At 46.1% G+C, this 128,306-nt stretch overlaps 1 protein-coding gene across 7 annotated transcripts; it reads left to right on the forward strand.

Moving 5' to 3' along the window:
- The first annotated feature begins 263 nt into the window (after positions 1-263).
- Positions 264-103,021, forward strand: LOC105479775 (dihydropyrimidinase like 5). Of its 7 annotated transcripts, none has more exons than XM_071076410.1 (13): positions 264-279; positions 50,955-51,219; positions 77,932-78,090; positions 80,313-80,492; positions 81,312-81,380; positions 84,560-84,604; positions 85,979-86,054; positions 87,288-87,444; positions 92,758-92,899; positions 94,668-94,810; positions 95,261-95,468; positions 97,406-97,574; positions 99,589-103,021. In XM_071076410.1, exons 2-13 carry the CDS (start codon positions 50,959-50,961, stop codon positions 99,672-99,674), a joined length of 1,695 nt encoding a protein of 564 aa, XP_070932511.1. In that variant the 5' UTR covers positions 264-279; positions 50,955-50,958; the 3' UTR covers positions 99,675-103,021. The 7 variants fall into 7 exon arrangements, with proteins under 7 accessions (XP_070932511.1, XP_011736330.1, XP_011736331.1 ...); XM_011738028.3 differs by lacking the exon at positions 264-279 and adding an exon at positions 407-908; XM_011738029.3 differs by lacking the exon at positions 264-279 and adding an exon at positions 434-686.
- The last annotated feature ends 25,285 nt before the right edge of the window (positions 103,022-128,306 follow it).

Below are 128,306 nucleotides of genomic sequence, written 5' to 3' on the forward strand. Positions count from 1 at the left end.
TGCAATCCCGCGGGCGTCAGAGCGGGTCTTGGCGCGAACCAGGCGGCCTCGGCGGGGTCCCACCGCGGAGGGCAGCCCGGCCGCAGCCCGGGAGAGGCGGTCGCCGCATTGTTTCAGCCCCTGGGGTGGGATCCAGCTGGGGGAGGGGAGGCGGGGTGTCCTCCGGAGCCGCCCCCCGGCCCTCCCCGCGGACCCGTGCCTCGGCGCGTCCAGGCTTTGTGATGTCCTGAGTCTCCATGGAAACCCGAGGGAACACGGAGCCGGGTGCTAGGGGGGTCGGTGAGTTCTCCGGCCGCGCCCTCCGTCCGCTAACGGACCCCGGCCCTGCAGCAGGGCCTGCCGGGAGTTGTAGTCTCTAGGCGGCGGCCGCGCGCGGCGCCGAGGATGCGGGGCGCCGCCTGTCCCCGCCTCCCCTTAACCTGCTAGCGGAGGTGGGGAGCGGCGGAGGAGCCGGCCGCGCGGTGATTGGCGGAGGTCGCTCCCAGCCCCCACACGCGCCCCTCCCCCGCTCCCCACTCTGGACTCCCGCGCTGGGCGCGCTGAGGCGGCCCCCGAGCGAGCGCGCGTGCAGCCGCCGCCGCCCCGAGCACCCGCAGCTCCGGCGCCGCGGCGAGACGGAGACGGACCGAGCCACGGGCCCCCGCGGCCGCAGCATCCCGGAGGAGTGGGTGATGGCAGGGGGGTCGGTGGGTTTATCCGCCTCGGGCTAGGACATCCTCCTCTCCCCCTTCTGTTTCTGCGTGAGGTGCACAAAAGGGCAGGGAGCCGGGTGCGCCTGGGGCCCGGCCGCAGGGGACGCGGCGGGAGGTGTGGTTTGGGGTTGGGAAGGTGGCCATCAGGGTTAAGCCAGGGCGCTCTTGGGGTCCTCTTTGTACGCCAACGAAGCGCCGTGCCGGGCCCTGCTCACAGTAAGCGTTTAATGTGTGCTCGCGGGGTTGCAAAGCCCTGGGGTGAGGAGGCGCCTCGGCCGAGGGGTTTCGCGCCTAGCACGCAGTGGGCTGCTCCCCTAGCCAGGCGCTGTGCAGTGGACCGCTGGAGGGCTGGGCGGGGGTGCCTCTGGCCAGGGGCCAGTCCTGCCGGTCCCAGGATCTGCGCTGTCCCCGGTCCCACACACCACCCAGATACACACCCTCCGTCCTTCTCGCCTCCGAGTTGGGATCTGCCCAGCCTGGACCCGACCCGGCGGTCTGTTCCACCCGCCTGGCTAACGGAGCGGACGCCTGCAGAGGACTCGCCTGCCGCCTCCGAGCCTCCTGCCTGAGCCACAAAGGCCTCCTGCGGCTGCCCAGCCCAGAGCGGGCGCCGAGCTGGGTTCCTCGGCTGGAGCCCAGCGCGGGAGCCCGCCTTGCAGCATCGATCTCAGCGGGCACCGACGTCGACGCCCCGGGCCTGGGGACGGGGCTGGAGTCTGAGCTGGAGAGAAGCCGGGAGAGGGCGAGGGGAGGCCTGGGTTGAGAAAAGATGGGGATGGGGAAGGCTGGGGAGCTGGCTTGGAACAGGTAGTGGGTCTTGGGGAGCAGGGAGTGGGAACTAGGGTTTGAGGAGGAAAGAGAAGGGGCGGGGGCGGGGGCTAGTCCGAAGAGCGAAGGAAGGAGCTCGGTGCAGGTGGCGCCCGGCGAGGCTGGATCTGCTGAAGAATGGGGAGGGGAGGAGGGATGCAGGCGGGTGGAGACCGCCTGGGTTTGAGGAGGGAGGACGAGAGCGAGGAGACCCGCGCTGTGCGAGGGAGGGGGGCCTCCTGGGAAGGGGAGCCTCCCGAGGAGGGAGGGGCAAGCAGCTGAGAGGCGGTCTCAGGCCAAACGATCCTCAGCTGCAGGCGCGGGGCCCGGCGGCCCAGGTGGCCGGCTGGGCGTGGCCCTCGGACCGGGGCTAGGGACCCAGGATGGCAGATCCGGGACGGGGCTGGGCTGGCTTGGTGAGGAGCTTTGTCTTTAGGCTTGAAACCAGCCGGTAGCGACTCGCTTAGGGTTCTGTGGTCTTCCGCGGCGCCCCCCTTTTCTCGAGAAGCTGAAAGGCTTTGCCCAGCGGCAGGTGCTGCCAGGGAGGCGGCATGGGGGACGTCTCCCTTCGGGGAAACCCAGAGAACAATAGCCGACCCTGGTGTCCACCCGACGACGAACCAGGTCCCCCCAGGACGCAAGGGTGCAGTTTTCGCGTGCCGGCAATACTGCCTGCGGAACCTCCGGGCACGTGCTGTCTTTGGGGCTGTGTGGGGGCCCGGCCCCGCCGGGAATCCCGGGTGGGAGGCGCTCCCCCGGCCTGGGGGCCTGCAGACAGCCACCCCCTCACTCCGGCTTGGGTGCCTTCCGGTGCAGCGCCGCCGCCCGCACCGCGCTGTCCACCCGCTGCCGAGACGCGGCGTGGTTAGCTGCGCAGAGCTGCCGGGCGGCGACGCAGGTGCCAGAGACTGGAGGTCGCCTCGGTGCAGCGCGGGTTCCCCCGAGCAGCGGCTTTGTCTGCCGAGGAGGCCCGAGTCTGCCGCTATGCTTTCTCAGGGGGAGCCGTAAGGGCTGGTGCGGATTGTGGTCAAATTGCTGAGAAGCGGGTGGAAATGATCCGCCAAGGGTGAGGCTCTTGGTTTGGGAGCCGCTGCTTGGGGACCAGTGCTTTTCTTTGCCAGTGACCACACCCAAGCCAGTGCGCCTCTTGCAGACTTCGCCCATATTGTCTGCTGACCTAAGACTGGGGTGGCTCTGTGATAGGCGGTGGTTGCTTGCCCATGGGAAAGCAGATGAACCGAATGGAAGCCTAAAACAGGCTTTCAGCAGGGCTTTCCATGCACTCGGCTTCTTCCCCTCAGTCTAAATACCTTGCAAGTCACCGCTGCAGCGCCTTGACATGTGAAGTGATAGCCAAAGCCAGAACTCTGTGTTGCACTGTTGCTTTGCTAGTTGGTTAGATGACAAGTTAAAGGTGAATCTTTAGTATAAAATTATCATTTTAGATTGCCATTCATTAAAAAAAAAAAAGCAGGAATGTTTTTGTTCCCAGACTGGGCAATACTTGGCATTGTAGAACTCATTGATGCCACTTACATTTGCCACTAAGTTAACTGAGAGCTCTCTTAACCCAGCCTTGAAATCTCAGGATTTTCTTTCTTAATAAGGTTGGTGCGTAAGGTGAAGGACTGTGCTATGACTGTTGGCTCTTGCCCAGGACAGATGATGGCTGCCAACGTGAAGGCCTCTTGTCTGAGTGTCCTTTCTGGCCATAGGGAGTCAGCAGTAGGCTATGTCTTGCTGGTTTTAAAGGATGGTGTTTTGAGGAGGTGCCTCACAGAATTTACAAAACTGGTCTGGAAGGACTATCTGAAACATTGCTCATTGGTTGTTTTTAACTATATTTTAACCTAATTATATATATGTATCTATTAATATGTATATACACACATACACACACATATATATGCATACTATATTTTAACTAATTATATATATATATATTTACGCATACATACAAATATGCATTCAGAGTACATAAAAACTAGGAATCTCAATATTAGAAACTCAGAAATCTGACAATGAAGGTTTTTTTCTTGTAAAAGAGCTCCTATGGGAAACATGTTTTCATAATATTACCCAAGGGAACAATTTCAGAAAGGAGTGTTTTGTTGGCTTCTTTTTTGTAATAATTTTATGGATTTTTAAAAGGATGCAATCCTCTTAAAGCACTCTGTGAACATCTATCCCAGTCTGTTCCTCATGGCAGGGAATCCATAGAAGAGGAATGCCAGTATGACCAGCCAGTTTTTACAGGGATGATGGAGAGAAAGCAGCCTCCCTCTCCCACCTTCTGCTGCTGCTCCAGTAAAACACCTGGAAGACAGAACCCAGAAAGGGGAGAGGCAGGTGGGCCCAGAGAAGGACTTTATGTCCCCAGAATTCCGGGGTGCCATTCTTGAGCTTGGGGACCTCGGCTAGGTACACAAAGATGTTCTTGGGACGTGAAGACCTGGCTGTTGTCAGCATAACCTCTCTAGGTGCAAACATTAGCAGGGTCGTTGCATTATTCTCAATGCTGCTGTCTCTGGAAAGAATTCCACAGCAAGGCAAGTTTACACAGTTGACAAAATCAGGTCTCAGGACTTGGCGTAAACTTCATATGTGGCACTTCCACGTCTCTTCTCCTGCCATAGCTATCTGAGAATTTCCCCTTAATAGCTTCTCTGGTCCAGGCTTCTGTATGATCTTGCATTAGCTCCAAGGGACTATAAGCCAAAGGACGGCATGACTATAGGCAGGTCTCTGGGGCAAAAGTAAATTGTGGCCAGGCACGGTGGATCATGCCTGTAATCCCAACAGTTTGGGAGGCTGAGATGGGAGGATCACTTGAGGTCAGGAGTTCGAGACTAACCTGGCCAACATGGTGAAACTCCATCTCTACTGAAAATACAAAAAAATTAGCCTGACACGGTGGCACACACCTGTAGTCCCAGCTACTTGGGAGGCTGAGGCTGGAGAATCGCTTGAACCCGGGAGGCAGAGGTCGCAGTGAGCTGAGATTGTACCACTGCACTCCAGCCTGGGCAACAGAGTGATACCCTATCTCAAAAAAAAAAAAAAAGTAAATTTTGTGTTCAGATCATTTTCTTAGGGCATAGAAATATATTGAGAGCTGGAGAAGTTGGACAAGAGTATCTGAGACCCAGTCTATCTTCTGATGTGAAAATTTACCAGTTTCTGATAGAATCTGGTCCTGTGTATCTTTTTTGTTTTCTGAGGTATAAAAACGTATTCCAGAAAAGTCTTCTAAGACTTAATTCACAGGAATCCTGTAAAACAGGATATCTTTGTCAACGTGAAGTCCTGTAGGGAAAACTTGGTATAATATGGGAGCAAATAAGAATAAATGTGTTTTATCATTTTTCAAGTAAGCAGGTGTTTGATTTCATTGCACTGCTAGTGGATAAATGAGAAATAATTTCAAAATCGCTTTGCCTTACTTTTTTTTTATATGAAGATGAAAGATTGAAATACCATAGCATGAATCTTTTGTGAGCTTTGGTATTTATGTATAAAAGTGGGCACAAAGGAAATTCAGGGAGGAACATGGTGTATGATTTGTTCTACTTCAGTCTTTGAAACTTGTTTCATTTAAAATAAGCTGATTTACTCATTGATTGGACCCGAGCTTGCCAAGCACTCCCATCAATCACAGCCCTGTTCTGTACTTGTTCCCTCGCCTCCCTCCTCCCTCGTCACAATCCAGGCTCAGCGGTAGTGTGTACCGGAGGGAGAGCCAGAAAACCTGGGTTCAGGTTTCACCTTGGTCACTTTCTGTTTATCTGTGCAATGAGGATGGTTGTATTAGGTTGGTGCAGAAGTAATTGCTGTTTTTGCCATTACTTTTAAAGACAAAAACTGCAGTGACTTCTGTGCCAACCTAACAGTATCTACGTAAGGGGTTGTTCTGAGGTTTACATGAGTTAATAGTTAGCACTGAGAGCAGCGTCTGGCATCTCGTAAGTGCTCAGTAAAAGTTATCATCACCATCAGCAGCAGCATCATATTCTGCCCCTAAAATGTGTGTCCACAAAAACAACACTTTGATTCCCCATTTAATCATTCATCCCAAGGGGCCATGGCAAGTTGCCGTAAGGATTAACAGTGGGAACAGAGCGAATGATTAGGACTCCTTTCTAAAACTCCCACCCTTGCAAATAGTAGGAATAGTTCTCTGTGGAGTCTGTTTCCTGGCAGCCTCTTTAAGCTCAGCTGTTTTTAGCAGCTGAGAACTTAGAGAATTAAGAGTGTTCCAGAAGTGCTGTGACCTCAGCTTTGCTGCATCATTCCTTTGAGTGGGGTTAGGCTGGCGTGACTGGTGAGGGGCTGTTGTACTGAGGCTATTTAGTTCTTGGTGTGGGGAAGAGTCATCGTGTTCGGTTGATGGCAAATTGTTGGGAATATAGATAACTCAGGTTTTCCAGCTAAGATATATGGAATTTTGTGCAACTTGGAACCACAGAATTATTTGTTTCACAAACACTTTCAAAGCACTGTGTGCCAGGAGTGGTTCTGATTCCTATGCATTAGGTTGCTGTTATTATCCCCATTTTGCAAATGAGGCAACAAAAGTAAAAAGGACACTCAGATGGGGACATGGCAGAGCCAGGCCTTGAACTCAAGGGGTTTGAATACCGTCTGTCTCAGTTCTCCAGTATAACTGGAGTTCTCCAGAAAAACAGAAAATCAGTTGTCCAGAAAAACAAAACCAATAGGATTGGTTTATGCAATTGGAGAGGCTGGCAAGTCCCATATCTGTGGGGAAGGCTGGCAGACTGGAAACTAGGCAGGAGCTCGTGGTACACTCTTTACTTAGAATTTCTTCTTTCTCAGGGAACACTCAGTTTTTCTCTTAAGACCTTTTAACTAATCATATGAGGCCCACCCACATTATCAAGGAAAATCTCCTTTCCTTAAAGTCAACCACCCAGCTTGGGCAACGTAGGGAAACCCCATCTTTACAAAAGTTAAAAAAAATTAGCACAGCTACCTGAGAGAGTGACGTCGGAGGATTGCTTGGGCCTTGGAGGTCGAGGCTGCAGTGAGCTGTGATTACACCACTGCACTTCAGCCTGGGCAACAGAGCAACACTATCTCAAAAATTAAAAAATTAAAAAAAAAATAAAGTCAACTGATTATAGATGTTAACCACATCTACAAAATACCTTCACAGCAACACTTAGATGAATCTTTTATTGAATAATGGTACTATAGCGTAGTAAAGTTGACACAAAGAACTAACTAGGCCAGGCACGGTGGCTCACACCTGTAATCCCAGCATTTTGGGAGGTCGAGGCAGGAAGATCACTTGAGGTCAGGAGTTCGAGACCAGCCTGGTCAATATGGTGAAACCCTGTTTCTACTAAAAATACAAAAATTAGCCAGGCATGGTGGCACAACCTGTAGCCCCAGCTACTCAGGAGGCTGAAGCACAAGAATCACTTGAACTGGGGAGGTAGAGGTTGCAGTGAGCCAAGATCACACCATTGCACTCTAGCCTGGGTGACAGAGTAAGACTGTCTCAAAAAAACGACGACAGCACCAACAAAAAGAAAGAAACCCTAACCATAAAAGGATCCATGCCTTTAAACACTACCTTAAGCTGAGAACCTTATGAGTTGGGTGTGAGATTCACAGTAAACTAAATAATTTAGCAAGAGGCTATGCCATTACAAAATGGTGTACCTCGCCTTGTTTAAAATAGAATTTGGACCTCTTTTCTTACCCATGTGGCTTCTAGCCCAAAATATCGCTCAGAGTAACCATTCAACAGATAATATTGAAAGAATGACTGACTGAATGGTTTTAGATAATATTTTACAGGATTTTCCAGCTACTGAGACCTCTGGCTCCCCATTTAAATTTTTTTTCTTTTTCTTTTCTTTTTTTTTTGAGATGGAGTCTGTCGCCCATGCTGGAGTTCAGTGGTGTGATCTCAGCTCACTGCAACCTCTGCCTCCTGGGTTCAAGCGATTCTCCTGCCTCAGCTTCCCAAGTAGCTGGGACTACGGGCATGTACCACCACGCCCGCCTAAGTTTTGTATTTTTAGTAGAGACAAGGTTTCAACATGTTGGCCAGGCTGGTCTGGAACTCCTGGTCTCAAGTGATCCGCCTGCCTCGGCCTCCCAAAGTGCGGGATTACAGGTGTGATCCACCGTGCCTGGCCTCCCTTTTAAATTAAAAATCATCTGGCCCATGCCCGGCGCAGTGGCTCACGCCTGAAATCCCAGCACTTTGGGAGGCTGAGGCTGGTGGGTCACAAAGTCAGGAGTTTGAGACCAGCCTGGCCAATATGGTGAAACCCCGTCTCTACTAAAAATACAAAAATTTAGCTGGGCATGGTGGCACACGCCTGTAGTCCTGGCTACTCAGGAGGCTGAGGTAGAAGAATCACTTGAACCCAGGAGGCGGAGGTTGCAGTGAACTGAGATCACACCACTGCACTCCAGCCTGGGTGACAGAGCCAGACTCTGTCTCAAAAAAAAAAAAAAAAAAAAAAATCATCTGGCCCAAGTAAGATTGAGTTTTTGTGAATGACTAGATTCTTTTAGGAAGAAAGGAGAACTTCTGTATTCTCAGTTGTGCATGTGTCACTCCCCACTACATAACATCTGTCCACTTTCATTGGTTCGGCAAAGGGTTTGGGGTCTGCTGCTGCCTGGACTCCCTGTGAATGTGTGTCTCCCACCCATTAGTTGTGCCCAGTACTCAATCACACCATCTTTGTGTCACTCCAGTGTCTATTTCTAAGCTGCCCCTTTGTTGATTTCAAATCCGCCATGGGCTGGCTCGAAATTCTCAGGCCTTGGGTCTTTATTCTCCCTTCTTTTGTCTGGTCCTGTCCTTCCCTTTGTCCTTCTGCAGAGCAAGATCCACTATTGATACAGAAGTCGCCTCCTTTCTAATTTTTTACTTCAGATTTCTGACCTTGTAGATTGGTATGTTTGTTCTGTTATAAAATTCAAAAACACCCCCCAATTTTTTCATTTAATGTCTTTTTGCTCCTGTTTCCAGCATATGTGAAACACTTTCAATGTTAATGAAGTTATTTAAATTGTTTTAAGTTTGCCGATTGTCAAGTGGCAATACACAAATATGAAACAGTCACTTTTGGGGGGTACAGTGGCTGAGGGTGGTGAAGTAAAACAGATAAACTGAGAAGTGTACAAACCATAAGTGTATAGTTTGATGAGACATACCCATGTAATCTGCACCAAATTAAGAAACAGAAAATTGGAGTCTCTGAGCTTACTATGGCTCAGAAGCCTGCCTGATTCAAAATCTTATTATTTAAAAAAAGGAAAAAAAGAAACAGAAAATTATCAGTACTCAAGGGGAGTCTCTACTTACTTAGTATTCTTCCTCCATATCCTGACTCCTTACACATAGATCAATCAGCTTTGCCTATTTTTGAACTTTTTAGAAATGGAATCATGTAGCCGAAATTCTCTCACCAGTGGCTTCTTGTGCCCAAGGTTATATTTGCGAGATTTCTCTTACTGTTGTATCTAATTTGCTCATTTTCATTGCTATATAGCGTCCCATTGTATGTATGTACCAAATGTGTCAGTTATGCTGCTAATGGTTGGGTAGTTTCCGGTTTGGGGGTCTCATGGACAGTGCTGCTGTGAACATTCTAGTAGGTGTCTTGGTAAACGCGTGTGTTTCTGTTGGGTATATATATGCCTAGGAGTGAAATTAGCGGGTCAAGGGTACACACATGTTCTGTTTTAGTAAACTGTGCCAAATGCTAAGATTAATGGTGAAATTAAAAAAAAAAAATCCTCTGAGGTATGCAATGCAGCTGATTAAACCAAAATCCTAAAGACTGGCACAATATTATGGCTTGATCAGAGGTTGGCTTCCAACTCTTATTCTTCAGCAAAAAGTAGAACTTTAAGCTATATCTCTGACTCCATAGTAATCTACCAGTTAAAAAATTATATATATAATATATACATATATTATATGTAATAAATATTATATATGTATATATAATATATATATTATACTAGTTTTTAAGAATTGTCCACAAACAACCAGTTGATTGGCTGAAATGAACACTTTTAAACTAAACAGAGTACATCTACCTTAGTCTTGCTGCTGCAGTTTTTCTTACGGAAAAGATGAAAATCAGATTATAAATGCAACATTGGTCCAAAGATCATTCCAGAGGTGTCCTGACAGCCTTGGGCAAGATTAACAAGTGATTTTTATTGTTAACTAATTTATATTTCTTGTATTGGGTCAAATAGCAATTTCAAATTGTGTGATTTCTGTGGCTTAAAAAAAGTCTCAGCTGGGCGTAGTGGCTCACACCTGTAATCCCAATACTTTTTGGGCCCAAGGTGGACAGATCACCTGAGGTCAGGAGTTCGAGACCAGCCTGGCCAACATATAGCGAAACCCCATCTCTACTAAAAAATACAAAAATTAGCTAGGCATGGTGGTGCACACCTGTAGTCCCAGCTACTTGGGAAGGCTGAGGCAGGAGAATCACTTGAACCTGGGAGGTGGAGGTTGCAGTGAGCTGAGATTGCTCCATTGCCCTTCAGCCTGGGCAACAGAGCAAGACTCTGTCAAAAAAAAAAAAAAATCCTGCCAAAGGGTCAGCTTGGAATCACAGAGTTCAGATTTCTTATTTGGCCAGACAGGACATTGATTTCTAATGATGGCTATGTTTCTTATTTCTTATAATAATTTCAGATTTCTTATAATGACCAGACAGGACACTGCCTTTTTAAAATTTAGGAATAGAATTATGACATATATCTTATTTTCTGTAGGTTTCTGGAAAAACTTAAAATAGATGCGATTTTTACATTTGGATTATAATGGAAAGAACCTCTGCAACTAATGAAAAAAAAAAAGATGAGGCACAAAGATACGAGCACTAAACCTTCGGCCTGTGGCATCTCATGTTCATGGCCAGTATCATCGTGTGGCTCAGGAGTGATGACAGTGATGGTCATGACCAGTGTGGATAAAGGACAGGCATAAATGTGGATAAAGTTGAGGCATAATTATAGGATGGTGGTAATGAAACATGAGCAGCCAGAGGAGCCTGCCAAGGCAGTCATGAACTCCTAACTTGGCTGGTTTTTCCTTGTGCAATCCATTCACAGCCCAAATTGCTCCTGAGAAAGATTTTGTTAGCATGTGGTCTACCATGTTTGGTATTTGTCTTTATACAAACAAGTGAATGAGATCAGACTTAACATATCTTTTTTTTTTTGAGACGGAGTCTCGCTCTGTCGCCCAGGCTGGAGTGCAGTGGAGCAATCTGGGCTCACTGCAAGCTTCGCCTCCTGGGTTCACCCCATTGTCCTGCCTCAGCCTCCCGAGTAGCTGGGACTACAGGCACCCGCTACCATGCCCGGCTAGTTTTTTGTAGTTTTAGTAAAGATGGGGTTTCACCGTGTTAGCCAGGATGGTCTGGATCTCCTGACCTCGTGATCTGCCCACCTGGGCCTCCCAAAGTTCTGGGATTACAGACGTGAGCTACCGCGATCAGCCCAGACTTAACATATCTTTAAACCTTCGACTTACTGCTTAAACTCTGAGTCCCTTAAGCACTTAGATATTTCATGTTTTGTATCTTTTATAATATAGGATGTAATTTTTTTTTTTTTTTTTTTTTGAGACAAGGTCTCACTCCGTCACCCAGGCTAGAGTGCAGTGGCACGATCGGGGCAGCCTCCATTTCCCAGGCTCCAGCAATCCTCTCACCTCACCCTCCCAAGTAGCTGGGGCCACAGGTACAGGTGGATCCCACCACACCCAGCTATTTTTTTTTTTTTTTTTTCATAGAGATAGGTTCTCCCTATGTTGCCCAGGCTGGTCTTGAACTGCTGGGCTCAAGCAATCCCCCCCGCCTTGGCCTCCTAAAGTGCTAGGATTACAGACATCCGCCACCACAGCTGGCCTAATTTTGTACTTTAAAATATATGAATCTAATGCTCCAATATTTAATCAATTATAAACTACCCATAGACAATTTTGCTTGCTTAGCTAGTGTAATTGTGGCTGATTCCATTCAAGCCCTTGTCCATATGTTTACATAAATTTTTACAGAGTTGTTACCATGGCATGGAAACTATTTCATATTCTGTTCCTTCATCAAAACTTTTCCATGTCTCTACCTAATTTACAAATGGAAGCTTTTAAATGACAGTCTTCAGTTCCATTGGAATTACTAGATTCCATTTTTAAAATTCATTTTGTTTTTATATGTTATTAGATTCTATTTATGCATTTACTTATTGATGAACATTAAGGTTATGTCCCAGTTTTTAATTATTTTAGATAATACAACCACAAAAATCCTTATTCATATCTTTGTGAACATCACATACATCATTTTCATACCTAGCTGATAATATGTTTTTGAGAATAGAGATTGTGTTTTTTTTAAAAAAATGTTTTTGGCATAGGGGGTACAATTCTATCTATAGTACCTGATAGTTTTCACATTAAAATAAGTGTATAAATACATGTTAATTTCTTTATTTCAGGACCAACTTCACAAAGTTTCCTAATCAGCAAATACTTTCTAATCAGCCTTAGTGGGCAAGTTGGTCATTGAAGAATTTTTGTGAAAATAGGAATAAAATTATGTGAGATACTCAATCATTAACAGGAATAATTTGGAGGACGAAAGATTCCAAGTGAAGCTGATTTTTATCAATTAACTCTATAAAATTGTGCTGTCTCAGTAGCAGATAGCACCTGAAGTTGGCCGTTATGACAGAAATTAAATGGTCTTGGTGTTGTGGAGAGATGATTGGGTTATGAGGCACACCCGTTGCTAAGTTCTCAATATCTGGGAACAGAGTGCAAATAGCCAGAAATGGAAATGAATTGAATGTTAGTGCTGCCTGGCAAGGGAGAGAGAGGTTTACTGTCTGATAACTGTGCACTTAATTTGCCTTGAGCTGTTGTTTGAGATGGGCTTGAACCTCCTCTCAGACCTGCACCTATTTCCTGAGTGCCTGCAACGGGCAGTGTGATTTCCAGGAAGGAGCTAGCGCATGGGAGAGATATGGGGTTGGAATCCTGACTGCTAGGCACAAGAGATCTTGGCCAAAGTCGTTTTTATCTCCCCACGCCTCAGTTTCCTTGCAAACTAAAGGGATGCTAATATCGTCCTCACAGGCTTCTAAAGGACTAAAGTGATAACGTGCACTGAGTCTAGTGGGCATGTGGTAAGCGCTAAGTGGAGCTAATGGTATTGTCCAGATGCTAAATTAGGTGCTTTGTGATATATAAATGTATATAAAAACAATCAAAGGGATATGATTGTCAAATGGAAACAGGCTGGACAATATGACAGTTGGAGAATGTAAACTTCTCCCTCACATAAGGAGAAGTTTAGCACAACACCTCTCCGTTCCTGTGTCTGTCAAATGAGAAGATGCAGACTGGATGCTGTCCTGACTGCCTTGATGTCCTGTGACAGACACCCTGTGTTGCTGCTGAGCTGTCACAGTTCTTCATTGGTGAAAACTGGCAGATTTGCTGTTTGACACTATCTATCAAAATTAAAATTGCACATTCCTTTTAACCCAGCAGTACCACTGCTAGCAATTTTTCCTAAAGATATACAAGCACATGGCCGGGCGCGGTGGCTCACGCCTGTAATCCCAGCTCTTTGGGAGGCCGAGGCAGGTGGATCACCAGGTCAGGAGATCAAGACCATCCTGGCTAACATGGTGAAACCCCGTCTCTACTAAAAATACAAAAAGAAATTAGCCAGGTGTGTTGGCAGGCGCCTATAGTCCCAGCTACTCGGGAGGCTGAGGTAGGAGAATGGCATGAACCTGGGAGGCAGAGCTTGCAGTGAGCTGAGATCGCACCACTGCACTCCAACCTGGGTGACTGAGCAAGACTCCGTCTCAAAAAAAAAAAAAAAAATACAAGCACATGTGCTTGATGAAAAATATGAAGGGCTGTTATTGCAGCATTATTTGTACTAGCAAAAAATTAGACAAAAGACCTATCATTGGAGAATGAATGAAATGCACTATGACATGTCCTTACAAAGGAATACCATACAGCCATCACAAAGAATAAGGCAGGTATTTCTGTTCTGATGTAGAACAGTCTCCAATATATATCACTGAAAGGGAGGAAAACAGTGCAGAACAATATTTAATGTGTGCCACCCTTTCTGTAATACATTATGTAATGTGAAAAATACATGTATGCTTAAATATGCATAGACAGTCCATGGAAGGAAACGCAACAAAACCTATGATGTTGCTTATCTCTGGAGGGGTCAGGGAGGAGCTTGGAAAACTCACAATTTACATGGCTTTAAGTGTTTATCATGTGTGTGTTTTACCTGTCTAAACAATAACAATAATTTGGCACCCTTGGCTGGCTCTGGCTCACCCCGTCAGAGACTCGAGAAGACTTGAGGAGGGTGAAGTTCTTGGGCCCATGTGGATGGCTTATGTTCCCAAACAGATCCCCAGATGCAGGCCTCCGAAATAAGACACAAGCATACAGAGTTGGGCTTTCAGGCTTACTGAACAGACAGACTGTGTTTTTTCGACTGCCCATTCAAACAAGAAAGGCTCTGGGATCAGGAAGTAGGAAAGACCCATTATTGCTGACTATCAAATAGCATTTCCAATATTTCCCCTTTGAGTCTTTTTTATTAAGAGGAAAACTTGGTTGGAAGTGTAGGACACAGAAGATGAGAAGCACTAACTGGGCATTGTGAACCTTCCCACAGTAATGTGTTGTCTGCTCATCCCCACATCCCTTCCTCCAGGCAGCAAGTGCTTGATGAACACCTGCACTGGGCCAGGTGTCATCACAGGATATTGGGGCTAAAAGAAATTTAGAGAACATTTTAGTCATTTCACAGAGGAGGAACCCACAGGGCACTTTAGCTTCCAGTGAGCGGTATCGGTGCAGAGAGAATGTCTGGTGATTTTTGCCCTCTTTGGTCTCGGATGATGGATTAGGAAGCCTCTGGATGCTCCTATAGAGTTGGCTTCCTCATGTAGAGCATTCATTTCATTTTGCCTTGTGTTTCAATTACTTGTGGACATGTTTTCTCTCTAAGGATGTGAAGACAGATTCATGCCATCCCCCAGCCATGATCTCTGACTCCTGGTGTTCACACTCATGTAATCCTCTACCTTTGAATGTGAGCAGGACCTGTGACCTGCTTCTAACTAATAGGATACAACAGGGGTGATGGGAATGTCCTCTCCCTTATTTTGTTATATAACACCTTATCTTGCTAGCAAACTCCTTTTGGAGACTCTTTTTGCTTGATGAAGTAAGTGGCTATTCTGGGAAAGCCCACTTGGCAAGAAATAGGTGGCTTCTAGGAGCTGAAGGTGGCCTCTAGCGGAGAGCCTGCTACCATGTGGAAATGAATTCTGCTGACAATGTAAGTGAGTGTGGAAGCAAGTTCTTCCCCAGACAGGTCTCCAGATGAAAACACAGCTCATCCAGCATCTTGATTGCAGCCTTGTGAGGCTCTAAGCAGAGGACCCAGGGCTCCTGACCCACACCCTCCTTCCTCCTGTGAGGAAATAAGCTTGTGTTGTTTTAAGCCACCAAATTTGTGATAATTTGTTACACAGCATAGAAAACTAATACAGGGCACTCTTGTGGCACTTGGCGCAAGGCCCCTCAGCAAGTTGGTTTTCAATGAATGTGTTGAGCTGAATTTATTTCTCTTTCTTTTCGTGACTGTATCTTACAATAATTGCCTGAAGTGCTCTTACTTGGGTGGTCATATAATTTATATTTCAAAGCAGAGCACTTTGGAGAGTGATAATTATTTGCTATTAATAATCTACTTAGGTCTATAGGGATAAACTGGGTCTATGCCAGGCATACTAGGAGGTACGGTCCTCCAAGCTATGATAATCTCATCATCTATCGTCCATGTTTTCTGGCTCATTTTGCCCTATGAAGACATTGCATATTTGTTGATTATTTTTCTTCTGGGTCTGCACTCTTCCTTCCCCCTCCCTATCCCTACCTACTCCCTGGCTTCTGCCTGGATGTTGGCAGAGAGCCGCTGTGTGCCTGACTGTGACAAGGCTGGTGGAAGTCACTGGGATGCCAGGCACATCCAGCCTCTGTGTGGAGGTCCAGCAGAGTGGGGCAGCTGTATTGACCAAGTTGGTGGGAAGAGAGGCTGGGATGGAGCTATGCAGAGGAATTTACTAGAAGCAGTTGCAGGAGTGATCAACACCCCATTACATGGCCATTTTCAAAGTGTACAGCCTATTCCAGAAGCTGTTTCTGCCTGCCCCTGGTGTTTTTGTTGGGTTTTGTTCAGGTGGAGGGGAGGGGACTTGTTGAGGTGCCCTCCCCTTGGAATCCCCTTTTTGGAATAGACCCTGTAGCATCTGACACATGCACCCTGAGGGCCTCTCTCCAACACATCGGGAGGAGAGGCTCCCCTTCCCCCAACACCCACCTCCATAATTGTCTTCCTCAGAATCCATAAGGGGAGCCCAGCCACTTCCCACACGTCACCAGAATGTCCCTTCACTTTTTCACCGAGCCAACCACTTGCATTGCCCCTGTCTCACCTCTTCTCCAATGTTCAACTGTGTGGAACCATACTAGCCCTGGCACTCTTGGCCACAGCTCTGACACAGGCCCCAGGATGTTGGCATCCTTCCCCTTTATACTGGCTCAGTTTCAGCTGCTGACCAGGAGTGCGGGACAGTCTTGACCTGCCCCCCAGGCCTGTACCTATTTTCTTGACTTGTGGACCAGGCTGGAGTTTCCATTCCTTTCCTATCACTGCTTCTCAAATCTTGCCTAGAATGGTAAAGGAAAAGGAGCTCATACCCCTGGGAGCTTGGGGGTTGGGCCTGTAACACCCTGATACAAGTTGGAAATATCTTTGAAGCCTGTCTGAACAGCTTTATTGAGATACAACTTTCATACCTTAGAGCACCCATACTAAGTGTGCAATGCAATGGTTTCTAGTGTGTTCACAGAGTTGTGTAGTCATCATCATAGTCTAAATTTAGAACATTTTTGCCACCCCAAAAGAAACCCCATATCCATTAGCAGTCACTCTCTGTCTCTTCCACTACCATCTCTTCCCCAACCCTCTAATCCCTGGCAACCACTAATCTATTTGTTGTCTTTATGGATTTGATGATTCTAAACATTTAATATAAATATGATTATACAATATGTGGTCTTTTGTGACTGCTGAAGTCACATTTTTTAATCTTAAGAAAATTGATGCACTGTCTGCACTCTAGTTCACAGTATTCCCTTTTTGTTTTAATAGATACAAGGAATTTCAGAAATTACACAGTTAGACCAGGTGCGGTGGCTCACGCCTGTAATCATAGCACTTTTAGAGGCCAAGGTGGGTGGATCATTAGAGTCCAGGAGTTTGAGACCAGCCTGGGCAAAATGACAAAACCTCATCTCTACCAAAAAAAATACAAAAATTAGCCAGGTTCAGTGGTGCATACCTGTAGTCCCAGTTACTTGGGAGGCTAAGGTGGGAGGATCACTTGAGGCCTGGAGGCGGAAGTTTCAGTGGGCCCAGGTCGCTCTACTGCACTCCAGCCTGGACAATGAATCCAGACCCTGTCTCACAAAAGAAATTACACACAGTTTAAATGTTTAGCCCTACAAGAGTGCTCCAGGAAGAAGTGCCTTACTCATGCCACACCCCTTGGGCCCCAGTCTGAAAGGGGCTGGCCTCAACAATGCTGACAGCATCCAGATGGCTTTCCATCCAGAGCAGGTGCAGATCCGAAAATAGGATTATTTGAGTAGATGATGGGAAAGGTGGGGAAGATGATGAACATTCTCTAAGCATCTGCCACTAGCCAGGCATCATCTAAGTACCACAGAAAGGAAAAGGTGGATGGAAGTGCCGGTCTTGAAGAAGTCTCTCTCACTCTCTGGGTGCAGATTGTGCAACTGTCAGTAAAGTGACAGAGAGTGACTAATATGAGCCATCCTGGCCATTGGGATGCAGCAAAGGTCTTCACTGATGAATGTTGAGCTAGATTTGGGAAAAGGACGCCAAGCAGAGGGATGAGTGTGAAGCTGCAGGAAGGGCCAAGCACTTGGAGAGGGACCTACTTGGCTGGCTGGCCTGTGGGAGCAGGGAGGCTTGGGCAGCAGGGGAGAAGGCGGACAGATGCCCAAGGTGGCTGGGGTCAACTGAGCACATCTGTGCTCCCCTGTTTCCACCTTCTCCTGACTCTTCGCCTTTTGGGGTCTATGTGCTGAGGGTAGTCCAAGGCTGCTGGTCTGAAGAAGGGGGCCCAAGAGGGTCGGAAATAAGGAGACTTTGTCTTCATCTACATCTGTTCACAGACCCCCTCATTGCCCTGAGCCTCTAGACCACCCTCAGCAATTTTTCTTTCCTAATTAAAATCAGTGACAATACAATGATGAGTTTTGAAAATATATTTAGTTTAGTGTCTGTGTATATTTAAATAAGAAAACTGTGTGTATAAATGCAATGTGTTTTTTTCCTCCTTCTGATTTTGTATTAAAATAACATCTATTGTTCCTTCTTCTTTGGAAACCTTTGTTCACATCCTTCATGCTCCAAATAGCCAACAAATAAATAGCACAGAAAACATGGTCTTTCCTCCTAACTGTAGAGTCCTCTGTTCTTTGTTAAGATGTGGAGATAGGTTTTTGTGCTTTTTTTTTTGTTTTTTTTTTTTTTTTTTGAGATGAAGTCTTGCTCTGTTGCCCAGGCTGGAGTGCAGTGGCGTGATCTCAGCTTACTGCAACCTCCGCCTCCCAGGTTCAAGTAATTCTCCTGCCTCAGCCTCCCAAGTGGCTGGGACTACAGGCATGCACCACCACCCTCAGCTAATTTTTTTTGTGTAGAGTTGGGGTTTCACCATATCAGCCAGGATGGTCTCGATCTCTTGACCTCGTGATCCTCCCGCCTCGGCCTCCCAAGGTGCTAGTATTACAGGCATGAGCCACCGCACCCAGCCTGTGTTCATTTTTAAATGCATGGTGAGCTTGAAGTCATCAGAGCATATTTTATTGTATAAAAGTTTTATCATAATAGGTGTGGCCCATTAGAAAGACCTTATGGGTAAAGAGAGAGTCAAAAGGCTGGAAAACATAGCTCATGGCTTTTTTGTGTGTACTTTAAACTCCTCAGTTGTAAGCAACGAATTGGACATTTACAGAGACCTGTGCCAAGTATCAACACAGATGTCAACACAGAGATATCCGTAACACACAGCCCTTGCCCCCGCCAGCAATTACAGACTAAAATGCTGACAGATAGAGACCTGCAATTTTTGAAGGCAAGGTTTCTGTAACACTCATTTTGAACCCCAACATCAGGGACAGTGAGAGGATACAGGGGATGTTTATCTGCATGGTGAGTGAAGGGACATATGACTTGGCCAGATGAAGGATAAATGCCCTGTGAACAGCATAGCCCCTAAATGAGAATTCAGAGTAAAGGCAGGAAAGAAAATGTCTACGAGTTAAGCCTGGGTTTAGAGCTTGCCTTTCCACACTTACTGATAGTCTGTGTGGTATCAAGCAGATTACCTAAAGCTTCTGAACTCCACTAGCCTCATTCACTGCAGTGTTCCTGTGAGGATAAGAAATGAAATATATAAAACATATAGTTCTGTGCATGGCACACAATAGGGGCTCAGTAAATTTGACTGGGTGAGTATAGTTTTCCCCTGATTTTATTAACAATACATATTCACTGTGAAAAATGTAAATGATATCGTAAGGAAGAAAACAAAGCACCTGAAATCCCACAACCCTGAAATAGCCACTGTTAGTAGTTTGGTGACCACCTTTCATGCATCTCATTATGCAGACACACACACATGCACACACACACACACAATGTTCATTGTAATTGTTATTTTTTCTTTCTTTGTTAAAAAGAGGCTTAAGGCCGGGCACGGTGGCTCAAGTCTGTAATCCTAGCACTTTGGGAGGCCGAGGCAGGCGGATCATGAAGTCAGGAGATCGAGACCATCCTGGCTAACACGGTGAAACCCCGTCTCTACTAAAAATACAAAAAAAAAAAATTAGCTGGGCGTGGTGGCAGGCGCCTGTAGTCCCAGCTACTCAGGAGCCTGAGGCAGGAGAATGGCGTGAACCCGGGAGGTGGAGCTTGCAGTGAGCCAAGATTGCGCCACTGCACTCCAGCCTGGGCGACAGAGCAAGACTCTGTCTCAAAAAAAAAAAAAAAAAAAAAAAATTAGGCTTAGAAGAATTGTAATGTTCCCAATACAAAAAAAAAGATAAAAGATAAAGTTTGAGGTGATGGATATCCCAATTACCCTGATTTGATCATTACACATTATACACATACATCAAAATATCGCATGAATCCCCCAAATATGTACAACTATGATATATCCATAAAAGTAATAATAAATTTAAAAATTCTTTTTTTTTTTTTTTGAGACAGAGTCTCGCTCTGTTGCCCAGGCTGGAAAGCAGTGGCATGATCTCGGCTCACTGCAACCTCCGTCTCCCGGGTTCAAGCAATTCTCCTGCCTCAGCCTCCTCAGCAGCTGAGATTATAGGTGTGCACCACCACACCCAGCTAATTTTTTTGTATTTTTAGTAGAGACGGGGTTTCACCATGTTGGCCAGGCTGGTCTCGAACTCCTGACCTTAAATGATTCGCCTGCCTCAGCCTCCCAAAATGCTGGGATTACAGAGGTAACCAACATAAACTGAGTGTTTCCACCCACAGTTTACCCCATACACATCAATGTATATGAATATATGTACATAAGTAAATATCTTTTGTCCTTGTTCATTTTAGCTAAATGGGACCCGATTTAACGTTATGTCTGCGTGTGGGTGTCATGGATACATGTATTGGATTTACATTTTGGTAAAATACATCATCTCTGCAATTTGCCTTATCACTACATCTTGGAAGAGACTGTAGGCCCACTGATGTAGATCTTTTTAAAATTGCATAATATCCCATGGCACAGATAATGCTACAGTTTAGTCTGCCATTCTCTATTGATGGACATTTGGTTTGTTTCCAATTGTTTGTTTTTGCCCTGCCAACAGTGCTGCAGTGGACAGTTTGGTGCCTGTCTCCTTATATTCTGTTGCTTTTATTTCTATGGAGAGAGTCCTAGGGGTGAGGTGCTGGGTCAGAGGTCCTTTTAAAATGTTAATAGAGGCCTTTTCAGACTTTTTCAGAAGGGTGCAATAATTTCACATTTCCATCAGCCATGTATGGATTCTCCTCACCACCACTCCCAATTTGCACCCCTCCTCCCACAAGACCTGCCAATGTCAGGTATCACACTCGAATTTTTGCCATCTAATGGATGTAAAGTGATATCTCATTGTTACTTTCTGTTTTTGCATTTCCTTGACTACTGCAGAGGCTGAACATCATCTCATATGTTGTTGGTCATTTAAATTTGTTCTTCTGTTTATCACTTACTGATGTCCTATGCCCATCTTTCTCTTGGTTGTTTGTCTTTTTCCAACCAATATGTTAAGAGCTCCTTTCTGTCATATGCACTGCACGTGTTTTCTCAGACTCTTTGTCATTTATCTATTGATTTATTTCTATAGTATCTTTCATTTTACCAAATTTTAAATTTTTTATCAAGTCAGAATTGTGTCTTTGTGTGTGTGTGTGGCCTCTGAGTTTGCAGACTCAGTTAAAAGCGCTCCCCTACTCCTGAGTGGTACGCATAGTTTCCCAGCTTGTCTTTTAGTCTTTTTATTGTTTTATGTTTTACATTTAAATAAATTCCAGATGGATTACAGATTTTGATGTACGCTGTAAGGTAGGGAGCCAATTTAATTTTCTTCCAGATGAATAACCAGTTGTGCCCACATCATTCATTGCGTAAGTCATTTTCCCTACTGAATTGAAATATCACTTCTGTTGGATTTAATTGAAATCTGCTACTAAGCACTCTATTCTGCTCTCCTTATCTGTTGATACCATACAGTTTTAACTACAGTGATTTCATAGAGCACATTGTAATATCTACTAAGGGAGCCCTTCGTCTTCCCCACACTATTCCTTTTTATAATTTTCTCAACTCCTCTCAATTCCATTATTACCTATTTCAAAATAAACACATTGGGAGTTCACATATATATTAATTTGGGGAAAATTGACATTTTACAATATGTCTTCCCGTCTAAGCATATATTTGTTTCATTTTGTTTGGATCCTATTTTTTATACTTTGAGAAGTTCTTTAGGATTCTACGCCTTTGTTTGTTTGTTTTTTGAGACAGGGTCTTGCTGTCTTGCCCAGGCCAAAGTGTAATAGCGCAGTCACAGCTCACTGCAGCCTCAACCTCCTGGGCTCAAGTGAACCTCCTGAGTAGCTGGGACTACGGGTGCATACCACCATGCCTGGCTAATTTTTGTACTTTTGAAGAGACAGGGTTTCACCATGTTGCCCAGGCTGATTTTGAGCTCCTGGGCTCAAGCAATCCACCCACCTTGGCCTCCCAAAGTGTTGGAATTACAGGGGTGAGCCACTATGCATGGCCAGCCTTTCTTAGTTTTCTGTCTTTCTTTTTTGTTTGTAAAGCTGTATTGAGGTGTAATTTACATACTATAACATTCACCCACTTTAAGTGTACAATTTGCCGATGATTAGATTTTTACAGAGTTGCGTAACCATCATACAGTCTAATTTTAGAAAATGTCCATCACCCCACACAGACACTTTGAGGCCATTTGCAGACACTTCCCATTCCCACCCCCAGCCCTAGGCAGCCGCTGCTCAAAATAGACCAAAATAGAGAAAATACTCTATATATAGATTTGCCCTTTCTGCGTCATTCTTAGTGTTTTATTCTTTACAATGTTTTTTACCGTTGTGAATAGAACATTTTTTTCCTGCTATTTCTTGCTAGCTGTTTGCTATCAAAAATATTGATTTCATTATATTTATCTTATAATCCATTATTTTACCACTTTTCTTAGGTTTTCTTAGACAACTATAACGTAATGTATCTCTTTTTTTCCATGTTTATTCTGAGGATTAATTTTCTATCTTATTGCATTTTCCAGCAACTTGTAAACATTGTTTAATAATAGTGGTCAGGGGAGGTATCCATGTTTTATTCCTAATTATAATGACTGACTTTAGTGCTTTACTCATTAGAATGATATTTGCTGTTGGTTTTTGGTAACATATCTTTATTACACTTGAGTCTGTTTTGTTCTGTTCCACGGTTCTTAGAATTTTTATTGGGAATGGCATTTCATCAGATGTCTTCCAATTTTTATATATTTTGATTGGTTTTTCTCAGTTGATTTGTGGATGTAAAGAATTATGCTGCTAACTTCCATGATGAATTGTCCTTGGCTTATGGAATAAACCGTATTATCCTTTTGGTACACTGCAAATTGTTTACAACTCTAGTTTGTATCTTTTGTATCTATGTTCATGAGATTTGTCCAAGGGCTTATAATTTTAGTACTGTCATTATTAGGCTTTGATATTCAGGTTATATTGGTTTTATAAAGTGAGTTGGCCGGGCGCATGGCTGTAATCCCTGCACTTTGGGAAACTGACGGATTGCTTGGAGCCCAGGAGGTTGAGGCTGCAGTGAGCTATGATCGTGCCACTGCACTCCAGCCTGGGCGACAGAGTAAGTAAGACTCTGTCTCAAAAAAAAAAAAAAAATTAAAATGAGTTCAGAAGCTTGTCATCAAACTGTCATTTTTTGACAACTCTTGATGGACTGGTAGAGGCAGGGAAAGTCAAAACAACAAGGTTGAGAGGGAGTTATCTTTCCATTCTGTTTGTCTTTTAGGCCTGCTGTGTAGTAGTTAATAGTTAATACATTTCCTTAATTATTGGCTAGAGCTGCTCTGCACATTGCCTTAACCACTAGCCACATATGCTTATTTAAATTAAAGTGAAATAAAATTTAAAATTCAGTCCCTCAGTCATACGAACCACCTTTCAAGTGCCCACTAGCCACATGTAGCTAGTGGCTGCCACACTAAACAGCAAATCAGGGGTCAGCAGACCATGTTCAGTGGAGTTTTTGTACGGCCTGGTGTGCTAAGAATGGTTGTTACCATGTTAAGAGATTACTTAAAAAAGAATATGTGACAGAGCCTGTGACTGTGGCCCCCAGAGATTAACCTATTCACTCTCTGGCCTTCTACAGAAAAAATCTGGTGGTCCCTAATTGAGAATATTGTCTCCTAACTTGAGTTGCTGGCCTGCCCCTTCCCATCATTTTTATAATGGAACACCATCTATATGACTATTTACTTAATATTTTTCTTTAAATAGATTCACTTAAATTTTTGAAAGAAGCATTATATCAACATCATAAATAGAAATATTTACTTTTTTTACTTAAATTTTTGAAAGAAACATTACATTATTTTTTTTTTAATTTGAGATGGAGTCTTGCTCTGTCACCCAGGTTGGAGTGCAGTGGTGCCATCTTGGCTCACTGCAGCCTCTGGATCTCAGGTTCAAGCGATTCTCTGCTTCAGCCTCCCGAGTAACTGGGACTACAGTTGCAGACCACCACACCCAGCTAATTTTTGTATTTTTAGTAGAGACGGGTTTCACCATGTTGGACAGGTTGGTCTTGAACTCCTGGCCTCAAGTGATCCGCCCACCTTAGCCTTCCAAAGTGCTGGGATTACAGGTGTGAGCCACCTCACCCAGCCAGAAACATTACTTAATTTTTTGAAAGAAACATTATTTCTTATATTTTTACTTGAAGTTTTGAAATTTACTTAAATTTATTTTACTTAAATTTTTGAAAGAAACATTATATCAACATCATAAATAGAAACATTTGCCATAAATAACTAGAAAAATAAATACAATGAAAGCCAACAGTGTTATTAAATTCCAATTACAAACTAGACCTTGCTCTTCCCTTTGCTAAAAAGAGAGATTAGTGAGTATGAAGTATTAGAAGATACACACCCACCAGCTGAGAAATTTTCCTTGATGTAATCAGACATGTAGAAAGAGAATTGGAAAGGGAACTGCCTCCTCACTCATAATTCAGTGTCATTTAAGTCCAGGCACGTGTACCTCCTGAAATCACTTGTACACGTGTTCTTAATTTTGGAGCACTGGGCTGAGGAGAGAGGAGAGCAGGGAGCATGAGTCTGGCTCAGATGATGTCTGGGGTTGGGGTGGCCTAACTAGGGCAGCAGTAGTTTGACGCCTTCCTTACCACTGCCAGCTAAAGAATACACAAGACATCATTTGTAGTCTCTTTGTTGCGAAGGTTAGAGCACCAGATGTAAATTGGACTCTGTCATTCCACAGAACACTCCGCAGAAGTGTCATCACTAAGTAAAAAAGTTAATGGACCAGGAGCGGTGGCTCATGCCTGTAATCCCAGCACTTTGGGAGGCCGAGGTGAGGGCAGAAGTTCAAGACCAGCTTGGCCAACATGGTGAAACCCCATCTCTACTAAAAATGCAAAATTTAGCTGGGTGTGGTGGCGCCTGCCTGTAATCCCAGCTACTCGCCAGCTACTGAGGCACGAGAATTGCTTGAACCCAGGAGGCAGAGGTTGCAGTGAGCCGAGATCGTGCCACTGCACTCCAGCCTGATGACAGAGCGTGACTCTGTCTCAAAAAAAAAATTAATAATATTTTCTCAGCTTTTATTGATGTTTGCTCTATATTAAAAATGGCGTGAGCCAAGATCGCGCCACTGCACTCCAGCCTGGGCAACAGAGCAAGACTCTGTCTCAAAGAAAAAAAAAAAATGGCCATCAGAAAAATATTTCCGCACCTTCTGCAAAACTGCAGTCAAATACATATTTATTTTCCTTAAATAGTGATTCCATAAATTCCTTCTAGAATTTTTATTTACATTTAGAACAGACTTACTTTCTCTAAAATATTTAGACTGAAACTTCTTTTTAATGTTTCCCAGTGGGTGAATCAGAGAGCCTTCCTTTAATCCAACAATAAGGGTTTCCCTTTCCCAAACCATTTCCCCTTTTGTTTGAACTGCTAGGAAGCTTAGTGCTAAACGTAATTCCTACTAAATTATATGTTTTTTTACTTCTTTTCAACAATCCACCTTTAAATGCATTTTTGTTGTTTTCAAATCAACATTGTTGAGGTATAATTTATATACAATAAACACCACAATTTTTTGGTGTGTATTTCAGAGTTTTGACATTTTTATGTGCCTGTGTAATCACTACCACAATCACGATATGAAATATTTCTATTATCCCAAAAAGTGCCTCTTTGTAGTCAATCCCCCTTCCTCTCCACCACCACCTCCCCTCGTGCTCCTCCTCACCCCACTGGCAATCAGTGATCTACTGTTCCTATGGATCAGTGCCTCTCAGGGACATATAGCAATGTCTGGAGACATTTTTGGTTGTCACAGCTGGGCAGGTACTACTAGTATCTAGTAGGGGGAGGCCAGGAATGCTGTTAAACATCTACAGTGCACGGGATAGCTCCCAGGACAAAATATTAACTGGCCAAAAACTTCAATAGTGCCAAGATTGAAGAACCCTGCTATAGAAACAGATGGGGTATGCAAATGATGCTCTGCGGGCCAAATCCAGGCTTGTCACCTGTTTTTGTATGGCCCATAAGCTACACATGGTTTTCACATGTTTAAATGGTTGAACAAAAGAAAAATAATATCTCATGACAAATATTCTGTTCTATCTATAAATGGATTAGACAATGTCCACCCACACTGGTGAGGGGTGGATCTTCTTTACTCAGTCTACTGACTCAAATGCTAATCTCTTCCAGAAACACCCTCACAGACACGCTCAGAAAAAATGTGTCTTACTAGCTATCTGGGCATCCCTTAGCCCAGTCAAATTGACACATAAAATTAACCATTATACCATTCTACTGGGCATAGAGTGGTATTTCATTGTGGTTTTAATTTGTATTTCCCTGATAACCAATTATGTTGAGCATTTTTTTCATGTGCTTATTTACTACTTGTATCTTTTTTGTAGATACAAATAGTGTCTCTTCAAATCTTTTGCTCTTTTTTTTATTGCATTGTCTTATTGAGTTGTAAGAATTCTCTTTATATTCTGGATATAAGTCCTTCATCAGCTCTATGTTTTGCAAATGTTTTATCCCAGTCTATGGCTTGCTTTTTCATTTTCTTAATAGGATCTTATGAAGAACACAAGTTTTAAGTTTTGATAAAAGTTTCATTTATCAATTTTATCTGTTAGGGTTCTGCTTTTTTATGTCCTAACCCAAGATCCTAAAGACTTTCTCCTATATTTTTTCCTAGGAGTTCATAGGTTAGCATCTATGATTAGGTCTAGGATCCATTTTAAGTCCACTTTTTTTTCCCACATGGATATCCATTTGTTCTAGCATCATTTGTTGAACGACTACTCTTTCCCCCATTGAATTACCTTGGTACCTTTGTCAAAAATCAAGTGATCATACACATGTAGGTCTATTTCTAGAATCTCTATTCTGTATCATCCACATATTTGTCTATTCTTACACCAATACCACACTGTCTTGATAACTGTCACTTTACAGTATGTCTTGAAATAAGGTTTTAAAAAAGCAGGAGGTGTCTCACTTTATGTGGCATTTTCCAGGTGTCCCAACCTTTGCAGGGAGACCTGCGTTCTGGGAGGTGGTGAGAGGTGTGGCTGCTGATCTCTGGGCTTGCTTCCACCTTTGTTCTTTACCAAAATTGGTTTGCCTATTCTAGGTCCTACGTATTTTAGATAAATTTAGTATGAACTTATCAATATCTACAAAAAGGCCTATTAGGATTTTGATTGAGGGTGTGTTGAATCTATAGATTAGATTGGAAAGAATGGACATCTTAACAGTATCTATTCTTGCAATCTAGAAACATGGTATATTACATTTATTTAGTTCTCCAGTTTCTTTCAACAATGTTGTATAGTTTTCATTGTACAAGTTTCACACGTATTTTGTTAAATTCATCCTGTTTTCTAATCCCATTATAAATGAGATACATATGTTTTAATATTATAAGCTGCTTCATTCCTCCAGTTCTCAGAAAAGTAATGGATCACTTGATTAACTGCAACAGAATAAGGCAGATTGGGAAGGAGCTAGGACTGGAGTGGGTTGAGGGTGATGAAGGGACAGCTCATCACAGACACTGGAGAACCTGCATTCCAGTGGGCAAAATACCTGTGACGGCAGAGACAGCTGCCACTGGGTAACCCAAGTGGGCATGTGGGGTGAAAACAGGTAGGAGAGCACAGCGGCGGGAGTGCAGGCAGAGATAGTACAGAGAGGCAAGCAGCTGGTGTCAGGAGAGTGTGCCAACAGGTGGGGGACCACAGGTGGGCAGGCCTTGACTCCCTGAGGAAGGTGATGGGCAACCACAAAGAAGGGTGTGTCCGCCTACTGGGAAGGAGATATGAGGCCCTTTGCACACAGGCTTGGGCTCAGGGAGTCAGTATCTGGCATGGAGTCCTGGCCCTGCCCTCAGCAACAGAGGAGTTTGAGCACAGAGTCAGGGCTTGCCCAGTGTCAGGCATCCCAACCCGGAGGCTCAGCATGTTGAACTCTAAACCTGCCTTCCGGGTTTGGTTCTTGACTTTGGCTGGTAGTGTCCGGGGGTGGGAAGGAGGCTACCAGGGACTAGGAACCAAGGAGATCTGGACAGCCTTTCAGGGAATAGATGGGGGAGAAATCGTAAGTCCTTATAAAAATAATTTGGGTGTCTGCCATCAGTTCCAATTCTACCTCTCCTAGCAGGAGCAGGTAAACATGAAAAAGAGGAAATGCTAGCATTCCGGATGAATTAGACGGGCAGGCAACCCAAATTCTATTACTCCCATTTACTTGCTTTCAAGAGATGCAGACGTATTCATCTCTTTTATCAGTAGGTACGCAGCAGGTGCTCCACAGCCCAGCATCGATCTCAGAGGAAAGGCCCATTTCCTCTTTTTCTTTAGGTGAATGAATTTATCTGCACTTTTTCAGACTCAACCATCAGGAAAAGCCTTTTGAACCCCAAATAATCATTTGCTTCATATTTCCATTCATTCATCAAAGGAGGTAGCAGCCAAGTAGGCCAGGTTACAGAGGGTGTTCTGCTCCCATTTTGTAGCCATTTGAGAAGAGGCTGCGTTGTCCAGGGCCCTGGTGAACAGAATGGAGGAAGGGGGTGATTGACTACCCCTCCTGGGGGTGGCCCCATCACTTGCACTCTTCAGTGAAGGTGATGCCCTCACTGGGTGGGTCCCAGTGCACGGTGGAGTGGGGGTGCCTCTCACTGAGATGGGGGCCCCTAGAGGAGGAACCAGGTGGAGACAGAGCATCATAAGCTTGGTTTTAGATGGGATGGGTTTGAAGGGCCAGCAAGATATCAAAGTAGAGAGATCCAATTGGCTGTTAGATGTCCAGATGAACGGCTTTGGGGTTTGTTTTTGTTTTTGTTTTTTGAGATGGAGTTTTGCTCGTCGCCCAGGCTGGAGTGCAATGGTGTGATCTCGGCTCACTGCAACCTCTGCCTCCTGGGTTCAAGAGATTCTCCTGTCTCCGCCTCCCAAGTAGCTGAGAGTACAGGTGTCTGCCACCACGCCTGGCTAACTTTTGTATTTTTAGTGGAGACAGGGTTTCACCATGTTGGCCAGGCTGGTCTCGAACTCCTGACCTCAGGTGATCCGCCCACCTCGGCCTCCCAAAGTGCTGGTATTACAGGTGTGAGCCACTGCGCCCAGCCAAGATGTCCAGATTAATGGTTGTTAAAGAAATATACAAGAGATGTTGGCTTGCTAGTGGCTTTGCCTGACCTGGCACAAACATCCTCAGACTGTAGTCCGGTGTAACTACCCCATTCACCAGGGCTGTTACTGATTCCACAGCCTTTTTTGTTTTTTTTTTTTTTTTTTGAGACGAAGTCTCGCTCGTGTCCCCCAGGCTGGAGTACAATGGTGCGATCTTGGCTCACTGCAACCTCCGCCTCCCGGGTTCAAGCCAGTAGCTGGGATTACAGGCGATTGCCACCACGCCTGGCTAATTTTTGTATTTTTAGTAGAAACAGGGTTTCACCATGTTGGCCAGGCTGGTCTCAAACTCTTGACCTCAGGTGATCCGCATGCCTCTGCCTCCCAAAATGCTGGGATTACAGGCATGAGTCACCGCGCCTGGCCCACAGCCACTTTATTATAACAATATTTTTTAAATTATATAGTACCAACAGATTGAGTCCCACTGTAATTCTCTTTCTGTGGGGAAACCACAGTTAATAGTTTCATGTATATATGAAATCTCACGTATATAAATACACATGTAGATAAACATACCTTGGGTTCTGGTTTTGTCCTGTAAACTACTTTCTTCACTTATAACCTCCCATGTCAATACTTAGAGATCTACAGAATCCTTTTCAATGGCTGCACAGCCCTCTATTGTGTGAATATACCATTATTTATTTAAACAGTCCTCCTATTGTCAGACTTTAAGCTGGGTCTCAAAATATTTGTTATTATAAACAACAGTGTTACCAAATACCCTCGTAATGCATCTTTGTACAACTGTTCAACTATTTCCTTAGGAGGAATTCTTAGACATGAAATGCACATTTTAAGTTTTCATGCAGATGTTTAGATTTCCTTCTGGTGAGAACATACTAATTTGAACTCTGTTAACAACATATAAGAATGCATGCTTTTTACATTTGCTTTGGACATTGTTCTGTGCGCTATTATGAATGGTGAAAAATGTAATCTCATTGTTTTCATTTGCATTTATTTAATTATTAATAAAAGTGAACATCTTTTCATTTGCCTATTAGCTATTTATGTTCCCCCTCCCCTTGTGGGTTGCCTATTCTTATCCTTTACCTATTTTTTTATTGCAGTATTTTTTTGCCTTTTAGGATTTAGAAGCGCTATTACACACGAATATTAATCCTTGGTTAGATGATACACACCTATCATACCAGTTTTTATTTTTCTTTATTAAAAGTAATTTGTGGTATCTTTTGCTGTATCATAATTTTTCACTATTATATAGTCTAAATTAATTTGATTGTTTATGGTTTCCGGCTTTGGATTATGCTAACAAAAAGCCTAACTCAATTCAAAGTTTATAAACATATCCTTCTATGTTTTTTTCTAGCACTTTAGACTTTTCTCTCCTTTTCTAATGTAAAATGCAAATCTACTAATGCTACTTCTTTGCTTGCCATGCCAGCCAGCCTTGCCACTGCACTCAGCCTCTTGTCTATACTCTTGGCACGCCGTGTCCCACCAGGCCTTGAAAGATTCAGCCCCTATCCGCTTTCCACTCTCATGCATCCAATACACCAGCCATCCTGAGTGCACCAAGCTAGCTTGCACCACACAGCTTCTCTCTGGAACATCCTTGCCTGACTTCTCCCCCAACCCCTGGTGAATTCCTAAGCAGCCATCCAGACTCAACTCCAAGGCACTTGTGAGAAGCAGTCCTCCAGCCCAGTTGGTGTGAAGTGCTTCCCCACCCTTCCTGGTGCCGACAGCCCTTCCAGCTCCTTGTCTCCTGTTGAAATGTTGGCTGATGCCTTTCTTTCCACTACCAACTTGTGAGCTCCATGAGAGTTGGTTGAGTATCTGGTGCCCAGTACAGTAACCCTGCCTCCATGATCTGATTTGCATTTTAGCAAGCTTAGTCTGCTTAGTGTGGAGATAAGTGTGGAGGCTAGGGACCACCAGAAGTATCCATGTAATGGTGAGGTCATAGTCAGTAAATGATAAGGGCCTGACTTCGGCAGTGGGTTTGGAGAAAGAGGACAGAGGAGAAACTGATTTAGTAGGTAGAACCAACAGTGTTTTGTTTGAGATGTTTCCTGGACATTCAATACATGAGAAAATAAAAACGTTAGCCCAGTGCTTGGTGACCCGTGCCTGTAATCCCAGCACTTTGGGAGCCTGAGGTGGGCAGATAACTTGAGGCCAGGAGTTTGAGACCAGCCTGGCCAACATTGCAAAACCCTTTCTCTATTAAAAAAAAAAAAAAAAAAAAAAAGCCCATTAGCATGGTCCAGACCTTTTGATTCTTTGGAATTACGCCTGTTTCTCTTCTCTTCTCTTCCATGAACTGTGTGACTTGGCCTAGTTATCACCTCCACATCATCATCTATCAAGTGAAGTTAGCATATGGACCTACAAGGCCAACTGTGCAGTGATTTCCAGGATGTGCCATGTGTGACGAGCTCTCCCAGCCTCTGACACATGCAGTCAGTGAGTGCTGGTTCTCCACTCTCCTCCACCTCGTTACCTTGGGTGGTGGGGTCAGTTGCCATATACCAACTGATCTAAAGGATTTCTAGAGAGAGATGATGAAATCAGCTCTTATTATTGTGTTTCCGCAAACCCCAGACGTGCCCTGGACAGCTAGTCCCTGACTGAACCCCTGTCCACACCTGCTTTCTGCTCTGCTCGCCTATGCCACCACTCATTTGTTGTTGTTGTTGTTGTTGTTGTTGTTGTTGTTGTTGTTGTTGTTGTTGTTGAAACAGAGTCTCACTCTGTTACCCAGGCTAGAGTGCAGTGGCATGATCATGGCCCACTGCAGCCTCGACATCCTAGGCTCAAGCAATTCTCCTGCCTCAGCCTCCTGAGCAGCTGGGTCCACAGGCACACGCCACTACACCCAGTTAACTTTTGATTTTTTTTGTAGAGACAGAGTCTCACTATGCTGCCCAGGCTGGTCTCAAACTTCTGGTTTCAAGCAATACTCCTGCCTTGGCCTCCCCAAGTGCTGGGATTACAGGCAGAGCCACCACTGCGCCAGGCCCATGCTGCCACTGTTAGTATCATTCCCAGTCTGTTTTCCTTTCCCTTCAAGGAACCTCCCAGGGAACTTCCCAGCATTCAGCCCTCTCTCAGCTCTGCTCCTTCCGTTTCTGTTCCATGGGCACCACCCAGTTAACCCACTGCACCCCCATGCCTGGCTTACCACAGTCACTGCCCTCCCTGCCTCCAGTCAACCCAGGCCAGGGTAAGGAAGCAGAAAGGCCAGTCCCCAACTCACAGTTGCATCCTGTAACCACACTTGGATCCTGCTCCCGTTGTGCCAGGGCACCCTGGGAGCTGTGTGTCTCATTCAGAGCCTCAACCTCTTGGTCTGCACCCCTGATTTATGCCCTGTCTCTCCGAGCTGCATCCTCATCCCACCCTACCTCTCAGCCCTGACGTAGCCAGTCTGTCTGCCATTCTCAGCCCACACTTGCCTACCTCTGCCTCCCCTCTTTTCTCCATCCCAAAGAACACCTTCTTTGCTCCTCTGCCCCAGCGCTTAACCAAACACCCACAACCAGTGCAGAGTTCTCTTTTGAGAAGACTTCCTTCCCGTCACTCGCAGCTCAGAGTCCGTTCCTGTGGCTGACACTGTAAGTGCAAGCTCCGTGGTTCTTACAACTTCCCCAACCCAAGCCTTCTTTCAGCCAACATTGAATGAGTCCCCTCTACGTGCCAAACCTTCAGAGGACAAAAGGCATAGGCTTGGCTTTCAAAAAGCTTCAGTCTATTGGGCTTGAATTCCCACCCACAGTTTTCTCAGCCATAACGTGGGGATAATAATGTTTCACTTCCTCACAGGGCTGCTGTAAGATTGCTAGGAAATTGTGTGTGAGCTCTTGAGATGATGTGGTGCTGATGGTGTTGACACCCACTTGACAGCTGGGAAAACGGGCCTGGGAGGACGTGCCCATAGTTGCATGGCATAGCCGAGGTCACTGCCCTCACCTGTGCTCACTCTGCGGACCACCCCATTTCCTCCTCACCCCATTTCCTCCTCACCTCCCCTCTGTGTCCGTCGCATCCTCACTCACTCCCATTCATTTCCCTCTAAAACAGGGCCCTGAAATCCAGACGTGGTCAGCCTAGTGGTATCATTGCCCCGGAAGAAGGGGAGTTGGTCATTTTCACCCCCAGACGTTCTGTAAGCCTCCTGAGAGTGCCCACTGGCCTGCCACCCCTGGTGGCACGGTGCTTCCTGCCTGCGCCCGGGCGTCTCAGGATCAAGATCACAGTGGCTCACCACCTCACTTCTCATCTCCTCAAAGCTGGATTCCATTAGTCACAAATTTCCATGGGCACTGATGAGATCCGCTTCTCAGGCTTAGGAATTCTGGACTGGTGTAAAAATGTCTGTCTCAGTGATGGAGGTGTCAGGTCCATAAGAAAGGCAGCTGGCAGGAGCAGGCACAGGAGAAAGGCTGCCTTTGATTGGGCAGAAGATTATTGACTTAAAGTCAGAGGCAGGTAAAAGCAACTTCATTTGGGAGAGAGAGCCTGGGAACACATTTTAAGTACAAATATCTGGTGCCTCTTTGAAGAGGTTTCACGACTCGAAAAAAAAGGGAATGCCTTGTACCCTTTTGAAATCTTGTTTAATTTCAGGAGTTGAAATAAAGGAAATTGGTTTGTCCCAGACAAGGGCAGGACTTCCTGAAAATAAAGGGAAAGTTTTTCACCTTATTTCAATTTTTTTTTCAAATAATATAAAAGCACTTGCATGATTTTAAAGTGCAATATTTACTTATTTATTTGTTCATTGAGACAAGGTCTCACTCTGTCACCCAGGCTGGAGTTCAGTGGCATGATCACAGCTCACTGCAGCCCCGACCTCCCTAGCTCAAGCAATCCTCCCGCCTTAGCCTTCTGAGTAGCTGGGACTACAGGCGCATGCCACCATGCCCAGCTAATTTTGTGTGTGTGTGTGTGTGTTTCTGTGTGTGTGTGTGTAGACGGGGTGTCACTATGTTGCCCAGGCTGTTCTCAAACTCCTGGGCAATTGCTCAAGCAATACTCCTACCTCAGCCTCCCAAAGTGCTGAGATTACAGGCATAAGCCACCACGCCCAGCACAATATTTATTTTTAATTATAAGAGCAATGTGGGCAGAGATCACTTGAGGTCTGGAGTTCAAGACTAGACCGGGCAACACGGTAAAACCTCCATCTCTACTAAAAATACAAAAATTATTTTGTAAATTAGCCGGGCGTGGTGGGGCGCACCTGTAATTCCAGCTACTTGGGAGGCTGAGGTGGGAGAATCACTTGAACCCAGGAGGCGGAGGTTGCAGTGAGCCAAGATCGGGCCACTGCACTCCAGCCTGGGTAACAGAGCAAGACTATCTTAAAAAAAAAAAAAAAAAAAAAAAAGCAATGTAACATATAGAAAGTCTGGAAAATTAATTAGGGGGGTGGAAATCCCCTGTTATCCCACAACAGAAACTATTGTTTATTCTCTTCTGATCTGCTTTGAGTCCACATTTTGGTCGTAAGGGTATTTGACATGTATTTGTATTTTTTTAAAGTTTTAAGTGTTTGATGAGATATATACAGAAACATGCAGAAAATATATGTGCAGTTTAAAGAATAATTCATAGCAAATACCTGCATAGTTCCCACCCATGTAAGAAGCTCCCCCTACCATGGGCCCCTTCCTCCCTGCCAGATAGATAACCACTGCCACAGCAATAACCACTATCTTGAGTTTTCTGATGATCACTTCCTTGTTTTTTTTGGTCATGGTCTTAACACTAGATGCCTACATACTATAATCCCATTTGCCTGTTTTGGATGGTTATGAGAATGGAATCATACCATATTTGCTCTTTTTGTTTGGTTTGTTGGTTTGTTTTGTTTTGTTTGTTTTTGAGGCAGAGTCTCACACTGTCATTCAGGCTGGAGTGCAGTGGCACGATCTTGGCTCACTGCAACCTCCAACCCCCGGGTACAAGCAATTCTCCCATCTCAGCCTTCTGAATAGCTGGGATTACAGGCATGCGCCACCATGCCCAGCTAATTTGTGTATTTTTAGTAGAGATGGGGTTTCACCATGTTGGCCAGGCTGGTCTTCAATTCCTGACCTCAAGTGATCCGTCCACTTCAACCTCCCAAAGTGCTGGGATTACAGGCGTGAGCCACCGCGCCTGACCTCATATTTACTCTTATGTCTGCTCCTTTCCCTCAACTGTTGTTTGCAAGATGCTGTATATGGCTGTAGTCAGTTCATACTAATCTTCAGCTTAAAAGAGAATAAAGTAGTTTTATATTCTCATTCAATTTCTACCCTGAATCTAGGTTTCATCAGGTAGCCTGGGTTTGTGGTCCTTTCATGGTTAAGAAAATGCATTCTTTCCTCCAGCTTTCCCCAGCCCACACCTGAGGTCTCCAGCTGAGAAGAGCCCCCTGCCCCGTTCCCTGGCAGTAGGTGCGAGCCCTCTTCCAGCTTTTGGCCCTTGTTCTAGGAAGCAGCCACTCCAGGGGCTGCTGGAGGCCCTTGAGCTGCAGCTGCCATCCTTTCAGCGGAGCTGATGGAATTATTTCTGGGGCCTGGAGACAGCTGGCGAGAGCATGGGAAGCACAGCAGGGCTGAGTTATCTGCCAGGAGTCGGTGCCGGGCAGGCGAGGTGCTGGTGGTGGTGCCTTCTCTGATCACAGACACTTGGCCTTCCCCAGCTAAAGCCCCAATCGGGAGTCAGGAGTCCTTGTCTCCCATGTGTACACCTGTCTGCCCTTCTTCCAGGACCTGCGGGAGCTGGGCTTTTGGAAGTGGGATTTACTCACACTTACTTTTAAGGGTCCTCAGCCTGTCCAGGCCTCAAATGACGAAGACTCCTGGCCTCAGGGAGTCAGCCAACACTTACAAGGAGCCAGGCTTCAGCCCGAACACCCAAGACTGGTGCTGTGCACACTTGGGCTGGGAGGTGCACGTGAACACACATCAACACACAGCTAAGCTTGTCCTATCCCAAACATACACATACACACACACACACACACACACCCAGCTCTGGCTTCTGACAACTGCCCCATTCCTCTTCTGTGCCTTTGAACTAATCTCACTGAACAAGTGGTCAGCAGCTCCCATTTCTTACCACCCTCTCACAGCTAATCCTTTGCAATGTGGCTTTTGCCCTCTGCACACTGATGGTCCTTGTTCATTAAGTCCAGCCACGTGGGGCCGGGCCAACTCAGATGAACCCATGAGATTAAAACCTCTTACTTGATCTCAGCCTGTTAAGGAATCATCCTTGTGGATTTATATACACCTTCCCAGAATCTGTTTCATTCAACTCCTCCTTGCTTGGGGCCCAAGAGATAGGTGGCTCTTGATCTGTACTTGTGGCAGTTCCTTTTAAAACTATCTCAGGAGTCCAGGTGTGGTGGCTCATACCTGTAATCCCAGCACTTTGGGAGGCCGAGGGAGGCAGATCACCTGAAGTCAGGAGTTAGAGACCAGCCTGACTCACATGGTGAAACCCCGTCTCTACTAAAAATACAAAATTAGCTGGGCGTGGTGGCGGGCACCTGTAATCCCAGCTACTCGGGAGGCTGAGGCAAGGGAATCACTGGAACCTGGGAGGTGGAGGTTGCAGTGAGCCGAGATCGTGCCATTGCATTCCATGGGTGACAGAGCAAGACTCAGTCTCAAAAAAAAAAACAAACAAACAGACAAAAAAAAACCTGTCTCAGGAGCAAGCCCTTGTTCACCGTATTCACACCCATGACACTGGCCAGTGGGGATGGTAGTTCCCGTCCCTTACCCACTTCTGCACTCTGAAGAGGCTGTTCTGGTGCTGGGCTCTTACCTATAGTCTTGCCTACCCCTGACCTACTTGTTCCGATTCTACCTTCTACCTTCTCTCCAGTGCAGTGACAAAGTTGGTAGAAGTTTTCCAGATGTGGATGCTTCATGATCTGGTGCAGATGGTCCCCAGGTACAAATGCCCCAGTCCAGCCCTCCCCCAAAATGGCACCTCCATCCATAGGCTTGATCCTGTCTCGCCCCTGGGTAATGGAAACAGGGCCTGGTGGGACATTCAGAGACCTCCTGACTAGCCAGTTTGGTATGGAAATATGTTTGTGGCTGTGGACAAGGACCCAGGGTGTCTCATGGTGGATGTAACATTAGACAGAGACTCTCTCTCTCTAGCCTCTGACTGTGCTGCCTGACCAGTCCTCCTTTCCTGTGCCAGTCCCAGGCATCCAGGTTCTCCACTAGTCTTTGGAGATGCCTGAGGCCCAGATGGAAGAAGGGGACCTACCCTTTTGCTCTCCTCAGTTCCTTGCCCCAGGGTTGGGTTCTACTTTCAGAATTCCTCAAAACATTTTGTGCCGGGCGCGGTGGCTCACGCCTGTAATCCCAGCACTTTGGGAGGCCAAGGCCGGGGGAGCACGAGGTCAGGAGATCGAGACCATCCTGGCTAACACGGTGAAACCTCGTCTCTACTAAAAATACAAAAAAAAATTAGCTGGGCGTGGTGGCAGGCGCCTGTAGTCCCAGCTACTCGGGAGGCTAAGGCAGGAGAATGGCGTGAACCTGGGAGGCAGAGCTTGCAGTGAGCCGAGATTGCGCCACTGCACTCCAGCCTGATGGACAGAGCCAGACTCCGTCTCAAAAAAAAAAAAAAAAAACATTTTGCACAAAACTCCCAGGTGACCCAAATCTGGACCACCTCTCAGAGCAGTCTTCCTGGATGTCGACCCTGGCCTGGGCTGGATAGGAATCGGGAAGATTTCTGGAGGGGGTGACTGGGGACAGGGGAGTTGGTTTTGGACAGGTTGAGTGTGTGCTGCCTGTGGAACCCAGTAGAATGGTCCAGTGGGCATTTGGATGGTATTAAAATGCTCCCACTCCCTCATTAGCTAGGCTTTCAAGTTCCTGCTTGCTTCAGAAAACTGGGGGTTGTGAAGAGCTCAGTCACTGAGTAGGTGAAGTTTGATTGGATGTCAGGAGAGGCAGTCATGGAGTGGAAACAGCTGTGACCTTTTCTTTTTTGCTTGTCACCTAATTGCTATTAGTCATTAGTTCATATAAATGGGCTAGAAAAGTGGATACCTTCGAGAAGTAGGACATGAATAAGGTATGGAGACTTAAACAGTAATGACATGCTGAGTTCACAGGTCTCTGTGTCATTATGACCTACCTTACATGTAGGTCATAAATATTTTATTTCTATCTAAATAAATTATAAAAAATGCACTTAATGCTATTAAGCTGCAGCTACTTACCTGAAAAGGAACAAAATATCACCTCTGAAATAACTACTAATTATACAATTTTGCCAACTAATAAATATTATTTTAAATCTACTCAATAGTTGATAAATCAATTATGAATTAATCATAAAATTATACTGTGCTTTAATATTAGTTAAGTTTTTACTGTTTACTACTTAGAAAGCCATTTACTTTTTTAAAGTTAAATTTATTAACTTAAACCCTCAGCATTTCCCACTCATCTCAAACTCCCCTTTGACTTTTGTGTTCTGCTGAACCTTTGATTTGTCATGTTTCAACTCAAAGAGAATCCCTTCCCTGAGTGACCCCAGGGTGCCTTATGTGCCAGCGTCCCCCACAACCCCATTTTAAGAATGGCTCTCCCATTGAGAAGGCTGCAAAATGCCAGCCTACTGTTTCTCTCTCCTTTGTGCTGATCAGAAGAAAAATAGCTGTAGGTTTCCATTTTCCTTTCCATACAACTGTCCTGTGTTGCCTTTTGATCCTTTAGCAAATGTTACCTGCTTAGAGCAAGGGAAAACCATGTCAGCCCGCCTGTGTCCTCTGTGACCTGAGCTGACCTCACCTGCCCTTTGAGGTGCTACCCAGGTTGCCATTAGGCTTGGTATAGATGCCACAGATCCTTCATGTCACATGACAGTGTTTTTGATATAACAGTCTTGTGCATTTTTGATATCACAGTGACCAGTTAATCTGTAAAATCATACGTTTTTCTGTGGATTCTATCAAAAGAGGAAATGTGAGTCTTAAACCAATGCTTTCTAAAAAGAGGAAATGCATGTCTTAAACACCTTCCAAGTTCCCTTTAAGGTCTTTATGCAGGAAGGGTCCCCCTTGCACCATCCTGGCCCCAAGTGCCTGTGCCAGAGGCCCCCAGCGTCCTCCAGCTGAGTTGTTGGCAGGGGCAGCCATGTGGGCCAGACTGTGCAGGCTCTCCTTGTCTCACACCTCCCTGCAGGCCCAGGGGAGCTGGGGAAGGCGATGACAGAAGCAGGCAATTCCAAAACACAGTGTTGGGCTTGGCATTTCTTTGGCAGGACTAAAACTGTGTACCTTCTAGGAGTGTAGGGTGTGTGCATTTCACGATCAAGAAGCAGCAGCTGCCCTAACTTTGTCCACTCAGCAAGATGCTTCCTGTGCAGTTCTGCATTGGAACTACTCCACAGAAGTAAAAATGGGGGGCATGGAAGAAAGGATTTTCTGTTTTCCCACAAGACAGTGCTTGGATAGCAATAATTGTTACTATTTTAAACATGAAGAGGCTTTCTCATGAAATACTGCACTCCCTAGTTACGGTATTGTCCCCTCCCCATCACCCCACTTCCACCCCAAGTTCCCTATTCCCAGCTTGCACATTACCTTAATGCAAACCCATAAACGGTTCAGAAACATAATGCCACAGAATCAGAAAACTGGAGGAGACAAGCTGTGTATAACTGGATAAATCTAGGATTCTGGATATCCAAAGATAGCCACCATTTTGCTGTGGAAGGCATCATTACTTCCCTGAATAAACTGTAAAAATCATAAGATCCCTATGCTTGCAGTGTGACACCTTCCCGTTAGCCTTGGGCTGGTTCCCTTCAGTTCAAGGTCACTGTTGACAAAGTCCAGGGACTGGAGTGAAAATTGGAGGTAAACTTAATAGTCTATGCATCTCTAGAATTCCATACTTATGATTTATTCGTTTTTCTTTTATTGAAATGGAATCTCGCTCTGTCATTCAGGCTGTAGTGCAGTGGTGCAATCTGGGCCCACTGCAATCTCTGCCTCCCAGGTTCAAGTGATTCTCCTACCTCAGCCTCCCGAGTAGCTGGGACTACAGGTGTGCAGCACCATGCCCGGCTAATTTTTATATTTTTAGTAGAGACAGGGGTTTCGCTATGTTGTCCAGGCTAGTCTCGAACTTCTGACCTCAGGTGATCCACCCACCTCGACCTCCCAAAGTGCTGGGATTACAGGTGTGAGCCACCATGCTCAGCCATGATTTATTCTTTCTAATGGCATTTAACTGTCTGGAATTTTTCCCATTCTGCCTGGGATGACAGACATGTGTTTTTGAATTCTGTTGTTTGCATAGATAAAATAACTGGATGATCAAAGTTTTTGGCGAAACATATGGGCATATGGGACACAGCCAAAAGTCTTTAAAGGAGGTGACATTTATTTTAAGGCCCAGTTGTTACTTATGTTGCTCATTTCTGTCTAGTGTGATGTCTGAGTTTGGGCTGCTTTAACAAAACTACCATTGACTGGGTAGTTTAAACAACAGAAATTTATTCCTCACAGTTCTGAAGGCTGAGAAGTCCAAGATCAAGTTGAATCTGAGGGTTCCTGTTGAGGGCTCTCTTCCTGGCTTACAGACGGATGCCTTCTTGCTATGCTCTCGCATGTCAGAGAGAGTTATGTCTCTGCTGTCTCTTCTTCTAAGGACACTAATCCCATTCATGAGGACTCACAAAGGCCTCCCAAATGCCCCACCTCCAAATACTATCACACCAGGGATTAGGCTTCAACATATGAATGGGACACAAACATTCTATTCATTGTTATGTAGTGAACCAGAGGGCCAGATATTGACTCTGTCTACACAATTATTGTGTTTTGGAATAAACTGGGTGACTTGAAGCATCATCAATTGGTAAAACTAATACTGACCTTCTGGAGAGCTTATACTTCTTTCTGACCACAGCCTCTGACAAGAATATTGCCTGGATTTGCTGCCTCAATTGGAGCAGAGGGAAGAGAGTCCCTTTATGGTGCTTAAGAGCCTGCATAGTGTAGAGGAGGAAAAAAAAAAAAACCTACATCACAACAATTGCCCTCAAATCTCTTCCCTTCTGGGGGGACTTTCCTGAGAGGTCCAGAGTATCCACCCCACTCACCCACCCTCTGACTGACTCCATCACTATGTTCATACACATGGGCACACACAGACAGCCTGTGCTGCAGAGACAGACCAGCAACGTCCTCCCTTTGTTGAGTTCAGCAAAGACTAGCAGGGAAAGCTGTAAGAATAGGTGCTAATGAGGTTACTGGGGAAGGTGAGCAGCATGATGAATGCCCACAGTCCACAGTGAGGCAGGATTGGAAGGGGTTAGCATCTTGGGGACTTAGGCTACTTGGAAAGGTAGGAATGTGTGGGGAGGATACTGATGCAATAGGCTTCCTACCATCACCATGCGGCTTGTCTTACCCGTTCCAGCTCTGGTCTCTGTAACATGGGGAAAGATACCCAGTTTACACCAGTATCTGTCAAGTTCACTTTTAGGTCTTTAGGCAAGAAGTGCCCCCTTTACACTTCAGTCACTTATTAAAGCAATTATTTGCATCTCTTTTGCTCCGTAGACTGAGTTTTTTAAGAGCAGGGCCTGTGGTTTTTTTCAGAGTTGTCTCCAGTTGAAAGGAGTGAAGTTACAGAACACTTTAGTGCATATAAATGTTCTGAACTTTTAAGATTTTAAAAATTTAAAAAGATATTCTCCAAAAGCACCCTGGGTAGGGAACGTGTTAGGCAACTGTGCTACGATATTATCCAAACAAGCCAGTGTGGGCCTAAAGGTCCCAAGACCTTGGGAACCCCGAGGCTGAAGCCGCTCTGACAGCAACCCATGTGGAAAGCTGGAATTTGGCACAATTGGACCTGGAGGCTGGGCCATCACTCACACTGTGGTGTCTCCACTGAGCTGCTTCTGATCTGGGGTCCAGCTCACCCCTGCTTCTGTATGGCTCAAGGCTAGATGCTTGTATTAGTCTGCTCAGGCTGTCATAACAAAATACCACAGACTGGGTGGCTTAAACTACAGAAATTTATTTTCTCACAGTTCTGGAGGCTGGAAGTCCAAGATCAGGGTGCAGCCGGGTCGGGTTGTGGTGAGATCTCTCCTCCCTGGTCAATAGCTGGTCAATAGCTGCCTTCTCACTGTGTCCTCACACGGCCTTTCTTCTGTTCCTGTGCCTGAAGAGAGAAAGCAAACTTTCTGGCGTCTCCTAACGAGGACACTAATCCTAGCAGATCAGGGCCCTGCCCTATGACCTCATTTAACCCTTAAAACTTTCTAAGAGGCCCCATATACAAATACAGCCACACTGGGGTTAAGACTTCAGCATATGAATTAGAGGGGACACATACATCTAGTCCATAATAACTCTAGAGACAAACTGTCTGGCTTTCAATCTCTCCTCTGTTACAAACTAGTTGTGGGACCTTGGGGACTTTCCTTTAACTTTTCTAAGCCTCAGGTTCTTCTTGGTAAAAATGGGGGCAATGATGGTACCTATCTCTGGGCATTGTAAGGATCAAATCAGATGATGTACACAATGGGCCTAGCGAAGGGCCCAGTATATAGTAGGTATCTAGTAATTATTAGTTAGCATTATTAATAGGGTCCTCTAAGTTCTGAGAATGAGTTTCCTAGACGGTAGTCCTAGGAGTGCAGTCTATCCTGGATTTCCAGGACCAGCCCAGGCCTGCATGAGTGAGATTCCTGGGCCAGAGAGGTTCCAGGGCTCCCCAGTATTCTGCAAGGGAGCCAAACCTCATCAGAGCCTCGTTAGCCTCCACAGACTTCCAAATGGGAAGTGGAAAAAAATAGGCCGAGAGGTGGTGGCAGCCCAAGGGTTCTAGAGAAGGGGAGTAGTCAGCCCCATCTACTCCTCCCTCACCCATCTCCTTTCAAAAACGATGGCAGAGGGAGGAACTGAGCCAGCTGAGTCTGCCTGAAGGGTCACAGTGGATTCCTTCTGGCTTCTTTTTAGTTAATAAATAAATAACTTTTTTTTTTTTTGAGACAGAGTCTCGCTCTGTTGCCCAGGCTGGAGTGCAGTGGCATGAACTTGGCTCACTGCAACCTTTGCCTCCTGGGTTCAAGTGATTCTCCTGCCTCAGTTTCCTGAGTAGCTGGAACCTCAGGCATGCACCACCACGACCAGCTAATTTTTATAATTTTAGTAGAGACGGAGTTTTATCATGTTGGCCAAGCTGGTCTCGAACTCCCGACCTCAAGTGATCCGCCAGCCTCAGCCTCCCAAAGTGCTGGGATTACAGGCATGAGCCACCAAGCCTGGCCTAAAAAAAAAGCCTTTTGAACATATATTTTCAGATTATATGTTCCTCCTCCAATTTATTATATAAAATTTGAAAAATACAGAAACCTATGAAGGACATAAAACTCACCTGGAAACCTTCTACCCAGAGTTAATTCCCTTAAGTCAGATAGACCTAAATCTGAAGCCCATCCCTCCCCCTGGAGTTGTGTGACCTTTAATGAGCTACTTGTTATTTTCAAAACCTCTGTTTATTCCTCTTAAAGTGAGGCTAATACTTCCTGCCTTGTTCCCACTTTGTGGGGGTTGCTGTGTGTATGCAGGTAAAGTGCCAGGCACAGGGTGTTTATTTACTGAGAGCTCTTATTTCCATTGAAGGCAATGTCCTTAGCTTTTGATTCTAGCATCAAAGCTCAGACAAGAATTCTCAGTAAGCTATTATCACCTGCTCTTTCAGATTCTCCAACCTCCAGGCATGTGCTATGAACATGTAAGCAAACCCATCTTGTCATTTACAACATTGACATAATGATTATGCAGCAATTTTTCCAGCATAAGTATTCCTAGTTTTCCTCTTACCTTAAAGCTGCTTTAAAAGGCGAGGATTAAGCCAGACATGCTGGCATGCATCTGTAGTCTCAGCTACTCAAGAGGCTGAAGCTGGAGGATTGCTTGAGCCCAAGAGTTCAAGTTCAGCCTGGGCAATGAAGTAGAAAACTAAAAAACAAACAAACGAGCAAACAAACAATTTAAGGTGAGGATTATATCTTCTTTTTTTTTTTTTTTTTTTTTTTTTGAGACGGAGTCTCGCTCTGTCACCCAGGCTGGAGTGCAGTGGTGCAATCTCGGCTCACTGCAAGCTCCGCCTTCCGGGTTCACACCATTCTGCCTCAGCCTCCTGAGTAGCTGGGACTACAGGTGTAGCATGGAGGATTGGATTTGTTTCTTCCTCCAGCAAACTCTAGTGTCACCATCACTTCTCTCTTCTTTTCTTTTTTCTTTTTCTTTTTTTTTTTTTTTGGAGACGGTCTTGCTGTGTCACCCAGGCTGGAATGCAGTGATGTGATCTCAGCTCACTGCAGCCTGAACCTCCTGGGCTCAAGCCGTCCTCCCACCCACCCCCCCAGTAGCTGGGACTACAGGCACGTGCCACCACGCCTGGCTACTTTTTGTATTTTTTTGTAGAAACGGGATTTCACCTTGTTGCCCAGGCTTGTCTCGAACTCCTGGACTCAAGCGATCCTCCTATCTTGACCTCCCAAAGTGCTGGGATTACAGGCGTGAACCACCACACCTGGCCCATTTCCCTCTTTTAAAGCAAACTGAGAACCTGGATCTCTCCTTTCCTAGTCACACTTGGACTTGGCTTTGTAATAAGTGAGAGAGGGAGAGACTGCATCTCAGACTTCTGGGCTTCCTTTGGCCAGAGGGGCTCTATCCACCACCCAAGAACCAAACCCATTTTCTTATTATTGCATATGAAATTAAAACTCCAGATTTTAGATTTTAGGACAAAAGATCCCTTGAAATGTGTTTAGCTTCACCCCAGCTCCAGACAATAGGCCTGTGGCTGTGGCTGTCCCCTCTTCCCTAGTCTCCTCAGTTGGCTCCCCACTCTCTCTGCCCTGGCGCCTTCCACTCTAGGAGAGCAGGACCTCTTCTCCCCAGAGGTCAGAATGATACCCTGCAGGGAGCAGATGTTCCTGGAGTACACTTATCACTCCCAGCCACCTGCCTTGTTTCCCAGCACTCCCTCAGGCAGCAGCCCCCAAGGGCCATGCTTTCCTTACAGCAGGAGAACCTGGTGGTTAAGGCTCCATATGAGCTTTCTTGTTCGTTGTTGAGATTCCATGCACTCGAGCCTGGCCAACTTGGCAAAAAATAAACCAACTCTGTCCAGAAGAACAGGCTATGATCTCCAACTATCTGACATGTCCCCTTACAAGATGTACTCCTTTAATAGATCCCCCAAGGCCTTTTCATCCTGGGACACAGCCTTCCCAGAACTTCCCTGGTGGCAGACAAAGTTAAATGATGAGGATGAGAGAAAATATGTTGATTCCTTTGTTCTATTCACCATAGTTAGCTGTGTTAGGAAAATTGAGCCTTATCCTGGCATAGAGTTGCCAAATATCCCTGAAAACAAACATGGAATTGGTCTACTACTCATTGCCTTAAACCATTTTGATTGTGTTAGAGTGCAACAAGTAGATGGGGCTATTTATTCATTTATTCACCAGTTTTGAGTATTCTGTACTGGATGCTGAGGATGAGGAGCAGGCAGAGACAAAGATGACTGATAGGACTGCCTTTGAGGACCCTACTCCATAGGTGGAGACAGAATCTAGTGCCATGAAGGCAATGGATCTAGTGAAGGCACAAAGAGAGTCAGAGAAAACTTTTTCAGAAGAGGGGACAATTGGGCCCTGAAGAATGAGAAATTTACTGCATATAAAAGTGGGCTTTATTTTACCTCAAGGACACACTGCAATGGCGTAATCTCCTTCCTGCTGGTCAGAGTTTGTCCTATATTTTCTAAACCTAAATGTAAATATTTTCTGTTCAGATACCTAAGGGTCAAGAAAGTTGCATATCCTTATTATTATAAATCCTTATTAGAATTTATATTATAAATATAAATATAACAATTTTATATACTTATATAATTATAATTTATATTATAAATATAAATCCTTATTATTGTAGATAATTCCTTATTTATTTTGGATATTAACCAAAGTGTGCCCCCTGGATGGAATTTTAAGCAACTCACTATGACCACAGCTATCTGAGCTGCCCTCAGCACTGGCCGCATTTCCTGTGTGCACCCCATTTCACTTCTCAGGTCCCTGCAGTGGCTCCCCCACATCTCCACACTCTCCTCAAATCCACTCACTCTGTACCACTCCCACGAGCTATCAGCCCCCAGCTTTGCAGAGCAGAGAGAATGCAAACTCACTTATATGCCTGTCTTTTCTGTATCTGCACATCACCTCCTCCTACAGGCCTTTGACTTTAACCTCTCTGTATCTCTTTCCTCTTTGGTGAGGTGGGCATAATAATGCCTTCCCTGCAGGATTGTTGGAGGGATCTAATCAAGCAAGCCATGTAAATTGACAAATGAGGGCCTCTTTTGTTGAGGCCTTCTGTTAATGATGGTCACCATTATTTTATGCTACCTCCTTCGGGAGCTCACATCATAAATAGTTCCTTGATCTCTTAGATCTTTAATCTCTCCCTTGGCTCCTTCTTCACTCCCTGAAAAATATTGGTCCTAAAATTGATACTTTCTCTCAGCCATGCTCCTTGAGCCGTTTCTAGGCTTGCTTTACTCACAGAGATCTTGACGGCTGTATATGCAGTCTCCACAAACTTGCCTTCAATCAGTGTTCGTCAAAGACTCACTGATTTCCAAAGCAGAGGTCAAGATCTTCTGTGGTCCTTGCCCCCACTTCACTGCATGGCTACATTTAATGCTAAGGGAAGGGAGCTCTACAGAGGAGGGAGTAGTCAGTGATGTCAAATGTGGCTACTTGATGCATGATCCATTTTGAGTTAATTTTTATATAAGATTTTAGGTTTAAATTGAGGCTGGGTTTTTGGCCTGTGGATATCCAACATCATTTGTTGAAAAGACTGTCCTCCCTTCACTGAATTGCTTTTGCACCTTTGTCAAAAATCAGTTGACCACAGTTGTCAAGATCACGCAGTCTTGATTACTAGAGCTATGTAATATGTCTTGGAATCAAGTAGACTGATTCCTCTGACTTTATTCTTCTTTGTAGAAGTTGCTTTCGCTGTCCCAGTTCCTTTGCCAATCCACATACATTTTGACAATAATATACAAAAGACTTGTGCTGAGATTTTAACAGGAATTGCGTTAAACATGTATGTCAATTTGGGGAGAATTGACACTATGTTGAGTCTTCCAATCCATGAACATGGTATGTCTCTCCACTTACTTCGATTGTCTTTGATTTCTTTCATTGGCATTTTGTAGTTTTCAGCATACAAGTCCTATGTGTGTTTTTTCTGTTTTTATATTGACAGATAAATTGTAGGTATTTGTTGTATGCAACATGATGTTTTGAAGCACATACGCATTGTGGAATGACTAAATCTAGTTAATTAACAGATGAATTACCTCATATGAGAGGTTAGAACACAATAGCCACACTCAAAGTATTTTTCAAGAATACAATGCTATTATTAACTATAGTCAGCATGTTGTACAATTTATTTAACTGAAATTTTGAACTTATTTAACTGAAATGTTGTATCCTTTGACCAACATTTCCCCAACATTTGACCAACATTTCCCCAACTTCCTTCACAACAACCACTCCAGCCATTGGTAACCACCATTCTGTTCTCTATTTCTTTTTTTTTTTTTTTTTTTTTTTTTTTTTTTTTTTTTGAGATGGAGTCTCGCTCTGTCGCTCAGGCTGAATGGCAGTGACGTGATCTCAGCTCACTGCAACCTCCACCTCCTGGGTTCAAGCAATTCTCTGCCTCAGCTTCCCAAGTAGCTGGGATTACAGGCACCCACCACCATGCCCGGCTGGGTTTTGTATTTTTAATAGAGACAGGGTTTCACTATGTTGGCCAGGCTGGTCTTGAACTCCTGACCTCGTGATCCACCCGCCTTGGCCTTCCAAAGTGCTGGGATTACAGGTGTGAGCCACCACGCCCAGCCTCTGTTATCTATTTCTATGGATCAACTTTTTTAGGTTCCACATAGGAGTGAGAGCATGTGGTATTTGTCTTTCTGTGCTTGGCTTACTTAACCTCATATTCTCCAGATTTATCCAAGTTGTTACACATGACAGGACTTCCCCCTTTTTTATGGCTGAGCAGTATTCTATTGTGTATATATACATCTTTTTCATCCATTCATCCATTGATGGACACTAGAGTTGATTCCATATATTGGCTATTGTGAATAATGCTTCAGCAAACAAGAAAATGCAGATATCCCTTCAACATACTGATTTCATTTCCCTTGGATATATACCCAGTAGTGGGATTGCTGGATCATATGGTAGTTCTATTTTTAAGTTTTTAAGGAATCTCCATACTGTTTTCCATAATGACTGTTCTAATTTACATTCCCACCAACAGTGTACAAGAGTTCCCTTTTCTCCACATCCTTGCCAACACTTGTTATCTTTCATCTTTTTGATAATAGTCATTCTAACAGGTGTGTAGTGATAATCTCGTTGTGGTTTTAACTTGTACTTTTCTGATGACTAGTGATGTTGAGCACTTTTTGATAAATCTGTTGGCCATTTGTATGTCTTCTGAGAAATGTCTATTCAGGTTCTTTGCCCATTTTTAAATTGAGTCGTTTTCTTGCTGTTGGGTTCTTTCAATTCCTTATTTATTTTGGATATTAACCTCTTGTCAGATGTATAGTTTGCAAATATTTTCTCCCATTCTGTAGGTTTTCTCTTCACTCTGTTGTTTCCTTTCCTGTGTAGAAACTTTTTAGTTCGATGCAATACCACTTGTTTATCTTTGCTTTTGTCGTCTATGCCTATACATGTTTTCTTGGATTTATGCCTATTTCACTTTTTCTGAGTATTCATGTGTTCATTGCTAGCGTACAGAAAAAAGTAGCCTTTTGTATATTGATTTTTTAACTTGTGGCCTTGCTTATTTGTTCTAGGAGATTTTTTTTGGTAGATTCCTTGAAATTCTTTATGTGGATCATCATATCATCTGCAACTGGGGACAGTTTTGTTTTTTCCTTTTCAATCTATATGCCATTCATTTCATTTTTCTTTCCTTATAGTGCTGGCCAGAATAACCTGTGTTGCCTAGCAATGGCAAAAGTAGACATCTTTGCCTCTGAATTGTAGCCTTTCACCATTAAGTCTGATGCTAGCTGTAGGGTTTTTTTGTAGGCGTTCTTTATCAAGTTGAGGAAGCTACCCTCTCTCCCTACTTTTCTGAGAGTTTTTATCATGAATGGGCATTGAATTTTGTCAAATGCTTTTTCTGCATCGGTTGATACAATTTTGTGATTTTTCTTCCTTAGCTTATTAAGATGGTGGATTACATTGATTGTTTTTCAAATATTGAACCAACCTTGCATTTTTTGAATAAACCCCATTTGTGTGGTGTCTAGTTCTTTTTATGTGTTGCTGAATTCTGTTTGCAAATATTTTGTCAAGAATTTTTTATATCTATATTCACGAGACATATTGCTCTGTAGTTTTCTTTTTGTAGTGTCTTTGTCTGGTTTTCGGTATAAGGCTAATACTGGCTTCATAAAATGAATTGGGAAGGGTTTCCTTCTCTTCTGTTTTCTGGATGAGATCGGTATTAATTCTTCTTTAAATGTTTGAAAAAGTTCTCCAGCTTTTGAAAACTGTTGATGCTGGAGACCCAATCTGGCCCAAATAAATCTGAATCTCTGGGGGTGGGGCTTGGACATACGTAGTTGTCCAAAGCTACTCAGGTGAGCTTAATGTGCAACTAGCTGTGGAGCTCAGTGTTGGTTGTGGACTTATTGAAGCCAAAATAGGAGCATGAAGGAAGCAGAATCCATCTGAGGAATGTCATGAATTAAATGGATGTGAAATTTGGAGAGTTCAGCTCTGAGACACGACCCTGGAGGCTCTGGTGTTTTCAGGATACGGTGCAGTGTAAGGGAGACATTAGTTGTATAAGATACGTGCGGCCGGGCGCGGTGGCTCACGCCTGTAATCCCAGCACTTTGGGAGGCCAAGGCAGGCAGATCGCAAGGGCAGGAGATCGAGACCATCCTGGCTAACACAGTGAAACCCCATATCTACTAAAAATACAAAACAAAATTAGCCGGGCGTGCTGGTGAGCACCTGTAGTCCCAGCTACTTGGGAGGCTGAGGCAGGAGAATGGCGTGAACCTGGGAGGTGGAGCTTGCAGTGAGCTGAGATCGCGCCACGGCACTCCAGCCTGGGCGACAGAGCGAGACTCCATCTCAAAAAAAAAAAAAAAAAAAAAAAAGGACATGTGGGTTCGACTTGGCTACTTGATAACCATAAATTCCTTAGCAATTTCAGCTTTCTCATCTGTAAAATGCCTTGGGTTGTTTTGGGGATAGTAGAGATATGAGAAATGAGATATGAGACATAGAAAATGAGATAATAGATGTGAAAATGCTTTGGAACTCACATAGCATTTTGAGAAAGTAAAACATGAAGTTTCTGTAGGCCTCAGCTTCTCCCTTACTGCCACCATGTCCGGATTCCTAATAAGTCCCTCAGGGAAGCCAGTGGGAGGTTTGTGACTCCCACTGGCTGTAGGGGAAACTTCCTCCTCTTCTTTGTTCACTTACCCTGACCATGGAGTTTGGGCTTTGATAGGAGGGATGGGACCCTGGAAACAGTGAGAAGGGACTTTGACCTTGACCATGCTCACCTTCTTGTAGGAACATGCTTGCCAACTCAGCCAGCGTGAGGATCCTCATCAAGGGAGGCAAGGTGGTGAACGATGACTGCACCCACGAGGCTGACGTCTACATCGAGAATGGCATCATCCAGCAGGTGGGCCGTGAGCTCATGATCCCTGGCGGGGCCAAGGTGATTGATGCCACAGGGAAACTGGTGATCCCTGGTGGCATCGACACCAGCACCCACTTCCACCAGACCTTCATGAATGCCACGTGTGTGGACGACTTCTACCATGGGACCAAGGTAATGCTCCTGTTTGTCAAAGGTGGCTTCCTCTTTGGCTTTTTTATTCTGCTTCTGGGGCTGCTCCAGACTAGACCCAGGTGAGCCAGGTGCTCCCAGTGTATTGCTGGCAGGAGAAGGGTGTGTCAGGGCCACTATGGCAACTACAACAGGGATTTCCAGCTTAATGTCACAGGTTTCCATGATTACAGAAAAGGAGGCATTTAGGCCTGTTTTGCTAATCATATCATTTACCCAAGTACCCAGGCTGAGAACCAATTTTATTTTTATGTTTTTATGTCATGTAATACAAGCCTAGAGGAAGAAGAGAATAAGCTGGTGTTTGTTATTGTGTAGGGGAGTGGGTTGGTCTGATGGACTTCTTTATGTTTATAAACTGAATTAAATTCCCAAAGACTGAAAGACAAATTTGCTTCTTCTAGATGATGATACAGCTTCTATTACCTCTCCTGGCTTGCTTGTTATTTTTTAAAATAACTGGAAAATTGCTGGTGGTGGGTTCTCTTTTCAGAGTGAGTTACCATGGACAATATTTAACCGTTACTGAGCTGGACCTGAGCTACTGTAAGTTCCTGGATGCCAAAAACAAAAATTCAGAAGAAAAATTAGGAGGAAACTACATTCTGCAAAAAGAGTCATGAATGGGCTTTTTTTTTTTTACCCTTCCCGTATGTTCCAGACACCTCTGTCACTGCTGTCATCCCTCTTCCTTGTGATTTTCTATCTCATGCTGACCTCTCCCCGGATATCAGACTATGGGCTCCTTGAGGGCAAGGCCTGGCCATTTTCCTCTGCTTTCCCAGAAGCTGGACTGACCTGGAGCTAAAGTAGCTGTCCTGTAAGTGTGCAGGCAGAGGCCAGGCCTGGGGACACAGCTTGATGGACCAGCCCCACCTCAAGTAGATGGCCTTTAAGGTCTCCTTGAGGACAGGCCCCCTTCCCAATCCAGGGGCTGCAGACCAGACCCTGGGAAGGCTGAGCTATGAGGAGTCACAGTAGTCATTGCCCAACTGTGCCCACACAAGGATGCTCCCTGGCCTAACCCTCTGGCATCAGGGTTACACCTGCTCGCTCTAGCCCAGTCCAGGGAAGAGAGGTAGTAGGCCGACCCTCCTTGCTTTCTCCTCTGAGAATTCCCCCAGGCCCTGAAAGTGGTATTTCGATTATGAAATGGGGAGCCCCATCCTCATAAACTCAGGATCCTCTTGCAGGGTGCCTGGTGACAGTCGGGACCTTTCTGAAGTGACGGAGCATATCCAGCTCACCACCCTCATGCACCAAGCCAGGCCAGGCCTGCGGTTATTGTTGTCATTTTCACTGAAGTATAGCATATATACAGAGAAGTGCAGAAATTGTAAGTACACAGAATTGCCACCGTTGAATGCACTCGTAACGAGCTCCCAAGTCAAGACACCAAACTTTACCAGCACCCAGAAGCTCCTCCAGTCACAGGTCCCCACTAGGGATAACCACTATCCTGACTTCTAATAGACTTTTTAAAATAACAGCTTAATCGAGATGTAATTCACATATCATACAATTCATGTATTTAAAGTGTGTGAGTCAGTGGTTTTGGTATATTTATCACAGCTTGGTTTTGTCTATGTAGATGAAATGAAGCAGTATGTACCTTCATATTGGCTTCTTTTGCTCAAAAATTAATAAATTCATTCACTTTCATTGCTTAATACTATTCCACTGTGTAATACAGCACATAGCAATTATCTCTCTGTCAGTGGTCATTTAGGTTATTGCTTGTTTGAAGCTAAACATTATCACTATGAACATGTTCTTGTACATATCTTCAGCAAACATGTCTGTACACATTTTGTTGGGCACATACTCCTAGGAATGGAATTGCAGGGCCCATAGGATGCACTTACGTTCAGCTTTAATAAGTAATGCCAAATAGTTTTCCAGACTGGTTGTAACAATTTATGCTCCCAGCAGTAGTGTAAGAGAAGCATTTAACATTGACATCACCAGTCCATGCTGGGGCCCATTCTGTAGTATGCTCAGGCCTTGCACTAAAACTGCACCTTCCTAGTTACTGTCCCTGTTTTGAGGAGTCCTTTAGGCCAGCATCAGATGCCACGCTGTCACTATGCTGTCTACCAGCCTCGCGGAGGGCAGACTGGCCTCCTTTGTCTCATTTTCCACATTGTCATCTGCTAGGGCCTCATTAGCCAGGAGTGGCTGGTTTTCCCCTGAGAGCCATCAGCTCTTTACAGCTGATGAAGAGCTCTGCACACATGTCTTTATGCAAGGTGGTGGGTAACTCTTGATCTTTTCTGCTTCTCATTCACGCAAGTAGCTGCCTCCAAAAAACATCTAAAGGCCCCTGGTGATGAAAGGCCCCAGATCTCCCATTTCTGCAGGTTTAGGCTGCCTCAGGAGCCCCAGTCCATGTCAGGCCCTAGTTGTAGGGAATTTAAGAGACCGCAGACCCCAAGCCACCCTGGCAGCTGGTGTCACTTAAACTGACACTTCGTTATATCTGTGCGCCAAGCAAGATCGTAATTGTCCTTGTGTCCCAGCCCTCACATTAAGCCTCTGTGTGGTGGCCTCGTTCTGCCTGGACTCCATTAGTAGATCCTGCCCAGAGTCCTGAAATTCCTGCCACAACCCCTCCACTCCACACCAGGATTTCCCCTTTACGTTGTGGCTCCTGCAGCCTAATGGTGTGGCTTCCCAGTTTCTCCTGTTCCTGAAAATCTCCCGGGGAGAGAAAATGCTCTCCTACTGAAACGCTGATGGGGACGGGTGGATTTAATTATTCACACCGCCTGTGGCACCCGTGCAGAGGCTGTGCACCCTGATGGACCGCCGCTGACCTACTTAGCATGCTCTAAGAAAGGTTGATTCACTTTAAGCATCTGGGTTTATAATAGAACAGTAATCCCAAGGAAAATCTCACCCGAACGATTAGCCAAGAAAGAAGGAGAGATCAAGTTGCATCTTTTTGTTCTTGTCAGACAGATCGTGGGGCCCTGAACCCTGCAAACAACACCCCACCCCCGCCCCGCCCCACCCCAGCTAGCATCTGCTTGTTGATTTGGCAGCAGCAGCAGCCGGGACTAGGAAAACAAAACAGTTGAAAGCCTGGCCTTTCCGAGAACATCTGGGCCTCCATTGTACTTGGTCTCCAGGGATTTCTCTCCAGTACTTCTTTAGCCCACGCCTCGCTGGCCCCAGCCTCTGAAAGAGGCTGTGGCAGGCTCTGCCTGGCTCCCCTACTCACAGCCTGGTCACTTGACCCTCCTCCCTGCCCCAGGCAGCACCTCCCCAACACCCTACCACCTGCAGGCCCCGCCCTCCCCAGGCCCAGAACTAGGGTTTCCGGATGGTGCCAGGACCACCTGCTGGCTAACAATACAGACCTCATTCCAAAAAGGAGGTTATCTCTGTGAGGTGGCAGGGGGAGAGGGAGTGAAGAGGGAGAGCCAGTGACACCAACTGCACTCAGAAGGGCCAGAATTTTAGTCTGGTTGCGGGTTCTCGTATTATTATTCTGCTTAAGTAGATGTTGCATTTAGTCTCTTTCATACGTATCTAGTATTACAGAGTAAAGAATGTTCTTACAGGCTCTTGAGCTCCACCCACCAATGGCTCTCCAGGATCAGGTGAAAATATCAGAATCAGATTTTTAAAACTACAGTCATTCACAAGCAAACCAGGTATGTGGCAAAATAAAAATAAATATAGGTACCAGCCCCTCACTAAGATATTGATAGAGAGGACAGACACGTGCAACTGAACAAGCTTCCTATGTACCTTTTCTGCCTTCCTCTCCCCACAAAAATATTTTAAGAACTGCTGTGTAGGCCAGTGATTTTCACCCTTTTGAAGCAAATTACATCAGAACTGTCAGAGCAGCTCCATCTTAAACAGGGGCTGGGTAAAATGAGGCTAAGACCTACTGGGCTGCATTCCCAGATGGTTCAGGCATTCTAAGTCACAAGATACAGGTCATAAAGACCTTGCTGATAAAATAGCTTGCAGTAAGGAAGCCGCCACGTCCCACCCAAACCAAGAGGGCCACAAGAAGTGACCTCTTGTCGTCCTCACTGCTACACTTCCACCAGTGCCATGACAGTTAACAAATGCCATGGCAACATCAGGAGGTTACCCTAGATGGTCTAAAAAAGGGAGGCACGAATAATCCACCCCTTGTTTAGCATATCATCAAGAAATGACCGTAAAAATGGGCAACCAGCAGCCCTGGAGCTTCTCTGTCTATGGAGTAGCCATTCTTTTATTCCTCTACTTTCTTTTTTTTTTTTTTTTTTTTTTTTTTTGAGACAGTCTCACATTGTCACCCAGGCTGGAGAGCAATGGCAAGATCTCGGCTCACTGCAACCTCCGTCTCCTGGGTTCACACGATTCTCATGCCTCAGCCTTCCGAGTAGCTGAGATTACAGGTGCACACCATCACACCTGGCTAATTTTTTGTATTTTTAGTAGAGAAGGGGTTTCATTCTGTTGACCAGACTGGTCTCAAACTCCTGACCTGTGATCCACCCGCTTTGGCCTCCCAAATATTCCTCTACTTTCTTGATAAACTTGCTTTTGCTTTGTACTGTAAACTGGCCCTGAATTCTTTCTTGCACGAAATCCAAAAACCCTCTCTTGGGGTCTGAATAAGGACCCCTTTCCTGGAACAGAACCACTTGGGGAATTTTTGAAAGATCCAGTGTCCAGTCCCCAGCCCAGCCCAATTAACTCCAGTTCTGCGTTCTCCCTGTCATCCCTGGTAATTCTGAAGAACTTTGGTGAGGGGGTTGAGTGGCACAGGCTGTACTCCTGTTGCCCCTCCGACCCTCACCTTGTGAGCCAGGGCTGACATCCAAATCCCCTGGGTCTGCCTTGGGGAAGCTTGGGCCTGTCTTGTTTTGACCTTGCTGGTCCTTCTTATTTGCTTCTCTCTTTCTATTCACATTGCAATGCCTCCTAGTTGGGCTCCCAAACCCCAGCCCGGGGCCCAGAGCTTCTGTGCTTGTTAAGTTCCCTAACCCGGTGTCCTGCCCTCCTGTCTGTACCTATGGCAATCATCAGTGAGAGAGAAGTTGGCAGTGACAGAGATGCCATCAAACAGAAGTCCACTTGGGGCTGGCCCTCTTCCGTGAGGGTCCAGAGACTTGCTCTTGTCTATGCCAGAGGCTCTCTGGTCCCAGAGACAGCTTCCCACCGACACAAAATTAGCATCGGGGAATCTTACCGTCAACCTGTGGGGGAAGCCAAATCCTAATCAAGAGTGCTTGTGCAGCATGGGATTGGCCTAGGGGACAGCCGGTAGCGCAGGCTAGGGTGGCCTGCCACCCCTCACCCCCATGGAAGATCCTGCCCCTTCCTGCCCTCCCACTGCAGAGGACTGGACCCCATCTGGTAGGGCCCTGAGGTATGCCCCGCTAGGACATAAATGAATTCCCTTTGGTGCCCAGCCCTGCCAGCTTCCTTACCAAGGATCCCATTTGTCTGCTTGGCAGGTTGCTTTTGCTACTTTTGTCTTCAAAATGTGCTCTCGTGGAATGAAGCCTATAAATGTGGCTCACTTCCTTTCTTCTTTTTCTTCAACTCCAGTATTCTGTTTCTGTTAAATTCTGGCCAAAATTTCTTTCCCATCTTTAAGCTCTGCAATGATACTTCCTGCTCATGGGGATCCAGACTCCTATGGTCTTGCTTATTAATTTATGTTCTCAAGTTCACTTATCTCTCCATCCCTGCAAGAAGTTGGATGGCACCTTAGAAATCATCTAGTCCCACCCACCCATTGATAGGAGACCCAGAGAGGATGCATGAACCTGCCAGGCGCTGTGGCTCATGCCTGTAATCCCAGCACTTTGGGAGGCCAAGTGGGGAAGATCGCTTGAGCCCAGGAGTTTGAGAGCAGCCTGGGCAACATGGCAAAACACCATCTCGACAAAAAATAGAAAATCAGCCAGGCGTGGTGGTGTGCGCTTGTAGTCCCAGCTGCTCAGTAGGCTGAGTGGTGAGGATCACCTGAGCCCAGGAAAGTTGAGGCTGCAGTGAGCTGTGATTGTACCACTGCACTCCAGCCTGGGTGACAGAGTGAGACCCTGTCTCAAAACAAAAACAAAAACAGAAGTTTGAGGATGCATGAGTAACCCACATCCCAGGGCCAGTTGGACCGGAAGTCAGGTTTCTTAGCCTTTTCACCACCCCATTTGGGGTCTCCTGAGACCTCAGGACTGAACCCCTTTCAGCCTGTGGCTGCATGCAAAATGTCTCTTGCTACTCTGTGGCCCCAAATTTCCCTGGACCAGATGAGGGTATCTGAGAAGGGACACTCATCAGACAGGCAGGTGAATGAGCTCTCTGCCTGCCCAAGACAGTAGCTTTATGAAATGCCGTTCCTCCCTGCAGGAATAACTGACATCAGTGCCTTAGAGCTGAATAGTTTTTACTATGTATAAAAGGTGGTTATAAGGATTAGATGAGATGATGCATAACAAATGCTTCACGAAGCGCCTGATGCAGAATATACACATGAAATAAATGTTAGCCCCCAGACTGGGACTACCTGCTTCCACCCCAGGCTCTTTTCTTTCAGTTCCTTGAGAAAAGATCCACCCACTTTGGCTTCATGATGAAATTGCTCCACTGGGCACCAAGTGCCCATGCTACCTGTGTCCCTGGGCTTGGCTAGCAGGCACCCTGGCAGGCCTTCTCTGGGAATCGGCCCTCACCTCCCAGCTCATTTTCCATGCCCATTCTTCCTGCTGCCCCACCGCCCCTCCGGCCTAACTGTGGGGGTTGAGATTAGCATAGCTGGGCTCCTCTCTCCACTTTCTTCTGTGACTCACCCACAGGCTGTAAAGAGCCCTGTGAAGGCTTCATGAAGTGATTTCCCCTCCCCTGCCACCTGGAGGACATCCCTCTACCCCCTCCATCGGTACCTAGTCTGCTTGTAGAGGGTATATTAGTTTTCTGCTGTGTAACTAATTGCCTCAAATTCAGCAACCTAAAACACCGATTTATTAACTCACAGTTCTGAAAGTAGAAATCTGGGCACGGCATGACTAAATCTTCAGCTCAGAGCCTCTCAGGCTGCCATCCAGGTGTCAGTGAGCTGCATTCTCATCTGGACTCCAGGGTTCCCTGCCAAGCTCGTGTAGTTGTGGCAGAATTCCATTTCTTGGAGTTCAAGGACTGAGGTCCCTGTTTCCTTGCTGGCTTTCAGCCTGCAAGCGGATCTCAGCGCCTGGAGGCTGCCAGCACCCCTTGCCAACTGTCCCTTCCATCTTCAAAGCCAGCAACATACTCACCTCAGGTCCCTCTCCTGTTTCAAATCTCTGACTAGAATCTCTTTCACCAGGCGACCAGGTGGGAATCCGTACCTTTTTTTGTTTGTTTGTTTGTTTTGAGACAGAGTCTCGCTCTGTCACCAGGCTGGACTGCAGTGGCGCAATCTCAGCTCACTGCAACCTCCACCTTGCGGGTTCAAGCGATTCTCCTGCATCAGCCTCCCAAGTAGCTGGAACTACAGGCGCCCGCCTCCATGCCCAGCTAATTTTTGTATTTTTAGTAGAGACGAGGTTTCACTGTGTTGGCCAGAATGGTATCTATCTCTTGACCTTGTGATCCGCCCACCTCGGCCTCCCAAAGGGCTGGGATTACAGGCGTGAGCCACCGTGCCCAGCCAAACCATACCTTTTATGAGCTCACCTGATTAGTCCAGACCCACTGAGGATAATCTCCTTTTTTTCAAGGTCAGCCGTGCCATGGAATATAACCTAATCATGAGTATGTTTTCCCATCTTATTCACAAGATCCTTGCCACACTCAGTGAGAGGCAGTCATACAGGGATGTAGGTCACTGGAAGTCATCTTAGAATTCTGCCTACCCCAGGGAGTCACATGCAAAAACATGGCTATCCTATAGACATTTTGCCCTAGTACATCTCCACTCCAACTATCTTGCTTAAACTACTTAAATCATTATTTATTTATTTATTATTTATTTATTTTAGAGATAGAGTCTGGCCCTGTCGCCCACGCTGGAGTGTAGTGGCATGATCATATCTCACTGCAGAGCCAACAACCTGGGCTCAAGTCATCCTCCCACCTCAGCCTCCTGAGTAGCTGGGACTGCAGGCACATGCCACCATGCCCAGCTAAGTTTTTTATTTTTATTTTTTGTAGAGACCGGATCTGGCTACCTTGCCCAGGCTGGTCTTGAATTCTTGGCTTCAAGTGATCCTCCTGCCTCGGCCTCCCAAAGTGTTAGGATTACAGGCGTCAGCCATCATGCTCGGCCTACTTAAACCTTTTTAAGACTCCACATTTACATTTTTATTTATTTATTTATTTATTTATTTTATTTTACTTATTTTTTTGAGATGGAGTCTTGCTCTGTCACCCAGGCTGGAGTGTAGTGGTGCGATCTCAGCTCACTACAACCACCGCCTCCTGGGTTCAAGCAACTCCCCTGTCTCAGCCTCCCAAGTAACTAGGAATACAGGCGCCCGCCACCATGCCTGGTTAATTTTTGTATTTTTAGTAGAGATGGGGTTTCTCCATGTTGGTCCGGCTCATCTCGAACTCCTGATCTCAGGCGATCCGCCCGCCTCAGCCTCTCAAAGGGCTGGGATTACAGGTGTGAGCCACTGTGCCCAGCCCACATTTACATTTTTTAAATCAAAAATCACCTTAGCCCCCCTTCACCTCACAGCTCTCTCTATGCCTGATGCGGTGTCCCTGCAATGGCTCCCTGTTGTCTAAGACATCAAGTTTGGATGTATGGATCTTCCCCCTGGGCAACCCCCGATCTGACCTTGCCCTCCCATCGATCCCTCATGGCCAGCTGCTCCCCACACGCACCCATCCATCAGGAAGACGCCCTCCATGGACATCCTATGCTGCCTGTTGCCGGCTCTCTCCGCCCCTGCACAGAGCCTCTCCTTCAAGGCAAACACCCTCTCATCTCACTCCTTCAGCTAACCCAGCTCCAGGATGTCACTTTCTTCTCCCCAGCTGAAATAACTTGTCATCCTGGGGCTTTCAAATTGTTTCCCATATTAAGTTTGTTTCTCAACAAGATTGAAGACCCTTTGAGGAGCAGAGACCACAGTTTAACTTGTGACTCGCCAAAGAACCCAGATAGCTCTAATGGTGTAGTCGACATCCGAGAAATGGATGTCATCATGGAGTGGGAGTTATCAGCACAGACTGGGGCTATGAATGCCGGAGTTTGGATTTCAGTTACACATTCACTTGCTATGTAATGTGGGCAAGTTAATCTGTCTTTCCCTTCATTTTCATATATGGAAAATGGAGATTATAATGGTTCTTTATAAGTGCTAGTTGAGCTATTATTTGTAAAGAACTTAAAAAGAATACTTGGTGCTTGTTAAGCATTATGTGAGTGTTTGTTAAATAAATAGATAGATCATGTTGATCAAAGTCAGACCCCTTAAAACTCCATTTGTACTATAGTTTCCTCATAAGCATACATATTAAACAGTTAAGCATCAAATAGGAAGTAAAAGAACTGAATTTCGTTCCTACCGTTAGAATTTCTGTGTGTGTTTTAGAGTTTGAACGGAGTCCGATAGTAATAGTGACAAATTCTAGATAATTTTCTCTCTTCTCTCTTTCTCTTAAAGGCAGAAATAGCCAGTAATAAACTCTGCAGGCATCAGGAGCTATTTAAAGATGTCCTGCTTCAAACCAGCTACTTTCAAAACCTTGCTGGCAACTTTCATTCTACGTGTACATTAATTGGCAGGCCAAAATGTAGGCCAAGTTGATCCTTCTTAGAACTGATGTGAATGAGGAGATCTATCATTTCTTATAAATTTGTATCTCTAGCATTGAAAAAAACCTCCTATGGTGACCAAGCAGCTCCTCAACTTCTAGAATAGTGTTTGCAAAGAATTTATCAATGCAGATTATTACATTTTTAAAACCTTTGATTCAGAATAAAATAAATACACCCTCTGTGATTGAGGCCAAGTGTCCTGGAAATCTTTCATGCTTAGTACAAGAAGCTTTGCTTTATGCTCTCATCCACTGGAATTTATAAAAGGAAAAAAGGAAGAAGAAAAATATATACTGTACGTGCACTTCAGTGATACATATTACACATGAATGACATTTTTCTCCCTTCTTCCTCTTTTACTTTTCTTAAATTAAGCTCGTATCTTTTTTAATATTTCAAGAAATATTTGAATATGGCCTTTTCTTAATTGGAAATATCTGTTCTCCCAAACCTCACAGAGGTTACCTTTGAAGTTGCCATATTCCTATGTTGAAAATAAGGGACATATCAGCCGGGCGCGGTGGCTCACGCCTGTAATCCCAGCACTTTGGGAGGCCGAGGCGGGCAGATTACGAGGTCGGGAGATCGAGACCATCCTGGCTAACATGGTGAAACCCCATCTCTACTAAAAATACAAAAAATTAGCCAGGCGTGCTGGTGGGCACCTGTAGTCCCAGCTATTCGGGAGGCTGAGACAGGAGAATGGCGTGAACCTGGGAGGCAGAGCTTGCAGTGAGCTGAGATCGCGTCACTGCACTCCAGCCTGGGTGACAGAGTAAGACTCCGTCTCAAAAAAAAAAAAAGAAAGAAAGAAAGAAAATACGGGACATATCTTGGTTCATTTACAGGTAGAAATGTACGTGGGTGTTGGATCCTCTCCCCTGGGTAGTTTCAGCCTCCTTGTTCCCTTGTGTTATCACTGCAGCCAGCCACATTTTTCTCTCCTTCTGATGCTTTTTTGTTTCTTGTTGACTAAAACTGAAGCCCTGTAAGGATCTTTAATTAGTGACTAAATAAATATACAACTGTGGGCCAACTATTGTAAGAACGTTCTCACTGACAATTGTTTCTCACTCATGCTGCACACACATCACACACACTATCTCACACTCACACTTGCTCTCACACACACAGTTTTAGAGCTGGAAGTACCATTAGAGATTAATAAATACTACCCCAATTCATAAATAATTTTCTGTTTAGACTTAAACGATCCACAGTATTCTCAATTAATATTTTAAAATAAAATTAAACAAGGCGGGGCTCAGTGGCTTGGTGGCTCACGCCTGTAATCCCAAAGCTTTGGGAGGCCAAGGCAAGAGGATCACTTGAGGCCAGGAGTTTAAGATCAGCCTGGGCAACATAGTAAAACCCCATCTCTATAAAAAATACAAAAATTAGCCAAGCATGATGGTGTGTACCTGTAGTCCTAGCTACTAGGGGGGCTGAGGCAGGAGGAGTTTGAGCTCACTTGAGCTCAGGAGTTTGAGGCTGCAGTGAGCTATGATCATGCCACTGCACTCCAGTGACAGAGCAAAACTCTGTCTAAAAACAGAAAAAAAAAATTGGTAAATGTTAGTGAACTCTACTCTTGGAAAGAGTATGTATAGAAAGAAGGAGAACATGATTAGGTAACCTGGGAAGCCACCTTTTAAAAACAAAAAAAAAGGTATAATTAATGTTTGATAAGCTGCACATTTTAAAGTACACAGTTTGATACATTTTGACATATACATACATCATGAAGCCATCACAGTATAATAAATATATTCATCATTCCTGAAAGTTTCTTTGTGTTCCGGTAATTTTCTCCCAACTGTCACCCCAGGTTACCATTGTTTTATGTCACTATAGTTTGCATTTTCTACCATTTCTATATAAATGGAATAATGCAATATGCATTCCTTTTTTTGTCTGGCTTCTTTCCCTCAGTAGTATTAAGTTTTTCACTGTTACAGATAAAGCTACTGTGAACATTCATATACACATATGTGTCTGGACATAGGCTTTTATTTCTCTTGGGTAATTACCCAGAAGTGGAATTTGTTTGTCGTATGGTAGGTCTACGTTTAGCTTTTTAAGAAATTGCCACCTGGTTTTCAAAGTGGTTGTAACAATTTCCCATCAGTAGTCACTCCATATCATTCCCACCACTTGTTGTGGTCAGTCTTTTTAATTTTAGCCATTCTAATAGGTGTGTAGTGGTATCTCAGTGTGGTTACAATGTGCATTTCCTTCGTGACCAGTGTTGAATGTCTTTACATGTGCCTATATACTTTCTATATGTTTTTGGTGAAGTGTCTGCTCATACCTTTTCCCCGTCTTTTAGTAAGTTGTTGACTTTTAAATATCTGAATATAAGAGTTGTTTTCTTTTTTCTTTCTTCTTCTTTTTTTTTTGAGATGGGGTTTTTTGTTTGTTTGTTTTTTGTTTTTTGTTTTTTAGTAGAGACGGGGTTTCACCATGTTGGCCAAACTGGTCTTGAACTATTGACCTCAGGTGATCTGCTGGCTTCAGCCTCCCAAAGTGCTGGGATTACAGGGATGAGCCACCACACCCGGCCCAAGAGTTGTTTATAGTCTAATTACAGGTCATTTATTAGATATATGTTTTGCAAATTTTTCTCCCAGTCTGTTACTTACTTTTTCCTTTTCTTAAGTGTTTTTTGAAGAGCAGTAGTTTTTAATTCTGAAGTCCAATTTATCGATTTTTTCTTTCTACTTTATGCTTTTCGTGCTGTAATCAATAAATTTTTGCAGAATCCAAGGTCTCTAAGATTTTCTCCTATGTTTTCTTTTAGAAGTTTGTAATTTTAGCTTTTACAGTTCAGTCTATGATCTATTTTAAGTTAATTTTTATATATGGTATGTGGTAAGCATCTACTTTTTTTTTTTTTTTGCAAATGGCTGTCTAATTGTTTCAGAGCCATTTATTGAAAAGATTATCCCTTGTCAAAAATCAATTGACCATACATGTGCCAGCCTATTTTTGGACTCTTCTTTTGATCTGTTTGTCTATTTTTACACCAATACCACAGTCTCTTAATTATTGTAACTTTACAGTAAGTCTTGAAATCAGGCAGTGTAGGTGTTCCAACTCTGTACTTTTTCAAAGTTGTATGGCTATTTTATGTCCTTGGAAGCAAATAGTTTAGGGCAGGCTGCAAATCAAAAACATAAAGAAATGAATACATTAACCAAGCACTTGATAAACATTCTCAGTCCTTAACATGGCCTCTTTCTGTTGGCTAAAAGTTAGGAATTTTCTTTAAAATTTTCTCAAGTTATTTGGAGGGAAAAATCTATGACATGATTATAAATATTGATATAAATGTATTGTCTTCATATCACCCATGTCTAATTTAAAGTAAATTACAATGACATCATGGGGAAGAACTCATGCTTCCTCTTGCCTCAGATTTAGAGTTGGTGGAGAAGAGGGGTAGGCTGGGGGCTCCTGAGAGGACTAGATTGGGATTCAACTTTTCCTGGACTGAATCTAACCACTAAGCCACCGCCCCACCCCCCTTTCCCTCAGTCAGTTTTCTGTTCTTTACAGTATCCTTTGTTACCTTCAGGCCTGGGCTGGAACTTCTCTTTTCTAGTTTATTGCCTTGATTCTCACACTGCCAGGCAAAACACATTCTAGGACCTAGGTTTAGGAGAGCACTTTGGCTCCCAATCTAGAAGCCCTAGACTTAGTGGCCATCAAAGAGTATATTTTTCCCACCAGGTGGAAAATACAGTCCTCAAAATGGGGTGTGTTCAGCCCCCGAGGGGATCTGGGACCTCAGACCCTGAGCTGGTGCATGGCAGCACATGGCTGTCACAGGATCTGAGGTTAGGCATCCATCACCCAACCCCTCTGCAATAGGGATGCACCTGAGCTGTCAGGCCTGGACCTCAGGCCCACCCATCAGAGCACTTCCACACCCATTCATCACTTATTTTGATCTTTGAATCCCCCTCAGGCAGATCTTATCCTTCCTTTGCAGACGGAAAGCAGGGTCCCAGAGAGGTGAAATAACTTGCCGAGCTAATAAGGGCAGGGCAGGCCTGTCTGCCACCCATTGACTCGCAGCCCCCATTCCTGGAAACCACGTTTCCAGGGCGGCCTCTCGGCAGCTCTATGGCACTGTCCCCTCCATAGCTTTGGGACTAAAATGAGGGTCTTGCTACGTTGAGGCAGCTGAGGGATGGAGAAAGCAGAGTTACATGTGTCTTATTGCTCTCTGGCATCTGGGGTAGCCTGGATGTTTAATAAACATCATCATGGCCTGCTGGCCTGTAAACGTCCCTTTTTGGGGTTAGAAGGGGCTTTGCTAAGGATGTGGGTGACAAAGGGCCTCTCACTGTTGGTCTGTTTCAGAGCGGCTCTCCGGAAACTGGCAGCCACATTCCCTGTACCACACAGCTCCTCTGAGGAGCCTCTCCAGTCTCCATGGAAACCGCATGTCGGGAGCCAGCCGGCTCCGTACTGTGGCTTTGTATTAAACACAATGAATTTAAATTGGATGCTCGGCACTGAAGATAATCATTCTGGATTAGAGAGAAGCCTGGAGCTCCTCATTTCATCATTTTAAATGTTGGCACAATTCTCACTTTTTGCCCTGTAATTCAAGCCCAAGCCACACCTACCCCTCTGTTTCTAAGCTGCAGTTAGGTCCGATTTCATTTGGGTTTTTCTCCATTCTTTGAGGAATCTTGGAGCTGGGGAGCCCCTGCGTCAGGCCAGGGCTACTCTAGCATTGTGTAAAGGAAACCAGGGGGCTCTAGAGTCTGGCTGTGTGATTTTCTCAGGCCCCGGTTTTTTTATTTGTGAAATGAGAAGAGTAATCCCTACCCTACGGAGGCATTTTTAAAAAGTATTTATTGTGGTAAACTACATGCAACATAAAATTTGCCATTTGACTGTTTTTAAGGGTACAGTTCTGTGGCATGAAGTACATTCGCATTGCTGTGCAACCATCATCACTGTCCACCTCCGAAACGTTTTCATCTTCCCCACTGGCTCTCTATCGATGAGGCTGAACGAATGAGAAGTTCCCATTAAACATTGATTCCCCATTCCTCCCTCCCCTAGTCCCTGGCAACACCATCTTATTTTCTCTCTCTGATTTTGACTACTCCAGGTCCCTCACATAAATGGAATCATACTGTATTTGTTGTTTTGTGACTGGCTTGTTTCACTTAGCATAAGGTCCTCAAGACTCATCCATGTTGCGGCGGGTGTACGAATGTCCTTCCTTTTTAAGGCTGAATAATACTCCATTGTACATAGATACCACATTTTGCTTCTCCATTCATCTGTCTATGGATACCTAGGTTGCTACCACCTTTTGGCTGCTGTGAATGCTATGAACATGGGTGTACAAATACCTGTTTGAGTTCCTGCTTTCCATTACAGAGTCATTTTGAGAATCAAATAAGATAATAAATATTAAGAACATTGCACATAGTAGGCTGTCAGTAAATGCTAATTTCTTTCCTGAAAGTATGTTAAACCCAGGAGCTAATGCCACAGTGGCCTGATGACTTCAGTGAGAGTGATATCACTTTTGCTAGCAAGCTGCTTCTATATCCCTGGGACTCGCTGATCTGCCATGTCTGGGAATTCGCCCAATTCATTCAGGGCTTAAAGGAAATGTCTTCAGCATGGAAATGTGCCTCACGTCTCACCATAAAAACGATGCATGTTTCTACATTTCTCCCACCAGTGGGTGTTCATGTATTTCTAGTTCCAAAATGTAAAAAAAAAGTGTTAGAGCTGATATATATACTAACTTATCAGTGTTCTATTTTAAGTACACCCTCTGGGAGACCCTGAAGCTGGGGTGGGATCGCCCAGGCTGGGAGGTTCTGTGCCGAGTTACTATTTTAGCAGCAGCCTCAGACCAGTTTTCAGTATTACAGAAGAGTGTGGGATTTGGAGTAAAAATACCTGGATCGCAACCTTGGCTGGTCTCTCAAAACCTGAGAAGATGACCATGTCTGTTTCACATGGCTGTGAAGATTAGATGGGAGAGTACCTCATTGTGCTGATGCAGGAGGCAGAAAGGGGCCAGGTCTTTGGGCTGGTCTGCACCCTTGCAGTAGATTCTCTCTGGGTCTAGTTTCATCCGAGAGCCTTCTGTGAGGGAGCATCCCCTTGCTGCTTAGAAGCCCTCCAGGGGTGAGAATCACAGACCTCAGAATCGTCTTTCCCTGGGGGGTCCTCTGGTCTTCCCAGGCGTTGCTGAGGCAGCCCTGGAGCCAGCTCCCCTTTGTACTTAGGAATTTGTGACAGAAGGGAAGGAGGGGCAGGGGCTTTTGCACAGCCTCCTGACCCATGCATGACCCGGCTGCTCCCTAGCTTACCAATCAGGCCTGTTCTTTATTGATGGGGCTGAAGGGAGGAGGGGAAGCAGGGATTTCACACAGAATCACAGACCTTTCTCTCACTTCTCAGCAGTGGTTGCTGGCAGCGTGGGATGTGCCTGGGATCTGTCCACCTGTTGAGCAGGAGCCAGGGCAGGCTGAAATCAGGGCTTCCTGAATAGATGTGTTCTTTGTCTCTGGGACAAGAAAGGTCCCTAGGCTACTCACATATGGGGAGCAGGAATTCAGGACTCCCAGGGAGGGCCTGCATCTTAACCACTAAGGGGAGCTCACCTCTTCTTGAAGCCAGTGAGCCCTAGGGAGTTTCTGTGCCTTGGTAAGAGGCTTTGCTTGGCTTCCATAACCCCATACCCTGTGGGCTTCCTCCTACTTCTTTGCAATTCCTTCCCAGTCTCCTTCCTGGTCTTGTCTTCATCTTGATGCTCTCCTATGCTGTGGCCTCTCAGGGTCCTATTCCAGAGTGTCTCTTCCTCTTACCCATCCTCTCCCCCTACATAATCTGTTACTGACGACTCCCATTTAGACCTGCAGCCCAGCCACCAGCCACCTCTGTGCACCTCCCTACTACACATTGTGCATTGGATGCCCCAAAAGCCCAACTTAACACGCTCCTTGTCCTCCATACAACCCCACTCCTCTTCAAGGGATACCTCCTGCAGGTAACCCATCCACCCAAGCCAGGCCTACTTGCTAAAGACCAGGGACTCCTAAGGGATACAGCCAGAACCCAAATCCAGGTCTGTCAGGCTCCAGAGTTCAGGCTTCTCCCACCATTGCCCCTGCCTCCATGCACCATCGGAGAATTGAACTGCATTTCTAACCAACTGAATAATGCAAATGTCACTCTGAGCCCCAAACCAAACTCAGCATGCCCTGGGACCCCTTCCCATTTTGTGACTGTGCTGGACTTCTGCCTGGACCCCTTTGTTGACCATCCCTAACCCCTGGGCTCCCAGCCCCTCAGCTCTTCCAGAGTGCTTTCTCTGCCCCAGCTCCTGGTTCAGAGTGGGTCCATTACAATGGCATGGAAACTTCAGCCAAGCCCTGTCACTGCCTGTCTGGTTGACTCTGCAGTGCATTTTCCAAATGGTTTTCCTAAGCCTCACCTTGGCTCAGACCAACACTCATGATTTCCCCCAAAACCTTCCATCTGGGATTTTGGCTTTATTTCCTGTTCTACTAAGAAGTCTCGGACAAAGGGCCTGCACTTCCTCCGCTCTCCTCCCAGTCTCCTCTGATCACCTCCATCTTTAGCCACCCCTCTCCTGAATGAATGGGAGGAAGGTCCCTCTAGCCTAATAGATGAGAATATCAGCCCTCAGTTTCCTCATCTGAACAATGAGGATAATATTGGCCCCTATTTGGGGGAGAATTAAACTGGCACAGGAAGTGCTTCATGATGTTAATTATTAGCAATTTTTATCAACACTTGAATGTCTCTTAATCATCTCTGTCTCCATGTGTCTAAAAATTCCCTTCCCCCTAAATTTGATTTTCCCTCTCCTGATGCCATTTTTTCAGCCACCCAAGCATAAAACCTCCCCCGTTATTTATTTTCACCTCCTCGTCTGTCATCAAAGCTTGCTGCTTCTTCCAAGAAACATGAATCACATATGTCTCTTCCAACCCAGCCTCCAGTCAGGTCCATCATCCCAACACTGCCCTTCAGCTTGCACACTACGGCCAGAGTGATGTTGCGAAGTCTGATGTTCATACTCTTCCTCTGCCCAGAGCCTGCTTGTGGCTGCACGTGGCTTACAGCAGAGATCAAGTGCATCCCAGCTCCCCCGACAGCCTCCCGTCCTGGGCCAGACATGTCCAGGGATGGCAGTGTGGCCCGACTCCTATCTGTAAATGTGCTCCTAAACCCCACACTCCCTAAACTCCCTCGCTACCACCACCTCCACTTGTCACACAAGGTGACAAACTTTGCCAATGCAATGGAATCAGTTTAATCAAAGTCCCCAGTTTGGTCCTAATCAGACCTGCCTCAGCCGGAACCTCAGCCTGTTCTCTGTCTTCCTGCTGTGCCTCTGACTTTGCTATGCTGTTTGCTACCCTGGAGCATCCTGGCCTGGTCCTGGTCAAATCATGCCTACCCACTGCTCACAGCCTTCCTATCATAACATGACCTTTCCTTCCACTGGGCTGCTTTTGCACTTGCTGCTCTCCATCATCATCGAGGAATACTATCTCTTGCTGCCTTGTAGTCTCATAGTATTTTGAAGTCATTCCTAGTCATTCCTATTAACACTGAACTTTTCTCCTTTCCTGTTTGCCAGTTGGACTCTAAGCTCCTTAAGATGCTTACATTTCTTCTTCTGGAGCGTCTGATACACATAATAGAGGGCACACAGTGTACGTATTAGTGCTACCTACAAATTATGCTTCTTGTTCCTCAGGAATATTTACTGGGCTCCTGCTATGTGCAGGCACTGGGTTAGGTGCCTTATATGCCGTATGTCATTTAATTCTCATAGTAACTCCATGAGAGAAGTATTACTATCTCTGTTTTACAAAGGGAGAAATGGAGCTCAAGGAGATTAAATAGCTTGCTGAAGATCTTACAACTAATAAAGGATGGAGCTGGAATTTAAACCTAGATCTGCCTGCCTGAATGTCTGATTCTTGTGAGGATACTATAGTATTAATGTGCTTTAAGTGGCAAGGCAGATTCAGTATGAGAATTTTTGTTTTTCAAAATATATTGTGGATCGAATGTTGCCTGTTTCCTCTGTAGAAAATTGAAAGAACGAAGTGTGAGTTTTAGATACGATAACATTTAGAGTGACAGCAAAGTAAGGTCAGGAAGTGGGACCCTGCCCTGGATGATGTGGTAAAGGCTGTAGACCCAGAAGGTAGGAGTGGAAAGTAAAAGGAAGTTTAGGAGTGCAATCAATTACAAAGGTGCAATTTAGGGAAAACCTGTCAGCTTCAGGATGAGCTCAACAGGCTGCAAATTATCAGTCAAGATAAGGCCTGAGGGTTGTATGTAGCCAAAGGGACAGAGAGTGGGGCCTCAGAGAACAAATTATGCATCTCTCGGATGCCCTGGATGAGGCTGTTTTCTTAAGGAGTATCAGACAGAAGGTGCTGGGGTTGGGTGTGGGGTTGGGGGTGGCACAAAGAGGATGGAGTGGTGGTCAGCATGCAAGCTGCCTGGAAGGGGATCATCAGAGAAATGGTCAAGTGGTCAAGTGTCCTCAGCAACCCCCAACCCATGTGAATTAGCTGAGTTGACAATGAAGCCCAGTGTAAGGCCATTAAGAGCCTGATTCCCCTACATCAGGCCAGCATAGGTGATAAGCTGATGGCTGGACTGGCCACATAATTTGCAGGGCCCAGTGCAAAAGGAAAATATGAGACTCCTTGTTTAAAAATTGTTAAGAATTTCCAGATGGTGACAGCAGAACATTAAAACAAGCACAGAATGGCCGGGCTCAGTGGCTCACGCCTGTAATCCCAGCACTTTGAGAGGCTGAGGCAGGCAGATCACCTGAGATCAGGAGTTCGAGACCAGCCTGGCCAACATGGTGAAATCCCGTCTTTACTACAAACACAAAAAATTAGCCAGGAATGGTGGCACACACCTGTAGTTCCAGCTATTGGGGAGGCTGGGGCACGAGAATCGCTTGAACCCGAGAGGCAGAGGTTTCAGTAGCCAAGATCACGCCACTGCACTCCAGCAGCCTGGGAGACAGAGCGAGAGTCTGTCTCAAAAAAAAAAAAAAAAATAGCAAGCGCAGAGCCCTTCTAAATGTAGGGCCTTGTGCAGCTGCACGGGCGACAGGCCCATGGAGCTGGGCCTGGATGGTGGGCTTGTGATTCAGAATGGGAAAGGTGTTTCCTGCATGCCAGGCATGGTTCCAGGTACCATACATGCATCATCTCGCTTGATGAAATGCTTGGACCCATTATGGGGGTTGCTCACATCCCATGGTGATGTTCAAAGCTTGCTTTCCAGATGGCCAATAAGTAGCCAAGAGAATGCTGAAGGCGAAGGAAGTTACCATGAGCAATAGAGAAACTATTGAGCTGGTTATTTTTTTGTTTCTCTTGTACTTCGGGAGGATGTGAATAAAAGATGGAAGATAATTTTAATGTGAAAAGAAAAGGAAGTGGTTCAGCAATTCCAAGAGAGGCAGATCCATCTGAACAAATGATAGCTTTTCCAGCAGCATTAAGAGCTGCAGACATGTTTGCGTTGCGCTTACCAGTTTACAGAGCACATCCACTCGTCATTTGATTCTCAGTGCAGTGTCGTTCCCTCTATAAAGATTGAGTTGGCCTTAATCTATATACATCCCAGTAGTAGCAGATCCTGCTTTTCTGATTCCAGTCGCCTCCTCGAACATACACCCTTTTTCCTTGCATATTTTCATATGAAGATATGCTCTAGGAAGTCTCTCCCCTTTCCTTAATGAAAAACTCCATGAATTGACTGTAGCCCAAGTGCCTTCTCAATAGCAGAGCACAAAGCTTGTAACTTGACCAACTGGTTCTTGGCCTTGAAGCAAGAGGACCAAATCTTGTGGGCAGGGTTGCTGGGAAGCAATTGCTGCAGGAAATTCAGCAAAACACATTGGAGCGGCAGGGCAGTCCTATAGAAGATGGTGAGAGAGTGGCTCTTCAAACGTCTTTCTCCTGATAAAGCTGGAAGTGACCAACACATTGTTCTCTCCAACGCTGTGATGTCAACAAATGAATCTTATCTGAAGGGCCACAAGTATCTGAAATGTCTTTCCAACTTGCTGAGCAGTTCCCTAGTCAATATGGAGACCCCCCATGTGCCCCGCGGTGGTCTGATGAACTTCTGAAGTATAAAGATGGCGTTTATAAAAGGTTTAGGCTGAGTTCTAGCACAGGTTCCTGCGCCTTGTCAAGTGTATGCCTGGAAACTGTGTCATAAAATGGATTACCATTAAATATATTGGGTTTTCTTAGGGAACAGATGAGCATCAAATAAATCCAACTTTACCCAGCAGTATGTTATAAATGTCAAAAACAAAATAATAGTGACCCTTTGAAATAGTAAAGTGATGTTTTGTGTTCTTCCAAATATATATAATGGTGCAGTGTCTGTTGGTTAAACAAATGATCCTAATGTCTCTGTTAATTTAATAGTGAGAGATGTCAGGATAAAAACAAATTTCCACCTACATAATGGGAAATGCTTGGCTGGACAGATATTTTTTAAACGTTTATATTTTTAAAAATAAGGGCTTGAGTTGATAAATGGGCACTTTTGGTCAGCCACCAGGCTCAAGGAGGCTGTTGTGCAATCAGCTGTTCCATGATCAGGTCTGGAGTAGTTGGAGATGAGGATGTTCTACAAAGCTGCAATTCTGCTTCCTGGCAGTGTCCACCTGCAATGTGGTCTCTGCTCACGTGCGTGCAAGAATGCTCAAGCACTGTGTGAAGTTGTAAATGTCCATGAACTTGGAAATGCATTCATACATGGAGGCATGTTTATATAATAAATCAATTAAAAGGAATGAAATAAATCTACGTAAATAAATCTTAAAGATAATATTGAGTACATGAAAGCAAGTTGCAAAAGAATATAGACATTACGATAGATACTATTTGTATAATTTTTTATTGTATACATTTTGTATAAATTTGTAAGTGTTATGTGTTTATGTAGTAAAAGCATAAAAACATGGATGGGAGGAATGTATGCCATCTTCAGGGAAGAGAGGGATGGGAATAGGATGGAGGGCTTTAGCTGTATCAGAAATATTTCATTTCATATTCTTTAAAAAGAGCATCTGAGGTAAACATGGCAAAAATGTTAACATCTGTTATTTTTTTTTTTTTTTTGAAACGGAGTCTCACGCTGTCGCCCAGGCTGGAGTGCGGTGGCGCGATCTCGGCTCACCGCAAGCTCCGCCTCCCGGGTTCACGCCATTCTCCTGCCTCAGCCTCCTGAGTAGCTGGGACTACAGGCGCCCGCCACCGCACCCGGCTAATTTTTTGTATTTTTAGTAGAGACGGGGTTTCACTGTGGTCTCGATCTCCTGACCTTGTGATCCGCCCGCCTCGGCCTCCTGAAGTGCTGGGATTACAGGCGTGAGCCACCGCGCCCGGCCAGCATCTGTTAATTTTGAGTAGTGGATATATGGGTATATGTTTTATTATTTTCTATATTTTTACTCTGAAATATTTCATAACTTTAAAATATTTTAAACACATTAAGAATGGCTAACTAAAATTTTAAATACTGCAGTTTTAACTTCCTCCAAATTTATTTTTAAGTGTACATTATAAAACTTATATTCTGTTAAATTTTGGAAAAGTTGAAAAAAATAAATTCCTCAGAATCTCATCACTCAAAAATAACCATTGTTGGCCAGGCGTGGTGGCTCATATCCATAACCGCAGCATTTGGGGAGACCAAGGCAGGCAGATCACTTGAGGTCAAGAGCTCAAGACCAGTCTGGCTAACATGGTGAAACACCATCTCTACTAAAAATACAAAATTAGCCGGGCATTATGGCAGGTGCCTGTAATAGCTACTCAGGAGGCTGAGGCAGGAGAATCGCTTGAACTTGGGAGGCAGAAGTTGCAGTGAACTGAGATTGCACCACTGCACTCCAGCCTGGGCCACAGAGCAAGACTCTGTCTCAAACAAACAAACAAACCATTGTTAATATTTTGGTCTATTTCCTTGCATTTTTATTCCTCGTGTGGGGAGTATGTGTGTTTGAACATGGTTCCAAGCATTTTGAATCAAGCCTTTTTCACTCATTATAGTATAAAACTTTTTCCATGTTATGACAGGCTTCGTGAACATCATTTTTATTGACTTCCATTAAAGATCTTCTGAAACGTACTTAACCAACACCATTTTTTGCATAAAAACAGTCATGAGCATTCAACAATCACATGTTCTTAAACATCATCCTTTTGAAAGCCTCGGGAACAGGACTGAGCTGGGCACTGCTGCCGATTTCTACAAGGCTGTTTTGTGGGGGATGACACTAAACAGTTCTGTCACATCTGTGATATCACTTTCCTGTGAAAACAGAGCTTGTCAGCATTCATCCTTGGGTCGGAATGGTACATATTCAAAAAGCCAACTCTATGTATGTCTTGCCTAAGAGGAAACAAGTGCTTGAACATCAGTGTGTGGTGTGGGCTTGCGAGCCTGCAGCTGGGGGAGAGTTTGCTGATCCAATGAAACTCTTGTTTCGAGGCCTGGGGTAGCAACGGTAAAAATTATTCCAAACACTTATATGCATGCCTCTCCCAGCTTGTAGATGCTCTCACATCCATTGCCACCTGACCCTCTGGGACCCCTGAGAAGTAAGGTGCATGTCAGGGGGCACACGGCTGCTCCTAGATTACAACCAATATGTGAGAAAGTCAAGACTACCTCCTATGCTTCCAACTCCTTCCTGAACTCTTTTCAGTTCCTGTCCTTAGACACAGGCGAAAGGAGCCTCTTCCCAGGGCTCTGGACTTCAGGGTCCTGCTTGGGCCCTCCAACAACTTGTACCCCTACCCCATAGGTCTGGGAATTGTGTCTACCCAGACCCCACTCACCCATTCCTAAACTACACTCTGGGTCCCTGGAATTCCCTGAGAAACAGCCCTGAGCATTCCAGAGCCTACGAAAACCCGAATGTCTCCTCCTGGGGAACAGACCACCAATGTGTGCATACTGGGCCCAAGGACAGCATTTTGCAGGAGTTGGACAGAGCTTAGGTCTGCAGGCTGCAGGATCAATTCAGGATAGGGGAGTGTGGGCTGGGGGCAGGCACAGAGGCTGAGGCCAACAATCCCTGAAGTATAGTTCAGAATTTTAGGGACCTTGAGGATTCTAAGGTCCTGGCCCTTTTGGCCTTTATGAAGATATATTTGACAGAGTAGGAGAATAGAGTATATTCTATGTAGTGTTTTTTTAGCTTGATCTAGCTTTTGAGTGTTTAGAGAATCAGCACATGATCCTCCTTTTCTCCTCTTGCCCTGGGACCTTCATTATGAGGACTGGTCCTGGCTCTTTCATCTCACTGTGCCGTTTCCAGGTTCCTCTTCTCCTATCCAAGCCTGCAGAGGTACTGGGGGGCTGCAAAGGAATGCAATCTAGAGCCACAGAAAAATGAAACAAGTTAGTGTGTAAAACCCCAATATACACCCCCATGTGCATGTGTAAAAGCAAGAGATGCATTTCAGGACAAAATAGAGTACAACCACCTGCTGTGAGGATGAATCAGCCTGGCACGATCCAGCAAAATCGGAAATAGAAGCCTGCTAGTAAAGCTACAATCTGCACTGCTCTCCTCTTTCTCCCGGTTCCTCTGCCGCCCCCATCACAGCTCTTGCAGGTACCACAGAACTACCACCCTCTGTTGGTTGCTTTAAGCTATGCAAGAAGTCAAACCACCGAGTTCCCCAGGACAACTGGGAACTTTCTCACTGGCCCAGCCTGCGTCATGGAACATCAAGGTTGTAAGAGTTTTAATTTTAATTGCTGTTGGGCTGCTGAGCTAATTTTTTTCAGTCCCTTATCCCCCAGCAATATTTTTGATTTGTGATCAAGGATTTAACTGAGTAGAGAAGCATGAAACCATTAAGACAATTTCATGGAGCTCTTTTTCTCCCCTACAGAAAACAGAGATAAACACCTAAATTCCGACTGGGTGCAGGGGCTCATGCCTGCAGTCCCAGCACTTTGCGGGGCCAAGGTGGGAGGATCACTTGAGGCAAGGAGTTCCAAGACCAGCCTGGGCAACGTAGGGAAACCCTGTTTCTACAAAGAATAGATATACACATTTTTTTTTTAATTAGCCGGACAAGGTGGCACACAACTGCGATGCTGGCTACTCAGGAGGCCAAGGCGGGAGGATCGCTTGAGCCCAGGAGTTTGAGGCTGCAGTGTGCTATGACTGCACCACTATACTCCAGCCTGGGCAACAGAATGAGACCCAGTCTCAAACAAAAACAAAAACCGAAGTTCTGAGTAACTAAACACACATGTTAGGACATTTTACCACATCTGTTCCATAGTGATGTTTTACTTAACCTTCACAACTGCCCAACAAGGAAGCCTTTGTGTAGGTAAAGACTTTTGTAGGTAGTCTTTACCTACCTTTGTGTAGGTAAAGACTCTGCATCCAGAGAAGTTAAGTAACCTGACTGGGGTTATTCCAACCACAAGGGAACAGAGCAGGGACTTGAACTTGGAGCTGTGAAGCACTATAAGGACTCAAACCATTTTGAGTCACTTTGAGTCACTTTGTGTTACTTTGTGTTAGAGCCCTCACAAAGACTGTCATGTTATGGGGCTCTCTCTCAATTATTTTATTTATTTATTTATTTATTTATTTATTTATTTATTTGAGACAGAGTTTCATGCTTGTCGCCCAGGCTGGAGTGCAATGAGGCAATCTTGGCTCACTGCAACCTCTGCCTCCCAAGTTCAAGCAATTCTCCTGCCTCAGCCTCCCAAGTAGCTGTGATCACAGGCACCCACCATCACACCTGGCTAATTTTTGTATTTTTGTAGAGACGGAGTTTCACCACATTGGCCAGGCTCATCTTGAACTCTTGACCTCAGGTGATTCATCCGCCTCAGCCTCCCAAAGTGCCAGGATTACAGGTGTGAACCACCGCGCCCACTCTCACGTATTTTAATTTTATTTTAAGTTTTGTTTGGGAACAACACATTAGCCTGAAATAGCTTTTGATCAATGCTAGTTTTGGAAGTTCACAGAAGTCCCCTGATAAAATTCACTTTTAAAAAGTTGAGAGGGTGGAATCTCTAATACAGATTTAGTCATTTTTCCTGGGGGTTCACTCTAGGATTGTGAGTGAGGCTTTCTAACAATTTCTTTTTAAAGTGGTATCTTGTGGAGTTGTGAATAGGATCAGTTTTCACTGATAAATCATACATGCATCTAAAAACTGCCAGTCTCAACCAAGATAGATGAAAATGAAGCCCCTGTGCTTAGAAAAACTGAAGACAAAGACCCTGAGGTTGAAGATGCATGCAAAATATTTGAACAGACTTGCTTCATGAAATTTGAGAGAATAAAACAAAACAGTATATCCAAATTAGCACTTTATATATCATGGTTCAAGTATACGTGTGTAACTAAGTAAATGATGTAAACAGGCATTTGATTATGGCATCAATATTACGTTATTATATGATACGGCACTATATTATGTTATATATTACATACAGACATTTGATCATGACATCTATAGAGTCAATTGGCTAAAAATCGTTTAGGGAGAGAATCTCTCATTGGGAAGATAGGCCTTAGGCCTGGTGACCCACTTCATGGGTTTTTCCAGCGTGCCAAGCTGAAACCCTGGCTGAGGAAGAAGCAGGTCTGGGGACCCATGGTCATGATGAAGGTCACACTGGCTCCTGCGCCTCCACACAGCTCTTTATAGTTTCCCAAACCTCGCTGCCCTTGGTCCTCACAGCCTCTTGTGAGGCAGGGCCTGTCTTTGAATGGACCGTGAGGACCATGTCTCACCACATCATGGACTTGGGGGCAGGCAGGGCTGTGACGAGACTGCCTTTTCCCGTCTTCCTAGGCAGCGCTCGTCGGAGGCACCACTATGATCATTGGCCACGTCCTGCCCGACAAGGAGACCTCCCTCGTGGACGCTTATGAGAAATGCCGGGGTCTGGCCGACCCCAAGGTCTGCTGTGACTACGCCCTCCACGTGGGGATCACCTGGTGGGCACCCAAGGTAACAGTGCTGGTGGGATCCCAGAAGAAGGCACGAGTGGTCTTGTAGGCAGCGGGGCGGGTTGGGATGCAGTGCCTCCTGTTTATGTGGGGCACCCCTCCCACTACCATCCTAGCTCCCCACAATGCCGAAAGAAAACACACTTGGGATTCCATAAGGCGAGCGGGTGGGCCTGTCCTGCTTAACTTAATGAGCTGTTTTCTGGCAGGCACAGAGAGGCCAAGGCCAGAGCCCAGGCCTTGGGGACGCAGTTTCCTTGCTCTAACCATGAGGCTCCTATTGTCTCGTGTGAACGTGGGGTGCCACCGACAGGTCATGGGTGGTGCTGCTGAGCAGTGGCCTGAGCAGGGCTCAGGTGCAGAGGGTCATATGCCATATCCCGTGTGTACTGACAGTCCACTGCACTGCGCTGAGGTCTCCGAACTGAGGCTCCCGTCCTGCCTCAGCACTGCCTGGAATGAATGGACAGTGGTACGCTTTTTTCCTACTGGGGGCCCAGCTCCTGTTCCGAGAAGCATCGAGGCTGTCCTGGTCTGTGACTGAGGCTGGCACCCCCTGAACCTTTTTCACTTCAGCCTCTGTGCCTCCTTTGTGTCTGTGCCCCTGGCCTCTGGCTTTCCTGTCCTCCCCCTGCCCAGGCCCCAGTGTCAGAGTCCAGTGTCCTCTCCCCGGATTCCCACTTTCTTGCTCTTCCTGATCTACAGGCATTTGGATTTGGCTTTGTTTCCGGGGTTTTTCTGCTTATTTGTCCAGGGTAGCAGTCTGGATAGTCATTCTTTCATCAATTATTTATTAAGCCCCATGTACCAGTACTTTGGTGGGTGCCGCAGAATCATAAAAATAATAAGTATTAGTTTTACCAACTTAGGAACTGCCTCTTCATTTTCCGTTAAAACCCCACTTGTAACTGCTGCTAATCAGAGTGTATATTCAGGGCAGCTTGAATCTGTGCTCCCAGGTAGCCATCCTCAAGCTTTCAGCTCGAATAAACTCTGTTCTTAATCATAAAAAAAAAAAAAAAAAGAAGAAGAAGTTTTACAAAGTTCTTCAGGTGTAGGCCCTGGTATAAAGGGCCTAACACCCTTCTGAGATGATAATCTAAAGCCTCAGTATATTCCTGCCCTCGGGTCTTAGCCTTGAGTTGGGGGCTCACCCGGTTTCTTCATTATTTCTGACCTGGCACTTATAGAAGACCTCCTCTTGGTTCTGGGCCAGAGGTGCAGATCACACTGGATGTCAGCCATTCCTTATCTCAAACAGGGGTCTCCTTTTTGGACACCCTCCTGGGTGAAGGGCCTCTACCTCCAAGCCACTCTCTACTTCCCCTGGAGCTGGCCTGGAATAGAGGGTCTGCTCAGGTTCCCCGCAGCACAGAAGCCAGGCCAACCCTCCCGAATTTCCAAGAGCTTATGGTGACTTTCATGCAGCAGGAATTTAAAATTCTGTTTTATAATAATCAAATAAATGTTTATAATTATAGATGTTAAAAATAGAAAAGAAAGGAAGCACATAATCCAATAACCCCCAACACAATCCCTATTGTTAAACTTCTTTCTTTCCCGTCTTTTTTCATCCATGCTTTCACAGAGTAGCTATTTTGCATAGGTGTGAGCATTTTCTATTTTGCTGCAAAGTTCATGACCAGCAATATAATGGCCACCTAATATTCTACCAAATGGATGAACCTGAACTTATTTTCCTGTTATCAGGCCAAGGTTGCTTCCATGTTTTTCCTAGTACAAATCATGTTGTTAGGAATATCCTAACTCTCATCACTTTGTTCACGTTTGGCTTGGTTCCTAAATTCAGTTTTCCCAGGGCCTCTGGATTTTTAGCATTAGTGTGCCTTCTTTGTAACACCAGGGAACAGCCCACAGAAATTAAAATTATTATTCCTATGTTTACCATTAAGGCTGGTTTGGAGACAGACATAGGGGACAGACCTAAGTGATAGGAGAAACGTGCCCATAAGGTAGTAACAATGTGGCTCCTAAATTGTGTCATGTTGACAATTTTCACAGTACTTCTGCATCCATCTGCTCAGGTGACCTCACAGCAGCCTGTGGGTGGGAGGAAAGTGAGATAGAGAGGTGTGCGCGGGGGTCAACAGACAGACTGAGCTGAGGCAGGCCCCGCATCTCCCCCATGCTGGGCCAGTGCCTGCCAGTCGGCCTCTTGGGTGTCTGCCCTCACGCAGCATTGCCTTTGCACTTGTTCTCCAGGTGAAAGCAGAAATGGAGACACTGGTGAGGGAGAAGGGTGTCAACTCATTCCAGATGTTCATGACCTACAAGGACCTGTACATGCTTCGAGACAGCGAGCTGTACCAAGTGTTGCACGCTTGCAAGGACATTGGGGCAATCGCCCGTGTCCATGCTGAAAACGGGGAGCTTGTGGCCGAGGCAAGTCTGCAGCCAAGAATGTTGGATGGAGGGACACCAGTGGAGACAGTTCTCAGGGGGTTCCTAACCACCCGTCACTGATCCCACAGGATTCAGACAAAATCAGTTGTTAAAGTGTGAGGTGTGGACACCCCAGCTGTCAGATCTTGGTCAGAAAATCCCAAACTTTGCTACTGTCTGTAAAAAACAAATCTCTTTTTATGGTTCAAAAAGGCTTCTAAGTCTTAGGTGATGATGTCTTAATTCTAATGATATGAGATTTACATTCCATTATAGCAGAGAATTTGGAGCACCTCTCAGACATATTTTTAATGAGATTTGATATACAGAATAAATAAGAATCCGCTTTCCATTTGACCTCTTCAGAGGATCTGAGACATTAAAGAGATCAATTCATGGCACCAGGAAGGATAAGCCTCTGGTGCATTCTCCTAGGTCTTGGGGTAAGGGCTAGCCTAGGAGTTGCTGGAAGCTAGAGATTTGTCTCGATTTCCAGAGAGGGAATTCTGAGTTTGAAATCAGTAAAGAGTGCTTGTCTTTGGTGTCCCAGGCCTGTTGCTAGTTATAATAGTTAACTGTATTTTTAAGAGAACAAGATATGTTCAGTCATTATGAAGTGAGAATCAGGAGAGCCCCACTGCATGGGGGGCCTGTGCATGCTCTGCCTTGTTTAGAAGACGAACATTGCAGAAGTGAGAAAAGAAGCAAGCCTATTGAAACAGGCTGTGTCTAGCATATTTCACTGTCCTTTGGGTTCAGTATTTTCTTACACAGTATCTCTGTGATTCTTTCCATTTTCTTTCTCTTGCTGTTATCCAGGGTGCTAAGGAGGCACTAGATTTGGGGATCACAGGTCCAGAAGGAATCGAAATCAGCCGTCCAGAGGAGGTGAGAAACACTTCCTGTGGCCTTTGTCAGCGTCTCTCATGTAGATTGACAGAATCTTCTAGGATGGAGGAGACATCAAACATACAAATTAGCCTGGCACAAGGGCTCACATCTGTAATCCCAACATTTGGGAGGCTGAGGTGGGTGGATGGCTTGAGCCCAGGAATTCAAGATCAGCCTGGGCAACATGATGAAACCCCATCTCTACTAAAAATACAAAAAAATTAGCTGGGTATAGTAGTTCATGCCTGTAGCCCCAGCTAACTACTTGGGAGACTGAGGCAGGAGGATCACCTGAGCTCGGGAGGTTGAGGCTGCAGTGAGCCGTGATGATGCCACTGCAGTCCAGCCCAGGTGACAGAGTCTATATATATATACATACACACACACCCACACAAACACACACACATATACATATATATATATACACACACATACATACATGTATATATATATATGTGTGTTGCATCATTTTCTCCCTGAGTGAAATTCCCATTTGATTCTGATTTCAAGGATCTGGGGGAGACAATGTCAGCACACCTGGGGTTGCTGTGCCCAAAACTGAATCAAGAGACAAAAGACAGACTGAAAAGGCCTTCAGGTGTTAGAAGAAATTTCAAACTATAAACTCTGCCTTTGGGGGATGACATTCCTTTGAGCATCTGAGGAATACTTTGGACCAGGGGTCACCAAGCCCCAGGTCATGAACCGGTACGGGACCGCAGAGCAGGAGGTGAGCAGTGGGCAAGCTGAGACCCCCTGAGCTCCACCTCCTGTCTGATCAGTGGTGGCCTTAGATTCTCAGAAGTGTGAAGCCTATTGTGAACTGCACTTGCGAGGGATCTAGGTTGCGTCCTCCTTATGAGAATCTAACTAATGCCTGACGATCTGAGGTGGAACAGTTTCTTTCTTTTGTTTTTTGAGATGGAGTCTCACTCTTGTTGCCCAGGCTGGAGTGCAATGGTGCAGTCTCGACTCACTGCAACCTCTGCCTCCCAGGTTCAAGCGATTCTCGTGCCTCAGCCTCCTAAGTAGCTGGAATTACAGGCATGCATCACCACGCCCAGCTAATTTTGTATATTTAGTAGAGATGGGGTTTCACCATGTTGGTCAGGCTGGTTTTGAACTCCTGACCTCGAGTGATCCACCTGCCTCCGCCTCCCAAAGTGCTGGGATTACAGACATGAGCCACCGTGCCCAGCCCTGAGGTGGAACAGTTTCATCCTGAAACCATCCCTCTCCACTCCCCACCACCACTGCCCCACCCGTGTCCCAGTCCGTGGAAATATTTTCTTCCACGAAACTGGTCCCTGGTGCCAAAATGGTTGGGGACTGCCACTTTGGACCCTTTCTACCAGAAACAGGAGACACAGACAAGTCTATGCTCCTCCCCCTCATTACCTGCTGGAATGGTCATTCAAAGCTCTGTTTTCCGCCTGCCCTCTGGCTTTATTCCTGTGCAGTTTTGCATGGCATTGATACAAATCCCCTACAGTCCCCCTGCTAGAGAATTCTGCTCTGGAGGGACCACATTAGACGAATAACGCCTTCCTGCCCTATTACCCTGTTCACTCCTTCTCTACTGTTTTAGAAGAGGGGGAGAAACTTCTCATTTCTTCAAAGCCTAAAATGCAGATGGGTGGTTGGATATCCATGAGGGATTGAGGGGGAGGCCTCGAGGGACAAGGAGCAGGACACAGGATGTGGTGGCACTGCCACTCCCGGAAACCAAGTTGGCCCACAGTGGGTCCGCTGAGGAGTCCGCCTCACTCCCCTGACCTGTGCCTGTCTTTCAGAGCCCTTGAATATAGGTCCTGTTTGGCACTTCTGAATTGGTAGAGAAACACACCAGATTCGACTGAAACACAGAGGGTGTGCCTGTGAGAACAGGAGTGAGCAAGGGGTGGACACACACACTAGACTTTGTTACTTAATACAAGGGAAAGAGCAAGCCTTTGGCTGTGGTCGTAATACCAATAATTATCACCGCCACTATCTATTGGTTAAAGGTGGGGGGGGCCTGGATCTATGCCAGGGGAGATGTTGCTCCCCAAGGGAAATTTGGCAATATCTAGAGATATTTTTGCTTGTCCCAACCTGGGGGACAAGGTGGATGCTACTGGCATCTAGTGAGTAGAAGCCAGGGATACTGCTAAACATCCTACGATGCACAGACACCCCCACCATAAAGAATTACACAACTCGGCTGACTGCAGTGGCTCACACCTGTAATCCCAACACTGGGAGGCTGTGGCCGGAGGATTGCTTGAGCCCAGGAGTTTATGAACAGCCTGGGCAATAGAGGGAGACTCCCCATCTCTATAAAAAAAATTTTTTTAATTAGCTAAGCGGGCGTGGTGGCTCATGCCTGTAATCCCAGCACTTTGGGAGGCCGAGGCAGGCGGATCATGAGGTCAGGAGATCGAGACCATACTGGCTAACATGGTGAAACCCCATCTCTACTAAAAATACAAAAAATAGCCAGGCATGGTGGCTGGCACCTGTAGTCCCAGCTACTCGGGAGACTGGGGCAGGAGAATGGTGTGAACCTGGGAGCTTGCAGTAAGCCGAGATCACACCACTGCACTCCAGCCTGGGCGACAGAGTGAGACTGTCTCAAAATATAATAATAATAATAATAATAATAACAATTAGCCAAGCATGGTAGTGCATGCCTGTAGTCCCAGCTACTCAGCAGTCTGAGGTGGGAGGATCGCTTGAGCCCTAGAGGTGAAGGCTGCAGTGGGCCATGATCATGCCACTGTACTCCAGCCTGGGAGATAGAGTGAGACCCTATCTCAAAAAAAAAAAAAAAACATATATATATATATATGAATTATACAACTCAAATGCCAATAGTACCATGCACAGAAACCCGAATCTAGGCTAATTTCCAGAGTCAAATCAGCCACTATTTCTCCTTTGCTGCAGTTCTGAGGTGGCTATGGAGAGATGTTGTTTCCTTGTCTTTTAATTAAGCCCCAAGTAGCATCCAGCAAGGACGTGCCTGGTATTCTAAGACCTAGAATTCTCCCTCACTGTGAGCCAGGGTGGTTGGAGGTTGGTGCCTCTGCCCAGGCTTTGCCCCAAGCCAACCCCTGTGGGTGCAATTGCTCCATATGGGTATGCTTGGAGGAGATGGTGAAGTTTGGTTTCCTCCTGTCCTTTGTTTCTAACAGCTGGAAGCTGAAGCCACTCATCGTGTTATCACCATTGCAAACAGGGTAAGTCCCCCGATCTCTACTCTGGGATTAGAAACCAACCTCGGCCAGGCATGGTGGCTCATGCCTGCAATCCCAGCACTTTGGGAGGCCAAGGCAGGTGGATCACCTGAAGTTAAGAGTTTGAGACCAGCCTGGCCAACATGGTGAAACCCCATCTCTACTAAAAATACAAAAATCAGCTGGGCGTGGTGGCGGGCACCTGTAATCCCAGCTACTCAGGAGGCTGAGGCAGGAGAATTGCTTGAACCCAGGAGGCGGAGATTGCAGTGAGCTAAGATTGCACCAACTGCACTCCAGCCTGGGTGACAGAGCAAGACTCTGTCTCAAAAAAAGAAAAGAAAAGAAAAGAAAACAACCTCTACAGTGCAGCCCCATTCTGCTCTGGGTGCCAGCACCATGTCTGGCCCACAGGACCCCAAAACTGTTTGCTGACTGAGCGCTGTCATGCCCACCGTCCTGGCATTCACCCTTCTCACCAGCAGCTTTCCATTCCACCCCGCCGAGCCTGCTGAAGCTCAGTTCATTGCTCACATGTAAACTCAGTCCAGCTCCTACACTCTACATCTTCCTAATGTGATAAGCAAACAGAATCAGAATAACTTCTGGGGAAACAGAATTTCCCAATTGCACGTTAGAGCTCTGGCCGCTGGACAAGGACGTTGTTTTATTGTCATGACAATAGTTATTTTATCAATTACTTCCTGATGGAACTTACCCCAGAATAAGGAAAGACCTGAACAACAAAAAGGCAGTTTCTTGCCCTTCAGCTGAAGCATATGCTCAGAGGAGTTAAGCCAGGGACCGTGGTTGCACAGCTTAGTAGAAAAAAAGCTAAACTAATATTACAGTCCAGGTGTCCGTTTGCAAGATCAGCCTTCTCTTGCCTAGACTCTGAACCCTAACCCCCTTGTATTTTGTTCATCTCCAGGGTGCATTCTGTCTACTGATAAGCAGCCTTCAGACAGCAGGCATCGTAATTTTAGATACAGAATACATGACTAACTCTAGGCCATCACGTTTATAAACAGGAAATTAAATTGGAAAAAGAGTTCCCCTCTTTTAAATCACAGTCATGGTTGTCAGATGGGAGAAAATGAGAGGTTCAGACTTGATGGTCTTGAACTTCACAGGCTGGGCTTCCCGGTGGGCTCTGGTGCTGGAGGCTATTCTCTGCCTCCCCCTATCATGCAGTTCCTGCAACCTCACCTTGACTGCCAGCCCTGCATTCCCCGCTTAAGGACTGTCACCTTGAGGGTGGGGTTGAGTGGCGCAGGGGGAGGCGCGGGGGCCAGGGCTGACTTTACTAGGGTTGTTCTGATGCTTGTGAAGTTTATGGATCAACCCTCCCTACTTCCCACTGTTTCTTGTGTTTAGACTCACTGTCCAATCTACCTGGTCAACGTGTCCAGTATCTCGGCTGGTGACGTTATCGCAGCTGCTAAGATGCAAGGTGAGTCCGTAGGCTTGGCTGGACAGAGCAGGTCATGTGGAGGGACTGGAGACGGACGGGGCCCATTAGCCGAGCTCACTCCTGGCCCCGGCTCCTGCGCCCAGGACCTCAGCCAGCCCTTCCCTTTCATCTGCCACTGTCTTCCTCGGAGCCGCCCTGTGCTAGCCTGGCTTTAGTCTGCTAGAACGTGGCTTTTTCTTCTGCAAATTTGTATGCGTAACAGCTTTACGGGAGTGTCTGTCACTTCTGGATTTGGTAAAATTTTCCAAGTTTTAAACCCACTCATTAATTAGTGTCTTTTTGGACTCATAGATTTCACTAGCAGTTGCCTTGGCAACAAACAAAATCCTGGACCAGTTTCAGTGGGCATTTCAGGGACTGTTTGGGAAGTCCCTAAAGAAAGAACAGTGTGTGGGCCCAGCTTCCCTTTCTAGCCTCCGGAACCCTGTGTATGAGTCCAAGGGGCACTTGTATGGCTTCTGTTGTGGATCGCCTGGCATTACCTAAAGGCTTGCAGATGCTTGGAGTCCAGCCCCGCCCCAGGTGCCGGTGAGGGCCTGGCAGCAGGAGAAACAAAGTCACAGTCACAGGCCTGGGGATATAGATCAGAAGCAAGGGCCTCCCGGCCTTCAACTATAATAGATTAGAAGCAAGGGCCTCCCGGCCTTCAACTGTATTGCCCTCTAGATCCTGCTGCCTGCCTCTCCCCTCACTGAAGCCCCTTGGAGGTCTCACCTAGACTGTCGCCCCAGCCTGGTGACTGCTCCCACCCGCTTTCTCCCTATCCTCCAGCCCTGCTACAGCCCTCCCTGTCCTACCCCAACCATTCTCTTGAAGCTGCTCACGGCACCTGCCTGTCCAGAAAACAGTCTAGACTGCTCCTTAGCATGGCATTCACAGCCCTGCTTGCCTGTTCACCCACTGTCAAGCTCCATCTGCCAACAGCACCCGGCACAGACCTGTGCTCTGGCCAAACCAGACTCCTCAAAGTGCCGCTTGGTGCTACCGGGCCTCGGTGCCCATGTCCCTCTGTTCTCCTTGCCTAAGTCAGCAGGAGAATAGGGAAGCTCTCTGGGCTTGAACCCAGCTGTCCCCTCAAAAACCCTGTGACCTTGGGCAGGTTCCTTCCTGTCTCTGACCTCAGCTCCTTCACCTGTAAAATGAGAGGCACACACCAGCGATCGCTCAGGTTTGGTGGCTTCCTGGTTATGGTTCTGACCTTTCTTCTTCCAGGGAAGGTTGTGCTGGCTGAGACCACCACTGCACATGCCACGCTGACAGGCTTACACTACTACCACCAGGACTGGTCCCACGCGGCTGCCTACGTCACGGTGCCTCCCCTGAGACTGGACACCAACACCTCCACCTACCTCATGAGCCTGCTGGCCAAGTAAGGCGTTTCAGCAGCACATTGCAGGGATGTGTACATCTTTAGGAAGACGTCATAGAGGGCCCAGGAAACAAATCTGAGCTAGGTTTGATTTCATTGTGCCCACAGGATGATTGTGCTTTTCTTACCTTCTCTGAGCCCATCAGATAATTGCCATCCTATTGAGACTTTATGACCGCTTGATGTGGAGTGAGAGCTTCTGAAGTGTAAGAGTGAAGAGCACATATAGAACTGTGAACAGTGGTTATTCGGAATTTCAAAGGACATTGATCTCTTACTCTAAAGCCCAGTGGGGAGCTGCAGAATGTGGCCTGTGACTTACCCTAGAATGTAGGGGTCCTTTCTGTTTCTTTTCTTCACCTCTCCTCTTCTCGTTGGCTCCCGTGTGCCCCTTGTCTGTACATCCCTCCTTCTGTGGGTTTCTCCTCCTTTCCTTCCCCTTTCCCTTTTTCTTCTGCACTTTCTCCCCCTTCCCCCTCCCCCACACCGTTCCTCCAGATCTCCTTTCTCCAGCTCTTCTCTTTCTGACACTGCTTTTTCCCATGCAGTCCCAACCTAAAGGAAATGGTTTGATGAACAGTCTGAATTCAGCAGGACCCAATCATGAAAGGGTTTTTGTTTTATCCAATAACTGCTTGCAGCTTCTTTCTCTCTCCTATTAACATTTTGGGGGCCAGGCACAGTGGTTCACGCCTGTAATCCCAGCACTTTGGGAGGCCGAGATGGGTGGATCACTTGAGGTCAGGAGTTCAAGACCAGCCTGGCCAAGATGGTGAAACCTTGTCTCTACTGAAAATGCAAAAAATTAGCCGGGCATGGTGGTGGGCATCTGTAATCCCAGCTACTTGGGAGGCTAAGGCAGGAGAATCACTTGAACCCAGGAGGCGGAGGTTGCAGTCAGCTGAGATCATGCCACTGCACTCCAGCCTGTCCAGGGACAGAGCAAGACTCCAACTCAAAAAAAAAAAAAACTCGGGGAGAAGACGTTGCTTTCTCTTCACTTTTGGATATTAAAGTTCCATCCAGTTTAAGACTCCATCTCCTCCCTTCCTGATCCCCAGCTCAGCTTGGGTTGGGGTAGAAGGATTAGGACAAAAGGTGAGGGGATTCTTCTCCATACCCAGGCATGCATCTCTCCCAGCTCACAGCACTAGCAATGCCTCTATGAACAAGGACCCGCAACTTATGCCTGGCCACCTTCTATAGTATCTGAGGCCTAGAGGAAGCCCCCACCCAGCCTTTCTGCTCCCTGTGGCTCGGAGGCGGGTCCATAGCCCACAGCCCAGGCAGGTGCCCACTGCTCTCAGCTCTGTTCTCCACAAGTGAACCTCTTGAAGTATGCCCTCCTTGTCTTCAGGGTGAACTGGTGGGGAGAGGGTATGGAAACCCCACTCAACCCAGGAAAGAGGAGGGGAGGGAATGCCAGGACTCTCCATCCTGCCAACCCCTCAGTCTCCCTCCGAGGGTCCCGCTTTCCAGACCTGGGGCAGGGTAGGGCTATGCCTCTTCTAGGATGGTGCAGGGGCAGTGGAGGGAAGCGACCAGCCCCACTGAAGGTGGCTTTCTTAGGTAATAAGGTGCTTGTCTCATCCATGTCCTTAGCTTTCAGTCCTGGTTGCCAACCACTGGAAAACTCCCACTCCCATCCCATTATGTTCACAACCTATAGAGAGTTGGGGTGTGCGGGGCTTTGCCGGTGTGAGTGGAGTGCTGTCGATAAGGGTGTGGGCGAAGGTGGCCTCTGTGGAGGACAGCACGCACCATGGCATGGGGATGGTCATTGTATTCTGTCCCATAGCCTTGGTGGGTGCCAGGTGGTGGCAGCTCTTACAATATTTACATATTTACATTATGTAAATAAACAGGGAGGGTAAAGATGAAGAGAGAAATGCTAGATCAGCTCTTACTCTTAAAAAATGCTTATTTTGGCTGGGCGTGGTGGCTCACACCTGTAATCCCAGCACTTTGGGAGGCAGAAAGAGGCAGATTACCTGAGGTCAGGAGTTTGAGACCAGCCTGGCCAATATGGTAAGACCCCGTCTCTACTAAAAATACAAAAATTAGCTGGGCATGGTGGCTCATGTCTGTAATCCCAGCTACTCCAGAGGCTGAGGCAGGAGAATTGCTGGAACCCAGGAGGCGGAGGTTGCAGTGAGCTGAGATCGCGCCACTGCACTCCAGCCTAGGCAACAAGAGCAAGACTTCATTAAAAAAAAAAAAAAAGAAAAAAAGCTTGTTTTGAGACGAATCAACCTCCTTTTCATCAGCAGCAATACAATAAAAGAAACAATTACCAAGACTCCAGTATAATAATGTGGGCTTGGTTCCAAGGTCAAGAATCTTTTGAAACACCCCTGCTTGCTACAAGCAAATTTACTGAAAGAACAAAAAAGATAATAAGTGCCTCAACCCACCCAAATTACAGCACCCAAACCCACACAAATTCAAATAGACTGGGGGGAATAAGTATCATTGAATAATTTAAGTTTTTACATCTAGCTTACTTTGTCAAATGTATTTTAATTATTTAAATTGATTCTATTTATTTAAGTAGAAATGTAGTTTTTGTGTTATGAGAATAGTCTGAATCCCTTTTTAATCAGTGCATATTGTAAATGGGTGCTACTTTATAGGATTTGGAGCATAATTTTAATATTTTAATTATTTATAGAAATTGATGATGACTATAATTTTGCTTTTGTAATACATTATTGGTTATAATTTATATGATGCAAAATACTTGACAGAAAATCCAGACATCAATTATTATTCCCATAAGAAAATATGAGCTATTTCATAATTATCTACTTTAGGATGTGATTTGTGATTTGTTAGGCTGTAAAGGAATAAAAAAATTTCAATCTATAGATATAACGATTTGTCCTTTATTTAAAACCTGGCTTTTTTTTTTTTTTTTTTTTTTAGAAAGGGTCTGGCTCTGTCACTCAGGCTGGAAAGGAGAGGTACAACCTCCTGAGTAGCTGGGACTACACATGTGCAGCACCACGCCTGACTAGTTTTTCGTTTGTTTGTTTGTTTGTTTGTTTGTTTGTTTGTTTGTTTGTTTGTTTTATGAGCCAGGGTCTCACTCTTTCTCCCAGGCTGGAGTGCAGCCTCCCAAAGTGCTGGGATTACAGGCGTGAGCCACCCTGCACCACCGTGCCCAGCCTAATTTTTGTATTTTTTGTATTTTTTCATCATGTTACCCAGGCTGGCCTCAAACTCCTTACCTCAACTGATCCACCCACCTCGGCCTCCCAAAATGCTAGGATTACAGGCGTGAGCCACTGTGCCTGGCCTAAAATCTGGCTTCTTAGAAATTTTTTCATTTGATCATATAAAATTTTAAAGTATTTGGCAAAGCCAGTCATGTTTTAAACTTTAAATGGTTTGGACGGGGGCTTCCTATCTTCCAGATTCAGGGCAGCACTGAGAGAGCTCAGAGGGCCTCCTAGAATGTAACTACCGTCATTCACGGCTGCCTAGTGGGCACCTTTGTGTAGGAGCCTTTTCAGAAAGCTGGGTGCTCAGGAAGACTTGCTGGTTAAAGAGCAGGAGTTGAGCCTGTTGCTCTCAGGGTCCCTGACCTGCCCTTCATGACTGCAATGGGCATCCTCTGCCCTGAGCCCTGCTCAGGGATCCAGAGGGCCCCTCAGGAGAAAGGAAACCCTAAAGATTCCATTCATCTGTGGGGGCTTCTGCAGGTCCAGAGAGTGTGGGGAGCCTTGGGGCTCTGCGGGAGAATCTCTTGCAAAGAGTCTCTGCAAGGGCCAGAGCAGCCTCTTTGGCCCAGGGAAGAGCGAGCCATCTTCACCGCGGGTTTGGCCAAAGACATTAGTCATTGGGTGGGAACTGAGACTGATGAGCCCTGCCAAGTCCCCTGTGGAGACAGCCCTCTGTAGCTAACTGGCCATTGTCTGAGAGCCTTAAGAATATGCTTCCTCACCAGGTCAGATAATGCTTTCTGCCCCTGGAGTCTCCTGGAGTGGGCATCTTAGAGGGCCCACGGGCACTCACAAGGCTCTGGGGCCTCCTACAGAGTACAATGGAACCACTGCCCCTGACCTTCAGGGCACCCGCAGTGTGGTCCCAGCAGTCATCTCCTTCCCCCACCTGACCCCCCTGCTCCAGCCAGGCCTTTCCCTGCCCCCCCAAAGCCATTTCCTCCTGAGGTTGCCCTGGCGTGGTTTGCGTGGACATTCTCTCTCCTCCGCCCCTCACTGTCTCTGAGCCGTTGGCCTGCAGAGATCTCTGAATCCGGGCAGAGATCTCTGAATCCGGGCCAGTTGCCTGCCTCCCTCACTGGGCAGAGGATCTGCTGCCATGAGCCCTCTCTCCCTGTTCTTCCCTACATCTTCTCTGGCCCAGTAGCCCCTCGAAGGCCTGCCTGTGCCTTAGCCACCCACAGCCTTGGATAGAGGATGGCTTTGTTTTTTCTTCTTTTCAGACAGTCTCCCTCTGTCCCCCAGGCTGGAGTGCAGTGGGGCGATCTTGGCTCACTGCAGCCTCTACCTCCCGGGTTCAAGCAATTCTCTGACCTCAGCCTCCGGAGTAGCTGGGATTACAGGCGCCCACCACTACGCTCGGCTAATTTTTTTGTATTTTTAGTAGATACAGGGTTTCACCATGTAGCCCAGGCTGATCTCGAACTCGTGGCCTCCAGTGATCCACCTGCCTCAGCCTCCCAAAGTGCTGGGATTACAGGCATGAGCACCTGGCCCAAGGACAGCCTTAATATATGTGTGAGGACCGTAGTCATGAACAGCGTTGAGGAAGAACTGAGTGACTTGCATACCACTCTCGGTCTATTAAGTCAGGCTTCTAGCTCGTCCCTCCTTCCCCTTCTGGTCCATTAGAATCCCCACACCCAAGGAAGGCTATGAGTCCAAGTTATTCAACAAAGCTTAACACTGACCTTGTGAATGCTTGTCAGCAAGTGGGGTTGGAGAGCTGATGAGAGGGAATCGGCATACAATTCCATGAGAGTAGAACCACCTCCACCATCTCACTTCAGCTAGACTCTAAGTTCGGCTTTTCTCTGCTTTCTTCACTCTTAAACATTGCCATCCCAAGGATCTCATTGAAGTCACCTGTGACACAGACAGACTGTGCCACACTCATTCTGTGGATGGGTAAACTGAGGTTCACATAGATGAAGTAACTCATGAGAGGCCACATGGCCTAAGCAGCAGAGCTGAACTTGGAGTCAGCTTTGCCTGGTTCCCACACTGAGGATTTTCCCTATATCTATCCCCACCCTCTAGGTTCCTCCCCTCCCCTCCCCTTACTGGTCACCTCTTTTTCTCTACCCAGTGACACTCTGAACATCGTGGCATCAGATCACCGGCCTTTCACCACAAAACAGAAAGCTATGGGCAAGGAAGACTTCACCAAGATCCCACATGGAGTGAGTGGCGTGCAGGACCGCATGAGCGTCATCTGGGAGAGAGGAGTGGTACGATTGCTAGAGCCCCGCCCCGATCAGATCCCTGCCCTAATCCCCGCTTCATCCCCGCTCTAATCCCAGTAAGAGTTTTCACTCCTCAGATCCTGTCAAAGAATGTTCTTAGAAGGGCTGGTTCAATCCCAGCTCTTTGTTTCACTCAAGAACAAAACACAAAAGGTCTTTCCCCCGATTAGAAAGGTAGTAAGATCTATTATGGAAATTTGGAAAATACAGAAAAGTATAAGAAAAAAAAAATCCCTTTAATTCCATGCCTAAAAATTAAACTACTATTAACATTGTAGTGTATTTCTTTCTAGTTCTGTGCATGTACTATACTTTTTTTTTTTTTCCTTTTTTGCTACGTTGCCCAGGCAGGTCTTGAACTCCTGGGCTCAAGCTATCCTTCCACCTCTGCCTCCCTAAGTGCTGCGATTATAGGTGTGAGCCACCACACCCAGCTACACATTATTTTAATAACTGGCTTCATATTTTTTTTTCTTTTACCAACTGCTATACTAACCAGGATTTTTTTCTTCATATAACACTATACCCTGAGTGTCTCCCTATATCAGTAACAATTCTTTAAAAGCATCTTTCTTCATGGCTGAATGATATTTTCTCCAGTGAAAGTACCATACTTTATTTAATCCTTCCCTGATGTTTGGGACTTTTCACTGTTTCTAATTTTTGCACTTACAAATAATGCTGTGGAGAACCTCTTTGTTCATGAGTGTGTGTGTCAGCATTTCTGATTATTATTTCTTTTTTTTTTTTTTTTGAGACGGAGTCTCGCTCTGTCGCCCAGGCTGGAGTGCAATGGCGCTATCTCATTTCACTGCAGCCTCCGCCTCCTGGGTTCAAGTGGTTCTCCTGCCTCAGCCTCCTGAGTAGCTGGGACTACAGGCCTGTGCCACTACACCCAGCTAATTTTTGTATTTTTTGTAGAGACGGGGTTTCACCATGTTGGTTAGTCAGGATGATCTCGATCTCTTGACCTCACGATCCGCCCGCCTCAGCCTCCCAAAGTGCTGGGATTACAGGCATGAGCCACCGCGCCAGGCCTCTGATTATTATTTCTGATTATTTCCTTAAGACAGCATCCTAGAAGTGGATTTTTAGGCCAAGGGATATGAACAGTTTTAAGGCTCTTGATTTGATATATTTTGTCTAATTGATTTCAAAAAATATAAGAACTGGGACTTCATTTGAATACCACCTGTTCTGCACATGAAGAGTAAGTATTTTTGGTCTTGATCTATCTCAGATTAGATTCAAAATAGTATGAGCCCCAAAGAGATCTGAAGTTCTCAAGACTAAGCTCATGGAAGGCCAAGGAGATGGCTCAGGAAATCCCCTTGAAGAGAGTCCATAGTACTCTCATGGGTGGGACAATAAGATGTTTTATACGCTCTTGAGTATATAACCCTTTGAAAATATCACCCTTAGTAGATGAAGGGAGATTCCTGACTCATCCGTGTGGGCACATGAGCAGAGTTGGTTTTACAAACAGGAGGCAGATTTGCCCCGGGCAGGCAGCCTGAATGGAAGCACAGCCACTCACCATAGTTGCTGGATGAAGGGAGAAAGGAATAAGTGAGCACCTGGGACCCAGCCAAGCAGGCTGGCTCATCTGAGATGGTGCTCACGGCTTTGTCCCCTTGTGACCACTGTTCTAACCACCTAAGCCCAAAGTCCATGGGCCAGCATCAAAGGTAACCAAGGGTTTGAAGCCCACCCCCAGAGCCTGGTTGACTTGACACTTTCTGCAACATTTCAGGTTGGAGGAAAGATGGATGAGAACCGTTTTGTGGCCGTTACCAGTTCCAACGCGGCTAAGCTTCTGAACCTGTATCCCCGCAAGGGCCGCATCATTCCCGGAGCCGATGCTGATGTGGTGGTGTGGGACCCAGAAGCCACAAAGTAAAGTTTGTTGCTCATCTCCAGGGCTAGAGGGGCTCGGGGTGTTGAAGAGGACTTGCATTACCAATCTCCAAAAGCATATAACTTTGCACTATTTCTAGCACAAAATATGGCCCTGGCTTATAGTTGGCCGTCTTCTCCCTCCATCTTCACACAGTCTTTCTTCTGTGTCACACATGTCTGGTGTGTCTGTCTCCTCTTCTTATAAGGACACTGGTCAGATTGAATTAGGGCCCACCTATATGACCTCACTTTACCTTAATGATTACATTAAAGGCCCCAAATAGGGCCATGTTCTGAGGTTCTGGGTGTTAGGATTTCAGCGGAAAAATTTTGAAGGAAGCCAATTCAGCCCATAACAACCAGCCTTTGGGGTTCACCCCTCCCATGGAGCTGTGACATTTTGACATGTCCTCAGCGCTTTCTCTCCCGCCATTGCCTCCCCACCAGGACCATCTCAGCCAGCACGCAGGTCCAGGGAGGAGACTTCAACCTGTACGAGAACATGCGCTGCCACGGCGTGCCACTGGTCACCATCAGCCGGGGGCGCGTCGTGTATGAGAACGGCGTCTTCATGTGCGCCGAGGGCACCGGCAAGTTCTGTCCCCTGAGGTCCTTCCCAGACACTGTCTACAAGAAGCTGGTCCAGAGAGAGAAGGTGAGGTGGGAGGGGGAAGATGCAGGGGTGTTGGCGCCCCCTGCCGGGGAACATCCTCCATGACTGTTTTAAATCTCACAGAGATGTTCACTCCAGTTTTCGACCCAATTCCATTGCCCTCTCTCCAGCGTTGAGAGGGGAGTGTGTGGCAGGGCCAGGGAACGCTAGAGTCAGAGTCAGAAGATGCTGATTTGTGTTCCCCGTCTTTGATTACCAAGTGGCATTTTAAGTGGTCAGGCAGCAGGGGTCCTCAGTTGCTCAGGGCACAAATGGGAAATGTGTGTGCGACCGCTGAGCTCCTCCGGATAAGCAGGCTTGGGTTGGAGGAGGTGCTGGGGGCTGGAGATACTGCTTTGGCTTGGCCGCCTCCCACTCTTGATGAAGCAAGTGGGGGTAGAGCTGGCATTTGCAAAGCATTGTCTGAAGCACAGGAGGCACAGGCACCTGAACACGGGAGGCCCACACTGCTGGCACACAGACCACACGAGAGGGCTCAGAGCTTTCAGAGAAACTGAGGACCCTTCCCTCCCAGAGGCCAGTGAGCGAAGAAATCCACTGCCAGGTCTGCCGTGGGGGCGCAGGCTTGGGCTGCCTGAGTGAAGAAAGCGTGACTTTCGTGATCACAGGGCTAAATCCGAAAGCAAACTCGGGGTCTCTCACTCATCACACTCAGCTAATGTTTATTTTTTTGTAGAGACGGACAGGGTTTAACCGTGTTGCTCAGGTTGCTTTCAGATTCCTGGGCTCAAGTGATCTGCCCGCCTCAGCCTCCTAAAGTGCTGGGGTTACAGGCGTGAGCCACTGCGCCCAGCCCAATAGCACTTTTTAATACGATGTAGGACCATAAATGACCTCTGTAGTAATAACTGCTCCTACTCCTATGTTGCCTCTCATGTGCCAAAGCAGTTGGAACAGCTTTACACATACTAATTCATCTGCTCTCCGGCAACTCTCTGATGTAGATACTAGTATTGTGGGCACAGAAAAGTAAGTGGCACAAAGCCACACAGTTTACAAGTGACAGAGTTGGGACTGGAACTTGGCAGTCTGGTTGTAGAATATAGACTCCTAACTCTACTGCCTTTGTGAGTACTGAATGAGCTAGTGTTGCTACTGGGGGCCTCTGGTCTCCAGATGGGGCTGTGTTTAGCTTCTGTTCTCTCCGAGTTGTCAGACGGGTAAAGGGTGTAGTTTCGTGGAAGCCTAAGGTGGTGGGTAATGTTGTGCTGTGTGGGAGGGAACTCTCTAAAGTTGATTTCCGGTTGGGCGCGGTGGTTCACGCCTGTAATCCCAGCACTTTGGGAGACTGAGGCGGGTGGATCACGAGGTCAGGAGTTCAAGACCAGCTGGCCAAGATGGTGAAACCCCGTTTCTCCTAAAAATATAAAAATTAGTCACGCGCGGTGGCAGGCGCCTATAATCCCAGCTACTTGGGAGGCTGAGGCAGGGGAATCGCTTTAGAAGGGCAGAGGTTTCAGTGAGCCAAGATCGCGCCACCACACTCTAGCCTGGGTGACAGAGAGACTCTGTCTCAAAAAAAAAAAAAAAGAAAAGAAAAGAAATTTGGTTAAAGTTGACTTCCTCAGATTCTACCTGCTACCTTGGTAAGGCTTCCACCAGTGTTGGGGGGAAGCCAGTATCTCTCCTGTACACATGCACGCACACACACATGTGCATTCGCACACATGCACACACGCACACATATGCACACACGCACACATATGCACACACGCACACATATGCACATGCTCTTTAGGATGTACAAGGAAACTCCAACCCCTGGACTCAAGGTTTAAGAAGCCTTGGTCGCTTGCAGTGATTTGGGTCTTGGGCGGAGTGGCAGCGTCTAATGTCCCACTGGCCCCCAGGGAGGCCATGGTTGTGTCAGTTCTGATGGTGTTGTCCTGTGCTTCTGCTCTTCTTCCATCCTTCCCTAGACTTTAAAGGTTAGAGGAGTGGACCGCACTCCCTACCTAGGGGATGTCGCTGTTGTCGTGCACCCTGGGAAAAAAGAGATGGGAACCCCACTCGCAGACACTCCTACCCGGCCTGTCACCCGGCATGGGGGCATGCGGGACCTTCATGAATCCAGCTTCAGCCTCTCTGGTAAGAGTCAGGGGGCCATGGGAGGAGGGCGGGGGGCCGGGAGGAGTGGCCCACCCAGGCAGTGGGACTTACGCCTGCTTTTCTTTTGTGTCCTGTCCTCCGTCCCGTTGCCTGTTTCCAGGGATAAGTGCTGGTTTGGATATTAGACTCACACAGACATTAGTGAGGACAGGAGGGCTGTCCTGGTCCCTGGGCACAGCCGCTCTAATAGGCCATAGCCCACCTGGGGCTCTCCTGAGGGTTTCTAAGTTCAGATATTTTTGTCCCTTGAAACATCTTGAGGGCTGTGCACACAATGGGTGCTCCAAAGATGCCCTGAGCTCAGAAGAGTCAGCCCTGTCTGTGGTTCATGGGACTGCACCCACTGGCCCCTGGCCTGCCCCAGTCCACTCCTCAGCAGCCTCTGTGCTATTTCTGCTACCCATTTTCCTCCTCTGACCTTCCCATACCTGTCCCCGCCTTTACCCCACCTTCACCTTCTTTTTTTTTTTTTTACCAGGAATTGTGTTGTATACATTTTTTTTAACTTTAAGTAAAATATTTTCTCTCGACGTTTGATGCCCAATTTTTTCTCTTATCTTTCTGTCCCTTGGGTCCTGGCCCCAGTCCTTCTGCGGAATCTCTAGGTTCTTAGGGGGTCCCATCCGAGTTCTTAAAGCCACTATCTGCAGTTCCTCCCCACCCCCTCCAACACCATGGGAGCCACAGGCTCATAAATGATGACCCTCAATGGAGAACAAGCAGAGGCTGTAAGATGCCCCGAGCCTCCAGGCGGCTTAGATGGGAACTGTCACCACCACTTGCAGGGGGCTAGGACCCTGGATCTCCCTGAGCACCGGTGAGCTGCCTTCAGCATAAGCCCAGAGAGAGACCAAGCATCCACTCTGTGAGGGCTGTGCTAGGATGGGCACAGCGAGAGGTGCAAGACCCTGGTCCTTCCACCCACAGCCTAGAGTTTACTGGGGGAGACAAGCCCCATACACAAAACATCCTGCTGTGAGAGCAGAGAGCTAAACCAGAGGGATGCCAACGGGGCAGCGCCTACCTGCCGTGGCTCCTGTGTGCCCTGCTTAGGGCACTGGTCTCAGGACCAGTCTCATTGCTGAGATGATAGCTCCACTACCCCGAGGGCCACTGCTACTCCCACCAGTGATGGGCCATGAGTGGAGTCAGAAAGGGAGCCTGGCGTGGAAGACTCGCTTATGCACACTTAGGTCTTGCCAGTCCGGGAGGCGTGGACTCCCACCGCTGCCGGGGCAGGGTCCTTTCTCCTGCAGCCAGACCCGAGAGGCACCAAGACCCCAGAGCTGCAGGGCCCCTGCTGACCAGCAGCCTCCTCTTCTTCTGCCCGAGAGCCAAGACTGGCCAGAACGCCCGCTCAGACAGCAAACATCAGGCAGCCTGTCCCTCCTCTCCACCCCAAATCTTGTCTGTTCTAAGCAGGCCAGGCTGAAGAATGTCCCACTGGGCTCTCCGGGGCACTAGACCCTCCTTTTCCATCCCTTTGTGTTTTGTTTGTTTTTGTTTTTGTTTTTGTTTTTTCAATCCTTCTCCTTCTGTATAGACCCTCCTTTATAACTAAGTCATGGGATTTCAAGATGCGGGGCTTTTTGGCTGTGGTTCTTTCATTTTCCAAAACAATGGCATACCCTCATTTTTCTCTCTTGCTTACTCACTGAGGCATATGTACAAAGGCCCATGTGCCAACAGGCTGGCCGATGGCCTGCATGCACAAGAGACTGTAGGCCCAGACGTGAGGCAGTGAGGTTGGCACAGTGGTAGGCTCTGAATCAGGAAAACCTGGGTCCAAGTCCAGGCTCTGCCGTTACACACTGCAACACGAGGCAAGTCACTTAACTTCCCTGAGCCTCGGTCTTCTCATCTGTAAAATGGGATGGAGTGACTGTGAGGATTCACTCAGGCCTTGCACACAGTGAGCCTCCAGGAGAGGGTGACTGTGGTTTGTTAGCAGGCACAAGAGCCCAGCTCACCCTTTGTGCTTCCTTCCCTGCAGGCTCTCAGATCGATGACCATGTTCCAAAGCGAGCTTCAGCTCGGATCCTCGCTCCTCCCGGAGGCAGGTCGAGTGGCATTTGGTAAAGGCACTGCCCAGCCCCCCGAGTGAGGACACACCGCCGCCACCAGTCCGCAACTCTCCGGCCACAGCTTCAGGGGCAGGAGAGGCTGGGCTGGGCAGCACACCACCCGAAGGGGGCCCCAGGACCTGCGGAGCCCTCCCTATGTCTGCAAAGTGATTCACTGTGCTTCGAGCCAACTCTAACAGGCACTTTGAGATGTGTTCCTCCTGCTGTAGTCCTTTCTGCCTTGGCCTCCGTGGGCTTTTCTGGGGCCCAGGAAGCCCACACTGTGCACAGAGCCCAGTGCATAGAGCCCTGGCCAGCCCTTCCTCTCACTCCTGCCTCCGCTGGCTTTGGGAAAGCCCAGACTTTAGTGCCCTGCCCCCTGGCTGACTGCCCAGTTGTCCAGAGCACTTTAGCAGATGTGGTTTCAAAGTAAAGGCCTCCTCCCCCACCCCTTAGGCCCTGTGGTGACATTTCCCAAGCCAGACAGGTGTCAGCTTCCCAGCCATGCCCAGGACGTCCCATCTCCCCCAACCCACCTCTGGCCCTGTGTAGGGGCAGGGATGGGGGTGGCTGGACACCCGGTGCCCCTCGCCAGCTTCTCTTGTGCCCCGCCCACACCCTCGGGGGGTCACAGGTCCAGGAGGGTAGCTGGGCGGGGCTCGAGGCTGGTGCCCGGCGCGTGTAAATGGTTTGGTTTTGCACGTTTGGTTTGCGCAGTAGTTTGGTTTGACTTGTTTGTGCATCCTGTGAAAAATAACGGTGCTTGTGTCACTAGCATAGAATAGCAACAGGAATAGATGTGGTCCTTAGGAGACGCTGCACTCGACATCAACCAGACAGCACAGGGCAGGGGCGGTGGAGGGGCTGGGGTCACAGGCCTCTCTTCTCCCCGCCTGGGGCCTTCCAGGCTGCCGGAGGCCCAGGCCCTTTCCCCCTCCCCTCCCCTCCTTGTCTAGTTTCCCACATTCCAAGAGGGGGCCTGGGATGCTAGCCCCGGAGATGCCAGCCCTTCAGGAAGCAGGTGTCCTTTCCCCTCTCTGCCCCATTCACTCCCGGCACTCCCCCTGCCTTCCCCCCATCTCCACCCACCACACACACACATACACACACACACACACACACACACGGCTTCCTGTAACTTCTTCCTGCTGGACAGAGACTCAGTGCTCCTCCTGTGTGACTGGCAAGAGGCCTCATGCCTGCTGAGAGAGGAGGAGTGGGAGAGCGGCTCGCCAGACACCAGGGAGGGAGACCCCAGGCACACAGGACCTGGCTTTCGAACCCACATTGCTGCTCAGGTGCCGTGATCTCCCGTGGCTGGCACCAGGCCCTCGCCGGCTCATGGCCTCATCTTCTCCCCTGTCTGTCCAGGTGGGCCCTCCCTGCTTCTGAGGCCCTCCAGAAGTTCCCATGGAAACACTAGAGGCCGGGTGTCTCCTTCCACCTCCAGTGGTCTGGGAAGTGACCTGGCCGCCTGCCCTTATTAAGCCTTGTCTGCCCTGTGGGAAGTGACTTAATGTTGCACATGTGATTTCAGCCCCTGAGGCTTGTGCGAGGCTTCTGGACCCTCAGTTAAAGGTCAGTCTCTGGCCGGGCGTGGTGGCTCACGCCTGTAATCCCAGCACTTTGGGAGGCCAAGGCGGGTGGATCATGAGGTCAGGAAATCGAGACCATCCTGGCTAACACGGTGAAACCCCGTCTCTACTAAAAATACAAAAACTAGCCGGGCGAGGTGGCGGGCGCCTGTAGTCCCAGCTATTCGGGAGGCTGAGGCAGGAGAATGGCGTGAACCCGGGAGGCAGAACTTGCAGTGAGCTGAGATCGCGCCACTGCACTCCAGCCCGGGCGACAGAGCCAGACTCCGTCTCAAGAAAAAAAAAAAAAAAAGTCAGCCCCTGCACATCTCTGTAGTGCTGTTCGTGTATTCAAACCACTTCCATATATGACCTCTCACTTGGTCCTCATGACAATGGAGCACTTACTATTCTTCCCATTTTACAGATGAGGAAACAGGCCCAAAAAGTTCAGGCCCTCTGACCCCAGAAGTGTCTGTGACCACCCTTCCAACCTTGGCTATCTACCCCAGCTGTGGAGAGGAGGTCTGGGGTGACATCTATTGTAGATCCCACCTGAGAGTTTAACCAACAAGAAGACTTACTTTCCTGGTAGGCAGCCTGCTTTGTTTTGCACAGGTAGATAGATTTTTTTTTTCTCATCTTTCTTATAAACAATCTCATGCACAGTCTGTGTTTGAGCTAGGACTAGTCACCCTTTGGGGGCTAACTGTGCAGTGTGAGCTGCATCCACACCCTCACTTCTCCCTTCACTCCCCCTTTCCTCACTCAGGGGCTGAGAGGACAGAGGTGGTCAGTCAGGGAGCAGAGGTGGCGAAGGGGCTCGTGGCAAGTGGCAGCCATTGGAACAGGGGTGAAGACTCAGGCCTGGGAAAGCCACCAGGGATAGGGGAAACCATGACACTGCCTCCTGGTGCAGTGCACACCATCTCTATCCCTGTCAGCCCTCACTGGGTCATGGGCCTTGGGCAGATGCCAAAGAGCCCAGCAGCAGTGGTGGTGGCCAGCTGGGCAAAGCATCCTTGCTTGTGCTAGGAAAGCTTTACCTTCTCTGAGTGCCTCCGCCCAAGAGATGCGTGACCCGTGGCACCGGGGAACCACATCTTGGAGTGGTCCACTGTAGGCCATCCACTTCATCCACCCCCAGTCCTTACATAGGCCCTACCCTTTGCCCGGGAGCTTCTAGATGGAAATCAGAAAGAGATTCAAGGAGCCGAATGAGCGGTCAGCCCCCACCATGCACTCCTTGCCCCGTGCAGAGCTCCAGCCAGCTTCGTCACCAGCCCCACTGGCTCCTGGTTGGAATGAAAGGGTCTCTGGTTGCACTGAATGCAGCTCTCAAACTGGTCTTGTATTTGCTGAATAAATACTGTTGTTCTTGCCTTAGCTGCTCTCTAGGTTTGTGGGGTTAAGTTGCCAGAAAATTGTGCTACTGTGTGTGCGTGTGCGTGCGTGTGTGTAGTGCTAGGAGTCCACAGTAGGTCTCTGTCGAGCCGATGTCGTGCTGAGGGCTTTTCCAATACTGACCCAGAAGCCACAGAACCACAAGGAAACCCAAACCCCCTCCAGCTGCTGAGGCGCAGGCACAGCGTGGGGTCGGGATGGAGCCTCCAGCACCCCAGCACCCAGGTGACTTCCCCACGCCCCTGTAAATGTCATGGTGCTAAGACTGTGTCAACCCCAAGACGACACACGGTCCTGTGCTTTGGCCACCGTTTGAGGCAAAAACTAAACAGCCCGACACGTTGTGTTCTGGTGCAGGTTTGTATTAAACTGTAGCTACTTCTCACTTGGACTCTGTTGTGTTTCTTCAAAGAGGAGGGAGTTCGGCAGAGATCTCTTCTATGGTGACTGGGCAAGGCTTCTGTTGCTAAGAAAAGGCAGCTTTGATCTGTCTCTCCTATTGGGTGGGCTGTGCAGAGACTGGATTTTTTTTTTAATTCTGAGAGACAGGAGCCCCAGTGGTGCCAGATTTCCAGGGACAAGGTTGCCAAATTATCTGAAATAATTAGGAGGAAGAATTAGGCGCAAAAGGGAAAAAACTAGACTTGCTCCATCTACCTGTAGTCACCTATTTTGGCTACCATTTTGGAAGCCCATAGCCACCTCTCCACTCGGCAGAACCCTTGGCTGATAGAACGATGGCTTCATAAAAAAATCACAAGGTCAATGTGCCTTTGAAGGACCTTCCAGCTGCTCTCTGGCTGTCCAGAACCCCGCCTTTGGGGTTGGCCCTCTGTACTCTCAACCCCATCCATTGCGTTGAGACCCTCTGCCTTCTCTCTAGAGCTCCATCAGATGTTGGGAGGATTATCTGATTAAACTCTTTCTCACTAAAGGGTAAAATTGTGGCTTCTAAGGCCGGGCGTGGTGGCTCACGCCTGTAATCCCAGCACTCTGGGAGGCCAAGGCAGGTGGATCACCTGAGGCCAGGAGTTCGAGACCAGCCTGACCAACGTGGAGAAACCCCATTTCTACTAAAAAAAATACAGAATTAGCCGGGCGTGGTAGCGCACGCCTGTAATCCCAACTACTCGGGAGGCTGAGGCAGGAGAATCACTTGAACCCGAGAGGCAGAGGTTGCTGTGAGCTGAGATCACACCATTGCACTCCAGCCTGGGCAACAAGAGCAAAATTCTGTCTTTAAAAAAAAAAAAAAAAAAAAAAATGTGGCTTCTAGTACTATGGGGTCACTGTACTTATTTCTTAACCTTAAAATTTGAAGGTTGAGATGGATTTGTCAGCTTGAGATGGATGCCGAGTCCCTGCAATGTATTGCAAAGTGTCTGTTACCCTGTTTTCCCACAACAGGAGAGCACACCAGAATTGGATTAACTACCAAAAATGCATTGGGTTTGGATGAAAAAATAACATGACCACACATTTGGCACATGGCATCTATCAGGCAGTCTATAGGGAAAAAATAAAAGATACCCAGGAAGACATGGGGTGCCTTTTTATGTATGTAGTTGTAGAAAAATAAAAGACCACAGACTCAGACTTTAAAATAAGCCTTGATTATTTATGAGAATCTGGATTTGGAGAAATCACACCAGTCAGCAGCTAGGCAGCCACCCATTCTATTTTCTAACTCAGAATTACAGACTGACCTCTATACACCGGTATAGACTAACAGTAAGAATTGCTTTGTAGTCAGCCAGGCGCGGTGGCTCACGCCTGTAATCCTAGCACTTTGGGAGGCCGAGGGGCAGGATTGCCTGAGGTCAGGAGTTCAAGACCAGCCTGGGCAACATAGTGAAACCCCATCTCTACTAAAATACACAAAATTAGCCAAGTGTGGCGGTGAGATCGCTCCACTGCACTCCAGCCTGGGCGACAGAGTGAGACTTTGTCTCAAAAAAAAAAAAAAAAAAAAAAAAAAAAAAAAAAAAAAAAAAAAACTTGCTTTGTAGTCAGTGGAGGACACAGGGTCTCATGACACCCAGGTGTGAAGAAGAAACCTCATGATATGTAGGGGCTGGTAGACCTTAGAGTCCTAAGTTAGTAACGGACTATTTGACAGTGTCGTAACAACATACATTTGAAAGGGCTCTTAGTGCTTTCCCAGTAGAACAGTAAAGGATCTGGCATTTTACTGACACTGGGTACTGTCTTATGATGGAAACTGAGTTATGTACTTTCCCTTGTGGATTTACAACCATACATTTAGACCTAGAGAGACCAGATGTCCTGGTTTGCTCAGGGCAATCCTGGTTTAAGTCCCTTGCCCCAGAATAATTATTAACAGTGTCCACTTTCACTGTCAAACATGTCCTGGTTTGTATAATAAACTACATGGTCACTTTATATATACCTATACATTCATTGGGCTATTACTGTGCCTGTCCAGGAGTTAAAAATTTTTCCATTGCTGAAAGACAAGACATGGCGTCATAGGAGATGTGGAAGATGGGTCCTTCCACAGTGGGTGGTGACTTAGGGGTTTGCATGACAAGCCCTGTGTCTTCACACAGCTCTTGGAGGCTTGATGAGTCTCAGTAGCTGGTGATGCCATAGGGTGGGGAAGGTCTGGGAATGCTTTTCTAAGCTTTTTCAGTTTGCCTCGTAGACCTCATTGTTCCATTAAAAGCTATAAGCCTACCATATTCTATCACTTGCTTTTAAGGTGGCTTTGATTCCATTTATGAACTTAAACACCTTAACAACATTTTCAACTACATTTAAAATTCTATTTCCCTTTTAAATACCTTTCCTGAGTACCAAATAATTATTACCAATCTAATAAATTAAACTTATAAATATACTAAGTTTAACACTTTATTAGTTGTTTTGATGCTAAGAATAAACAATATTTCAACTTAAAATTATGTTTTAAGTTACACATTTTTTTTTTTTTTCGAGACAGAGTCTTACTCTGTCTGTCACCCGGCCTGGAGTGCAAGGGCGCCATCTTGGCTCACTGCAACCTCTGCCTCCTGGGTTCAAGCAATTCTCCTGACTCAACCTCCCAAGTAGCTGGGATTACAGGTACCCACCACCACGACTGGGTAGTTTTTGTATTTTTAGTCGAGATGAGGTTTCACCATGTTGGCCAGGCTGGTCTCGAACTCCTGACCTCGTGATCTGCCCTCCTCAGCCTCCCAAAGTGCTGGGATTACAGGTGTGCGCCACTACGCCTGGCCAAGTTACACATTTTGAGTTAATTATGAGATGCTCACTCTAATAGACCAAAAATTTCTCATAGAAATAAATAAAATACCAACTATGCCCAGATTTCCTCTTAATACAAAAATTTTAACACTATGGACTTAGTTTTTTAAAAACCTTTATTTTCTTAATTCTATACCTCCTGCCAGTTGTAAGCTCTCACTGGGCTTTAGCTTTGAGTCTTTTCTTTTTTATTTTATTTATTTATTTTTTGAGACAGAGTCTTGCTCTGTCACCCAGGCTGGAGTGCAGTGGTGCGACTACAGCTCACTGTGGCCTTGACCTACGGGGTCAGGTGAGCCTACCACCTCAGCCTCCAGAGTACCTGGGATCACAGGTGTGCACCACTGCGCCTGGCTAATTTTTGTATTTTTTTGTAGAGACTGGGTTTCCCTTTGTTGCCCAGGCGATCCACCAGCCTCCCAAAGTGCTGGGATTACAGGCATGACCCACTGCACCTGGCCTCAAGTCTTTTCTTGATGACAAGTCAACTCCTAGAGGGTGCAACGAAGGTCTGCTTACAGCTCCACTCCAATCTCAAATTTCCAGTGCACCTGATTTTCACTTTACCACTACCTGGTCATCTACAATAACTGAATGCACAGTTATTAGTGTAATGTGTGTGTATATCAGTTCTAGCCAAGGGAGTTCTGCCTCCTTTAAAAATATTTGAATAAATTAGATCCTTTGTATTTTAAGGTTTCCTTACATTTAAAGCAACACATTCTATCCTTGTATAGCTTTTTTAAAATTGACTATTTTTTAGAAAAGTCGGATTTACAGTAGCACAGATAGTGCAGAGTTTCCACCTACTCCACACCCGGCCTCCCCTATTACTAACATCCTACATTAGCATGGCCCGTTTGTTACAATCTGAGCCAATATTGATACATTATCATTAATTAAAGTCCATGCCTATTCAGATTTCCTAAGTTTTTATGTAATGTCCCTTTTCTGATCCAGAATCTCCTCCAGGACACCACATTACATTTACTCGTCATGTCTCCTGAGCCCCGGTGGACTGTGACAGTCTCTCAGACTTCCCTTGTTTTTGATGACCTTGACAAGTTTTGAGAAGTATTGTTCAGAGATTTTATAGAATAGTCTCTACTGGAAATTATCTGCTGTTTTTCTAAATGGTTAGATTGGATTAGGAGTTTTGAGAAGGAAGACCATAAAAGTCAGTTGCCATTTTCCTCACGTCACATCAAGGGTATATACTATCAGAATGACCTATTACTAATGATGTTGACTTTGATCACCTGGCTAAAGTCTGATCTACCTCTTAAAATTTATATGGTTCCCTTTTATGACCTAAAAGCTTCTCTTTTTACAGTATGTGACTTCTTTAAGCAACTAAGTATGGTTTGTATTGCTACACTAAGTTTTTCAGGTGTTTGCTAGATGATTCTCCCAGTTAGGAATTTTTTGAAATTCAGTATCAGTTATAAGACTTTTGGCCAGACATGGTGGCTCACACCTGTAATCCCAGCACTTTGGGAGGCCAAGGTGGGCAGATCACTTGAGGTCAGGAGTTCGAGACCAGCCTGGCCAACATGGTGAAACCCTGTCTCTACTAAAAATACAAAAAAATTACCTGGGCATGGTGGTGCAAACTTATAATCCCAGCTACCTGGGAGGCTGAGGTGGGAGGATCACTTGAACCCAGGAGGCAGAGGCTGCAATGAGCTGAGATTACACCACTCTACTCCAGCTTGGGTAGCAGAGCGAGACTCTGTCTAAAAAAAAAAAAAGACTATTTGTGGGGGGCACAAAGATAGCAGTAACAAGACATATTCACATAAATACGAGCTCTTGAGGTTTTATCTGAAATCCTCTTGACGCATGGGTCAAAATTTAGGCTTTAATTTAGGGCTTTACACATACACACGCATTTACATGCAAACACACAGAGAGGTTAATTTTAACTACATAACCAACTTTGCGAAGCCTTTGAATAACAAGTATCCATTACCTTAAAGCTATTTAAGTTCAAACTTCCAAAATCCAATCTGAAATCCTAGAAAAAAAAAAAAAAAAAAAACAGAGACTAAGCAGGTAAAATTAATAAGGAACTGTTAAGAAAGTATAATTTATGGCCGGGCGCGGTGGCTCAAGCCTGTAATCCCAGCACTTTGGGAGGCCGAGACGGGTGGATCACGAGGTCAGGAGATCGAGACCATCCTGGTGAACACAGTGAAACCCTGTCTCTACTAAAACTACAAAAAACTAGCCGGGCGAGGTGGCGGGCGCCTGTAGTCCCAGCTACTTGGGAGGCTGAGGCAGGAGAATGGCGTGAACCCGGGAGGCGGAGCTTGCAGTGAGCTGAGATCCGGCCACTGCACTCCAGCCTGGGCGACAGAGCGAGACTCCGTCTCAAAAAAAAAAAAAAAAAAAAAAAAGAAAGTATAATTTATTATTTTAATGGTACCCAGAAAGCTGTTGAAACTTCTCTATTGATTTATATAATTTCAGATTATGTGAGTTTTATTGAACGAATTGATAAAGCACACATTTTTCCAACTGTGATGCATTTCAGTAGCAATAGCCTATACTGCTACCAAAACCCGCATTTTACATCACATTTACAAAAACCTTTAGCTATTAGCTTTAGGGCAGAAACTCAAAAAATTTTTTTCCTTTTGGAGTATTTCTAGCCATGAAACTCAAGTTCTCATTGAAATCATGTATGCAATATCCAAAATTCCTGATTTCACATTCTGCATTAATTTATCATCTCAAGGGGGAAAAAAAGATCACTTCACACAGAAAACAGTTGCTTACAATTATGCATATTTAAATTTCATCATCTGCTCAGTGCCTCTTGCTTTATTGGAATTTTTTCTTTTGGATACAAGGTCTGCCACTGTTACCCAGGCTGGAGTACAGTGGCACAATCACCACTCACTACAGCCCCGACCTTCTGGGCTCAGTCAATCCTCCCGCCTCAGTTTCCAGAGTAGCTGGGACCACAGGCATGCGCCATCACGCCCAGCTAATTTTTCAATTTTATAGTAGAGACAGGGTCTCCCTATGTTGCCCAAGCTGGTCTAGAACTCCTGTGCTCGAGTGATCCTCCCGCCTTGGCCTCCCAAAGTGTTAGGATTACAGGCATGAGCCACTGTGCCTCATTTTATTGGAATTCTTGATTTTAAAATATCCTCTGGGTCGGGTGCAGTGGCTTATGCCTGTAATCTCAGCACTTTGGGAGGCTGAGGTGGGCAGATCATGAGGTCAGGAGTTCAAGACCAGCCTGGCCAACATAGTGAAATCCCATTTCTACTAAAAATACAAAAATTAGCCGGGTGTGGTGGCACACGCCTGTAGTCCCAGCTACTCAGGAGGCTGAGGCAGGAGAATCGATGGAACCCGGGAGGCGGAGGTTGCAGTGAGCTGATACCATGCCATTGCACTCCAGCCTAGTGACAGAGTGATACTCCATCTCAAAAAAAAAAAAAAAGAAAAAAGAAAAAAAAATTCCTCTGAAGTTTTGCAGTCTAAGTTTACCCTGAAGGGAGTTATTGTCTTTTGATCAGTCCCCAGTAATGCCAAGTTTCAAGACACCGCAGGAGTTAATTTCAGTAAAATAGACTTCCCTTGGAGATAGTCTTTGATCCCTTTACTGCTGAGGAATCAGAGCCTCTGGAGAACAACTTCTCTTGGGGAGGACCATGGGTATTTTGAGCCCTAAAAGGAAGAAAATTTCAGTGGCAGTGCTTTAACGGCCCCTTCCCATCTTGCACTCATCTGACAGAAGGGTTCCCAGCATGCACGGAAGAGGAAATCTGGAGGCTCCTTCACGGGTATTTTAGGACTAGCCACCACATGTGGGAGTTGCTGAGACTTTTTCAAACTACAGTTTTCCAGCATCCAGGCTGGCTGGCTTGCTTGCTTGCTTGCTTGCTTGCTTTTTTTTGAGACGGAGTCTTGCTCTGTCACTCAGACTGGAATGCAGTGGTACGATCTCGGCTCACTGCAACCTCCACCTCCCAGGTTCAAGCAATTCTCCTGCCTCAGCCTCCTGAGTAGCTGGGACTACAGGCATGTGCCACCTTGCCCGGCTAATTTTTTGTATTTTTAGTAGAGATGGGGTTTCCCCATGTTAGCCAGGATGGTCTCGATCACCTGACCTTGTGATCCACCCGCCTTGGCCTCCTAAAGTACCGGGATTACAGGTGTGAGCCACCGCACCTGGTCTACAGCAGCCAGGCTTTCTATGTTCCCCAGTGTGGTGGCCTGGTGGAGGTATCTTTTGTTTTGTTTTGTTTTGTTTTGTTTTGTTTGGAGACAGTCTCCTTCTGTCGCCCAGGCTGGAGTGCAGTGGCGCGATCTCGGCTCACTAGAAGTTCCACCTCCCGGGTTCACGCCATTTCCCTGCCTCAGCCTCCCAAGTAGCTGGGACTACAGGCACCCACCACCACGCCCAGCTAATTTTTTGTATTTTTAGTAGAGACAGGGTTTCACTGTGTTAGCCAGGATGCTCTTGATCTCCTGACCTCATGATCCGCCCGCCTCGGCCTCTAAAAGTGCTGGGATTACAGGCGTGAGCCAATGCACCCGGCCTGGTGGAGGTATCTTTTCTAAGTTGTGAGGATTCAAGCTTGTTCTTTGAGAAGCACTTTATAGTTTTTACTTTATGTCTGTAAATATGGTTTTGTAACTCCTCCCACATATCTGCATGGGAAGCAGTGAAAGATTTTGCCTTTCTTTTGTAACTCTCACTTGTTCACAGAGACCTCGCTTTCATCTGGCATCATGGTCACAGGAACTCAAGATACAATTTGGACATATCTTCTTTAAATAAATTCAGTAGATTGGGCATCATAATGGTTTACTATGATCTGAGCAGGGGTAGGCCTCCCTTCCAAACCCTTGGGCTGAAGTAACCCACAAGTCAAGCCCAGTGGTTCTCAATTAGGGGCAATTTCTTCCCCCAGGAGACATTTGGCAATATTTGGACACAATTTTTGGTTGTTACAACTTGCAGGTGGCATGGTGCTATAGGAATCTAGAGGTCAGGAATGCTGTCAAACATCCCCCAATACACAGGACAGCCACCACATCAAAGAATTATCCAACCTAAAATGTCCATGGCAGCAAGCTTGAGAAACCCTGATCCAGCCTAAGGGTGAAACAGGACATTCAATCACTTTAGAAAATTGGATAGGAAAAATGTAAGAGGGGGAAAGAGGTAGCTCAGCCTATGATACCTATTTTATGTAGTAAAGCGCTCTGAACTAAAACGTGCCAAGGATGGAGCTGAACCACAGCATCCCAGGCAGCAGAGAGGGGGTGAGGAAGCTGGAGGGTAGGACTCCAACAGGTCTTACCTTGTGTTTCCCCCAGGGCCTCATCCTCCACCACCACTCTCAGGGGCTGTGTTGTGTCAGATCCTGCCACGACCACATTACAATGTGGCAGGAAACAAAAGACCACGGATGCAGAATTTAATATTAGCTTTCGTCATGTACTGAGACCACATGCAGAGCAAGGTTAAGCACTCACCAAATGGCATTTTGACTGTTACATCTTAATTCCTTAACTTTCAAAAGCACAGACCTTCTTTTACGCCTGGGTGTAAACTAAGACCCTCTCCGAGAATTGCCTTGTGGCCATGAGAGGAGAAGGCACTTTTCAAAGGGAAAGGGAAAGAAAACCTCATGATAACTGGTGGGGAAGGGAGGGTAAACATTATGGTTATCAGCAACATCCAAAAAGGCTATTTGAAGGGGTGACAAGCTATGTATCAGGAAGGAGTCATGTTGCTTGTTCAATAAGACATTAGGGATGTATCTTTTTTCTTAATTTCAATGTTTTACTTCAAGTGTAATGGGTATAGAAAAAAGTGCACACGATCTAAGTACACAGCTTGATAAATGTGTATAAACTGGGACTGGGCGCAATGGTTCACGCCTGTAATCCCAGCACTTTGAGAGGCTGAGGCAGGTGGATCACAAGGTCAGGAGATCGAGCCCATCCTGGCTAACACGGTGAAACCCCGTCTCTACTAAAAATACAAAAAAATTAGCCTGACGTTGTGGCAGGCACCTCTAGTCCCAGCTACTTGGGAGGCTGAGGCAAGAGAATGGTGTGAACCTGGGAGGCAGAGCTTGCAGTGAGCCGAGATCGCGCCACTGCACTCCAGCCTGTGTGATAGAGTGAGACTCTGTCTCAAAAAAAAAAAATTGTATAAACTGAACACCTAGATGGAGATAGAACATTACCAGCACCTGAGAAGCCTGCTATGTGTCCCTTCCTCTCACAATCCCCCACTAGGATAATTATTCTTCTGACTTCTAATACCATATACTAGTATTGCCTGGTTTTGAACTCCATGTAAATAGAATCGTACAATACATATTCTTTGTTCTGGCTTCCTTTTTTTTTTTTTTTTTTTTTTTGAGACAGAATCTCACTCTATTGCCCAGACTGGAGTGCAATGGCACAGTCTTGACTCACTGCAACCTCTGTCTCCTGGGTTCAAGCGATTCTCCTGCCTCAGCCTCCCGAGTAGATGGGATTATAGGCATGTGCCACTACGCCCAGCTAATTTTTTGTATTTTTAGTAGAGACAGAGTTTCACCATGTTGGCTGGGCTGGTCTCGAACTCCTGACCTCAAGTAATCCACCTGCCTTGGCCTCCCAAAGTGCTGTGATTACAGGCGTGAGCCACCGTGCCTGGTATGTTCTGGCTTTTTTTTTGTTCCAATTAAGTTTGTACAATTTAAAGGACATACCTTCTTCTTGTCTAAATTTTCTTATGTGCAGCATTGTTTAAGATGGAGTAGCTGACTTTGTCATCAATGTGCACCTACACATAAAATATGAGGTCAAGGTGTGTACACATGTGATGTACAAGCGCACAGTACTTTTTCCACTGATGTAGAGTGAGGCTTGTGCAATTCAATCACCTTAATCGTGATCTCTAGGAAGGCCTTCCAGTCAAAATAGCCAGGTGGGTTCAATTAAAAATTCTCTATGTCCCAACTCCAAACACAAAGCAGATAGAGAGCATACAACGTTTAAAAGACAAAGTCCATTAAAAATAATAAAAACTCCTCTGTGGACTATAAACAAAATGAAACACACAGCCCAAAGGAGAGTGGATGCCACAAGGACCACAGGTTTTCTGCTCTTTGAGCAAAAGAGTGACCTGGGGAGGAGGGCTATACATTTTGGGCAGTGAGGCTCAACGCACTTTGTACACGGAAGAGAACCAAAAAGTAAGGGAGTGCTCAAAAAATGACTGATCCATTTGATCCAACAGTCCCACTTCTGGGTAAATATCCAGAAGAGTTGAAAGCAGAAGCTCAAAAAAATAATTGCGGCTGGGCGCGGTGGCTCAAGCCTGTAATCCCAGCACTTTGGGAGGCCGAGACGGGCGGATCACGAGGTCAGGAGATCGAGACCATCCTGGCTAACACGGTGAAACCCCGTCTCTACTAAAAAATACAAAAAACTAGCCGGGCGCGGTGGCGGGCGCCTGTAGTCCCAGCTACTCGGGAGGCTGAGGCAGGAGAATGGCGTGAACCCGGAGGCGGAGCTTGCAGTGAGCTGAGATCGGGCCACTGCACTCCAGCCTGGGCGGCAGAGCGAGACTCCGTCTCAAAAAAAAAAAAAAAAAAAAAATTGCACACTCATGTTTATAGCAGCATTAGTCATAATAGCTAAAACCTGGAAACAACCCAAGTGTCCATTGACAGATGAATGGACAGCAAAATGTGATATATATACAACAGAATTATCTAGATAGCTAGCTAGATAGAGATAATGGAATAGTATTAAAAAGAAAAAGGAAGAAAAAGAAATCCTATCACGTGCCACAGCATGAATGAACCTTGAGGACATTATGCCGAATGAAATAAGACAGCCACAAAAAGATACAGTATTTGTTTATTCCACTTATAGGACAAGGTATCTAACCTCAGATTCACAGAAATAGAAGGTAGAATGGTGGTTACGAGGGACTGCAGGGAGGGGGAAGCAGGAAGTTGTTGTTTAGTGGTTTGAGAGTTTCAGTTCTGCAGGATGAAAAAAACGCTTTGGAGATCTTCACAACAATGTAAATACACTTAGCACTATTGTACGCTTAAAAATGATTAAGACGGTAAGTTTTATGATATGTGTTTTGTTTGTTTGTTTGTTTGAGACAGGGTCCCACGCTGTCACCCAGGCTGGAGTGCAGTGGTGCAATCATAGCCCACTGCAGCCTCGGTCTCTCGGGCTCAGGCGATCCTTCCTCCACCTCTCAAGGAGCTGGGACAACAGGCACACTCACCATGCCTGGCGATTTTTTTTTTTTTTTTTTTTTGAGACAGAGTCTTGCTCTGTCACCCAAGCTGGAGTGCAGTGGCGGGATCTCGGCTCACTGCAAGCTCCGCCTCCCGGGTTCATGCCATTCTCCTGCCTCAGCCTCCCGAGTAGCTGGGACTACAGGTGCCACCACACCCGGCTAATTGTTTTGCATTTTTAGTGGAGACAGTGTTTCCCTGTGTTAGCCAGGATGGTCTCTATCTCCTGACCTCGTGATCGGCCCGCCTCAGCATCCCAAAGTGCTGGGATTACCGGCGTGAGCCACCGCGCCTGGCATTTTTTTTTTTTTGGAAAGATGGACTCTCGCTATGTTGCGCAAGCTGATCTCAAACTCCTGGCCTGAAGTGATGCTCCTGCCTCAGCCTCCCAAAATGCTGTGATGACAGGCATAAGCCACCACACCCAGCAATACATGTGTTTTTTTGTTGTTTTTGCTTTTTGAGACGGAGTCTGGCTCTGTCACCCAGACTGGAGTGCAGTGGCATGATCTCGGCTCACTGCAACCTCTGCCTCCTGGGTTCAAGTAGTTCTCCTGCCTCAGCCTCCCTGGTAGGTGGGATTAGAGGCACGCACCACCACACCTGGCTAATTTTTGTATTTCAGTAGAGATGGGGTTTCACCAAGTTAACCAGGCTGGTCTCGAACTCAATCCACTCAACTCAAGGAATCCACTTGCCTCGGCCTCCCAAAATGCTGGGATTACAGGCATGAGCCACCACCCCCCACCGATACACGTCTTTTATCACAACAAAAGAATTATATTATAAAAATTGACCATTTACTAACCCACAAAGCAGGTTTCAAAAAATTCCAAAGTATTAGTGTTTCAGGCTTTGTTCTCTGCTCGCATTCCAATGAAATTAGACATAAATAAACTACAACATCAAGAAACTATTAAGGAAAAATGCAGGTAAATTGTGAGTGTTTATACAAAATAGAAATATTTTCGTACAAAATATAAAATGTGTGGTATCTAGCTAACGTCATTTAGAGTTAAACTTAGAGCTTTATTCTCTTTTCAAACAAAACAAATGTAAAATCAATGAGTAGATTAATGGTTATATGTGGCAAATTAACACACCTATTTCTCTATATTCCCTCTCAAATCCTCACCAAAGTGACATTTAAAAAGAAGGGTTAAGCCATATGGGAAAAGATAATGGGAAATGAGATTATGGCTTATGAGGGATATCAACAAAACTTGGAAGGTGTAAAATAAATGGATGAGCAGGTGCAGTGTGGAGAAAGCTGAAATGTCTGCCTGCCATGAAGGCAACCAATGAGACTCCATTTAGCACCCCAGAGCCCAATAAAGAATCCCCAGTAGCAGCTCCTGGGATCTCCAAAGGCCAGAGAGTGACATCAGGATGATTGGCTAAAATTCTCTAAGAGGAGCAGTTAGACCCATAGATCCTCCAGCTCCTGCAAGCAACTGTCCCACTCTCTTTCAGGTTGCCAAGGGGAGAGGATGAACTTAGGTGGATTTAGAGAAGGACAGAACACTGAACAGTGACATCAGCATATTCCCAGCCTCCTTCCCATGCCGTCTACCATAACCAATACAGAGAACTGTATTCCCCCATGCAAGAAATCTGAGGATCCCTCTCTAGGCAAGCTGACTGGCTTGAGGAAAAAATACTTACACTGTGATATTTGAGGGGTCCGGTAGTAATTTGGCCAGTTCCCATGCAATCTGCCTATGGTGAGACACCTCAACCCATATGCCCCATGCATGAGCTCCAATCTTTCAGTTAGCGGATTTGCATCTTACTCTTAAAGATGAGGAAAACCTCCAAAAAGATAGACAGTCCGGCCACCCAGGCGCAATGACTCACGCCTGTAATCCCAGCACTTTGGGAACCTGAGGTGGGTGGATTTTGTGAGTCCAGGAGTTTGAGACCAGCCTGGGCAACATGGAAAAACACTGTCTCCAAAAATAAATAAATAAATAAAATATTTAAAATTACCCAAGTGTGGTGACCCGCACCTACAGTCCAAGCTACTCGGAAGGCTGGGGCGGGAGATCACCAAAGCCTGGGAGACGGAGGTTGCAGTGAGCCAAGATCATATCACTGCACTCTAGGCAACAAGAGTGAGACCCTATCTCAAGAAAAAAATATATATATATACCAAAACAAACATAAGAACAAAATATCTCAGAGAAAACTGACATGACTCAAGGAGTAAATGAAAATTCCAAAGATAAAGAGAATAGATTCATTAAAAGATAAAAGGAAAACAGTAAAGACAAGAAAATTAGATGATTAGTCTAACAGGAATTCTAGAAATAAGAACACAGAAAAAACAAAGCAAGGGAGTTTATCAAAGAAATAATACAAGAAAATTTCCCAAACTAAAAAACATGCATTTCCAGAGTGAAGAGACATCATCATGAAATTTCTAAACAACAGAGATAATGCTTCAAGAGCCAGCAAGAGATAAAAATACTAGCTGCATACAAGAATTAGAAATTCAATGTCACTCAATTTGTCAACAGAAATACTAGAGGATGAAAGATCATGGAGCAGGTTTTCTAAATTCTGAGAAAAATAATTTCTAACCTAGAATTCTGTACGCAGCCAAACTTTCAACCAACTGTTAAGGTATTATAGAAGAAAGTCATTTTCAGACATGCAAGATGGAAAAGATTGGCCTTCCATGGAACCCATTAGAGAGTCCCTTTGAGGGTGTGCTCCACCAAAATGAATAATAAAAAGACATGGGCCGGGCAAGGTGGCTCATGCCTGTAATCCCAGCACTTTGGGAGACTGAGGCAGGCGGGTCACTTGAGGTCAGGAGTTCAAGACCAGCCTGGCCAACATGGTAAAACCCTGTCTCTACTAAAAATACAAAAATTAGCTGGAAGTGGTAGCATGCGCCTGTAGTCCCAACTACTTGGGAGACTGAGGCATGAGGATCGCTTGAGCTTGGGAGACAGAGGCTGCAGTGAGCTGAGATTGTGCCACTCACTCCAGCCTGGGTGAAAGAGTGAGATCCTGTCTCAAAAAAAAAAAAAAAAAAGACATGGGATGAAGGAAATAGGACATTCAGCATAAGCAAGAAAATAACGAAAGTTCCAGAATGGTGGTAGAGGAAGTTGTTCTCTAAGCTGCTGCACAGCTGGTCCAGAAAGGAACAGTCCTGAGAAAATCCTGCGCAACAGGCTAGAACAGCCACCTGCCCTCAGTATTTGCCTGTTTGTAACAAAAAGCTGTAAATGCTCAGCTGAAAGAGGTTCTCGGGAATGGCAGAACAACCAAAAGTTTGCCCTGGCTCTTGATAAACGACAACTGAAGAAGAAAAGAGGATTTGCAAGAAGAATGAAATCATGGCTTCTCTGAGTTTGCAGCTTTCTTGCACACATCTAATTAAACCTCTGCAGAAATTTCTACCACATCCCTAACCAATCATCTAACTCAGGATGCAGGATGTTTAGCCCAGTGACAGTGTGCCTTCAGCAGGCATACTATCACACTCCCCAAAATCTCTATTTATTCAGTATCATTTCCTGAACTGAAACTAAATTGTCTGTCTTCAGCTTGTGCCCCTTTGTGCTAACTCTTCCCTATGAAGGCACACAGAACAATCTTATTCATAAACAGCTCTTCCAATTTCACACATTATTGCAGCCTTTACTTCTGCCCACTACACTCATGCTTTCTGGGTTGTTCTCAGAGTTCAGCATGCGTCAGAATCACCGGGAGGACTTGTGTAAGCCCAGCTTGCTAAGCCCCACACCAGAGTTTCTGACTCAGTAGATTTGATGTGGGGCCTAAGAACTTGCTTTTTTTTTTTTTTTTTTTTTTTTTTTGAGATGGAGTCTCATTCTGTCCCCCAGGCTGGGGTGCAGTGGTGCAGTGACGCGATCTGGGCTCACTGCAACCTCTGCCTCCTGGCTTCAAGTAATTCTTCTGCCTCAGCCTCCTGAGTACCTGGGATTACAGGCACCTGCCACCATGCCCGGCTAATTTTTGTGTTTTTAGTAGAGACGAGGTTTCACTGTGTTGGCCAGGCTGGTCTTGAATTTATGGCCTCAAGTGATCCACCCGCCTCGGCCTCCCAAAGTGCTGGGATTACAGGTGTGAGTCACCGCTCCCGGCCACCATCCTTATCTTAAAATGTGGCACTAACTCTCCAGAATGGAGTTTTCTGACTGAAGACAGAGACTCTGTGCCCAGAGACAGTGCCCACCCATGCAGAGGAAAGGACCAACGGGGCTTTGCAGAAGCAAAGACAATGCCCCCTAACCCTTGATAACCTGAGCAGCTGATGAACTCAGCATGTGTGCAGGAGTCCCCTTGGGACTTCTGGAGAGCAGCTGGGGCACCTTCCCTCTACAGCGCATTACATCCAGGACAGTCAAGAATCCCAGCCAACCTGTTAGGTGACTGACGCAGGCCGTCGCTGAGCGGCAAGCAGAACTGCTGCCCTTGCCTGGATTCTCCAAGAGCCTGTGATCCTCCCGGGCCCTCAGACAGCCTCTTCCACCCCTAGGGCAAGGCGTTTCCGGGGCTGTGAGGTGAGGTTCCTGAGAGTTCTCTCTTCCACACTCACTGGTGCGTCCCTTAAATTTCTTTCATCGTTTTGTTTTTCTGGATTACCTGCCATGGCCTTTCTGTTCATCTCTCCACAGTCAGACCTGGGATCTGAACCCTGAGCTGACAGAGATTCTGAGAATCTGGCCTTCTGATGCTCCGAAAGGATTGGGGATGTGGCAGGCCATGCCTGCTTGGGAGGTCAGTTCACCAGGAGCGACTGCCCTCGGTGCCTGTGCCCCCAGACTGAGGAAGAAGGAGATGCTAAGGGTAGCCTTTCGCATCATACAAAGAGCCTGGGAAGATGAGATGGAGGTGAGGAGGAGAGGCATTCAATCCAGAGGGAACAGGGAAGTAACTTTTTTAAACGCCTACTGTATGCTAAGTACTTTGCTATGTATGTATGGGTTACTGATTTAAGGTTGGAGTGGGGCTGAAATTCCCTGTATCTATTGGCCCATAGGATTAAAGACTGTTCTGTCTTGGAAGATAATGATGACTGATGAGCCTCTCTGAGGATAGAGGGTGAAGATTTTTAAAACCACCCTCAAGCATGAGCCCTAATATCCTCATCTGACCCAGGTCATGGTGCTTCTCCTACGGCCATGAATTTCAATCTGGGGAAGAGCTGGGAACAGCTGGAGAGGCAGAGGATTCTAGAATCGTGAAGCCCTAGCCAGTAACCTGTGGAGAGTGACTTCACCCCCAGGCGGCCAGAGCAGCAGCTGCTGCAAACCGAAAATGCCAGGAAGATCCATCTTCCCCTGCCCCTGGCCACCTCCAGGGTGGCTTCCTCTTCTGCGTGGTCTCTGTCTGGTTTGGCATTTCTCGCTCCCCAAGTCCTGAATCTTGGGGGATGGCCCGTGGCCACTGTACTGCCTGTAAAGGCCTCCAGATGGCGCTTTCAGCTCATCAGTGGTCGCTGCTTTAGTTTACGATGTGAACAGATAAAGCTGAAGGAAAGGCAGGTGTGTCCAGGTTACCAGGCCTCAGTCCCTGCCCCCAGAGCAGCTCAGGTGCCGTCCGCCTTGAGTGCGGGTGAGTGACCATAGCAGCCTTCTCCCATCTGGAGCTCCCTGGAGGAAGTTGTCCCTTTCAAAACCAATCTCAGAATTTAGGATAAGGTTACCAGATACAGCAAATAAAAATACAGAATGCAGGGTCAGGTGCGGTGGCTCACGCCTGTAATGCCAGCACTTTGGGAGGCCAAGGCCGGTGGATCACGAGGTCAGGAGATCGAGACCATCCTGGCTAACACGGTGAAAACGCGTCTCTACTAAAAATACAAAAAATTAGCAGGGTGTGGTGGCGGGCGCCTGTAGTCCCAGCTACTTGGGAGGCTGAGGCAGGAGAATGGCGTGAACCCTGGAAGCGGAGCTTGCAGTGAGCTGACATGGTGCTGCGGCACTCCAACCTGGGTGACAGAGCGAGACTCCGTCTCAAAAAAACAAAACAAAACAAAGCAGAATGCCCAGTTAAATGTAAATTTCAGATAAAAAATAATTTTTTAGTTTAAGTATGTCCAAATAATGTCTGTGTCATACCTATGCTAAAAAATTATTTTTTAATAATTTATTTACTATTTTAAAATTATTTTTTAATAATTTATTTATTGTTTATTTGAAATTCAAATTTAACTAAGGTGTCTTGTCTTTATGTGGCAATTCTAGTTTAGGTTTGTTTACAGGAATTCCCCACCTTCTGTCTGATCCATGCTTATAGAACATCTACCAGGCATGTGTGAGATATGACAACAGGAAGCAAGAGTAGCTCCTGCATTTAGAGGTGAGTTTGAAAAAAGACATGTTGACCAACAAGAAAATGTAGGAAGCATGGGATAGTGGAAGAAGTCTGGATTTTGGTGTTGGCTTTAAGTTCAAGCTCCACTTCTGATGTTCACTAGCTGTGTTAACTTAGGTAAGTTATTAACCTCTGTGGGCCTCTGTTGTTTATGTGTGGAAATAGGAATAATACCAACCTCTGGATGGGCGTGGTGGCTCACGCCTGTAATCCCAGCACTTTGGGAGGCCGAGGCGGGTCGATCACCTGAGGTCAGGTATTTGAGACCAGCCTGGCCAACATGGTGAAACCCCTTCTCTACAAAAAATACAAAAATTAACCAGGTGTGGTGGTGGGCGCCTGTAATGCCAGCTACTTGGGAGGCTGAGGCAGGAGAATTGCTTGAACCTGGGAGGCGGAGGTTGCAGTGAGCCAAGACTGCGCCACTGCACTCCAGCCTGGGCGACAGAGCAAGACTCCATCTCAAAAAAAAAAAAAAAATGGAAGGAATAATACCAACCTCAGAAGGTGACCAAGAAGGTTGTAAGAAATTGTATGTATCTCATGCCTGGCTGCCATAGGATCTGAATATATGCTAGTTTTATAAAATAATATAACTACCAGGCCAGGCACGGTGGCTCATGCCTATAATCCTGCACTTTGAGAGGCGGAGGCAGGCAGATCACCTGAGGCCAGGAGTTCGAGATCAGCCTGACTAACATGGTGAAACCCTGTCTCTACTATTTTTGAAAAAATTTTAAAAAGCCAGGCGTGGTGGCAGGCACCTGTAATTCCAGCTACTCAAGAGGCTGAGGCAGGAGAATCTCTTGAACCTGGGAAGAGGAGGTTGCAGTGAGCCAAGATGGCGCCATTGCACTCCAGCCTGGGCTACAGAGTGAGATTCTGTCTCAAAAATAATAATAATAATAATAATAATATAACTACCATGAGAAAGAGACAACTAAAAGTGTCATGGTAACAATTAACTTTACCTCCTTTGGGAGGCTGTCTACAAAGAATGTAACACTTCACTTTTATTTTATTTATATTATTATTATTATTTGAGATGAGATCTCACTGTGTTGACCAGACTGGCCTTAAACTCCTTACCTCAAGCGATCCTCCAATTTCAGCCTCCCAAAGTACTGGGATTACAGGTGTGAGCTGCCACACCTGGCCCACACTTCCCTTTTTTTTTTTTTTGAGACGGAGTCTGCTCTGTCGCCCAGGCTGGAGTGCAGTGGCCGGATCTCAGCTCACTGCAAGCTCCACCTCCCGGGTTTACGCCATTCTCCTGCCTCAGCCTCCCGAGTAGCTGGGACTACAGGCGCCTGCCACCTCGCCCGGCTAGTTTTTTGTATTTTTTTTAGTAGAGACGGGGTTTCACCGTGTTAGCCAGGATGGTCTCGATCTCCTGACCTCGTGATCCGCCCGTCTCGGCCTCCCAAAGTGCTGGGATTACAGGCTTGAGCCACCGCGCCCGGCCTCACACTTCCCTTTTAAATAGAAATAATAGCTAATACCATGTAGTGAATGCCCACAACATTGCCCTAAGTATCTAATAAACATGATCTCATTTAATCTTTATATTAACTCTCCAAGGTATTTACTATTACTGTCCCCAATTTGCAAATGGAGAAACTGAGTTAAGAAGCTTATCACAGAGCTAGTAAGTGGTAGATTTAGTATGTTCATTTGAGTCCATCTAACTCCCCAACCAATGCTCCTAACCTCTATCTTACACTACCTTTGCATGGATTGGCCCTTGAAGTTTGACTTGGTGACCACTATGAAGAGAAGCACAGATTGTGGCTACCGAGCATCTGGAACAGCAGATGGAGATGCAGAAGCTGGGAGGGGTGAAAGAACAGTACTGGGGCCCTGAGTTGCTGGGCATTCTGGAAACAGCAGCTCATTAATGTTCACAGGTGTGTCTTAAGACCTTTGCAAGTTCTCAATTTCCACACTACATAGAAGGTATAACTGGGGCGGATGGGGAGATTGAGTAGCCTCTTGACCCTAATGAAAGTTTTGTTAGTATTGATAGTCACCATTTATTTGATATTTATAGTACACCAGGCAGTGCCAGGCATTTTTCACACATTATCTTGTTTAATCATCACAACCACAGACCAAGAGAAAAACCAAGGCCAAGGTCACAGAGCTAGGCGGTGTTGGACCCAGTGCTTGTGTAACTCCAGCAGGGTGGAGGGTTGATGCACTCTCTAAATAAGGGCTCATTCACTTCAAGGCATGTAATTAAAATTCATTCATCAGCAAAATTGTGTATGACTTATATAGGTCCCTTGTAAACATTCAAAACCATGTCAAAGGTTTCCTGTATTGTGGGAATCAGTCTTATTTCAGTGCCCTGTTCCATGTTTAACTAGTTTCAAATGAATAATGAACACAGTTAGTAACAATTACCAACATTGCAGCCCCTTCCTGCCGCCACCTCACAGCCGGAGCAGGGCAGGCTTGCTTGCTCCAGTCTGAACTCTAGCCCGGCAACTCACAGAGTTAATCCACCCTCTTAGACTCCTCCGGTTTGCCCACTCACCTTGGGGAAAGTGCAGAAAGATCAGATTTGTTTCAACTTGCTTGGGTGTTTTTACTCCAAGGTGTTAAAATGCAAAGTACAAGGTGACAGGAATACAAACGTAGATAAGATATGGTCTTTGAGTGTGAGGCCTTCCTATGCGGAAACATGGAGATAAGCATAATAACTGAAGGCAAAGGGGAACCATAACAAAGAATGGACCAGGTACCAACGAGAAACAGCAAGTAGGGGCCGGTTGCAGTGGCTCACGCCTGTAATCCCAGCACTTTGGGAGGCCGAGGTGGAAGGATCATGAGGTCAGCAGTTTAAGACCATCCTGACCAATATGGTGAAACCCCGTCTCTACTAAAAATATAAAAAGTAGCCAGGTGTGGTGGTGCATGCCTATATTCCCAGCTACTCGGGAGGCTGAAGCAGGAGAATCGCTCGAACCTGGGAGGTGGAGTTTGCAGTGAGCCAAGATTGTGCCACTGCACTCCAGCCTGGGTGACAGAGCAAGACTCTGTCTCAAAAAGAAGAAAAAAAGAAAGAGCGAGTCTGGTCTCTGGGGGAGGCCCATGACCATGCCAGCGAGTTGGTGACACAAAAGCTGGTCTTGGAGAATGAGTCCAAGTTTGCCTGATGAAGGGAAAGGAAGGGTAACCCTGCGAGGCAGGCTCAGCTACAAAACAAAACCACTTGCTTGGCCAACTGCAAGAACTACAAAAGGTGGAGTAGGGGATAAGGTACAAAAGGAGCGGAAGGTGAAGGGGAAATGGTTGGTAGAGGCCAGACTATAATAGAGCTTGTCCACCATATGAAGATGTCTGAAGTTTTATATCCTTTAAGCCAATGTTTCTCAAACCTTTCCACTTAAAGCACCCCAAAGGCAGTGGATAGCGCAGGCATGGGAATAGAGGGCAGCCCATGTTGAGCTCAAACTCTCTTTACAGGTCTTGTCTTTGAAATCATGTGACTCTTATATTCTACTCCATCTTATGTCTGTTTGTTTTAATGTTTACCTTAATACATAATAAATAAAAATAAATTTAAAATTAAAATAAGATAAATGTTGTTTTCTGAATCTCTAGATAAAATTTAAAGATTACATTTAAAGATATATTTATTGTAAATAAAATTCAAGAGGTCAGGCCTGGTGGCTGACACCTGTTATCCAGTGTTTTTGGAGACCCAGGCAGGAGGGTCGCTTGAGCCTAGGAATTCAAGGGTGCAGTGAGCCATGATCACACACTGCACTCCAGCCTGGGCAACACAGCAAGACCCTACTTCAAAAAAAACAAATGAGGGCCAGGCGCAGTGGCTTGCGCCTGCAATCCCAGCAATTTGGGAGGCCAAGGTGGGCGGATAAATTGAGGTCAGGAGTTCAAGACCTGGCCAACATGGTGAAACCCCATCTCTACCAAAAAATACAAAAATTAGCTGGGCGTGGTGGCGCACGCCTGTAGTCACAACAGTTACTTGAGAGGCTGAGGTGGGAAAACTGCTTGAACTCAGGAGACAGAGGCTGCAGTGAGCCAAGATTGCACCATTGCACTCCATCCAGCCTGGGCGACAGAGTGAAACCCTGTCTCAAAAAAAAAAAAAAAAAAAAAAAAAAAACCATGAGGAAGATAATCTATTCTATAGTTCTTCCTGCCCTGTTTCCTTACGTGAATCCCCCATCCTGGAAGTTGCTTCAGCAGGTCTGATGACAGTCATAGGGATTTAAGCAGGATAGTTATGTGATAAGATTTATCTTCTAGAAAGACCCTTCTGGGCCGGGCGCGGTGGCTCAAGCCTGTAATCCCAGCACTTTGGGAGGCCGAGACGGGTGGATCATGAGGTCAGGTGATCGAGACCATCCTGGCTAACACGGTGAAACCCCGTCTCTACTAAAAAATACGAAAAACTAGCCGGGCGAGGTGGCGGGCGCCTGTAGTCCCAGCTACTTGGGAGGCTGAGGCAGGAGAACGGAGTGAACCTGGGAGGCGGAGCTTGCAGTGAGCTGAGATCCGGCCACTGCACTCCAGCCTGGGTGACAGCGAGACTCCGTCTCAAAAAAAAAAAAAAAAAAAAAGAAAGAAAGACCCTTCTGACAATTGTATAAAGGATGGATTGGAGGTGAGAGAGGCTGAAGGCAGAGAGAGCAGGTGGGAAGCTCTGCAGTAACCTGGGCAAAAGATGGTAAAGGTGAAGCAGATAAAGAAGGGAAGAGTTTTGAGAGGCATTTAAGAAGCGGAAGCCAGACAAGGTGGCTCATGCCTGTAATCCTAGCACTTTGGGAGGCCAAGATGGGGGGATCACTTGAGCTTGGGAGTTCTAGACCAGCTGGGAAACATGGTGAAACCCTGTCTCTACTAAAAACACAAAAATTAGCTGGCTTGTGCCATATGCCTGTGGTCCCAGCTATGTAGGAGGCTGAGGTGGGAGGATCACTGGAGCTCAGGAAGTCTAGGCTACAGTGAGCTGTGATCACACCACTGCACTCCAGCCTGGGTGACAGAGCAAGACCCTGTTTTGAAGACAAAAACGACAACAACAAGAAGTGGAATTAGGGTCAGGCACTGGGCTTACACCTGTAATCCCAACACTTTGGGAGGCCAAGGCTGGAGGATTGCTTGAGCCCAGGAGTTTGAGACCAGGCTGGGCAGCATAGCAAGACCTGGTCTCTACAAAAAAAAAAAAGAAGAATTTTTTTTTTTTTTTTTGAGACAGAGTCTCACTCTGTCGTCCAGGCTGGAGTGCAGTGGCCGGATCTCAGCTCACTGCAAGCTCCGCCTCCCGGGTTTACACGATTCTCCTGCCTCAGCCTCCCAAGTAGCTGGGACTACAGGCGCCCGCCACCTCGCCCAGCTAGTTTTTTGTATGTTTTTAGTAGAGACAGAGTTTCACCGTGTTAGCCAGGATGGTCTCGATCTCCTGACCTCGTGATCCGCCCGTCTCGGCCTCCCAAAGTGCTGGGATTACAGGCTTGAGCCACCACGCCTGACCAAAAAAAAGAATTTAAAAGAAAATTAGCCAGGTGTGGTGGCTCACCCCTGTGGTCCCAGCTACTTGGGAAGCTGAGGTGGGAGGATTCTTTGAGCCCAGGATGTCGAGGCTGTAGGTGAGCCATGATCATGCCACTGTACTCCAGCTTGGGCAACAGAGCAAGACCCTGTCTTAAACAAACAAGCAAGCTAAAGAAGTGGAATTAATAGTATTAGAAAACTGTCCCGGGGCTGGGCATGGTGGCTCAAGCCATTAATCCAAGCACTTTGGGAGGCCAAGGCAGGTGGATCACCTGAAGTCAGGAGTTTGAGACCAGCCTGGCCAACATGGCGAAATCCTGTCTCTACTAAAAATATAAAAATTAGCCAGGCATGGTGGTGCATGCCTGTAGTTCCAGCTACTCAGGAGGCTGAGGCATGAGAATTGCTTGAACCTGGGAGGTGGAAGTTGCAGTGAGCTGAGATGATGCCACTGCACTCCAGCCTGGGCGACAGAGCGAGACTCCGGCCCAAAATAACAATAATAATAATAATAATTTGCAAATCATATATTATCTGATAATGGATTTATATCCAGAATATATGGAGAAATCCTAAAACTCAACAACAGAAAACAAACTGTCCGATTCAAAAATGGACGAAGGACTTGACAAGACATTTTTGCAAAGAAATTATACAAATGATCGATAAGCACTAAGACAACATAAAGAGTCGTCCAGTCAGCACCCTGCTGTTTAAGTTTCAGCCACCGTCTGACTCACACCTTGAGCTAGAACCATCCAACCACGGGCTTCCTGAATTCCCATCCCACAGAAACAGAGATAACGAAATGGTTGTTGCTTTAAACCACTGAATTGGAGTGATTCATTTTGTAGCAATAGTTAATGACACATGGTAAAATGTTAATATGTAGAGAATCTGGGTGAAGGGTATAAAGGAACTCTTTGTAGAATGGGCCTCTACCTTGTGTGTGACAAAGGGGTGGGGTTACAAGGATCATAGCCTCTTCTCAGGATTACTCAAGGCAGTCTCCCACCCAAGTCTACACCGTAACAATGAAGCTGAGCTGCAACTTCAGAATGGGAAAGCAAGATAAACTGAGCATGCAATTTCCCTGTTGCCTTGGTGACACCCAGATACCCTGCAGATGCGGTTAGAAACAGCTTCAGTTGTCCAACTCTCTGGCTAGAAAAAAGTGTAGCCTGAGTTTTTACACTCCTAACCCCTTGATTTGTTTGGGGAATTATTGTCTACAAAGAGCTCTCTCCTTTCTGAGAATTACTTTAGGTGGAAGAAGAGACTATGTGCTGTGTCCCTTCTCTTTTCTCACTCTATTTGTAACTTTTTTCCTCCTTTTTTCCCCAAGAAAATGGGCTCAGTTGGGGTGCTTTGGCACCAATAGTCCTGCGGTGGAATTTGTGGGAGCTAGACAGGGAGATTTGGAAGATAATGCTAGGTTGTGAGTTCTTGCTTTTGAGTTGTTTGAAGAGAATGCAGCATCTCTGGCATGTCAACAAGCCCAGCAGAATCCAGTAACATTCACCAAGAGGGCTTGATTAGAGTTGGTTACGGGATGATCAGGATGGTTAGGTGTGAAGAGCTTACGCTGATTATGGAGGGTACGGGAGTCACGGGGTTGGTAGCCAGTGAGGAAATTTACCTTAGTAGAAACATTTGGGATAGTGTAGAATAGAGAAGTGCTAGAGGCAAGGATTCAGGAAATAGAGAATGACAGAGTCTCAATTAACAGGATGGAAAGCTAAGGAGATGAGAGACTTTTAATAGTAGCATAGTACTAAAAGACAAACTATGTGTAAAGGTATTAGAAAAATGGGGATTGAGACTCTGAGGCAGTTAGGCCAGAGAAAAGAAGAAGGAAAACATTCGTCTTCATTTGATTCAATTACATAAACATTTCTCAGAATCTACTATGTGTCACATGCTGTGGTGGATGCTGAGGGAGCTGATGAAAAAGACAGAATTCCTGCCCACCAGGGTCACATAGTCTGATTGGAGACACAGACACGTAAACAAATGACTAGTGTAAGGTGTGTGTAAGAAAGGAGGAATGTACAGGGTGGGTACAAAGGTGACCTCAAGGCATCCACGGGAGTCAGGGCTGAGGGAGGAAGAGCCAGAAGACATCAGCACAAAGAGAACCAAGATGTTGAAGTCACAGGGGAAAAGAACATACTGGAGCCCTAGGCAGAGCAGTGCAGGACAAGGACAGCAAGCGTGGAGAGAAACGGC

Source organism: Macaca nemestrina, chromosome 13 (genome assembly GCF_043159975.1).
Source record: "Macaca nemestrina isolate mMacNem1 chromosome 13, mMacNem.hap1, whole genome shotgun sequence".
Taxonomy (NCBI): Eukaryota; Metazoa; Chordata; class Mammalia; order Primates; family Cercopithecidae; genus Macaca; species Macaca nemestrina.

Coding starts and splice junctions, on each gene's coding strand:
- LOC105479775 (XM_071076410.1), top strand. CDS start 50,959: ATGCTTGCCAACTCAGCCAGCGTGAGGATCCTCATCAAGGGAGGCAAG. Junction 78,091..80,312: donor TCACCTGGTGGGCACCCAAG/GTAACAGTGCTG, acceptor CTTGTTCTCCAG/GTGAAAGCAGAAATGGAGAC. Junction 86,055..87,287: donor CGCAGCTGCTAAGATGCAAG/GTGAGTCCGTAG, acceptor TTCTTCTTCCAG/GGAAGGTTGTGCTGGCTGAG.